We start from the raw sequence: 144,179 nt of genomic DNA on the forward strand, positions 1-144,179 counted from the left end.
TTTAACTTACTGGACTGTGTGTATTTTCAGATCTGAAGTTTTCTGCCATCTTCACCCTTTTGGAGAGCATCTCCAAATGCAAGGTGTGCCCCTGGGATGTGTATAGAGGAAGCAGCCAGCTCTTTTGCTAAACTTGGGTCTCAGTTTGCAGCTGCTGGAAACAGTGTAGAGAGGAAGAGAGAGAATTAAAACACAGAACAAGCAGCACTTGAGCAGATTTGTGTGATGAGAAAGAGGCTCTACAGAAATGACTGCTGGAGCTGAATGTATCATCTCTGCCTCTCGTCCTGCGACTTCAATGCCATTTTTGATCTACAGTTAACACGGCCTTTGAAAATCAATTCATATTCCATTTGATTCATACTTTACCCTAAACAATAGCTGGATCGGGCCTTAGAAGCTGAGTAGGAATGGGGAGAGACACGAAGCAGGCAAACTGCTTCGTTTCCATGCTTCCAGCTGGACAAAGAACTGCTTGCAACAGCACGAAAATAAGCTGTGCTTTAATTTGGTGAGTGGGAAGAGGAGTTAGAGAAGGCCTTGCTGTTCTGTGCCTCAAAAGTCAGTAAACAGAACCTGTCACCACACTGGAGGATTAAAATTATTTGAGTCCCTAAAAATGGCATTAAAAAGGAGAGGTCTGCTGTGAAAGTGATCTGAGACTAAGAAAGCATTTTCCATGATTCCCTTCTCCAGTTTTATGAACTCAGCTTGTTCATCTAGAGTAAGAGCTGCAGAACAGGCATGCTGCCGAAAGACAACGATCACAGTCTCATGATTTATTCAGACCCATAGGCAGAAATTTTTACAGCTCTGGAATAGAGCCCCATCCTGTTTCCACTGAAATCAGTTCTGCTGACTTCACTGGAACTAGGCTGATACCCATTATTTCTGATAAGAACGAGTAAAACTTACTTTAAAAATGCAGATATGGGTACATACATATGTTTGTTGTAGTTATGTATTTTATATAGCAATGAACAAAACAGAACCACCCCTTCATCATGTTGCTGTTGCTGACTGAGCAGTTGCAGGGTCTTCCTGGAATTGGTCCTGCAAGTGTATGGGGACTAGTGCTACTTATCTTGCTCTCCCTTTTTGAATATGTGGGTTAGGGTTTGCATGTCGTGTTAACGCATTATACGGATGAAGGCAGGAGCTGCAGCTGTGCGGGGTGATGAATGGCACGGCTGAGCCTGTGCGGAGTCGGGTTGGCTTCTACTTGTTTGGGGACCTGCCTTTGAAACAGATCTGCAGAGTTTGGTGCCTGAATTCCCGATTATTTTTATGGTGAAGTTGCATATGTATATGTGATACCAGTGCAGTGTATCAAAACCACTGTGCTAAGTGCATCTCCCAGGCCACAGTCAATTTGCTTTAATGTTTCTTATCCTCTGATGTTTTTCTTCTTTTATTTTTATGATGCTCTATTTTTCTGGCAGTGGCTGCCAGCTGAAACTGAGCAACTAGCTTGTGCTTAGATCACAGCCTGACAGGATAGCACATCTTCAACTTAGTCACTGTCACCATTTACATACAAACAGTACAATTTCCATCCCATCTCCAAAAATATCCACAGAATAAAACCTCCCTTTTTCTTTTTTTTTAATTATGCATTTTCATATCATTATGCTCAGGGGATAAACAGATTAAAAAAAAAAAAAGAATCCTACTTCTGTCACTTATGTCTGAATCGGGAGGATAAGAAATGTTCTTTTGTATTTGGCCTTAAGAGTGGGTAACTGTGCATTTTTTTACTTCTGCATTATAATGTTGACCCTTTTCTATTTTTATGTATTTATTTATTTTTTTAAGAATCTCATTGGTCTTGTAAGAAACAGTAAAAAGACCCTATGCTTAAGGAAGCAATCTATCTTCTGTTTTACAGACTTGCTTTTAAATAATTTTTTTTTTTTCGATTTTACTTCCATGATCTCTTATATGGAACCCCTAGAATCTTGTTAATATAAAAGTCAGCCTAGGCTACCACTTCTCTATAATATGGCTCATGTAGTCCTCAGTGGGCAAGCGTCCTTGCTCTTCGGTCTCTTCCTTGGGAAGCGCTTCATTGGACCGGTGAAGAAGCCTCTCTTCCCGATTCTTTATCCTCTGCTCCATCCTCTCCAGCTGCCGCCGGTACTGGTAGCGCTGCTGGAAGAGGTCCTTTGCATAGTCATAGAGCTGCATGTCCAAGTCGTTGAGCTCCTCGATGCGCCGGATGGTGTCGTTATCCACCTCCACGCCGCCGGCCCGCGTGCTGTTGTACTGCATGAAGGGCCTGATGAATTTCAGGTTAAAAGTTCTCTCAAAGAGGTACTGAGTCTTTCTCTGGAACTCTGTGAGGCCGAAGAAGGCCATGTCTTTGAGGTTCTTTTTTGCACTCTCTAGCAGGATCTGCGCTCGCTTGTTCTCTGGGATGAAGGACATGTTGTAGCAGCCCACCAAGCTCAAGTCGGCCAACATCCTCACCTGGCGGTTGTTGGCCAAATTGTATGGGCAATCCATGAACTCCTGCAGCGTGCAGCCCGACCAGTCCGTGCCCTCGTAGCACGACGGCAGCTCTTCAGGAGTGGGGGTCCTGCCGTCACACATGTGCAAGGATGTCTTCCACGTAGCCCCTCGCTGGACGTGCCGCCATTCGCTGAGGTAACGAGATACGGGGTCTCTCAGCAGGGTGATGTAGTAAAATTTTCTACAAGAAGAAGAGAAAATACAGTAATTATTCTGCTAGTAACAAGAGACACTTGGCAGGCTGAAGTCTGCAGCAGGCATCAAAGAACAAGAGAAAATCAACACTGCAGTGTCCACTTTTGGATTATTTTCTTCTTGTAATTTCTATTGTTAAGTAGTTTGCACAACATTTGGCCCATGATTCTGTTTCTCATTGCCCACTGTTGTAGCCATGCCAAGTAACAACTCTTTCACTAGGAATCATAGAATCACAGAATGGTTAAGGTTGGAAGGGACCTCTAGGTCCAACCCCCCTGCACACGCAGGGTCACCTAGACCACATGGCACAGGACTGCGTCCAAGCGGGTTTGAAGATCTCCGAAGAAGGAGACTCCACAACCTCTCTGGGCAGCCTGTTCCAGTGCTCTGGCACCCTCACTGTTAAGAAATTTTTCCTTAAGTTCCTGTGGAACTTCTGGTGTTTCAGTTTCCGGCCGTTTCCTCTAGTTCTGTCAGTGGCCACCACTGAAAAGAGGCCGGCCCCATCTTCCTCACTGCCTCCCTTGAGGTACTTCTAGACACTGCTCAGGTCCCCTCTCAGCCTTCTCTTCTCCAGGCTGAACAGGCCCAGCTCCCTCAGTCTCTCCTCATAGGGCAGATGTTCCAGGCCCCTGATCATCCTTGTAGCCCTGTGCTGGACTCTCTCCAGCAGCTCCACATCCCTCTTGTACTGTAGGGCCCAGAACTGGACACAGTTCTCCAGATGTGGACATCCTTTTCTAGCAACAGGCTGTAATGTCAGAACAAACCCTGCAAATTCAACTGTTCTACCTAGAAAGGGAAGGCACAAGATAACAGCAACTAGAAATAGTTTGTGCTGATTTCAGCTGACGCATGATCAATTCAAATAAAAAAAACCCTTCCACATATGAGACTGAAAAGAGCAGAAAAGGAAGACTATGAGGCACAACGTGCAGCGTGGCGCAGGACGTCCTTGCATCAGCGGCAGCCGCTCCAGCAGCCCTTCTCCTTCATCACCCTCCATAGTTTAGCACCGCGGAGCCTCGCGATATTTCCAGGACAAGGAAATACATTTTTCAGTTGCTGAAGTAGGTGGGGAATTAAATCCAAACGTGCTCGAAGCTCCTGGGCCTGCATGACCTTGTGCAGGAGCACCTAGCTGTGAGGGGGTAGCACACCCGGGCCAAGGCTGTGTCCAGGGGGTGACACTGGGACCATTTCCCCGCAGAAAAGGCACCTCTGCCCTTTTGCTGCCCAGTGTGTCCACAGGAGAGGGCAGGATGGAGGGAGCAGAGAGAAACACCCCCTTAAATGCACCTCTTTTCCCATCACATACATTGCAGCCTGCAATAAGGATCCAACTACCCAGACTGAGATGCAGCTCTCACTTATACAGACAGTGCTAAGAAACCTCTAGCAGATGGAGATAAAATGTGACAGCGGAAGGAAGAGGAAAGCCATGATGAACGCCAGATGTTCAAGTGACAGATGCTGACGGTAACCACTACCAACATTTTTGGGCCTGTGAACTGTAGTGGACATTTTATTTACATCAGTGTAATCCAAAGGTTATATTTTTTTTCCTGAAACACATTCAAGCCATATATTTATGTGGTTTAGAGAAGCATCTAGAAGTTTCACCTAAAATCAGAGACTCATTTGTCAGACATCCAAAGACATTGGTCATTCCTGTCCAAACCTGCAGTCTACATGAGTACCGATAGGGAAAGAAAGAAGAACTAGTGCCTGCATTCTATAGACAGAAGAACCACATATATTAAATAATGTGCATAAAATCAAATGGATGATCAAATGGCAGAGCTGGTACTCATCTCCCTGCTGAAAGTGAAAGTCCAGTTCATCTTTTCTCTCTCTTTGTACTTTAGGAGTCTGTTATTAAATGTAATTAATAAATAGTGTGTGAAGCTTGCAGGGTTCATTGAAACAGAGACAGCTTCAACAGGACATGGGTTGGAGCAAGGCTAAGGAGCAAGAATCTCTTTCTTCACACGTGAACTATAAAAGCTATTATTTTATTTGAGGTGATGCACCAGCAAATATTTTACCATGAGTGATTTCTCTCTAAGACTGATCTTAGTGAGTGGAAAGGATAATAAAATAAATTACATTTTTTGAAATTATATTGAATTTGATATGCACTTTCCAGCTCTTTATCAAGGGCTTGAAAGGCCTCTTGGCATAGAAACAAGATGTGTCTTTGGAAACTGGTACCTTGAGAAGCTGCTCCAAAAGCTCCTAAATTAAAAAACACATAGAAAGGGACCGAAGTGCAAACCAACAGGACTGAGGTGCAAACCAACTGCCAAGCTGAGAGCCCCAGCGGTTACTGAAATCTGTGCTGCCAGACCCCATGCTGCTCCACAGCAGGGTTCAAGGTGCAGGACCCCAGCCTGCAGCACACCGAGCCGCACATCATTTGGTGGGCTGCAGCCTCAGGATCCACTGAGAAGAGCCAATGCAATGTTAGGAAACAACCACGGGTACATTCACTTACCCCTTAAGGTACCTACCTACGTGGGACCATTTTAACTGGTTTCCATCCTGTGATCTCCCTGAGATCACATTTAATTTCAAAAAAAAAGGTGAGATATCTATGCAAAGCATCAGCCCTCAGCAGCACCACTCTGAACACGGTGACCCCGCGGGTGGGGAACGCAGGCAGTGCCACTTGTCAGCAATCGCTTGAAATTTATGAGGAACCACAGGACTAGTAAGTTCTCTTTTGTCATCAGAGATAAAATAAACCCATGAAACACAACAGCTATGAGTGCCTTCCCTTTCAGCACGGTGCCCCAGACAGCTACTTAGTTCCAAGTATTCCTGAAGGCTCCTAAATTCCTCATTTCAGAAGCATGGTCTTCTCCTAGCCCAGATGGTTCCACTCATGCTGCCTCATAAAAAGCCCAAACAACCCCCGTTTGGTCACTCAGTGCCAAGTCTCACTGGCCTTCCTGGGGTTAACAAGCTCAAGTAAGAAGATGAATGTTTTATTTACTAAATTGTCTGTCTTCTTTTTCTTCCGATGCATAGAAACTGCAGAACGGTGTTACTGCTCTTGCAGGCTCTGCTCCCGCATGTCCTTCGGGGGCCTGAAGGGACTCCCGGCACGACAGATTGGAACAGGAGTCAACGCCGTATCCCTGCCGTGCCTCATGGGGCCCGTGGCAGTTGCAGGGTGACAGTCCCCGAGGATCTCGCCAAGGCGCATCCCGCTGCGCACGTGACCGCGGCTTTGTGTGAGGGAAGGATCGCCACTGCGCTCGCTGCACAGAGCAAAGGGGGACGGCAGGGCGCTCACATGGGCACAGTACGGAGGGTCGGGGGCAATACCAGCCGTTCCCACCCCAGCCCCTTGTCCCCACTCTCAAACCTCCATGGTGCATCCCTCATCTTGCCGTACAACTTTCTGCAGGGCCAGACTGCGAATGCTGCCACTGAGCAGAGCTGGGGAAAAATAACTCCTTGCAGATCCAAGTGAGTATCTGAAGGCCTCTTTAGTAATACCCTGCTCTAATCCTTGTCAGACAGGTTCCTCAGCTAATAAGGGGGAAATGAAACCCTTCTTCCTCTAAAAGACAAATTCCCTTCTCTCTTGCTAATTACCAGTCAATGTAATTCTGAGAATGTGACAGATTCTAAATATGGTGCTATTTTCTCTCTTCATCTCTTTCCATCTATCCTCTCCTACATTCCTATTTCGTCCACCCTCCCTACTTCCCACTCCTGGTCTCCAAAACCTGCTAAGAGCTGCTGACTTGACTGTGCAAGCCCCTACTCACTGCTGTTACTAACTGCTTCTCTCCCACACAGATGATAATATTATATTTCTACGGGTTGTGAACTTTCACGTGTCCCTCAAAGGAAAATGAAAAGCAAAGTCTGTGACAGGTCCTTCTTGACTACTTTGATGGCCTTCCATCGGACAGACATCAAAATGATTGTAGCCACTTCCAATCACCCGTGCTCCATTTGGCTGGCGGGAGGGAGGGGGGAAAAAGAAGCTGCATAGCCCAGCCATGGATAGGGTTGCCCACCCTGTGGCTAGTGTGTGCAGGGACAACGTGGGGAAGAGCAGTTCTGTCCATGCTGCCGGGATTTAAGCACTCACTGTACAGAGCCAGGGAAGGGGATTATAAGGGAACTGCTGTCTGCACTGCAGATGGACACTGCCTCCTGAGGAAGCAGTTTCAGCAATGAGCTACAGCTAAATAGTAAGTAAAGGTGGGGCGGGCGTCTCTAATGATGGATGAGCTGAGAATGTGGCAGAAAAAGAGGTTCAGGCATCTCTATTGTTATTACAAAGTCCTACTGACTGTTACGTACAGATAACAGATGTACAAACTCTGGATTTGCCTTCACACAGAGCCACAGTAACTGTCCGTGGCTGCAGGGAAGGTTTCAGTTAAGAACCTCTCTCTGGCCAGGGGAGCAGCTGATTCAGTGCAAGCTGCCACAGCCTGCACACCCCGAGTACACAAAATCCCCACTTTCCATTTTGGAGCCCAGATTGGGAAGTCTCCACCTACTCCCATTTGTATTCTACAGCCAGATTTCCTGCATAACAATACACACTCTCAGTTAAAGACTGGAATTTAATATATGTACAATGATTACTTCCTTTGGTAGCAAATAGCCCTCATTTTCCTCAGCCTATTTCCTCTCATCTGGTGTTCATTTAGATTCTTCCTGCATTTCACACACAATAAACTGCAGCCCTTAAGAAGTCATACAAAAAGAAAATACCTAAAAATCCGCAAACAAACAAGCCTCTTCTGTCCCCTATGTTTAAATAAATGTTGCCGCACAAACCAGCAAGAGCCAGGGAGCTGAGCAGAAAAGCCAAGTGCTCCGAGTGTGTAAACACGGACTTTAACTATGCTCTTTTCCAGCACAGGGAGCTGGCTGTGCAGCCCGTCACTACCTGCGTGGGTAACAGCGTGTGTCCTGCGTGGCTGTGTTTGTTTTGCCTGATGGCCTCTGCTCTGGGCACCTTTCTGTGCTAAAAGGTAGGAGGTTGGGACACACAGCGAGCAGGGGCCCTGCTTATCCTCCAGCTGCTCTGCTCGGGGCTGCTTCCCAGGCTCCGACTTCACAAGGCCTGTCCTGCACATCCAGGGATCGCTGGTGCTCAGAGGCTGCGGAGAGTTCCCTGTTTGGGACTGCTGCAGGAGTGGGAATAGAACAAAACTCTCCAGTTTGTTAGCAGGGCACAAAGAGGCATTCGTGCAGGAAACACATCCTGGAGCCTCCTGACTACTTTATATCCAATTAGCAGAATAGACACAGACTGGTAGTTTTAACCACATCTCACTCTTCACGAAAACTGAGCTGCTGTGTGAGCACAAGACTTCCCCATTGCACTGTTTCTAGCAAACAAGTTATCTAAAAAAAGATACACAGCTTGTTACAAGCTTTAGGAGGGAGCTGCCAGCTCATTTATCAAAGTGACAGATGCGATGAAAATTGGCCAAAGGCTTGAAGAAAAAATAAAAGAAGTGAGGGGTCAGGGTGAGGGAAGCAGACGGGGGCCGAAGAGGAAGGCAAAGCCCTCTGGAGCCTTGGCCTCCTTGAGGACCCATTAAAAGCTTATGTTGCTTGCATCATTTATAAACAAGGGCTCGGCTTGGCCACGATACCCTTCCCGGTCTCGGGCGCTGTGGAAGCGCCGCCGCTGTCCTCCCCCGCGGCACGGCACCAGACGTGGCAGCAGCTACAAATCAAGCGGCCCTGATTTATGAGCTCCCCGCGTCTCGGGAGGTTTGTTGTGATTCCTGGGTGACCTCGGTAAACCACCTCATCAATAGCACACCCGAAGGCGGCCTGAGCGCCCCGGCCAGGCGCTCGGCCTCTCCTCCGCATCCCTCTGCTTTTGTTATTACCCTCCCTGTCATCAACACAGGAGCTTTTAGTATGAAAAATGCCGCCTTTCTCCGTCAAAGTGTTTTTCACTGCCTTCACTTAGTGGCTCCGCAGCAGACTCGTGCTTTTGCTGAACGTTGCGTGACACAATAAAAGATATTAGCATTTCTGGGAAATTGCAGCCCTGTTGAGTATAAAAGAATTTGTTACAAGGGTACATAGCCATTCATTTTTGGATTCCCTTCCTGTATGCCAGACATATTAAGAACAAGCAAGAAATGAATCAACCCCTGAAGAAGACTAATGAGGCATCTGTAATGAGACATTGAAATTTCCCCTCCCGCTGGAGCTCAGTCTGTACCGGGTGGGTAGCACACGATGGCACTTCTTGCCCTGTAGCAGATTGTTAAAGAGAAAGCTCCATCCACAGAGGAAAGCGCTGTCCCGCAGGGAGCGGCCGGCCAGGAGGCTGGGGCTGGACCCCATGGAAAGCAGCACTTTGTGGAAACCTCCTGCGCTGTCTCTGTGCAGAGCAAGGATGGCAGAGACGTGGCCTGCCCAGATGGCAAGGCAGCGACACGGGACAAAACAGGCGCATATTTTAACAGTAAAGGGTTTCTGCACGTGTCAAGACACAGAAGAAAGACAGTTTGCGATGTTGCCACATAGAATAAAAGAAAAACAGAAGCAATCTGGAACAGTGCAAAGGCAGCAGAGGCACCTTTGCCCCATTCAGGGACACTTTCTCTGGAAGAGCCGCTGCGCTGGACTTGGATGAGTTCCACTGGTGAGGCTGAAGATTCGAGCCCAGGGTAGCCACACAACAGCAGCAGGGATGTCTCCTCGCGGCACACACACCCCGTTATAAAGCAACCACCAGGGAAGGAGCGGGAGGAGCCAGGGGAGCAGGTGCTGCTCACTAGGCCGGGCACCACGGTCCCTGGCAGTGCCACTGCCTGCCCCATCCGGAAGGGAAGCGCAGCTGGGCACGGGTGGACAGACGGGCAACAACCCATAGTGACGGGAGGGGGAAGTCTCAGGAAACAGAGTGGAGATGCAGCGAGCCCTGAAACTGGATGGCCACGTCCCGGGCACACGAGCGAAGGGCAGAGCCTTCAGGCAGCTGCGCTGTGCCCCGGCATGGCGCTCGCAGGCAGGGAAGCGCGAGGAGCAGCATGGCCGCGTCACCAGCTGCGCGGGGCGCTGCTGCCAAAGCCCCGTTCAGCAAGCGCTGCCTCGTGGGCGCTATGAGGCCAGGGGACACTGCCGGCCCCGGAGCAAAGTGCTGGCAGCGCGCGGCTGCAAGGGAGAGCGGCCGGCCGCTTCCCGAGGGATTCGTGCAGGGAGAGGCTCCCACGCGGCTGCTGCCCCGCGAGGAGCCGCTTCCCCTCGCTCGGCAAGAGCGGGGCTGGCATGCCACAAACGCACAATCCTCAGGGCAGCACCAGTCACATTTAAGATCACTTGGAGTTGCCACTGCCAAATGCTGCTTTTCTAATTAATTGCACTGGAATGCACTTAAGCAAGGCCCAGATCAAAGAATCAACTGCACAGATTGAAATAAATCCTGTCTGTGTTGCTAATGCCTTGGAAATGGATGACTTGCTAAGCATTCAAAATCCCGGGTAGCAGTGATTTAAAACTACAGATAATGTGTGACTCTTTCAAGGGAATAGAGTTCAGAGTAAGGAAGAAAAAGCTTCCTTCATTTGCTCATAGATGATTGAGTGAAGGCAAATTGTTCATCTCATTTCTGAAGCTTGTCCATCTGAAATTCTTTTTTCTGCTTCCCTGTCATCAGAAACCACAGTGCATGACCCACAGTTTTCATTGAGACAAAACTTTATGATTAACACAGATTTCTTTTTTTAATTTTTTTTTATGAACGTTTAGAATCTTTTCAAAATAATGATAAATAAAAGTGACTGGGGACGGATGCGTTACCAGTTGGTGCAATTAATCACTGACTCCTTTTTGCATGAGCCGCTCTCCCATGGTTTAGAATATCACCAGGATGCCTCTGCCTGATTTTACGGTTTGGTAATCCAGCCATTGCCATCCATGATTCGGCAATAAACCACGCTACTTAATGCAACGGTTAGAGATGTTCGGAAGTTCGTTGTTCCCTGCCCTTCAGGAGCCAGACAGCAGCTGCAGACACCGGGATTAGCTGGGAGAAAAATCCGTGCTCGGCACCGTAAAGGCTCCCCTTTCCCCGTGTCAATGCCTCGCCTTCCACGACATGCTGCCAACCTTGGTATGCCCACACTCGCGTACGAGGCACCAGGGCTATGTACGCAAACACAGTTGGCCTCCCTGCGCCGGAGCAGCAAGGTGCTTTGGCCTAAAACACAGAGATTCTCAGGGAAATCGAGGCCTGGCGCCATGCACGGCAAAGGCAGAGGAAGGAGCTGCAGTTGAGAGGGACAAGAGGGCATCGCTAATATGGAAAATTAATACTGAAAGAATCAGCACAGGAAAGATCTGCAGTGTTCAATCCGGGAAGACAAGGTCTCCTACGGGAGAATTCCCCAGAGGCAGGAACAGCAGCACGAAATAAAAAAAAAGAAAAAGAAAAAGAAAAGAAACCTAATCACATACTCTATGTTTAAAAATTAAAAAGACTACCAGATGCAATTACATTCATGATTAAAAGATCTAACAGAAGCATATTTAAATTCATTAACTTAGTCCACACTCGGCTACCTCAGGAGACCAGCTGCTCCTGCAGTACAGGGCAGCAAAATACAAACTACATCTTGCTTGTATTTGATCAAAACCTTTTGGAAGCTTCAGTGATCGGGCTGTTAACATCTCTTAGGTGATAATTAGGCTCTAGGGGCAGCAAACATTGTTTGGGGGAGAAAATGCACTGTGGAAACCTAAGTGGTGGGGCCTTCTGCCTTGCGAAGGAGCCCGTTACTCCCTTGTATAAAAGGCAGGCAAGGGCAAAAGGAGGCCTCCCCTCCGCGGGTGCATCCGCGCCCAGCAGGAGCTCTCCCCGCCTGAGCTGTTCCCTGAGGCTGGGCTCAAACCTCACAGTGATGTCCTCAGCAGGGAGGAGCGGCTTGGCGGCTGCTGAGGCGCCGCGGGGCAGGCCGGCCTCCCCGCTCTGCGGGCACACGTGGCGCACGCAGCTCCATGGCTGTCCGAAGCGCCACGGGGCAGCCCGACCGCCCCACTCTGTGGGCACACGCGGCACACGCAGCTCACCGGCTGTTCGAAGCGCCACGGGGCAGCCCGGCCTCCCCGCTCTGCGGGCACACGTGGCGCACGCAGCTCCCCTGCAGTTCCAGGCGCCACAGGGCAGGCCGGCCGCCCCACTCTGTGGGCACACACGGCAGCGCTGCTGTCCCAGCGGGCGCTGAGTTAACGCAGCTCCGCGCTGACTGACTTCCTCGCCATCGCCGCTATGGGACCTATCTCCCCGCGCCTGGGCAGGAAGAGACTTAATTAAAGATAATAGGTTGTTCCTGGTCATTGTTGGGTCTGACATAGCCTGTCCCTCTCAAATCTTTCTCTGGCAAATGCCCCAGCTGGGTTTGGTCTCCTCGGTCCCTCAAAGCACAGCTCAGCTGCCCGGGAGAGACACCTTCCTTCACAACAGGCCACATACGTAACATTGAGAGCTGGTGTGCGAACCCCTTCGACCTGGAAGGGGCCCAGCTGCAAAGCTCGCTGAGGTGCTCTTCTTTGGGTGGGGACAGGGGAGACAGATTCCTGCTGGCCCAGGGAAGCCTCTCCACCTCACGCGGCTGCTGTGGCCCAGCCCAGGGCACCGCGCGAGCACCGACGCCGGCAGCCCTGCTCCAGCAGCGCCTCGAGGGGGCCGGGCAGCAGGACGGGGCTCCGGCCATGTGAGCCTCCGACCCGAGCCTGCCCTGTTCCTGCCAGGGAAATCCGTGGAGATTTAGATCTCTGGGCACTGAGTGAACCTCATTTCTCCTTTGCAATCGAAGGATCAGAGAAGTTTCTTTTATTCTGTTTTAAAAGCCATATAAAGGAGGTGACTCTCATTGACAAAACCTTGAAAGTCAAGAATACTTCATGCATTAAAATCACAGCTTCAGAGCGATCCCTGGGCGAGGGCAGGCACTCGCCTGTCCGTATATTACAGCTACCCCGGGATTTGGAGGTGAGAGCCCCTGCAGAGGCCGGAGGAAGCCTGCTCCACGACTCGGCAGCTTGTTCACTCCAGTGAACAAGGATACAGTGGCAGGAAAACGATAACTGTAACCCAAACCAAAAGCAAAGCAAAATACTCTGGGAGAAAATGATCCAACTGGCAGCCTGGGGAGGGCAAGAAGAAAAGCTTGCAATGAGCTAGGCTGAGTTAAATATAAATTTGATTTAATTTGTTAGATTAAATTTGCAAAATTATTTAGAATATTGAGCATATCAGCATTGAGTTCACTGTGAGGTCAACCTGGCTACTAAGGTTGTGAAGGTAGGAAGTGGTAAAAATGGGACATTTGCTCTTTTAAAATCCCGGGTCTCACTAGAAGAGCTGCATTCTCCTCCCAGATGAGGAGTGAGAGCTTTTCAGAGGATCCTCTGGGGTGCAGTGGATGCCAGGCTGGCTGTGCCGCAGGCAGGGAGCAGCACGATGCCACCGGCAGCTGGATCTGGACACAAGGGACTGCCAAAAACACACACAGCCACAGCCCGCACCCACTGCCTTTGGAAGGACAGCGTGTGAGGAAGGTGGTTGCCAGCACTAAGCACTGCTCCTGTCACACATTTATGTTCTGGTGCCACTATCCCCATGCCAGCCACTGCGCCCAGGTGGCCCCCTGAGGTCTGGGGGAGCTCCAGCCCTTCAGCAGAACCGTGGGGATTCTCACTTGCTCGATGGCCAGCCAAGACAGCGAAGTACTTCCCCCTGGCTCATTCACCAAGAAACTAGAAGGTAGAAATTAAAAGCTTTAGTGGAAAGTTTCACGGCTCTGCCATGAAAACCTCAGTCTTCAGGGCACCCAGGGGGTACCCACTGACCCAGAGCTCCCTCCTGTCCACGTGTGGGTCCTGTGCTGCTTGTGCCTTCAGGCTGTAAAAGCTGAAAGATTTATGAATTGCCAGATCGATGCACCCAGAAAATTTGTCTCAGGGCCCTGACAAACCAGCAGAGCAGCGGAAAAATTCCACTGCAATGAAGTGACCTCAGCGAATGCACTGAGCTCGGAGGGCCCCAGCAGCGGAGCGCAGCCTCCTTCCACTGCCGGTCGCTTGCTCCAGTCACTGCACTAGAGCTGTGGGAGACAGTCCCTGCCAAAGCAGCTCCCACCGCAGCGGTGCCTCCGCTCCTCCGCAAGCAGCCTTCGCTTCTGCTAGTTGTGGCCCAGCTCTAGCCTATTTTAAGACTTCTAGAAGCTGTTAAAAACTAATATCCCCTCACTCCCTCCTCCCAGAATCTCATTTCTTACTTTGTCTTTTTGCTCTCTCTTTGCTGACCATTTCTTTCCTATCATATAAATTCTGGATGACCCTAAGGGGCACCTGGGTGCAGTGGACAAAGCTACAAAGTGACTGGGAAAGACTGAAGCAACTGGGACTGCCAGGCAAGGGGGAATCATGTTAATTTAAAGGAAAAGAGAGGGTTAACAGGCTCCAAAGCAGACAGTATTCCTGCAGCAGCCTCTTCTGATTTGCGCTTCTGATCTGCAGTTCTCTGGAAAAGGACTAGGAAATACATTAATTTATGGCTAGCCACATCCATTCTCCAAGTGCAGTTGGAAAGTGGGTATTTTCAACATGTTTTTGCAACCAGTGACACTCCTGGCACCATAACTGCAAGACTATAAGTTGAATTCAGCTTTGCCTTGTGTCCTCTAAACACGATGACTGTCGATTACCTCGCGTTCAGAGCCAAACTGTGTCCGAAGCAGTCCTGGGTGAGTCACAGGGGCACGTGAGGAGTCTGCACAGAGGACGTAAGGGCAATAATTTATCTTCAGACTCCGCACAACTCGCCCGGACGCCCAGGGCTGATGAGCAGGAGCCAGCCTGGGTCTGTCAGGCTGGCATATGAGTCCCAGCTGCCACCTCACCAGACCACGCATGGCTGCTAATGTTACATACAGGTATTTTTAAATGTGAGCAAACACTAATTACAAATGAGACGTGAAACTAAGAATAGGTGTCTGGAAACACAAGCGGTTTGTGAGGAAATAGAGCTTTCCAGAACCACTGTGCCAATACTGATAGCGTTTCTAAATGTCAGCTGAAGTCTCTGTACTCTGTACTGTACATACGAACAGCTCAAAATGTACATTAAGGTCCTCATTTACCTGTATGCTCAGGTAGGAAGGCAGCAAGTCCCTCACAGCGCTGTCCGACCTCAGGATAAGTTAAAAGTCTCTCAGTCTACATCTACATCTAACAGGGACTCTGTCTGCCAAAAACCAACCCCCCAAAACTACCAGGCAGACAAACCCAACTTCCCCCTTCTCCTCCTCTCACCCTCCTTGCAGCTTGCTGGTTCATTCTCTCAGGTGCAAGCACTCCCCATAGCAGGTTTCCAGCAGCAAACGAGGCAGCTGAATTACTGGGAGTTTGCCAAAGGAAAAGGAAATAGAGACCTCAGACACCTTGTGCACTTTTCTCTCCCCCAGACCAGTAGCTTGCTTATTCTAATAATAATAAACAGGCGGAAGGATGTAATTAGTGTCAAGCACAATTCATTCCCCTTCCTTTGAGGTACTAAAATCAAAACCAGAAATCCTGACTCCTAAGTAATGAAGAGAAAAAATTAACACGGAAGACTTTCTGATTTAGCAATATCTATGTGCCTTGTGAGCTGCACAACAAATGGAGCCAGGGAACACAGTAACTGGGAGCTCATTTCGGGCAGCCCATTTTCCCTTGTGTTGGAAACTGCTCCGCTGCTGCAGAGACGCAGTACATCTTGGAGAGGAGATGGAGCACACGTAGGAAATGGGATTTCGGCTGGGGGGTTTGGCTAACAGGAAAGGAAGCTGTTTCTGGTGCAGTGGACTCTCCCCCACGCCCCGTTAACGGAGTCGGCCCGGGACCACTGCTCTAACTGCTCTGGTAGTGCAGCAGCTTCCCCACTGCTGAACGGAGAGCCCGCCTGCATTTCTAAGCACTACAGCAAGACGTTCAAAGCACCTACAAGAAACAGGAGCCGAAACCATTTCCTTGGGAGCTTTGGCCCCAAGATTACTCAAGTGCTTTTGAAAATGCTGCCATCGAATCATTGCTTCTTGCTGAGATCAGCCCATGGAGAAAACCAGGTGCAACTTTGCTTTCTTATGTCATGTGGGTGAGGAGGTATCACTATTTCAAGCATTTTCTTACGTTAAGTAGTCTATTTATGTTTCAATACTAATGTTTACTAAACTAGCTAGTTTACTTATGTCTCTATAGCAAAACATTCAGTTTCCCCTTTTCAGAGTACACCCAGAGTAGATAAGAAAATGGGGCTCCAAACTCTTATTCCTCCAGACGCTGCTAAATCCAAGCACATGCAGCAGCCTGGAGGTAGCCAACGGTTCACTGCATTTTCACATTGTGTTTGTGGGCAGGAAGGATGTTTCCCAAAGCTCCTTCTGCGGCGGAAGCCAGGGCGGATCTCTCTCCAAGGCAGTGCCACGGTGCCAAGTGGCAGATTTTCATTTCCTCCCCAAAGCTCAGTGGAACCAGGCACTTCTTCATTTCATGCTCGTTCACAGAAGATAAGGCCACAGAAAAACTACTGCTCATCTCAATTCTGACTCTGTAAGACATGGGCCAGTGGGCTTCTAGGACTTATTTTTTTTTTGTTTGAATAGAGCCTGTATTCTCAAAAAAAAAAATCTGATCTCAATCTTGCAACTAACAGCAATGCTTAATCCAGTGCAAACTCAGGGAATTGTGTCCAGTTTCCAGGCTGAGTTTGTTTAGCTTTAGCTTCCAGTTATCCCTCTGTATACTAGTCTATGCCAACTTGCTCTTCCCTTCCAGACTGCAAATCTACGTCCCCTTGCACTTAGTCTTGAACCCGGCTGATCATGGTAAGAACACAGCTCAAAACTGCTTTTCCCTGTACAGTGTCTCCTTTAACTCTGACAACCCTCCCACTCCTGGCTGGGGTGTAGATCCCACTCTGAACTCACACGCGGCTCCCAACGAACGAGCATTTCCCCAGCACGCGCCCACTCAGTCCCTAGGTAACTGGAGCCGTCGAGCAGCTCAGTCCTTCAAACCACTGTTGCAAACAGCAGCACTTGACATGGTGACCTGGGAGCGGAATAATCTCGGCCTCTGATCTGGTTAAACATCCTTGTCTAATAGCTGCCCCGGGCCTTTGGGCTGCGAAAGTGGGAGAAGAAAGCTCAGCTCAGAGGAAACCGAGTGCCACCCTGCTCTCCATCTCTGCGACCCGGCCACGTGCCCTGTCCTCGGCACCACCGGTGGCTGAGCAGCAGAGGCCTCTCCCTAGAGCAAGGCAGAAAGATTTTCCGGCGGAGGTACAGGAAATCCCTGCATGGAGACATTGGGAAGGGGCAGGAAAGGCGGTGATCCACGGGTCGCCCTGCTGGGAAGCAGGATCTGGCACGTATTTGTGGAGATACAGAATACTCCTGAGCCTCCAAAGGGAGCTACCCGGTCATACACAAAACCATCCCCAGAGAGCATAGAAAGACACTGTTTATCTTAAATAAATAATAGAAAATTAAATAAATAAATAGAAATAAATAAATATTAAATAAATAATAGAAAATAACAAGTCTCAAGTAAATCAGTAAGTAAACCGAAGCCACCCTGCTGCCTCCTCGCTGAAGCTCCCTGTCGGCTGCTCAGCGCTCTGGCTGCCGGCCGGCAGGGCCCGGCCTGCTCAGGTCTGCCCGCTGCCACGCGCACGTTTGCAGGACGGGCCAGACCCGTGCCAGCCTCCCCGGGCCGGGGCAGGACTCCACGGCCCCCCTTGCTGCCCCCAGCCCCTGCTCCTTGTGCTGACTGCAGGAACGTGCCGCAGCAACCCCTGCAGCAGGGCACAGGAACGAGATGCTTTGAGGGCCGTTCACTGCATGGCAGGTGCAACGTTCAGGGTGGTTAAAAGCCCCTTCTTTTGCTTTTCAGCAGTGGCAGCAGCTCAGAAAGAGCCTTGAAACCCCTTCTGCACGCGCCGCCCTTGGCCACCGCCCCAGGGCCCATCGCTCCTCCCGCCAACAAGGGGCAGCGCGGCCCCACGGCCTGTTGCTCTGGGCCCTTCGCACAGCGGCTGCTGAGACCTGCGGCGTCCCCAGGATAAACCACCCTCGTGTAACCTGCTCGTTCACCAGAACCTGCACCCTTCCCACAGCTCCTTCTTGGCCTTGCAGCACCCATCGGAACATGGCTGGAGTGTTGCTCCGGTGGCCGCGCGTTGTGCCGTGTGGACTATGGCCTTTCGTGCCTGCTCCGCTTCCTCCATACGTCACCCATGTTTTGCTCGCCTGCTATCAATTAATATTTTCATATATGCATATCCTGCCTCAAAGCAGGTTCTTAATGGAACCCCCTGCCGTGGTTGCTCCTAACGAGCCCTCAGCCCGGGCAGGCCGAGCGCCTCCTTGGCTGAGCCCCGCGCATTTGCGCAGCTGATTTAATTCCTTGTGACACGCTTGCCGTCTCCGCCGCGCCGCCTCGGGCGCTGGCACGCCGCCACGGCCGCGAGTCACTCGCAGCGCCATTTGGAGGGTTAAATTTACATGTTTCCCATAATGAGGACACACATCTTTCCGTTCCCACTAATTAAATTCTCGGAGTCCTCTGAGGCTGTCGCTGCGTCAGCGTGGAAGGCGCCGAGTGCGGCGCGGGCCCTGCCGCCCGGCACTCCCTGTGGCCTCGGCGGGGATGCGCTCGCCCCAGCACTGCCACGCACCGTCCCGGGCCCCATGAACGGGAGGAGTTTGGGAACGTAACTCTCCGCCAATGTCCCTGTGGAGGCCAGGGGGCGGCAGGGCCGCGCGGTTTGTCGCCTGCTCCCTGCTCGTGACGCTGCTCGAACTCCCCGGTTCTCCTCCTGCTCCTCGCGGGCTGTCAGGAGCCGCACGTGTCTAACCCGTGCAGCAGGAGCGTCTGCCCCGCGAGCGGCTGGCCGGAGCAGAGCGCGGCAGGGTGAGCCGGGGCAGCGGCAAGCCCTGGGGAGCAGTGGTTTGGGGCTGCTTCCCCCTGAGCTCGGCAGACTCCTGCGGCCGCTCATCGCTCTGCCCCCTCACCAGCCTCTTCCCCAGGGGGCTTTCGAGCTGCATTTCTATACCTCGACACAGGTTTGATAGTGACTGAGGAAACAATGGTCTTACCTTTTAGGTGAGGAAGAAGGGAGGAACACACAGGGATATCACAATCACCGAGAGACAAGTCCAGGTCAGATGAGAAGAGCAGGAGAGAGAGAAAAAAAAAAAAAAAGTTAATTTATATTTCATTTTCATGAACACGCCACCTAAGCAGGAAAAAAAAAAAGACAATTCAATGTATTTTGCTTTCTCCAAGCACATGATAAAGTAAAAACAACAGAGCAAATGAGAGTGACACAAGGTGCTTTTGTCAGTGGATAAAGCTTTCAAGGATTTATGCAAATAATTTTCCATGCTCACTCCTTTGTGGCACTGATTTGCTGCCATCAAAGGAGGTACAGGAGGATCTTTTACGTACTCTGCTATTTAACAGAGACACATACCACTCTACTCTTGAACCATAAGTAAAAGTAATGGGTGCAGCTCCATAGGAGAGGTACGGTATGTATCAATATATCTGTCTGCACACACTTAACAGCATTAACCCCTTGGCGCTGCTCCAGCTCTCAGTGGTAGGCGACCAGCCATTGAATCTGGCACGTTATCTCCAAGCCCCACGCGCAGTTTTCATATCCAGGCACTTTTGTCTGCATTAGCAGTATCCTTCCTGCACTCAGCCAAGGCAAAGGCTTTAGAGACCTCTTAAAAGCTAAAACAAAAATCCATAAAACAACAGAAGTTTGCTGCAATGAAAAAGAGCAGGGCGGGTAATAATTAGTTTTGAGGAAGGAAAAGCGCATGGCTTTCAGGACAGTTTGCTCTTTCCTGAGGATTTCTGCTGCTCTGAAGCAGGAAGGAGAAGCAGGTCCTTCTGCTGCCTCCAACACCGTGGTAAAGGGCTTGACAGAAGTTTCTGCACAGGATCTTGTGCCCTTCTGCAGGCAGCCTCTTCCGTCCACCCTTGAGCCTGTACTGATGTGCACAAATAAGAGTATCACCCGGGAAATCTCCTTCCGGGGGTCAACATGAGAGCACAGAAAAATTGTCTAGGGAGAGCAAGATTATTTGCTTAATTCAAAAACACTTCTTTTCTCATTAGCTGGCAGAGAAGGAGAAGGGAGTCAGAAAAAATCAATAAATATATTAACTTTAATAATAATCACAAAGGGAAAAGTTGAAGTCAAGCAATGAGGTTTAATAATGATTTTTAATTACAAGGGCTTTCGTTTCACTTATCGAATGGATCTCAGAACCTCCTGCCCTTTGGAACCTCCCGATATTTCTGAAACACTGAATAATTCAAGAGCGCGGGGATGCTCCCTGGCAGGCCGGAGAGCGTGCGCGGGCCGCTGGCCGGGGGCAGAGCACACGAGCGGAATGTGCCGGCAGGAAGGGAGCGCCCTGACGTGCCCTGGCACGCCAGCCCCATAGGGAGACGCCTGCCTTCTCCAGGAACGGAATTCCTGCATTCTTCCCACTGGCAAATGGTTCTCAGTGTCCGAGCAGGAGGCGAGAGGCAAGAGAAGCTGCGTGCTGGGCTGTACGATAAGAGAAATGAGAAGACTGCACTAAAAAATTCAGCAACCGAGCTCCCCACACAGCTAACGAAGATGCTCCATGTCCAGAAGGAAGTCGTGCCCGTGGCCGTGCCTCGTGACAGGCGGATGGGAAACGGCTTCCAGGCTCCGGCGCAGCGAGCAGAAAGGCAGTGTCCCTCTGCGGCCGCCCTGCGGGCCGCAGGGAACGGCATGGCCGTCAGGAAACGCCGCCACGTCCCACGCGGCTCCGTCCCGCCGCCCGGGAGCCCGTCCGCGGGAACGCAGCGCGCTCGGATCGCTCCCGCACAGCAACCCTGGACTTGCGGCATCTGGAAGCTCAGCCGCCGCGTGGGGCAGCCGGCGCTCGCCGAGCAGCCGCGCACTGTGAGCTCCATTCACACGAGCTGGTCAGGCAGCCAGCTAATGAGCAAAAATCACTCCATTCAGAAGCACTGTGGCGGGCTGGCATGCCACCACTGGGACCCGCAGAGAAGAGAGGTGCGACTGCCCTTCCCGGGCTCAGAATACAGCTAGAACACAGCAAAATTAGTATCTTTTTTTCTCCTTCCTCTTTGAAACCAGGCTGTTCTAACCTGCTGTCTGCAGCCTACAGGGCAGGAGCTGCACTGCCGTGTGCGGATCGCGTCTTCCTTCCAAACCCACCTCTTGACAACCAAGCCGAAAAGCTCTTTGAAACAACCTGCAAACTTACGCTTTTAGTGAAAACTTTAGGAGGTATCTAAAACATATTTTGGCAAGCAGCAAAGGCCTTTCCATTTGTGGCTAATCCCAAGGAAAAAAAAAAAAAAACCTAGGTCTCTGTGGAGATTCCAGCTTTATTAGCAATTAGAAAATTTGGACATTTTGATTTAATCCAGGGAAAAAAAAAAAACCCAACACCCACTTGGAAGCGTGTGCTTTCCTTCACATGCCAGAGCAAAGCAAGCAGGCCCATGCTCGCCAGGCTGCAGGAGAAAACAGCCTTAATAGTCACAGAGCAGAAACACCGGGTCCGGGTTTGCCAGGCCAGTTTGGTAGGAAAGTTTGGAGATGCTCCATTTTCTTTTCAAAATAGAAAAGCCAACAAATAAGGGTTTTTCAAAAAAAATCCTGCTCCTACAGGAGTCAGTGTTACACCTTGGCCTTCTCTGCTCCACGGAGCCTGTTAAAAACTGGGAAACGCTTCCCAGGCATCGAGGCTGTCTCCCGGTCTCCTTCGGCCGGGTTTCCTGTGTGCCTGCCCGTGGCCGTGCTGGTGCCTTTGCTAGCAGCTACTCACCCAGCGACGCACAACCTGGGTGCAGAGCTCGCCTCGCACTGGGTTTGGATGCACCGACCTATTAACGCAGGTGTTATTATGCAAATCTTAGCACCCCGTCTCTCTGACATCAGTGAGATATGGCAAAGTACTCTGGTCCCGTGAAGGCCAAGAGAGTTATATCATTTTTAAAGAAAAGGCATGCTTTACAGGAATGCAAATTTCTGCAAAACTGCTTTTAGGGTGGGAGCTGAGCAAATGAAAACTCATACTTGGGAAGCAGGCTTTGGTTTTGCAGTATTAGCTTCACTGCAACCTGTTTTTCTCATCCAGAAAGAATAAAAAGCAGAAAATCTTGACTGAGATTTTGTTTTGTTTCTTTTTTTCTTTCTTTCAAAAGAACTGCGCGTGTCAAAAAGCGTCAAAACACAATTAGAGTTTTTCCCCTCTTTTCGGCATGCTTTCTGACAGTGTTTAATCATTACCTTCCAAATTAGCTTTGAGAATGACGGCAAATAAACAGAAAAATAAAAATATATGTATATATATATACATGGAACCACGTCCCTAATGTGGCTCCCTCTGCTCTGCAGCTGTTGAGCTGCCATGCCGAGCGTTTCCAAAGCAGGTTCACTGCTGTTTGTTTTAACCTGGCGCGTGTCCCCAGCCCAGGTCTGGGCCCAGCCCTGGTCTCAGGTGTAACTTCGGGTGCTTTAAAACCGTCTCCCACTGACAAGACAGGAGCCAGAAAGGAGGTTACAGCTGCGAGCGCCGAAGCTGGGGCCAGCAGCCCCTCGGCTGCAGACAGGGAGCTCCGCGAGGAGCTAAAAGAGAGAAATCAGGAAGCATGACAGCAATCCGGGGCTCCTGCAACTGGCGTCGCTTTGCCCACAGGGTGCAGAGTAAGGAGCTGCATCTCAAACAAAAATAAATAAATAACAAATAGAATAAATCCACAAGCAGTGGGGCACCTGGCCTCGCTGTAGGTGAGGGTCACAGCTGCCTCGCACTTCTTGCCCTTATTTCAATTTATTGTGTTTTTTCTTTCATTTTTTTTTTCCTCTTCTGGCAGCTCTGCAATGGCTGAGAGGGGCTGAGCATGTTGCACTGGAGCTTTCCTTACCCTTAGGGAGGCTTTTGGGGTTAGTGAATGATGACACCACAGAATATACAGAAAGGAAGAGTGATCTGCTGGCACCAACATACTCATTTTCTGGCAAGTTCTGATGAAAATTAATGAGAAATACATGCACTCGTGGTCATATTAGCCAATATTGACTCTCTTGGACCAGTTACCAGATGAAATCATGCCCTGGAATGCAGTCCACTTTGCCAGGAGCATTATTTCGCTCTGGAATTCAATTTCTCAACCCCAGAAACAACCACGTTATGTCTAAGCTGGAAATTCCAGACAAGAGCGTCACATTTGAAACGTGTACTTCAAGTTTTAGGAAAAAGCAAAACAAATAAGGGCTCTGCCTCGTCGCTGGTGCTGCCAGCCCGTTCCACCTCTCCTTGCTGCCGCCGCGGTTCCTCCCATGAGAGGGGTCCTCCAGCAGCACAGACACAGCAGGGACACTGCGAGGAGAAGCCGTCCTTACCCCCATTCAGAAAAGCATCTGCACTTACACAAACCCACTGCCGGGCAGCAAAGAAAGCCCTGCAGCCAGGCACTTAACTCCTGGCACATTTACCCAATGGGTTAAGCCTCAAGGGAAAAAGAAGGGCTCCCCAAAGAGGCAGTGGGTGCCCAGGGCCGGCCGCGGCCCTCCAGGCAACCTGCAGAGCCACTGCGTCCCGTGGCGTCACCAACGTGCAGCGCGGCAGCCTATGCCCAAAGGCAGCGTGGGGACCTGCGCGCAGACACCTGGCTGGGAACGGGCCGAGCGGGTGAGGAGCAGCGCACTCATTTGCACTGCGCTAACAGTGCAAATGAGAAAGGGCAGGGAAAACTTGGCAAGTCTGTGTTTCTTTCCAGGCAGCCGGGGAGCTGCCTGGGAAGGACACTGCCCACAGCAGCAAGCCACGCTCCCAGCACATCAAAGCCTGATGCTTTGCGGGGTTATCCTGCAGCTCTGCACCTAATCGGGAACACACGGGGCTGCAGATGAGCATGGCAAGCAGCAAAGCAGAGAGCAATCAGGCGCCAGAAAAATGGGCCATCACATGCCCTCAAAACTCACAAACAAATGTGTTTTAATTCCTGCCTTAATTTGCAATTCCCTCAGACATGTTTTGTGTCTGAAAGAAACCTATCAGGAGATGACGAGAGCCAGAAACTCGCTCCAATAGGCTGTGCGCCTCCATCTCCAGAACAGCCCTGGACTCCCTCAGGCGTGCACACAAGTGACAACAGGCCTCTCGGTAGGTGACACGCTGTTCTTGGGATCCCCAGGGAGAGATTCGAGCACGGAGTGCAGGGCCTCGAGGGAAAGGGAAGAGCCAGGCTGAGCGGGGGCTGGGCAGCGCCCACCGCCGCGAGCAGCCCGTCTGCAGGAGGGACGTTCCTTACCCTCCTCCATGGGTGACCGCGCGGCACAGCGGCCAGCGGGACCTCTCACTGCATCACACGCTGCCATGGTTGAGCCCCAGGGGGCACAGCTTTCCTGGCAGCAAGCAAACACCAGCACATCGCAAGGAGGCAATGTGCTCCGCGCAGGGGAAGGAGGGGACAGGGGCGCTGGGCGCGCGGCCGCGCACCGGCCTCGCCGCCCGGGAGCCGCTAGCTGTGTCGAGGAGATACGGCAGCCCCCATCCTCCTGGCTCTGTGCGTGGAGAGTAGCTCACAGCGTACTACACACACGAGAGCTCGCCACAGCCGATCCTCAACTGCTCCACTTGAAGACTATTAATCTAATTTCTCCGTGATTATCTTTTCAGAAATTGGATCCAGCTGTTCAGTAATCTTCAGTGGGAGGTTAATGAATATTGCTGAGCTTGCAGAACAAAACGTTGAGCTTCAAACAACTCTGGGGTTCATTTTTAATGAAATGTTTTAAATTCTTGGATTTTATCTATTTTGCAAGCTTCAGAAGCAGCCCTGGTGCTCTTTTAAGTTGCTTCCTTGATTTTTTTTTCATAAGAAGGAACTCAAACTCATGTATGAAAATGCACCATATTGTTGCTCTTTTAACCCAAACAGTATGCAAAAATCAAAGCATTCCCATCTTGTGTCCATGAAAAATTGATACGCTCCAATATTTCTTTGCAAATGAGTAGGACTGCACACAGGCATCTACAATAAGTTTTACTTTTCTTGAACACACAGGGGGAAAAATGTAAGAAAAAAGAAAAGCTCTTGGGAGTGAGGAGGCGTTAGGAGGCGATCTCAAGTACGCTGACCTTGCCCGCGTACAGCTCCTGCGGAGAGCAGCGTCTCACCGCGTGGCGGTGCTCATCCATGCCCAGAAACAAGACCGCCCTCTCCAGGGTTCTGGCCAAAGCAGCTTTGCCTCAGCGGCCTTCAGGACCCATTTTTCCTTTTTTCCTCCATTTTTCCTTTTTTCCTCCATTTCTCCGCGTTACTTTCACAAAAGGGAGAGACGGGGGGAGCTCATGGGTTCCAAGGCCCCTGTGAGCAATGACCAGCGAAACCTTCTGGGCTTGGCACCAGCTCAGGCCTTACCTTGCTGGATTCTATGTTTGCCGGCTCTGCTATTATTACCCCGTTACCAAGAAAGAAGCATTAAATGGCTTTGTTGTCTGGCCAGAATGCAGGGGGCTTAGTACATGAACAGATGCTTGCCAGGTCTGTGACTGGTGCCTATTTTTGTCTTCCACCACCAGAGCATATTTTTCCCACCAGAACAGGAGAACAAAGCTGGGTAACCCCCTCCTGAACTTGCAGAGCTTTCTGCTCCTTGTCCAGCTCCTTTAATGCCCGCGTGCTTCAGCCAAGATGTACTAAACAAACATATGGCAAAGATAGACCCTGGCTCAGGGAACGTTTCATTCAGGAGACGCAGAAACATCTGCCCCAGTCTCCTGGACACAGGGTGCAGGCTTTATTTCCAAGATGCTCTTAGTGCAGCTTACTTCATTTCTCATTTTATGGGTGCTTCTGCTGCGTATTTCTACTGCGTTCCCTGGCCACACAGCCCTAGTGCCCTGGGATCCGTCACTGGAGCCTACTTGTTCCCCTGCATTTGCTGTTGATATTTCATCCCCTTTATTCTTGTAAGGAAAGACTTGGGGGATGCATTACATACTCTTTGCACAACACTCTTAATTCCATCTTCTCCTTTTCATCTGCATCACCCTCTATGAAGCTCAAAGTGAAAAAGTTGAGGGCAGAGGCCAGATCTGCCAGCTTTATGGCCCCATTTTGCCAAAGAAGTCAAGAATAGATCAAATCCATGCACATATGTATGACTTTAATATTTGCAAGTGATAGAGACCTTTGTGATAATTTTATGCCTCCCCTTGTTTATGTCTATGCAAATATTCGGAGGGTAAGTGTGCTGCCTACTTCCATTTCTGCCTGTCTCCTTCTTACCAAAACAACTTTGCAAGATCTTAGTGCTTTTGAGCCAGCTCTGCAGTTCTCTACAGCACGCTGGTCCTTATGTGTGTTTATCCCCTAGCTAAACACAGGCAAACACAAAAATGACACACTACCTTTTTGTGGGAAGAAATAAATTGACCTTCAGTCTGGCTTTGCCTTTTTGTTGTATAAAGTAGCAAAAAAAAAAAAGTACTTAGTGCAGAGCCCGAGTGACTTTAGGCAAATCCACTCTTAAGCAAATCCGCAGTGCACAAATAGACATTTATTTTATTCCAGCTCTGGCGTTTTTACATCAGTTTACTATCAACAGGAAGCAAACTGTTTGAGAAATGCCAGACAAATGGCTTTGTGAAATCTTCCAGCCTCCCAAAGTAATGCTCTTACGCAGCTAAACTGGTGAAATCTCTCGAATGAAACTAGGCAATAGCTCGCCATCAGATGCAGGGGCAGAAGGAGCGCTTCGACCACAAGCAAATCCACCCTGCTGTCAAGCTAAAAGCGGCACTGGGCTAATTATGAACGTGGGGTAATATCCAGGAGGGGAAGTGGGTGAGACTGTTCCTTGCGGGTTGTGAAACACATCGGTCCCCCGAGGAGGCTCCTGTCGCAGCCCTCTGCGAGCGCCTGGACGGCACTCGCCGGCCCTACGTGCAGGGTTTGCCTGCTGATGTTTGTAGCCTCCTCTCTTAATCTAACACTGATGGAGAGCAATTTGGGGATAGGACATATTTCAGCGATTTGCAGTGGGAAACTTTCATTAACTTGCATGTCCCTGGCACACTGCGAAGGTTGGTTACAAGCGCCTGCGTATCCCATCTGCTGCGCAGTGCTCAGGGTATCTGAACCAATTGGTTTAAGAGCATTCTGTGATCCAAATTAACTACGGGCAGACTCAATCTTCCAGGGAAATTGCTGGATACACTGATATAGGCATTGGCAAGGACGTCACAGACAAAAAGAGCCTCCCCATGTGTAAGGCTTTGAAAAAAAAAACCTTTCTCCAAATTGACATTTAACCACTTCATAATGTTAATAAAAGGCTTCACAAGCACTATGTGTGTTAAGATCCGCTCTGCTATTCAAGAGGAGGCTCCCACATTTAGAAAGCTGTAATTTACACCCTGATTCCGAGTACATGTAGCACTTACTGTGCAAGAGAGCTCCCGATAGCTATTTCTGAGGTAGCTTCAAAGGCCATCGGGAATCCCCTCTATGGAATTCCCTCTATGGAATCCCCTCTATGGAAGGGAGGGAGAGTGCCCGTGCAGCCTGGCCTCCTGGCTGGCCTCAGCAGAAGCTTCTACCTCTTCCTGCCAGGCAGCCGAGGCAGACGGGGCCGCTCCTAATGGGCTATGGCCTCCCAGTGGCCCCTAAGGGCTCTCCACATGGAAACACAAACCCTGGCACGACCAGGCAGACAGCAGCGGGCAAGGCCGGCGGCGATGCCAGGGAAGGAAGAGCAGCGTCTTCCCTAGCCCCAGCGGGCGAGCCCTGAGGTGATGCTGAGCAGCGCGGCACAAAGCCGCCGTCACCCCGCTCCCTGGGGGCTGGTTTACCTCACGCAGAAGCATCTCCTCCTTCCACTCCACATCTGCTCCCTCGGACGCCCCTGAGGGCTGCGGGGGCTTTGGCGCAGGGCCCAGCGTCCCCTCGGGGACAGGATAACCCAGCGCCCCAGCGAGCGGCTGCAGCCATGGCCCGCCGGGGCTGGGAACCTCCATCGCCAGAGGCTTTAAGACCAGGCGAGATAACTGTCTGTCAGGAGCAGTTTAGCTGGAATCGATCCTGCCTGGGGGCAGCAGCAGGGGCTTCACGACCCCTCGTCCTCTCTATGCCTCTGCCAGGCTGACACAAGAGCCTCGAGCTCAACGCTGCTGCTAGTGATAATTTGTTACCTTCCTTGCACAGACCAGGAGCTTCTCAGCCTGCTCCGCTCGCCATAAAGCAGAGGTTTAAGCACTTCCTAATTCCTGTGAACATACAGAGTGCACACACACTTGGCGAGACGGGAACTCATGATGTACATCCCTAGCTATCCTCCCTTTTATAACCGTTTATCTACAATACATACATATGGTTTCCATAAACAAGAGTGAGGCCAGACAATCATGAAGACAGTACAGGAGAATGAAAAGTGAAAAGAGCATTAAACCTAAAGATACCACACCAATATCTCCTGAGCTCCTAGACACTGCTCCCAAGCTGCAACTTTTAAAGCAGGGACTGCCTACAAGTCAGACTAGTCACATTTTTCTTATAATGCAAATGAGTGATTACAGCTCTCAAAGCCAGAAAAAATAACTGGCTGCCATGGAATATTGCAACCGTGATATTTCCAAAGGAGTATCTCCCGTTAGGGCCAGAAAGGGCCAAACGGGCAAGGCCTGAGCTCCAAAAGAGAGGAATACTCTGCACCTCACTTCATACCAAGAAGAACACACGTGACACACGGTTCAGACACAACAACCTCTATTTGGGTTTGCATAAAAGGAGGGGTAACGCAGCTGAATATCTGCTTGCTGAATCACGCCCACTGTAGCTTCTTCCCATGGAAGAGGAGGCATGGGCAGGTGTTGCAGGCACATTCGTCAGGGCCAGCTGAAAAACCTGGTGTCCTGTGTGCATATACATACATTGTCTATGACTGTGCAATATCTGAATATGTAAGTTTTAAACACCACATAACTATTGCATGCACACATTTCTGGAGAGATTAGGCGCCTGTTCTCAAGAAATGACAGGAAATGATTGGGGAAAATTTATGAAAACTGGAATAATCAGCATGCAAATCACCAAAGTGGGTTTGAGATGCAAAGGGATTTAATTCATCAATTTGCACAGATTAGGGAAAACTGAGATTCACTGCATTAAGAGCGCCTATTTATTTCTTAAAACCTTTCTTGGCTGGGAGCCATTAGGTACTTGTAAAAGATTAGAATTATTGGTGTTTGATGGGCTCTCCTAAAGGGAACAGAGGGGAGAAAATGGCAGATTTGAGTCATTAGGATCATCTTCTCTTAACTCTGGTATTTTGCAAAAATACACTTTTAAAGCATAAATAGATGACAAATTGCCTAACTATCACCTAGTGAGAACACAGGCCATTTCCACTTTCGCTCAGCAGCCTTGCTGGCAACCCCCCTGCAATTGCTGCTCCCACTGACACACACTATAGTGGAAGGACTCATCTTAGAAAGTGGTTTGGTGTGTTCCGTCCTGGCATGCAAACTCTCAGCTATGCTTCCCTAAAAACAAAGCAGCTACTGCACAACACCAGGCTAGCTCCCCTTCACCTTTGAGTAATGTAAGTGGCCTGGGCTTATTTTGCGATGAAGGATGAACCAAAACAACTGCAAGGCACCACTCCTCAGGCTGTGGGCAAACCTTCCTCCCACAGTATCTGAACACATGCCGTAAAGCAAGCACCAAATGCTGCTCCTCGCATTCCAGACCCATCGCTGTTCTCCTCCACTGCTTCCGCTTTTCTGATGACGCCAACTGTCCTGAAGGGAATTAAGCCATTCCAGCCTATGTGATTTACAAGCCAGAACTTGATCTCAGTCTTTACTGCGCAAGAGATTAGCACTCCAATGCATTTCATTAACTATACATCAGCACTGACCCAAGTTACTGGATTCACAAGTCTGTGGAAGAAATGCTTATGTTGCTTTCCTAAAGGGGAAGTAAAGAAGCTGTTTAAAGGAGAATAAAAGCAGTAATCTCTAAAATGGTTCTATAACACACACATACGCCCAGAATAGCTAAAGCAGTAGATTTGTGTTTTTAATACTAAGTATTTTTCAAAATTACATTCATCTTATGTCCTTCTTTATGCTATGCCAGAATGAATACTTGAGTTTCCCTTGAATACTGCTTCTTCACTAAAATTGTGACCAAAAGAACTGTGTGAAATAACCAGAATTTGAAGAGTCCAATCCTGCAAAACTTTGTTTTGGTAGGCGAGGTGTCTTCAACTTCAGCACACTTGGAACTGAGAGATGAGCCTTACTGCTCGCTCTAGCAAAGCTGGCCCTGCTCTCCTTTCTTACACGATTGTCCCTTTCCATTAATCTGTCAAACTGAAAAATGGTTTAAATTGTTGTTATGTCCACTTATTTCCTTGTGTTGCCAGAACTGTGTAAAAGAATTTGAAGTTATGGTATGTCTAGATTAGGATGAAAGCCAACACATTCCAATGTAACAAATTTAAAAATCCTACTGCAGACAGGGTAAGTGGTATTTTAAGATGTTAACTTCTCTACAGCTCCCTCATCCATCTATAATGCATTAAAATACACCATTTATCCTAGCTGTACAGGCACTAAAAGAGAACAGGTCCAAAAATCTGTGTGAGATGAAACATATTTTTCAGGAGTAGCACTAGCCATAAACACGTGCCTATTTAGTCACTGTATCACAAACCTGAATGTATGTCAGCCTTTTCTCCTTACTTTATAATTTTTATCAGGTGCTAACAAGTGACTAAAGTGTAACTAAAACTTGTATGGATCTTTAAGGGATGGGATAGAGGAAGGCACATGATTTGGCAGCAGTGCACAGTGCATTCAGTGTTCATCAACTAAGGACCAGCTCTGTGCAATTTTTTGCACTGCTGGAGGCTCAACCTGGCAGCTCTTCTGCAGATGGGCTGGACGGAAGCGTCCGTGTGCCTTTTATCACAGCAGTCAGGACCACTGGGCATGAGGAATCCTGCACGAGGAATCCTGTTTTCCCTCTTACCTCATGAAGTTGCAAAGGAAGCACATGGGGCTTGTATTCTGTAGGATGAATAAGCAAAGCTTAAATGATTGGGTTTTCTGAGATTTTCTTTTTTTTTTTCAGTAAGTTTTCTTCCCTGCTATTGACAGTACTGATTGCCTACCCTAAAAGACAACACTAATGTGAGAAATTATGACAGCAAAAGAATCGTGAGAATGAAAACCGAGAAACTGAGAGAAGACCTTTCAATTTAGCATCTCAGAAAGCTCTGGCATTTAATTTTAAATTCCAGGAGTTAATGAGCATTTTCCAGAAGGGATATCCTTGTTAGCAATTCAATAGCTCTGCTCTTTCAATTAACAAGCAGGATCACACTCATGCTGACAAATCTAGGGGCAAAAATGGCCTAATCCCCCAGCACAAGAACATCCTTTGCAAAGGTGACTTGCAAAAGGCATTCCAGAATGCAACACAGGACAATGGTGATCCTCCCCCAAGAGCCTAGCATGTTTTAACTCCTTTTATATATATTTTTGGGGAAAGGAACAGGAATTGCTTTTCCAGGCTCATAGCATAGGTATGCCAGCATACTGCCTATGGTGGGAACACAGGCTTCCTGCCCAGTCACAGCAGGGACAGACATGCCTGCACGGTCGTGCACAGCGTGCGATAGGGAAGCCAACCTCTCTCTGCTAACAATAGAAAAAGCTTAAAAGTTAGATGTGGTGCCATTACTGCAGCTGTGATGGTGCAAAGCTAGCCTTGGCCCAGATTAAGAGTGAATCAGGAGGAAGATTCATCCCTGTGTTCAAGCATCTTCTATGTGAGTACTTGTCCTAGAGACAAGAGAAGATGCCTGGAGAGAGGAAGACTTGCCCTGGGTAGAGGAAGATTGGGTCAGAGATCACTTAGGGAAACTTGACACCCACAAATCCATGGGCCCTGATGGGATGCACCCCAGAGTGCTGCGGGAGCTGGTGGATGTCACAGCTAAGCTGCTCTCCATCATCTTCGAAAGATCCTGGAGAACGGGGGAGGTGCCGGAGGGCCGGAAGAAAGCCAATGTCATGCCAGTCCTCAAAAATGGCAGGAAGGACGACCCAGGCAACTACAGGCCAATGAGCCTCACCTCCCCTCCATCCCTGGAAAAGTCATGGAGCAGCTCATCCTGGCTGTTGTCTCCAAATATGTGGAGGACAAGAGGTGCTCAGGAGTAGTAAGAACGGATTCACCAAGGGGAAATCATGCTCGACACCTGGCAGCCTTCTGTGATGGAATGACCAGCTGTAGATGAGGGGAGAGCGGTGGACATCATCTATTGTGACTTCACCAAGGCTTTTGGCACCGTCTCTCACAGCGTCCTCCTGGGCAAGCTCCCCAGTGTGGGTCAGAGGAGTGGACGGGGAGGTGGATTAACAGCTGGCTGGATGGCAGAGCCCAGAGGGTGGTGATCAGTGGTGCAGAGTCTAGTTGGAGGCCTGTGGTTAGCGGTGTCCCCCAGGGGTCACTCCTTGGTCCAGTCCTGTTCAATTTATTCATCAATGACCTGGATGAAGGCACAGAGTGCTCCCTCAGCAAGTTTGCTGATGATACCAAACTGGGAGGAGTAGCTGATACTCCAGAGGGCTGCGCTGCCATCCAGAGGGACCTGGACAGACTGGACAACCGGGCGGTGAAAAACCTCATGAAATTCAGCAAGGCCAAGTGCAAGGTCCTGCACCTGGGGAGGAATAACCCCAGACTCCAGTACAGGCTGGGGACTGACCTTCTGGAGAGCAGCTCTGCAGAGAGGGACCTGAGTGTCATGGTGGATGACAAGTTGACCATGAGGCAGCAGTGTGCTCTTGTAGCCAAGAAGGCCAATGGGATCCTGGGGTGCATTAAGAAGATCGTCTCCAACAGGTCGAGGGAGGTGATCCTGCCCCTCTACTCAGCCCTGGTGAGGTCGCATCTGGAGTATTGTGTCCAGTTCTGGGCTCCACAGTACAAGAGGGATGTGGAGCTGCTGGAGAGAGTCCAGCGCAGGGCCACAAGGATGATCAGGGGCCTGGAACATCTGCCCTATGAGGAGAGGCTGAGGGAGCTGGGCCTGTTCAGCCTGGAGAAGAGAAGGCTGAGAGGGGATCTAATCAGTGTCTATAAGTACCTCAAGGGAGGGAGTGAAGAGGATGGTGCTGGTCTCTTTTCAGTGGTAGCCACTGACAGAACTAGAGGTAATGGACACAAACTGAAGCACCAAAAGTTCCACAGGAACTTAAGGAAAAATTTCTTAACAGTGAGGGTGCCAGAGCACTGGAACAGGCTGCCCAGAGAGGTTGTGGAGTCTCCTTCTCTGGAGATCATCAAAATCTGCCTGGACGCAGCCCTGTGCCACGTGCTCTAGGTGACCCTGCGTGTGCAGGGGGGTTGGACTAGATGACCTCTAGAGGTCCCTTCCAACATTAACAATTCTATGATCTTCAAAAAGAGGAGCATTCTGGAAAAAAGATTTCGTTACTAACAGCTGGCAGGCAGCAGGGATGGCTTGTGGGTTTCCTACGCTCCCTCTCATCTCGATGCCAGCCACTCCAGAAAATATCCATTTTTATTACTGTTTAACTCCCCTTTCACAAACTCTGTTTAACTCACCACAGTGACAACGTCAAAAACAGCAGTAGCTCAAGGTAGGCTTGCTGTGCACGTCAACTCCTCTGCTCTAAAATTAACGATGGGAAAAGAAACGCGCCGCTCTGCAGCAGGGGCATGGCGGGATGGCCGGGTGGTGGAGGGCTCTTCCCGCTGAAGCTCATTTCTATGAACTGTTGCAGCAGACAACGTATGAGAAGGCACAGGAAGGAATCCCAGCATTGTGGGACCATACAGCTCTCAGAAAGGCTACAGTCACAGGGCCTATGGTGAATAACTTGATCACAAGTTCAGGACTTAGCAGAGGGCTTTGGAAACGGTGTGTTTCACCTCCAGGAGACACACTTCACACAGCAGCACCACCAGAAAGCAATCCAACACAGTTGCTTTCAATGCCCCACTCTGACAAAGCGCTGCTACTTCTCCCAGTGACGACAAGCAGGAACAAAACAGGAGATGATGAGGGGATGTTAGTTTACACTGTGACAACCTATCAATTCAATATATAAAGCAGGGAAAGGTTGCTTTCATTCATCTTAGAACAATTGCAAAGAAGAATAAAAAGTGAGTGAAGGGCTTCAGCATTTGAGAAGCCTCTTCTCTCCTGGTTTGGAAACTCATTTGTCTGCTTTCCCCTTGGAAATGTGGGACAAAATTACCTATTCAGAAAAGTCAAATCACAGAAAACAGCATCCAAATATAGATAAGGCAAAAGGGCCTTGGGCCTCACGCGGGCCCCCCGCCACTTCCCGAACCTGTTATGTAGCAGAGGCGACCCGGCTCACAGGACGGGCCGCACGGGGCCCATCCGCGCACAAAAGCCTGGGAGCAGCCGGACGAGCTTCCCTGCTCGGGCAGAGCCCAACGCGGCGCCACAGCCGTCGCTCGGCCCCAGTGGCGCACGCCCATGGCTGTGCCGGGGAACCGGCCCTGCCAGCCAGACCCCGCCACTGGATTCCTGCTCTGCAGGGGAAAGCAGGCGTGCTGCTGCGTGTGTGCGCGCCTGCACTCCATGGGCAGGAAGATGAAGGCAGGGTTTCCTCCCGCACAGGCCAATTAGCATTCCCTGGGAGGCTTTTAGTTAACCCGAATGTCTGCCCAACAAAGAAGGCAAGGCTGGGGGGCTGCCATCACACCTCCTTAAAAACCACTTACAGACACACCTCCCAGATAAAGGGCGTTCATTATCTACTCCAGAGCCTTTCTGGGATTCTCCCCCTCTTTTGGGCCTCCCTGTGGCCACAGAGTCCCTTTCTCATCAGTCTGACAAGTCCATACAATGCTTAATTGACTTGCCTGGGGTCTTGCTTTTTATCCCTTTGGGGGAAGCGGGGGCTAGCGGTGATGATGGAGAGAGATGCAGCCCTTTTCGCTTGCAATGAAAAGACTCCCATAATAATGCCATCCATTTGCAACTTTGGCCCCCTAGGAGATGCTCTGTGGACAACTGTTTTCCTCCTGAAGGTCCAGCTGGGGAAAACCACAGTCCTGAATTCTGAACTGGTTTGGTTTTTGTTTTTCTATTGCTATAAAATTCAAGAGCCACTTATGCTGGATTCCACAAACACTAGAACAAGGTCAAGGCTGCAGAAACGTCAGCGGCAAGTAAGGAGGCCCCAGAGGAGTCACCTGCTGCGGAGAGCTTCTGTGAGCCCCAGACGCACAGCAATGGTCCAGAGCTCCTACGGAACATCAGCAACGAGCCCCAGGGTCCTTCCCGCGTGAGTGTGCTTATCACTGCTGCTACAAGACGAGGACACAGGCACCTTCCATCCCGGAGCTCGGTCTGGCGACGCCGCCCGCAGCAGCGGGGAGGGCGTAGGGCTCCGGGCGCAGGAGCGGGACGCGCTCTGCCCACCGTCCCGCCAGCGCCGCGCGCCCGTGTCACAGGGAGCCCGGCTCCTCACAGTGCGTCTGTGCCGGCAGCACGTCAGGACAGCGCACAGCGTGCACCCCCAGTGTCCCACAAGATCAGCCTGCTGCCAGCTCAGCGAGGCCACGCACTCGCTGGGGTCTCAACCACATCCCAAAGCCGTGGCCAAGGAAAGGGCCTGCATGGAGCAGAGGAGGAGGACAGAGCACGGAGAGGATGGGTTTTCAACCCTTTGCCTCTGTTGGCTGCTGCCAAAGCCCAACCTTGGTGAAACATGTGTTGCAAACTTGTTTCTCCTTCCCATCGAGGAAGAGAGGCACTAGCCCTGCTTGATGGGCCCAGGGATGGGGGGCAGCCTGCCGAATCTGCACCTTGCCCCAGTAAATGAGCTCGTCTGATGCTGTGGCAATGAAGTTCAGCTTGATACATGACACATGAAACGCTGCAGCAGCGGCGGCCTGGAGCAGCCTTCCCCTTCACACCCCAGCCACAGGGCAGCGGTCTGGAGGGGCTGCCCACAGGGAAGGGAGGGAGCCCGAGGCTGCCCCTGCCCCCAGTAATACCCAGGACATCCGCGGGCACCGAGGGCCTCCCCGGCCTGGCTGGGGTCTGGGCACGCTGTCAGTTGCATGGAATAAAGTGCAGGAAATTCTCAACAGAAAAATGAGGAAATCGGGTTTATTATACAATTTGCAGTTCAGGGAACCAGCCTTTAATTAGCAGTCAATATTGGAGAGTAAGAAACTGTCCCTGTGATGTGTGTTCACTAAATATACTTAGTGTCTATTTGCTGTATTAAAATCAATTTCCATAATTAGATAACAAAAAAGAGAAAACTAAGAGAGACAGGAACTGTCTGAGTGCATGCTGGAATAACATCCAGATAATGTAATAAAAATGAAAGGAAATCTGCAATTAAGGATTAAGGCATCCCGTAAAACATTTTGCTAACTTGACAGCTTAGTATCTTTCCTATCTTTTGTTCTGAAATTAGAAGACGCTGCTTGTGCAGCGCAGCCCTCTCACTGCCGCCATGCAGGGCCCGGCTCTCCGGGCGCTTCGCACAGCCCAAAGGCAGGCAGAGCATGCTGAACCCTCCAGGTGAAAGGATCCAGATGAAAAGAATACTAATTATACACAGAATAAATGAACGAGTCTATTTCAATAGATAAATTCAGCTTATATTGTATGTTTATATATTAATATATTATAATTAATTCCCTGGAGGACTAATGCTGGCTTGGCCTGGAACCAAAGCAGCTGTCTTGGGGGATTCTCTGCATGGTGCTCCCTCTTAAATACACTAGCAGCAGACACTTATCCACTTTTAGGCCTTTTATAATGTTTGCATGGACAAAAATAGAGAAAGCAGCAGAGACGGGAGGCGTGGGGAGAAGAGAATAAAAACAAAAAAAGAAATGCAGCCTGGAAGTCAGGGAAAGCGAGGTTCCCGCAGTCCAGCTCCAGGGGTGCTTTCTGAGGCTCTCAATAGCAATTCAGAGCGCCGACGCTTACTGGAGGAAACCGGCTAAAGAGATTATCCGAGTCTGCAATTGTATATTGGTTTGGTTATTTTACATTCGGCTTCTGATGTCCATTTCTATTCCAGGGACGGAGCTAAAAAGCTCGGCTTTGTTTGCTGCAGCTCAGGAAGGGGGATGCGAGGAGGCAGCTTTTATCGACACCGCATGGCAGAGAAGTCCATGCTCGCTCCTAAATCTCAGCGTTACTTTTCAAACTTGCCCTTTGTCTCCTGCTACATCAAATCCACAACTTTCAAAGTGGTTTCCAGCGCGGGCTCAAGTAGTGCTGCTTGCTGTAACCCCCTGTCCTTCGCACATCCTCTGCTCTTGCTCAGCAGGATGGGCCCATCTGTTTGCTCTGTGTCTGCCCAGCCCTGTGAGCACAGGCCTGGCACGTAGCTAAAATGCCAGGTATTACTACAAGCCTATGTTATTTTTCCATATTATTCAGAGCTTTCACAATATTTTTGAGTATGTAAAATAGCATTAGTGAGGCAAAGGATTTCACGGACTATCCTGTCACATTGTTTTATTTAAAAGGATTAAATTAGTGCAAGTCGACTCTGTGAGTGAGATGTTAGTCCGCAAGCCTGATCCATATGTGTTACAGAGCACAGCAAGATACAGAGAGATTAAGGTCACGCGGAATAAACCAGCATAAGCCTGCAGTCCCTAAACCTCTCTGTGTCCAGGGATGCGGCTATTTAGGGCCCTGCCCGGCGCAGCAGGGGCTGCCAGGGGACGCTGCGCCGTGGCCCCTGCGCGGGCAGCACGGCGGGTCGCACCTTATCGCAGGCCCTGCAGCCGCAGCCCCGCTGCGTCTCCTGCGGCGAGCAGCAGCAGCGAGCGCCACGGCACACCCCCGCTGGCGCTGCCCTTTGTTGCTCCAGGAAAACACACAGCATTCCCTCAGCTTCTGCTGGGCAATTTCCAATCCTGCATCTGTGGGAGTTAGTAAATCCGTGGTGTCCTGCTGCTCTGCTCCTCACTCTCCTTCATGCCGGGCTCCTGAATGGCCAGGCAGCAGGGCCCTTGTTATTCACTGCTGCCCGCTCAGACACATTTGTGACTCGTGGCCATTCCATCCTGTTAAGGGACACAGCGTTATGTGCCAGCCTAACACCTGGAGCGCTCATTCCTGTGGATACACCGCGTTGCCCTCCTGCATTTTCCAGGCCAGCCATCCCCATGTGCATCTCCACAGTCTCCCTGGTCCCGGGATGGCTGCCTGGGCAGGCACAGGAGGGCAGCGCAGTATCCTGAGGCCCAGGGACTGCTGACTGCAGATGCCTCCGTTGCTTACTAAGACATTAGGATAAAAGCAGACGAGGACTAAAAGGGAAATACAAAGCAGAGCTGACGTGGGACGCCCTGGCAGTGCAGGCAGGGCCCCGGCTCACCCTTCCGCTGCCGCCTGGCCACTGCTCTGCGGGAAGGGTGCGAAAGGGGATGAAGCCCCTGCTTGGGAGCTCTGCAGGAAGGGCTGCTCCGAGGTCAGCACCTCGGCTCCTTCCCACGGTGCCCTGTGGGAAAGGCCGCGCTGAGGATGAGGAGAACGGCCAAGAAAACTATTATCAGCTTTTCTTAAATCGCTTAAAAATAAAACCCGCACCAAAATTAAAATAAAATATGCAAGCAGGATAACTACGTCTCTGAAGCTTTGGGATTAATTTGAGCACATGCTCCAGTATCTAAGCAAAGACTAGCCTCAAGCAGGAGCCCAAGGATGAAACATGCCCCTAGGAGAGAACACAATCCTGTAAGGACATTGCATCGCATCGCTTCGCTTGGAGAAGCCCGAGCGAGGCGCCCGGCTGGCACGAGGCGGCGTTAGCAGGCACGTGGTGCAGACACCACTCTGGTGCGTGCGGTGACGCAGGAGGGACTGCCACTCTCCAAGGGGACACGAGAGAAGCACCTCCAGCCCTACAGGGATGGGGAAGGGAGCACTGCCCCAGCCCGCAAGAAAGCATCGGAAAGGGGCCACAAACAGAGAGAATTTCAGCCTGAATAACCATCCTGCCCTGCACTTCAGCCTGATCCGCATCCCAGAAGGAAGATTAATCCGCTAAGCCTTTCAGCTCCCAGAAACGATACTCAGAGGCAAACAAGTATCCCCAGTCGTGCTCCTCTTCAGATCATAATCAAGAAAATGTTGGCATGTGGCTCGCGGTGACAGGCGGCTTTGCAGCCTCCCAGGGAGCAGCAGCTCACGGGCTCTCGGCAGCCCCACGCTCCAGCCGGGACAGAGCGCATGCAGGAGGCTCCGAGCAGAGGTGCCGGGCGCCGCCTAGTCCCTTGGCTCCTTTCTTCTCATCGGAACCGCAAACGCAGGTGCCGTTGGAGCCGCCTTGCGTGTGCTCCTTTGCTCTGCAAAGCGACAGGCAGCCGCGCAGGACACGGGCACCTGCGCAGGCACCACGGGCACCTCGTGCGGACATCACGGGTACCTTGTGTGGACATCACGGGTACATTGTGTGTGCAGGCATCGCGGGTACCTTGTGTGGACATCACGGGTACCTTGTGTGGACATCACGGGCACCCTGTGCAGGCACGGCATCTTTTTACAATCAAGATTGCAGCCACCTCCTCAGCACTTCTTAAGAAGCCAGCTCAAGTTTTTGCTATAAAGAACTCAGTTCCTTTGAAGCTTCATCCTGCCACACCTTTTTTTGGAGGAGGTTTTTGTACAGGGATGAGGAAAACAAGGAGCAAAGACCTGAAACATTATGGTCATAGCACTGAAGAAACAAGTGGGCACCTTTTTTCTTTTTCAAGTTTTCCACTTTTAAGGCATTTCCCTGCAAACTTAAATTTGTTTTAATTTAGACTGTAAACCATCTGAACAGTAAACCATAAATTTTTAATGTATTTATACGTCATGCTACACAGATACCACAGCAATGAAACAGTAAATTATGCATTTTTATATGTAAATTAATATAAATGATCTCTGGATGAAGAAAATTGCCTTTTAGCATGTTGTTCTCTCCTGGAATCACAGGGGCTGGAGGAAGCAAGGATAGGTAATAAAATCAATGCAACAGAGGGTGAAACAGAAATGCAGAACTAGCTCAGGTCTTCAGGCAGGGGTAACCTGGGTGCTCAGCCTACCCTCAAATCCAGTGCTGTGGATGCAGGGTATATGTGCTGTTTTATTCCAGATTCACGTATTTGTTCAGATTTGCTTCCCACAACCAAACGTCATCACTGCACTAGCTGCAACTTCAAGGAGATTCAGCAAACACAGCATCTACCAAAAATTTGGAGTAATCCTTGTCCTCCATTTGACAGGCTGTGGGGAAGCCCTAGGAAAAAACTAAGTAAGTGCATCAGTGCAGCAAAAGTGAAAAAAAAAAAAAAAAAAAGGAGGACACACATGAGGTAGACAGGAACAGAAGAAGAATTTACTGTTAATGTTTAATTATTTGACAGCTAAGTGCGCTGGGAAACTGTGCAGACATAACAAGTCTTCACCAAAACGTCTGCAAAAAGAAACACTTCTCTCCAGCAGCTCAGGTCTGTTCTCGCTCTTCTGGCAAAGGGCTCCCAACCCGGGGATCACAGCCATGTGCAGGGCGCAGAGCAGGCAGGCAGGCCAGGCAGGAAAGCTGCGGACTCCAATTACCTCTAATTAATTCACTTCTTTGTAACCCGCGCTGAGGAGCCTTGATTACTTCAACACCTTCCTAATCCTGCTCGAGGCAGCTTGCACAAACTCGCACCTATATTTTGTAGTCTGAACAATGATCCATTTTGCAGAGACCTGGGCAATCTCTAACACATTCTCCCACTCCAGTTGGCCCCTTTTAAGGATCAGAAATAAAATAAAATAAAGGGCCGCACTGTAACTAATCCTTCTACCCTTCAAGAAATAAAAATCAACTCAGCAAGCTCCAAGTAACTAATGATGAAGAAACATAAGCCTGGAAGAATCGAGTTAAACAGAAGATTTTGTAACAAACCCTTGGCTCTCCAGTGTTGAATTTCAGCTGCACAGGAGGGCTCCTTTTTTCTCCCAGCTCCGCTGAAAGCTTTCTGATCAAGTTCGGTGACAGCACTAATTCTGTGTAACCCAAGTGTGCTAATTGAAATGCAACCCATCATTTCCTTCTAGGTGATTTGCTTTTAATATCTGTACTGCACCAGGGTTTTGATACTTAGCTGCGCCCACTGTGCCATTGGGAGGAAAGGAAGAAAAGCCCCTGAGCTGAAGCAGGAATGATAAAAAGCCCAGAAACCAGAGGGGAGAGGAGCCAGAGGCCTCCTCAATGCGGGCAAGGCCGCTCCGGGCAGCTGTCACCCTGCGGAGCGGTGGCTGTCCGGGCTTGGGCGCTGCGCTTGTTCTGCAGGGCATCTGCAAAGGAGCCTGTGAGTGCCCGTCTGGGGAACGACGAGAGCCCAATACAGCAGCCAAAATGAGACATAGCTCAATTAATGAGAGCTGATGGGCTAATGACTAAACAGATGGTATTCCTAAAAAAAAAAGACGAGGGAGGGGGAATGTAGCTGTGGCATTGGACCTGCTGCAGCTTACACGGCTGCTCTCTTGCAGAGCATCAAAACCAGAGAGAAAACAACGCTGTTCACCTTGGAAGCAATACAGAGGAAACTGAGCTAATACATAAATAAATAAAATGGTCCTGTAAGCAGAAAGTGTTTCTACTCCACTCCCCAATAGGCTGGTAGGAACTTTTCTACAAACACGATTTCTATCTCCAGCTCCACTCAGTCCTCTTCATTGAACAGCCACAGCAAAGACACCTTGCAAGATCCAAGTGCTTTGAGCAGAGACATGGCTTGACCTGAAGGAGCTGCTGGTTGCAGAGTTCCACACTGTACTGCTGTGAGCACATTTGTGTATGAAGAAAGACGGAAGGAAGGACTGGATGTCCCAAAGACCCTGCTGTCCATCCCAGGGCTCCCTTGGGAAGGTTTGACTGGCCTTGATCCCACTTGCTCTGTATCTCCGCTGAGAGTCCGTCTCGGCCCTTCTGGGGCCTTGGACTGTCAGGGCGAGTGAACATTAGGCGCAAGGAGAGGCTGCTCTGCGTTTTGATGACATGTCAGCTTCAGCTATATTTGTGACATTTGTCATAGGCCTAAGAAACCGCAATGAGCAAAGCCTGCAGCGCTGACCAAAGCGCCGCGCTGCCCTTGCTGGCAGCCACGGGGCGATCCGTGCGGATGGCGCCATCACAGCTTCCCGCGGAAGCTGGATCGTTCTGCTAGCAGCTTTCACTGCAAAGGCTACCGGTTCCCTCCCGCCTCGCTACCAGCCCGGTACGGACATAGTCTTGCGGTTGTGCTCCCTGGCGTGGTTTCAGCTTCTGGCCTGGGCTGCCTACACTGGCGGGCTCCAAAGAGAAAGCGAGGGCAGAGAGGCCATTCTTGCAGCTCTGACCTCTAGGCAGGGGTTATTCAATTGCTGGGAGAGAAAGCCGGGGAAACACAATACTCATTATTTTTGTTCCCAGGAATTTACACTTCTGAACAAGGATCCAGCTGACAGGCACCGGGCACCAAGCTCCCCATTTGCTGCTGCAGCCATGTTTCTCCTGCTCCAACAAAAGCAGCTGTGTCTCGGACTGGCCCCTCATCGCTGCTCCCAAACACTTGGGTGCTTTGGAAGACATTGCAACCAGCAGCACAAGCGCGGGGCCGTCCAAAGCTCGCCCTGAGGGGCAGGAGCAGGACTGGGCCCCGGCTGGGCGCTGCCGAGCCACAGGAGTGTCTGAGACACCCATGCTGCGGGAAACAAAAACCCAGACCACCAAGCAAAAGCAGGGTTTGAAAGCAGGGAGGTTTCAGCTCTGGCGTCTGATGCACGTAACTGCTTTTGTGTAAAAATTAAAACTTCCAGGCTGACACATCTAAGGCTTTCATTACACAACCTGACACTGAGAATTCCTTCGGTTTCGCTTTAAACGCTGGAATTAACCTGGCTACACTTCCCTGACTGACACCAGCTCTAGTGGTAGTTTATTCTTACGTTCAGCTTACAAAGATCCAAACAGGTGAATATAATACGTCTTTTTCAAAGAAAAGTGGCCAAATGCCAACTAGACCGGTTTGCAATGTCTTTTCCATACACCCTTAATGTTTCTTAATCTCAGATTCACACGGTCTTACGATTTTTCAATCATTAAACCATAACTGAAGCCTATGGAAAGAGGCAGAGGATTTTCAGCACCTTGCACCGAGCAGGACGGTGTTAAACACCCTGGCTCAGCGGCCCAAACACAGCGGTGCTGAGGAGAGGGGCGGCGAATGCTGCCTCCTGCACAGAAAAGGCAGCATTTTAACACGAAGCTTGACTTTATGTATCCAATCTCAGGCCAGTTTTACTTCCTGAGAGAGGGAGCTAAGGAGAGGGCTCTACAGAATGGGAGAATGCAGCTGATTGCATATGCAAATCTGTGCCTGGATTTTCTTTGGGGAGGGGGATTTGCAGCTGAATGGGTTAATGATAAAAGCGATTATTTGGGTTTCCTTTCTTTTCTTTTCTTTTTCCCTCCCAAGTGCTCAGTTGAACACGATGGGCTCTGTGAAGGGGAAGGATGGCTATGGACAGACAAATTGAAAATTACAGAGCCCTTGTGGCTGCTTAAAGTATTTCTGGCAGGGCAGGTGGCGCTGGTGGCCGCGGGGGGCAGGGAGCACCCTGGGGAGCCTCCTTCTACCGGAGTCGGGACAGGAGCAGGAGGGGGCACAGGGATGCAAGCGGGGAAGGCTCTTGGGAAAGGCTGGAGCAGAAGAAAGGCTCCACATGCAAAGGGCAGAGGGAGAGGCCCAAGCGGGAACGCGCAGCCCGTCCCTGCCTTTCTTGGCCTGGGAAGCTGCTCGGGCTGCTGAAAGGGGGTTGTCAGAGCCCCCGCAGACGGCTCCTGATCCCCTGACGCAGCTGTCACTTCTTCCCTGCTACTCTAACAAAAAAAGAGGGGGAAATATAACACTAATAAATTTCCGCCCAGCGGAGCGAGCGGCTGCTGACAGCCACCCACTGGGGGCTCTGCCACAAGGGGCCTGCGGCCCGGCGGCCTTCACGCCACATCAGCGCCGTGCGGGCTGAAAGGCCGCGCGCCGGCCCCCACCCCCACGCGGCCCCTCTGGGGACATTGTCCCTTCTGGGGACAATCCCTCTCCCCCAAGGCAACCTCAGCTGCTCCCCCTTCCCACCCCTCGTGCTCCCTGGGATCGCCAGCGGATAATAGGCAGAGCCAAGGCCCATCTGGGCCCTCTGAGCAGACTCTGTCCCAGTTCTTAGGCTCATCTCTAAGCCTGCTTTAGGCTCCCTGTGGTTTAATGCGTCTTTAAGAATTGTCCTCCCACCACTTGCTCCCCTTGTCCGCCCTCGGGCTCTTTCTGCTGTGTCAGTCCTGCCCGCTCCCAAATCCCTCTCTCCTGTTACAAATTCCTCATGTTTCAATGAGCCTATTCCGCTTGGAAAAGGGACCCTTCCCCCTCTCCTTCACATCCTCCTCCTGCTCAGTAAAAACTGGCCCGGAGGGGCTCTTTTCCCAGATTCTCTATTTCGAGCCCCCGCAGGCTGTTGGCGTGTCCCGTCACCCAGCACACTGATGTCCACGCGGCACCCAACCGGCCCCTTGGCCACTTTCCTCCCCTCACGCACGCAGGAGGACGAGGTGAGGAAGATGAGGGTACACACATTCTGGAGGATTATTCACTTACTTATTCTACTTTATTTTTAGTGCTAGCTGGAGAATACTGAAGATGGGATAATTTTTAAAAGCATCGAGCACCAGAATTTCCTGAGAGCTGCTGCTTTGTGCTCAGCCCCTCTTGAAGTCAGATATAAGCTCAGCATGAAAAAAAAAAAGAATTTCCTTTTGTTACATATTTTACTGTTCACCAGAAGAGCACATAGAAAGCCCCAAACCTGCCTCGCACAGGGCAAAGTGCCTACAGCATGGGGTCTGCCTGGTATTCTCCGCGGATGAGACAGCTTTTTCCTTGCCCAGAGTTGGGCCTCCGCTTTGGGGCTGGGGTGAGAGCGGCCTCGAGCCGAAATCACCGGCAGGCACGAGGACAGCAAAGCTTTGCTGCCCACGCACCCAGCCATGGAGAGCCCACTGCAAAGCCGGGCAGGGAGAGGGGTCGGAAAGGAAGCGCTGGGTTTGCTTTAGCTAGCGAACCAAGGGGGATGGTAACCCAAACCACGTGCCCTGCTCCCTCCCTGTGGCTGACGCTCTTACCAAGCATCCTGCCTCTGGCACGGCACAGGTGAAGCGCCCACTGGGCTCCTTGCTCCCTCAGCACTATGGATTTGACAAACCCGCATGCCACTGGAAAGACATTTGCAGAAACAGCAGCACAGCATATTCCTCTGCATGAACTGAAAATGGATGCACAGATCAGAGGAAGACTGTGCGTTGGCAGAGGAGAGGAGTGCTCTCTCCAGTTGCACCAGCAACGCTGATTGTGGCACAGAAGAAATCCTGCTGGGAATGTGCTGGCTTTGCTCAGAGCGCCCCTGCTCAAGTCTGAGACCTCTACAAAGCCTGTCTGTTTAGAATAGATATGAGCAAAGGGATATTCTGGAAAAAGAGCCTGACCAAGACTGATGAAAAGTGGAGAGATCTGTAACACTAGTTCAAAATGAACTGGGAGAAGCTACTTGGTGGTGCTTTGGATACAGAAGAGGTACCTGTATGACAATCTGCACCCTTGCTGGGAAAATGCACAGTAACTGCCTGCAGTTTCTGGGCTGGTTGAAAAGAAGTGTTAGAGTTGCTTCAAATATATTCCTACTCAGGCTGCACTTCTTTGCATTTCTACAGTGCACATACTCTATGATACATGCATACCAGACAAGGGGAGCCCTTCTAAAACTGCCGTTTCTGAAGTGCCTTCACGGGGCACTGCGACGGCTTCTCCAAGTTTAGAGGCGCAAATGTTGCCTGAGCCCAGTCCTAAGGCCCCAAATCCTTGCTTGGGCACAAACCTGTTTCACTGAAACTCAGGTGACATCACTGGCTGCTGCTGACTGGTGATGATGGCTGGAGTATTTGGCTCACCATGCTTGCAAACAACGCCATGAGAATTCCCTGCCTACAGAAATGAGCAGCCAACATAAGCACAAGGCGGAGGAACTTCTCGAGCGAGGCTGAGAGTTAGGCGGGCTACGACTATCAAGTGCCGAAGTCGCTCAGGCACTTCTGAAAATATCCTCTATGGAGCCATATACTCTTGCATTGTTCCTGAAAACATCTAACGCAGAACGAAGCAGGTGGGAAGTGTATTAAGAGGCAGGATTTAATAGGGTTAGAAAGGCTTAATAGACAGGCTGACATTGAGAGGCTGGGGCTCATGAAGAGCATCGTGCCACACTGCAGTCACCAGCACAAGGACTTTCACAAAAGCACACGGATAAGCAAGCTGGAATAAAACAAGTCCGTATGTATGACATGGACCCCACTGGCACAGCCCTCCTACGCAGGGTGAGAAGAGGAGGGTCTTTGTGGGAACTGCTGGGCCCGCGGAAGCCCCTCTGTGCAGACAGGTTTGTATTGGCACAACCTGCTTCGGGTTGGAAAGCTCATTTCATGTGTGTGCACTCCAGGGAGAAGTGCTACTGAAACAGCACAAAGAACAGCTTTGCCTGTAAAGCTGATTCCAGAGCAAGAGCACTTTGTCAGTATGGCGTTTTGATCCTGAAAAAGCACTTCTAGCACAGCTTTCTTAGCAATTCAGAGGTCAGGCTAAGAACCGATTCCAGCTTTCAACCAGACTTGGACAGAACTTGAATTTAGAAAGTGAGAAAAAGCTCCTTTAAAATAAACCATTACAAACGGTTTTGCCTTCAGGTTGAGCTCTGCATCTTTGATGTGTTATATTGCTAAATATTCCCTGGCAGCTGTGTGAGGTAATTAGTACCAACATCCTACTAAATGTTTAGGCACACAGAGTGGTAAACTAAGAACACAAAAGTATCGGTACCTGTGAGCATCCTACAGATGGAAGCACGAAAATACACGGACAGGCAGATAACAAAGTATGGGCCTCAGTTATGGCAAGGAGGGATGGTTGTCAAGACGGCTGCACAAGGGCTGTCTGGGCAAACACTGAATTAAGCGGCTGCGCTCCCTGTCCAAAGCTAATTATAATTATTTCAAGTTCCTCACATTGGCAGCAAACATGCTTTGTTGTTTTAGACCAGAGACTGGATTAGAGTTTACAGTGCAAGGTAATATTTCACAGTGTGAATCCGCAAATCCCTTGTAAATAAAACTTCAGGCACTCCAAAAAATGCATTTCAGACGCTAACCTCTCCAGCCTGACTCCCGCCAGGAAGGGAGCCCACGCGGGCCCGGCCTCGCTGCCTCTGCAGCCGGCAGAGGCGGGAAGCGCAACCAGCCCTCACTGGGGAAGTTCCCACTGCCCCTTCACAAACTCAAACCCATTGGTAGCTCATTAAACGTGCTAGCATTTGTAAAGGCTCAAATGGGCTTTTCAGGCTTCAGCCCAGCAAGAGACCGTCCCTGTTGCTTGTTAGCTAATTTGTCAATTAATGAGTGCAAATGCTTTGTGGCAGCCTAAATGAGGAATTTGCAGCTCTTCGCAATCCAATAAAATCACATAAAATTAAGATAAATTGAACTGTTTTGCACAGCATTCCAAATAAATGACATTTGGAAACGCATGTTTATTAAAAATGCTTGATATCAGAGTCATCTTCTCTCTGCATAGGCCCATTTTAGGCTATAACCACCAAGGAAATGTCTTTTGAGATAGCATGCAGCATTTAAAAGTGGCTATGCATCCAGCAACACTGTATAAGCTGCTGGTAGCTCCTGAATCCTGTTCTAACAGCTGCCGAGATTTGTTGTTTAGGAGCTCCAGTTACAGCCAAATCAGTTAAATCCCAGTCCTCATGCACCTTTTCCTCTACCCTTCTTCTCATTTAAGGGAGCCTGAGTAGCAATAGGGAGTTTCTGGGGAGCTAGTTAGCACAGACAAGTGAGGGCCTGGCAGCAACGGCCACAAACACCAGCCTTTCACGCAGCGATTATCTCCCCTAACCGGTTGCAGTTAAGGATTCAGCCTCAGGCCAGGGCTATGTCCTGCAGAACAGGAGAAAGCAGACTACCACGTTGATTTAGAAACACCTGTCTTTGTGGCAGGAAGAAGAAATGTAAATATTCTGCTAGGATCCTGGCAGAAGAGGGAGCATCAAGGACGCGGAGCTGTGCAGGACACCATGGGCTGTCGCATGGCTCCTGTTGCTCCTCCCCAACCGAGAGGGCTGGCGTGGGGGCATCGGGCTCTGTGCTTCCCGCACTGTCTTCATGGTGAATTTGCCACCTAACAATCAGAAATGCCAGGCCTGAACAATGGGGGAAGCACCGTAAAAGAGATGGGGGGAAGAGAAAGGAGATGAAACGTGCTCAGGCTTCCACCAGTTCAAAAGTTAGTTCTGTCGGATTTCAGGTATTTAATTGGTCTTAGGTGGGTTCAAAGAAGAGCATGGGAGCAACTTCTGGGATGCAGAAATATAGGAAGAAGCAGAAGGGCAGCTGCAGCACTAGGTGATAATTTAAAAACTCAGAGAAGAAAAAGTTTAGACTGTTTGGCGGGTAAAGATACAATAAAGCTCTGGGGAAAGCTAGACTAGTTTCTATCTCTGGGTGTGTCATCCTCTAAAGGTGACCCGAGGTCTGAAACTAGACTGTCAGGTTGCCAGAAACTCAGTAGCATCCCTGGTATATGATGTCTCCTGTGTACTTGCAGTATTATTTCATATTTCACACAATTTGTAATTTGCAGAGAAACTGTTGTGTTCAGAGAAAACATGCCCCACAAACTATCTGCAAAGGGGTCACTGGCCAAGCAGAACCAGGGCCTACGTTGCTTTGTGCTGGCGTACATGCGGGTGCGGATTAGCACGCGTGGTAAAGCTGAGCAGCCCTGCCCCACGCTTCGCTAGCTGCTAGAGGCCGCGTCTGCCCCCACCACGCAGGGAGGTGGTCCCTTCCGCACCGCGCACAGGCGGCCGCGCCGCCAGCGCCAGGGCCCTGCTCCAGGCACTCACACAGCTGGTCCGCGTTGCCAGGCCCGGGCAGCCGACTGCGCAGCGCGCGAGCAGGTCCGCGTGCCAGGTCTAAGCGCTCCTGGCCTCCCGGGCCCAGGCGCGTCTGTCACCTGAAGCAAACATCTGCTGATTCCAGCAGCCTTTTTGCTCCGAACGCCCTAAGGATGCCAGGGAGCTGCCTGTTCAACTTGAAATGAAGACGCACGACTGAAGGCCTAACAGACGGTGGGGAGCTGTAACAGCAGGCTCCAATGGCTTGTTACCGCTCTGGAAGCTCAAATCAGACCTGCTCATACTCAGCCCTTTGCTGCCCTGTTAGAAGACAGCAGCTGGGCACTCCGCCTTTCCGGCTCTAGTTCTCCTCCGGCCTCTCCTCTATTTCCTTGCGGGTTTGCCCCATAGGTTGGCTGTAAGGAGACCCTGCCACAGTCATTCAGGCAATGGCTAGGAGCTCAGCCTCTCTTGATGGTGGTTGTTACTGTTACTGCTACCATTGCTGTAACACTAGGAATCACAGGCACAAAGCTAAGGACTGTTGAGCATGGATTTCTGAAAGAAACACAGTCCTCCTTGCTAGGGAGTAACCTAAGTACCAGCTGACAAAAAAATCTCAAAGTAACAACACAAAGAGCTTTGAGAGACCTTCCTTTCTGCTGCTTGCAACCTCTCCTCCCCTGCACGCTGCACAGCCCAGGATACTTCCTGCATCAGCCGCCCTGCACCTGAAGCTGCTACACTAGTCAGAACCACGGGCTATGTCCCCAGGCGCCTCAGCTATGTCCCTGTCATGGGACCCTTCACGCCGTACATTTCCTGCTTTCCAGAGAGCTGCTACTATGTGTGATTGCTAATATTGCTAGCATTGGCACTTCGGTATGCTGTGCAGTTTGCAAGCAGATCTGCACAATGTCCCCCCCACAAGACCAGCATGCTGCCATCTGCTTCCTCTAGCATGGTGTGCAGCTTTAGTCACATGTCGCAGGGACGGGGAATTTGCGTGACAAAAGCCACTTGTTAATTGGTACCATACCCTCAACACTCACAGAAGCTGCTAGCTCCTAACTGCCATTTTCTGTTTTCATCGTAAGCAACGCGAGCTGCCCAGGGGTTATTTCTCTTGCAGGGTTATTTCTCCTGCATGCACGGGACTCGCGAGGGAGGACGCTGACCAAGGCAGCCCCGCGGCACACGAGGCGAGGGGGTGCACGGCAGAGCTCCACAGCACCTGCTGAGGGAACAGCCCCTTCGCTGAGGTGGAACAAGCGCTGACACTAGGTCGCCTGCTCGCGGGTGAAGGTCAACGCGCTCGTCCAGGCAAGTCCTTGATTTACGGCTGGCTGAGGTGCTGACTGCTGCAGCCTGAGGAGCTGTGTGATCCAGTGGGCTGACAGGCTGCAAAACTGGTCAGGAGCCCATTCCCGAAACAGTTGCTGCGCTAGGACTCCCGGGACAATCCGATGCACAAAGAGTGGGCAGGGAGCACTGAGCAGCACAGCGGGAGCGACGTGTCTGCTCTCGGAACGCCGCGCGCCTGCGTGAGCTACTTGTGAAGCCACCGCAGGCGCTTGTGCCCAGAAACCCGGGATTTCCTCACTCCACATGGAGCTGATGATCAGCGGCAACACAGCCCTCGCAGCATGGACGCGTCAGGACTAATATTTCAAATCCTGAAACGCACAGTGTGATCGGGCTCCCTCCTTGGTTTGCAGGCGACACGCAGTGCCATGCAGTCACAAAGAAAGGGGAACGTCTCACACTGTTTGCCAGGAACTGATTTGGTAACTCTTTCACCTCTGTATTTTTGCAGACATTTTTGGACAGCACCAATTTGAAGCTTAGTGGTGATTTTCTCAAACTGTCAGTAGGGATGGCACTATCTTCCTAAAAGTGACTTGAACTGAACACGACTGTCACAGACACCTCATGAAGGTAATTTCATTTAACCTTTACAACAAAATTCCAACTAGATACTCCACCAAGCACCCTTGCTACTGCCGTCCCGCCCCGAGCTGCTGAGATAAGCAGAGGAGGCTTATGCGGGTCAGTGCTCTGGCAATAGGCTCCCGGCGGGATGTTCCTGAGCTTCCCTGCATGCGGGAAGCCTCTTGACCTGCTCGTGAGGAAAACCAAAAGGGCAGAGGAAGGACACGGGAAACTACAGGTCTCACAGGTTCAGGTTCAAGCCACAAACTCCCCACAGAACAGGGCTCCGGACAGTGCTGCCAATGTCCACCTCTCCTAAAGTCTCAGCCAAGCCAAGCCAACAAACCAGTATTTTTAACTAGCCAAGCTTCTCCTCTGAAGAATGAAGGGAGAAGGGGGAGTGAAGGGCAAGACAGTCCAATCTCTTCGCGTCCTGCTTGTTGACTGCACTCGCGGATGAGGGATGGCAATAGCTCCCAGCGCAATTTCAGGCCCTCGCAGTAAATCACCCAACGAGCAGAACAGGCTTCCCCACCTTCCACATGGTCTTCATTTCCCCCGTTCCATCTGGAGAAGCTTGAAACAGCCAGCTCCAGGGAACAACCATGCAGTAAAACCCAACACGGTAACTCACGGGATGGCTTTATTCATTTTCCAAAAGTCCAGTCCCTATTTCTAGCTCCAGCATCACTACAAGAAAGCGAAGCTGAACCGTAAGGACTCAGCAGCACAGTCAGGCACCTTGATTTCTGAGGACCTCAGCGACAGCTGTTTCACTCTCCTTTAAAAAAACACAAATACTTGCCTGTTTATATTTGCTAATCAAATTCCTCCTTACACTAAACTATTTATTTAGTTTAGGTCAGAAACAACACCTCAAAGCAGGAAAATACTTGCAAGAGTCTCTATGCAAGAGTACCAGGAAAACGAGAGTAAATGTTCATGGGGCCGGAGCAGGAGAGAGCGGCCAGATTCCCGGCTGGCTCTCGGGTCGGAGCCCAGGGACACTGCAGCGGGGCAGCTTGGCCCTCTTCTCCTCTCCTGACGAGGACAGCCACGATAGAAAGCGAAAACACTGATCTTGTGGGGAACTGGAAAATCAGATGACGAAAAAGCTGAGGGGGCTCCCCCCTCTCCTAGCGCACCAGGGTTGTTCCTCCCCATCCCACTTGCACAGAAACACACTCTCCCGAGGAAGAGAGAGAGATGCAATATCAGAATAATTTAAACCTTGGAGAATTATGAGTAGTGGGTGTGATTTTCCACAAATTAGTACAGTTGATCTCAGCTGCTGCCCGGGGAACTTGGCACTGCAGAGGCATAAGCTGCTGAGCGCTGCCATGTCCTGGGGGGCGTCCCCAGCGCATCTGCTCTCTCAGAGCATTTGAACGCCCGGTATACCTAGCAAGAAACTCTAGACTTTACGTTTATTTTTTCCTTTCCTGTCTTTCGTTTCTTAGAGCAGGAAAAAATGATCTGCACTGGCCAGAGATGGATCCCTCTCTGCTTGTCTCACTTGATCGTGTGCTGTTACTGCAGGAGAATGTGCGTTGGTATCGATAAACGGCACATTTTTGTGTAATGATACTGCCTGGGAACCTGGTGGAATCAGTTTAGCCTGTTCTCAAAAAGATGCCTGCAAGCGATAAAAGTGGAAGGAAAGCCATAAACAGTTTTCTGAATCTGCTTCATGAAATTCATTTTAAAAATCAGAACAATCGCCATAATTCTGTCTGGGAAACAGCGATGAGCAAAAATGCATTTGAGAGGCATGTGGGAGGGCTTAAGCAATGCCAGATGGGAATGTCTTCCTTTAGCCCGCGCACTGCCAGGCGCTTCCCAATCTCCACAATTATCTTCAGGACCACAAAAACCACAGGAGGAGAAAAAAATTACACTGCACATTTCTAGGAGAGAGAGAAATGCAAGCCCCTGTCTGCCTGCAAGCTACCCTGAAAGCCTCCCCTATTTATTTAGGCATCTTCAGAACAAACAGAACCTTTTCCTTCCTACCCGGTATCATCTCAAGCTTTTAGGCCCTTAGGCCTCTGGCTGCTGAACACTTTATATTTGTGCACTTTGTAACCATGTTAAATGCCAGAAGAAAAGCAGGAAACAAGAGAAAATACAGAGGTGAGACAACAGCATGAAGCCAGTTCTTAACTTGCTGTGAATTCGCAGAATACCTGAATATAAATAAATAAATAAATAACAAGGTTGCTAAACTTCCCTGCAAGTACTGTGTGCAACAGTTAGTTTGTTTTACTGCTGCTTTTCCTAATCCTTTAATGCCTTCATTCTTCCAGCAGATGCGGTTATCCTAAAGCAGAGGAGCTAGTAATAGGAAGCTTTCCTTTGCTTCCCCTGCTAGGACAGTTTCACTCAAATTTAGGAGAAATTACATATCTTTTTCTACATAGCCATAAGACTAGTAGCCCATTAACTGTCTAGAGAATCACAAAGATAAAGAACGAACTCCTATAGTATTTCTATTTCTCAAAGACCTGACCATAACTAACTCTATTTTCAAGCAAATGATTAAGACCCTAGCTCTCTATCTGCTGGCAAGAACACTGGAAAGAACCAAAACCCCCTGGAGAAGCTCTGATAATAGTTCCTGACAGTTTCAGGTAAAAGATATGGCAGTTGAATTTATGTTGGTGGGGTTTTTTTTTTTTTTTTGGCTTATATGTATTTTAAGTCTATTCAACAAAACATTAAGAAACAAAACATATTAAGAAACTGTTGCTGTTGTATAATAATGATCCAAAAAGAAGAAAAATATTTATGCTAAGGAATAACACTGTATTCCCTTCTGAGCATGTGTTACAGCACTATATTTAATTACGTGCCTGCAGATCATTTCTCAAATACCCACAGTAACGTATCTTCTGTTGGACATGATACATGTGCATTATTTAGTTGAACACCCGGGTAATTCTTTCCTGTGAGGGTGCCAGAGCCCTGGCACAGGCTGCCCAGAGAGGCTGTGGAGGCTCCTTCTCTGGAGATCTTCAAACCTGCCTGGATGCCGCCCTGTGCCCCTGCTCTGGGTGTCCCTGCTGGAGCAGGGGGTTGGACTGGATGATCCCCAGAGGTCCCTTCCAACCTTAACCATTCCTTGATTCTGTAATATATTGACAGAAGCTGAAAGAACTGGTCTTAATTTTTCATAGCGTCATTTGCCCTCCGTCCCGCAGACTCGTGCCCAGGCCGAGGAGGTTCCTGCTGCCTCCCCCACACCGATCCGCCAGCGCGGATTTCTAGGGCACCGGAATGCAGACGCGCGGGGTGTCCTGCCGCGGAGCCGGGCGCCCGCTCCACTCCCGCACGGGCTCCCCACGGCAAGGGCGGCTCCGGGTGCGCGAGGACACTGCGCGCGGGCCCTCCCGCGCCACACACATGGCCACGCTCCCAGGTCAGCGCCCGAGCAGCAGCGCTCCCGTCTCACCCCCGGGAGAAGCCAGCACCTGGGACAGCTTCAGCCGAGCCGGGCGACATGAGCTCTACCGCTCTAGCCAACGCAGCCCGAACCCAGTAACATTACATAATAGATTAGGAAACCCAGAATTGCTTGTAAGCAGAGAAGTGAAAACTTAGATACATTTAACAGAAAACACCTTTGATCTGTTTTTCTCTCTCTTATGCTAAGTTTTATTCAAATCTGCAAGATTCATGCACCCTGTCTTCAGCTGGATATAATTTGACTTGATTTCTTCTACCGTCTCTGCAGTTCCTTACTGCTTGCTAACTCAGAAAAACTTTGCTTCAGTCTGATTTGTGTTAATATAAGTCATCACTGACCGGAGAGAGATGAGGAACAACTGACGCAAAGGAGGTCGGGGAAAATCTCCAAGTCATTAAACAATATAAGAGTCAGTGGATTTCTAGTGGGGCAAAAAATACAGCCTTTTTTGATCTTCAAGGATTTTTTTCATGTATATAAATATGGACTATTCTTCTAAGCATGACTTTTATGTATTTAATTCTCTTGATCACAACTGACAATATCCCAAAGGCACCATTTCCCCAAAATGGCAGACAAGATTTCTGGAAAGCTTCCATATGTTACAGCTGGCCAATTTAACGTGTACATTTCATTCAACCTCCAGCAATGAATTCTTATTAAAACATCAATCAAAAGCAAACTAGAGGTCTGTGCATTACCCTCCCAGATTTCCATGTGTAAGCACACATGCGCATTTTGCAAGGAGAGTGATGGCATCATCACTCCCAGGTCCACTCCTTCCAGGGGATGTGCTGCACAATGTTGCACTTTGTAGCTGAATTGAGTATTGTGTTCACAGGACAGCAAACCACTTCTAAATCAAGTCATTTCACAATGGCGCCAATCATCCTTCTGCAAGGAAAGGTAAAGGCCCCCTGTTCACGTTGGCTATGGGTTTGAAAACAGAATTGGCACCGGAGGATTAAACTAGGCTCACAGTGTCCCCTGTGCCCAGGAAAGGACAGTACATAGATACTCTCAAGATTTGCTTCTAATGCTACATAAGCTACTCATTATCACCAAGACTATGGCATAGACACAGATCCCAGCTGTTCCCATATAACTAAGGGAAGAAAGAGGAGCATTCATTAGCAGCAAACCTGGAAGATAACATGTGAAAACCGTGGAAAAGGAAAGCAGTGACCCTTCACACAACCTTGTGTAACGCCTTTGACACGACAAGAGAAAAGCTTCCCTTTTCTCCAGACACTGAACTGCTCTGAACTACACAGCAATGACTACAATTTCATTTGATAATTTTACCTTGAAATAATTTTAGCAGGCTTCATCAAAGCAACCTGTATAACTGGTGCACATTGTTTATTTGCACTCTGGGAAACTGCTAACATTAGCAGGTGACCAAGGGTGCAGAATGGGAACCTTAAGGAACGGGGCATTCGGGGAACACAGCGATATGTCACCACAGGCAGGACAGTACTGTTTAAATCCTTAGGTCAGACACTCCACATTCAGCCTCATTTTTGTATGTTAAGTTTAACTTCACTAAACGAAAAATAATCAAGGGCTGGAGAAATATTAGGGAAAAGTACCATACACGCTCGCCCTGCTTAACTGCTCCCAGGGCTACCAGACTAGATGGACGTTTCTCCCATCCCAGTAAAACTTTTCCTATTCATGCTCCTTCAAAGGGCACAACACTCGAGACAAGAGTGATATACACCTGTGCAAGTGCATGAAAACTATATATGCATGCGTGTACCTGAGCCACACTTCAGATTGCTTCAAACTCTGCTTTCATAGACATGCTTCAGAATTACAGCTCAGATATTTGTATGCTCCGTACAAATCCCAGAACTGCAGCATGCACACAGCTCCTAAAACGTGCAGCTTATGTGAGTGCTTTTATCCTTGTAATTACCCTCTGCTTTGTTGTTCACTTATAGGGCAAAACAGTTCTTAAGAAAACCAGGAATTTCTAAGTGTTTTGGCTGTTGTGTGACTTTACAGTACCTTATTAACCACATGCCTGAAAGCAACCACATTTAAAACGAGACTTAACACAGCTTTGAAGAAATTATACTGATGAAATGGATGGGTATATTTTGCCCAATTTGAAATGCAGTTCACAGTTTGAATTACACTTCAAAATAATTCGCTATTTTATCCAGACGCTTACCTCACCGAAGGAGAACAGGAGCTTCTTCATAAAGAGTACTGATTTTCAATGCCTTCATTTACTATATTTGCACAAAGTGGGGATTAGGAATTTTACTGGCAAGTGAATTGCATTGCCTCACTTTATAGTGTTTTTGAGATAAATGGGAAACTTTTTTTTTGGATTGTCATTTCTTTTTGTGAAATGGCTCATTGTTTGGGCACTTGTTTTTATAGAGTATTAGGGATTGTATCTTGCTTGCTTCTATTTATCATCCAATGCAACACACTCCTCTGAAGTCATTTGTACTATGGAAGACAGAGGCAGAGGGGAAGGGAGAGCAGTACTGACCATGGGTATTTGCAAAAGGCTTTTGACTTACCTGTATGTTTCAGTTCATGGAGGAAGAGAAGAAGAACACATGTTCCAAGAGCACCCGAAACATGGAAGAGAAAAGAAAGAACATTCGATTAACTGAGAACATGAACAGATACAACTTTGTCTTGCAGGAGCAGAGGCCTGAAGTCACGGTCAGCGTCTCTTCAGTAGCGAGGCCCCAGGAGGGTCAGCTCGAGGCAGGGTCCCCTGAAGTCTGGCCAGGGAGTTTGCTTTACATCTTGGGATGCAAGCTCTGGAAATGAGCTCAAATTGCGGAGCAGGGCAGTTTCTTTCTGAGACCACAATGAAAGCCTGGCAAAAATATGTTTTCCTGAATACAGATAGATTGGCGGTATTCTCAAGATGCTGAGATTTTTGGCGTATCTTTTTGTGTGTTCTAGTCATTTTAAGGGAAACACTTGAACAAAACATTCTGGCAGGAAAACGCTTGGTTTTCTCATCCCTGAAGAGGGTCCTTACTTGCCTGTTTAAAGGGCTGCATGCGTAGAAAGAATTAACACTTATTTACCATCAGAGTGCTTTCAAGGAGTCTAAAGTTCAGAAGATTTCTCCCCTTTCCACATAATGGATTTTAAAAACACTGGACAAAACCAAGCAGGACTCTGTCTTTTTTAGGAAATCCTCTTCTCCCCCTCCACATCCCGCCCTCCCAACATAACTGCAAAAAACGCCGAGATGAAAGAGCCCCCTTTAACTAAGGCCTCTGTCTGCAAGACTGAGGCTGGATTTTCCTTCCTGCACTGGATACAAAGAGAAGCCATTAGAGGCCTGAGGGTTAGGGGAAAGGCAGTGACAGGTTCCTTTTAATTAGGCTGAAAACTAACTTGGTGAGAATAGCTTGTCTGTATCAATAGCTCTAATTGACTGCTCTGAAGACGAGGGAGCAAGTAGAGCAGGGGGTAATTACTGTGTGTGGCAGCGTGAGTGACAGGCTTGTCCCCGAAGGGGAATCTGTGGAGCCCTTGTCCCCCCATCCCCAACTAAAGAATCCCTTTGAGAGGGCTCCATCGCACCACGTGCCCGGCCCTCGTGCTGATGGGCCCGTAGCCACCGCAGCAGCAAGTCCCCGCACTCCGGCTCCGGTGCCTTTGCTGCAGGAAGGAGGAAGAGGCCGAGGAGAGAGGGGCTCCCCAGGGAAGGGATGTGAGCCCGGGTAATGATAGGCGCTGCTCTGCTCTTGCTGCCGCACGCCAACTGGTTGCAAGGCAGCAGCTTCTCTGTTTGGCATCACGGCCTGTCTTAAAAGAGAGCGCTGCTTGAGGTCAACTAGAAATAAATAGAAAGCAATTGGAAGGGATGATGCTGTCCAAACTTATCAAACACAGAAGAGAGACTACCCATGCTGCTCTCCAGGCCACCAGGACAGCGCCAGAGGAAGGCGGGATGTGCTCTTACACCATTGCTTAGAGCAGTTTGTGATTCCACTCCCCAGCAAAAAAGGCAAGAGCCCCCCAAAAGCCAGGGGAAACCTGGCAGGAGAGACATAGGAGGGAGAAGGCACCAACTCGAAGGCAGCTTAGGTCCATGCAGGAGCAGGCGGTGCCAGGGAAACATGGGCTGCCCAAGCAGGGCAGTGGCAAAAGTAGCACAAAATCCCAAGCTCTTCTGACCTCAGGTTCAGGTTCCAAGCACTAGCACAGGGGCAACAGCCCATCCGGTACCACTGCCAGGCCTTTCTTCCACAAGATGGAAAGCAGCCCCTCGCAGCAGGACAGCGGAGGGCCCCGCGCCGCAGAGCGCGTGACGCCTGTCACCACAGACGCATGGTCGCATCGAACCCGCTGCTTCAGAGGCACCTCCGACCCCAAAGCACCCCTCAGTACTGCACCAAACTCAGAAACCACGAGGCAGGAGACGCTCCGTGAGCCAAACCCGGGCTCTGGTGCTGCAAGCGCGGACCGGCGAGGCGGCAGATGCGCGGCCTGGGCACCCGCAGCGACGAGGAGCAGAACGGAACGGAACGGCCAGGCTGCTCCGGGCCCACAAGGCCGCCCGGGAAAGAGCCATTTCCCATGGCCCGGGGTCTGATTATCCCACGGCTACAGACGTGGGAGCCCTGATCAGATCTTGTCCTGAAGCTGAGGCACATGTCCCAGGTGGATTCATTAACGTCTAATAATATGGCTGAGCTTACCCCTAGCCCTCCCCTGAAGAGGGGAATTAATTTGGGTCCCTTTGCCTTACTCAGCCACTGATTTGCACTGAACTTTTAGGCTGAAATCGTCTAGTGGATTCAAAAGCTTTTAGAGCAGGAGTGACAAGCATGAAAACAGATGACACAATCACATAAGCCTCATTCCCCTAAGAAACCAGGCTAAAAATGGCTTAGGACCTTTTTTGGCACAAAACTCCACATGGCTGATCATTTCAGAATTATTTTTTCCCTTAGTCCTATGGGCTGATCATTTCAGAATTATTTTTTCCCTTAGTCCTATGCTGCCCAAGCAGAGCACAGCATGGCCACTCCTCTCCTGCTGCTGAAGCTACCAGGAATATTTGCATTCCGAACTCTCCCAGGAAAGACACGCTACTCATTTGTCCTGGAAACACCCAGCTCCCACAGCTGGAAAAGCAGAGAAATCCGCCTGCAGCTGGGACCCAATGATTGCTCCAAATCACACTCTGGGATGCAGGTTTCAGAGTGTGACCCTATAAATACAGAGTCAGGACCGTCTTGCATGTGCTTCATGCTCTGAATCTATTTGCGTTTTTAAGCTGCTGGCACCATTAGGGGAGACACTGTTCTCAATTAAAGGCAGCCCACTGCTTCCCTATGCTTAATTAGGAGCAGGGCTGTTCATTCTGGCACCGGCAGTATTTTCTTTTCAATTAATGGACTTAACAGGCAGCAGATGCCAGCGCCTTCCTTTCTCCCCTCTCCGGCAACCACCCCCATCACTATTTTTAAGTCTTTGACAAGAATTTTAGAGTGACAGCTAATTCAGATACTGGGTCTAGCACTGGAAGGAGAAGGGTCCTTACAAAAATAATCCTGAGCACATTTCAATACTGAGAGTGCCATAGCCATAGCTGATCTTCTCCAGAAAACAGAACAGACAAAAATGCCAAGTAAAAAGGAGAATGGTAAATGAAATAACAGTACAAGCCACCACAGACTTGGAGTCCATTTTTTTTGTGTGACTGACCTTCCAGGCCAATGGTGTGGCTAATAGAGAATGGGAAATGCCCAGAGATTGCAAGTAATTCTTACTGAGAGAAGCCACGTGTTTGGGGTTTCCTTCACTGCTTCCTTGAACATTTGATACAGACAGCAATCAGTTATTCCTATAATTGAAAATGCTAAAATTCCTACCAAAAATACATCCGCTGTATTTCAGACTTTTCTACAGTCGTTCTCTGAACTGTTGGTGATTTCAGGTAAATCTCAGTGCTCTATGCACAGACTCTGAAAGAGGATTTTTGTTTGATTGAAAGAGTATGCCAGGGCGCAGCATGTTGAAATCGGAGCCAGAAGTGAGCTTTCCATAGACAGTTGGAGCTTTTGGGTGGATTTCACGCTGGGGCACCACCCCGATGACTCCACCTGCCCTTCCTCGTGGTCAGCTTGTGAGGGACAGACAGCGGCGCTCCGTCCAGCTGGCCCTGATGTGCGCTCAGCAATGAAGCGGACGGCGGGACGGAACGAGACAAATCCCATCCCTAGATCTATATTCTCCTTTTTCTCATCATGCTGCCTGTAACGGAGGCTTATCTGTGTCTACTTAGATGACTTCACAGCAAGAATCTCAGCACTTTCATTTGTGGAACTCCGGGAAGCAGCAGCTTTTTCAGCTTTCTGAAATTCCTATCCTAACTTGGAAGGCTAAGAAATGAAGGATGTTTGCAGAAAGCTTCCTGAAGGGCACATCAAGAGCTGAATGAGGCAACAGAACTTAAAGAGCCTCCTTAGAAAGGGCCAATGAAAGACTCCCTGGGCAGATTTAAGGAGACTGAAGAAGAAGAGCGAGTGACATCAGGCTGAAGAAGATGGAGCCTACCCAGGAAATCACGCTACATCAGTTTAAGGTAAGTCTGGCTCAGCACTTTTATTTAATGAAATCCATTTGACAAATGCTGGTGTGGTTTAGAAAATACTTCTTTGTCTAGTTGAGATTTACTGACATTTTGCCTGACTTCCCTTAAGAATCCCTGTCTCAGAGCTGCCCGATGAGCACCCAGACACTAGAGGAATCTTAAAGCCAAAGGCTTTAAATAAAACACAGTTCAAGGCCTCAGTTGAGAGAAGCATGAGAGAGGTCTTGAGAAAGACCCGTTGGCACAAATCCATTGCACCAGGCCAAAGCGACTTTTGTGCGAACGAGATCAAAGGGGAGTTTTCCCTAGAGCATTTGCACTGTGATTGGTAAGAATGAGAAGGGCTTTACCTTTTACCATCACTATTAGCAGACTGTGAACCCTGGAGTCTTCCACTGGCTGAATTTCATTCAAAAACCAAGCAAAGGAGAAAAAACAACACAGAGACACAGTACAAAACCAGCATGCCAGGGAAGGAAGTCCAACTGCAGCCTCTTTCCCACTTCGAGACTCCTCCCTGATGGTCTCTCACCGGCTCCAAACGTGCCCATCGCTGCAGTATCCTGGCCTACAAAGGACTGCTGCATTTCAACTAATTTCTTAAAAAGTCCTCCAAAAAATATGCCTTGAAATGAAGGAAGCTTCGAAACGCATCTCCTAAGCACACTTAATGACTCTGCTTTAACATTCACGCTCTTCTCGCAGCAAGATCTGCGGCGCTTCGCTCCTGCTGACTGACTGAACACACTTTAGCAGGGCTATTTAAAGACCTACTGAATCACCATGAAAAGCTCAGAAAATGCAGTTCCCCACATTGCACAGGCAGAAGAATGTGCTTTGATATTTCAACTTATTAAAAATCATCAAAAGCTTGTCCTGCTTTCCCATGTTTGTCAGGTAAAGTAAGAAAAGATATTATCTGCATCTTTAAAACTCTTCACTACTCTATCACTGCAGTGCTACTGCTGTTTCAATATAAGCGTCAACAGTGGTGGACAACGGGCCACATGCGTGATCTGAGCTGCCCACAAATATCAAGCAAAACACGGCCACTTAATTCTCATTAAAAAGGTAACATTAACCTGGTCAGAGGGGAGAAAATGGTTGATTGGACCAGCTTACCTTTCCTTTTTAAAAGTCTGGATTAGGTTTTCATAACAAGTCAGAACTTAAAAGGTCTGATATTTCTTTTCTGAAAGAATATTATATTTTTATTTAAATAAATAAATGTAAGTTTTCATTTAATATATTTTGCTTTTGGTCTTGTTCTCTCTTCTCCTGCCAGTTCTCTCACTTATAAAGATGAATACTGGCCCCAAGACAGGTATGACAATTTATGTGAAGTTCATTTAATTTTGATTTTGCTACAGACACAGCTTAGATGCGAAACTCAATCACGTATTCAAGTACTAATTTATTACCGGGTTTGATGTTAAATGAAATCTATTATCCTGAGGATAGTAAGCAACAAAGGCTAATAAAACAAAGCTGCTTTTTATGAACACCTTCTGTTGCATGCTCTGGTCATGACTGCATTAAAAATGCAGACCCTGCACTAAAAATGCTCTTGCACTTTGTGTAACTAGTCCAAGTGCCCCCTGCTTCACTGCTCTGGCAGGCGGCGCTTGGGCAAGCAGAGCAAAGGAGGGACAAGGCCCGGAGATCTTTGCCCCACCAAGCTAAGTGGCAACTTGTTTGGGCAGGACAGATGGAGTGGACCGTGATCACCAAGAAGAGAAGCAGCTCCTGCTCTTCAGTTCTGTAACTGGGCTTTTGCAGGTTAAAAGTTAGCCAGCAAGTATATTTGGAAAAAGAAAAACTCTGCAAAACAACAGTTACAGATTAAGCAGGCTAATCTGTTTAACTGGCTCATGCTCTTCCCATTACAAACATCTTCACTAAAATATATTCAATATTGTTTGCATCACTGTAGGTTTCAACATCCTCTGGGAAAACTACCTCTAAATTAATCAGCTTCAAGGCCAGGATGTTTCCCTTCCTTCCTCCTGATACCCCGTCTCAGTTTTTCCTGTTCCTTGGTTCCTGTTCTATCTCTGTAAATCGCTCTCCTTGCATATCTCGCATGTTTGCCTGGAGACTGCGCTCCCCTCAGCTGCTAATTTTGGCAACGAGCAAACGAAGCGCCCGGGTGCGGGCGGCAGGAGCTGCTGCACGGCAGCGTCGCCCGTTTGCGGTCGTGGCGCTCGGCAGGCCCGAAGCGCAGGCGGTTCAGGCGCCGCGTCCGCCCCGCGCGCTCCCGCGCTCCACACGGGGCCGCATCTTCCTGCAGCCCCCTCGAGCCAAGCCCAACCTGAAAATATGTCCCTCGAGTGAGGTGACTGACCGTCAGCAAGCTGACAGAAACCAGTAGCTGACTACCAGAAAGAACATTTTAGCTCTTGTACCACCACCCGCCCTGTGGCAAAAATAAAGTGTCCCAAAAATGTGGCAAAATAAAGTGTCCTTTGCAGAAGGAAGAGTTAATTTAAAGCACGGGAAACGAACGGGTCTGGGCAGGCACCAGCGCTGCCAAAACCATCCAGAACACCATGCCTGGCCTGTGTGAAGAAATGCGGAGAGAAGCTTCATCAGCAGCCGTGTAAGGGTAGAGTAGGCAGACTGCATTTCGGTTGGTATTCACTTTAAGTTCCCTATTTTAAGCAATACTCTTGATGCTGGCTCGCTCCACTGACCTTGATCCTTTCACACTCATGGTGGCATTGAAGCAGAGCCTAAAGATAAAAGTCTCTCTTAGATTTTGTCTTTCCTGCTCCCTGTTTCTGTGATACCTAGAATCAGCAAGGACGGAGTATATATGTATTAACGTCTTAAAAACAGCTTGTGTGACAGTTTCTAGATAGCAAGCCAATATAAATGTGCGTAGAATACCTGCTTGTATTTTAAAGTTGCAATTCTTATATATTCTGTGGGTGTAATACTATAATAAATTACTTGGAATTATATTCTCTGAAGAGCAGATGAATACGCATAAGAGGATACAATTTATCTGCATTTTCAATGAAACTTTCATTAAGCCCTCTCTAAAAAGGGCCATTAAAAAAGTAAGGAGCTGAGAGAACATCCTCTCATGGACTAAACAATAGAAGGCAAAATGTTTAAGTGACAAACTCTTAAATGGATGTCACCCAACATACAGAGGATACTAGGCTCAGGTCTCCTAATTCAGTGGCTAAATTCAGCACCCTGTCTGGCATTTAAAGATCGGGAAGTGAAGGGCAATATGGCAATGTACCTTAACTTGGAGCCAACTGTTTTAAAGGTTTACCAGGATGGAGAGCTGCAAGGATCTGCGACTCGGACCTAACACTGCGATGGAGCAGCCTTCCGGAAATCAGATCCGGACATCACGACGCGCAGCTCTCTGCTCAGTTTGCAGAGACAGAGCAAACACAACTAATACTGATAGCAGTGACATGAGAAATGCTGTACTGGGTAAGCTAATGGCATGTCCTCTACACGATAACTACTGCCTGATCTGATCATATCCAAAAAGAAAAGGAAGGAAGCTCAATGAAAAAGATTAAACTGATTTTAGTGAAGACTGAAATACAAGTTATTGGAGTCAATAATATGCTATATGGTTACCTAATCCATTCCAGATTTGAGCAGGAGCTATAGCAAAAACGCAGAACAGGCTGTGCCTTCCGATGCGCAACCCTACGGTACATGGAAAAGTGCATGAAACGCCTTAGTGGCAGCCAAGTCCTCTGCCACACATGGGCTAAGGGGTAGCTTCCACATGTGGAGGAACTGCTACAAACACATTTTAAAATGAAAAAGCAAAAACAAAAAAAAGCAAAAGCAAACAAAAAAACCCCACAAGTTTATCTGAATTAACAAAAAGCATAGAAGAGAAAATTGTGCAATTTACTTTTTCAGTATAAAACGACAGCGGAGGCCTCTGATTAATTAAGCAGGTTTACAAAGGAGAAAAAAAAATAGATCAGAGAAGCAAAAGGAGCTGAGACGGCTTTCTCAGGAGCTGAAGCTGTAGGGAAATGAACTGCGACATCTAATGAACTGACTGGTGATCGTATGCTGCATTAACAAAACCTCAGACGAACCCATCTTTTGTCGCAGGAGTGTTTTTCCGATGCATTTGCACAGCGGCAGGGCACGCCGTGACGTGGCAGGGTGAACGTGGCCCAGCTCCTCCGCAGGGCTGGCACCGCTGCGCAAGGTACCGACACCCTGAGCACAGCCCCGCGCCGGCGCCACCACACGCGGCTGCTGCATTCGGGGAGGAACAACCAACGCGAGCCCCGTGACGCACCCTCTAGGAGAGACTGGCTCCCTGCCTACGAGCAGGCTGCCTAAACGTAGCTAAAGGGTTACGGAGTACGCTGTGTGAAGGCACGGGGAAAACAGACCAGGCGGTTGGTCTTTGGCCTGGGCTTATAAAATGTCTTATGGAAAAGGTTCTTGGTCGGGGGGCACTACAGGAAACACTTCCTGCCGTGAAGCACGGCCTCAGATTCCCAGGGTCCTCAGAAGGCAATGTACAACACACATTACACACATGTCCTCCAGTCTGCAGCCCTGAACTAAGGCGCTTGCATGGAGTTATTTGTCCTTTCTATTTGTACTGTAGGAAAAAGAAAAGCATGAGCAGTAGCATACTTTGCCTTTGGACTCGGAAAGACCTTTCTCTCCAGTGAAGGGTGATCCCTTCAAACAGAGATGAGCAGGCTGATCCAACTCTGAATTTTCCTCTCATTGGCCACTGTGTTTTCCTGCTTCTGTGCGTAATGGATTTCCCACAAAGATCAGACTGTTTGTTGGAGAAATGCTCCTAGCAGACATCCTTTGTGGGGGCCTGTGTGTTTTTCATTGTTATCCTAACAGAAACATTGCTAATTTCAAAGCATTAGGATATGTTGTCTTTATAGCACTAAACTGACAGATGTGCTGCGAGTTAAAAATAAACCTTCATGTTATTCCTGTGCTGCCCGCAGTGTTTATTTTCTTGGGTTTTTTTGGAAGTTACATTGCTTACACGGAAATTAAACTGGGACAAGCGATGCTTTTTTTAATGAGACACGGGCCAAGCCCAGGCCAGGGCGCAGCTCTGGAGGATTCAGCAGACAGAGCTGCTACTTCTCTGCCACAGTCGAGAGATGTCAGTAACATCAAGTGATGCCCTAGTCTGACACGAGTGCAAAAATACCTGCTGGTTCTGAAGACTGGGCAGAAAATGGGCATTCAAAACGCTACCTGCTTCTCTGAAGAGCTGATCAGCGATGGGCAACACTCAGGGCTGCTGCTTCTGTCTGCGGGGTTACGGACAGCCCCGTTTGACAGACGGGCAGGACAAGCTCTGCACAGATGCCAACGACAACGTGCCCCCTGGGGCTCAGCATCGCCTGCCCCCGCAGCACGTGCCAGGGCTTGCTCTGCTGCAGCGCGCCCGGCCGAGGGCTAAGGAGAGGGGGCACCAAGGCTCACCCGCGGAAACCTTCTGACTCACTAGAAAAACCTCACTAAAACACTCATCTCTGAAACAGATGCATATTTTGTCCTGTTTTAGAAGTTACCACAGCCCATGGAAGAACCCAGATTCTTGTATTACTATCAGAAAGCAATAGCAATAATGGGAGTAAAATCCAGGGAAAAAAATCGCTGCTGAATTTTCCCTTGCCCTGGAAGGCCCATGACCCAGCTGCATTTTACAGGCAAGTTTTGATGGGATTATTCCTTGTCAACACAGAAGTTGTCACCCACTGTGCATTCCAGCCTGTGCCCATAATCCCTATCTGGATAAGTATCCAGATAATGCTACTGCTGCTATTAATAGTGAGAATAAAAGCACCTTCCCCCCAGCAGGCCCAGCGAGAAACCGGAATCGCCTGCGCCCAGCGGCTCCTCCTCTCCAGTACCAGACACATCTCAGGTGCCCTTTGCAAGAGGGAGAGCCCGGGGCCCCATCAAACACCAAACCAGCCACGGGCAAGTTGCAGGCGTCCGCGTCAGAGCCGCGCGCTCGCTGCCCACCACAGAGAATAAGTCAAATAAGCAATTTCTAAATAATTGTTTATCCAAGCTTTTCTATTAACGTCATGTTTGCTGAAAATAAGCAGGAAAATGGCTTGGAAAAGAGCTCAGTCCACAGCGAATATTAGCATTATTTTTAGCAATAAATCACTGGATCAGCCTTATGCCTGAGCAGCTCTAGAATAACTAGGCAGTACACACCAGGATACTGGTGATGAAAGAGGAGGATTATAAACTCATTGAGACGGGTGAGAAAAGCTTGACATGTTCAGCTCTTAGAAATATTTCTTTCTCTACTGCACCTTTAATGAACAGCATTATCCAATCTTGGGGATTTTTAATTAAATTTAGTGCTATATCCTGATACCAGAAGTTAGCATTTTCCAATCTCCTCATAGGGCAAGCGTATTTACATGACTGATCAACGGCAGACAAAGCACAGGAAATCTCTAAGACATTAGTGGAAGTGTGGGGGAAGGAGGGTAAATAGCTCCTTTAAGCACAGGTTAGCGCAGAAGGAAGCACAGAGCCTGCCGGGAGCTGTGCTGCGGCCTGTCGCCTTGAGCATGTTCCCAGGTTGCGAGAAAAGAGGCAACTAGGGATGGAGCTAAGGCTGCGGATGCCAGCCCGCCCGGGCAGGATACGAAGGCTTTGAGAAAGCTGCGGAACGGCCGCCCTGAGCGCGCGGGCGTTGAAAGGGCAGGCGACGCTCACGGGAAGACACTAAACCGCGCGCCCCGGAGAGTGTGACCTGGCCTTCACGCACACAGCGGCGACCTGTGAATCGGCCGTGCCAGAGCCAAACCCTGCGAGTGGAGCTCAGTCGCTGCGGCGGAGCGTCCGCTCGATGCTCGGTTAAGTGTCCAACACAAAGAGAGCGCGAGGAACGGCTGGGAAAACAGGCAGAAAAGCAAATGTGGAAGAGCAGCTGCGAGGGACTTAAGTGCAGAACACACCTGTGGGTCCTGCCCACCTGAAAAAGGGTGCAAAACTAGGAATTACACTTCGGTCTTTGCACTACGTTGTGACTTATGTCCTGTTAGACCGTGACCGAAGGAGAAGCTTGCACTGAGAAGGTTTCCCTGGTCTGTGAAGTGCAAATGCCAAAGCTATAAAGGAAACCTGGAATGCAACTGTCTGCTCCCAGGACACTGACAGCAGAAACCACAGAGGAAGGCAAGCGCTAGAAAGCTGGAAACGAGCCTCTGATGCAGAGAAAAGTCATCATTAAAAAGAAAAAAAAAAAAAAAGATAAAAGAGGAGAACCCCGTGCAATGAGGGCGGCATTCAATCCTTGCCTGGATAGTTATGTGACAATGACTTCAACAGCCGTTGTTAGCAGCAGTCACACAGGCTAGATGAGCCCAGCGCTCTTCTCCCTAGCCAGGGGACAGCAGTGCCAACCCTTACAGAAATACTTGGCCGGTGGTGGAGTTTTACACTGTTTCTATTTTGATCTTGCTTTTACCCATACTAACCTTTCAACGCAGTGCCTCTGCCAAATATGAATTACTTAATAGTTGATTTTTTTAAGTTCAAGATTTTTTTTTGAGAAAAACGATCATTGATCTTTTTTTTTAAGATCAATATAAGCCTGGGGGATTTTTTTTCTTCTCTCTCCTTTCCTACAACGTAATAATTCAGCCCCTTCCTGCTCCTAAACTTTCCAAGAACTGGAAGTGTGTTTGGACACAGCATCACCCCCTACATTTTCACGTGCTCGTGGAACTGCTCCTGCCCACGCTCTTCCTCGCCATGTGGTCACAGTGTTTCATTTCCAGCATCATGGTTGCTTCTATGGCAACAGATGGTGACATCAAGCCCGGGATCATGACTTCACTATGGGATCAAGGGGGATTAGCTTTGCACTGAGGCAGTTAAGATCTAATGCAAACAGATAGCTGCCACGACTGCAAGGAGAGTTTATGGCAGGACAGTTCGCCCGCTGTGTAAATGTTCCTCTTGTTTACCACAGTACAAAAATCCCTTTAAATCAACCAGCTGTTTGTAAATTAAGCACAAATGGATTAGCTCTGAACAAGATCGCGGGGCTGCAATGGCTTTTCCACACGCGCCCTGTCCTGCACTCGCGCTCGGTGCTGTGAAAGCCGCCCACACGGCGCTGCGTGGCAGGGCAGCCAGACTCCCCCAAACCTCCTCCTCGACGCTGGTGTCCACCGTGAGGACCCCGCTCCGCGTGGAACACCCTGAGGCGCCGACGCCGTGGGAGCGCCAGGTCGCTGCCCGCGCTCCCCTGTGCAGCGCACGCCGACCCTCGCGCAGCAGACGCCATCGGGAGTGCCCAGGGGAAGCCCGCCAGACCTGACCATGCTGGGGCAGCCTCGTGGGCTCCATGGGCAACCTGTGGCTTGAAGCCGTGCCACGTTGGACAAGCCTGGAGTCTCTGGAAGCAGCACGCACAGCCCCTTGCTGCAGGGCCATGCCCGAGCCCACAGGGAGTTCATGTTTCCCGTCCTATGCGTCTCGGCTTCCTTACCGAGATGCCATTTAGGGTATAAAGCTCTTCCACTGGCAGAATTTCCCTTCCTACGGACACATCAATCAGGTGACCAGTCCTGCTGCACTAGAGCAGATCATGCTGATTAGCAGCCCTTGCAGAAGGAAAACTCGGAGCAAGTGTCTCCAGAACTAAACCGAAGCAATGGCTGAGCCATAGGCCAGGATAAGAGAGTCATTTAAAAGCTCCAAATCCATTCCCATGGGTTTGGAGATGTCTCTAGTTTCACTGTCGGGGGCTCACCTTGCCAAACTTAGTTGGACTATCTTAAAAGGATTAATGAGCATCAGTTTTTAATTAGCAAGGAACTGACCTGGATAAAATGCATCCATTTTGCACATGAACTATTAATATAACATCAAAGCAAATCAGGGAAACAACAGTCCAGGTGCCCCTGCGGATATTAATGCAGCGGGACACTCCAGTTGCATTCACATCCAGACACATTTAGCTTGAAGTGACAGAGTTTTTGACCTTGTTCCACACATGCTCATGTGATAATCAGAAATCTTTCAGACTACGTTGTCACCTCTACTCTTCTTTCCCTGTTGCTTCTTGCTTCCAAGCAGCTTCCCCAGTCCTCCCCCGGGAGCAAGTCACAGGGACACAAGAGGCACTGCCTTCTCCCAGAACACTGATGAGAGGAAATCAACGGTTATTCATTCCTAAAAGGAATTTCTGCCTCTGAGGCCCGAACAGCGGCTGGGATCCAGAGCTGCGCCTGCCCGGGTGTGAGGGAGGATGGGATACGGAGCGGCAGGCACCTGGCTGGGCAAGGGGAGGACCTCGTCCCGGCAGCACGGGTTGCTCCGGGCAGCAGGAGCGCAGCACGTGGAGCTGCTGCCACTGTCGGCCCGCAGCCGCGCTGCCTGCGCTGCGCTTAAAACTCCCAGATCACAAAAGCCATCTGCACTGCTTGTGGCCTTTGGTCTTGCTGAAAAGACATGTCTAAGACACAAGTTATTTCAGCCTTCCTAAAATGGCTTTTAAAATGAATCCTCTGGCCCGCACCTGACCCATTTCCACTTACTTCTTCCTCAAAAGCAGAGCTCTCCACACAAGTCCTGATCAGCAGCTGAACCCAGGGCAGAGGCTCACCTGAGACCCCCCACACACACGGCCTATTCGAGTACGCGCTCCAGACGCTTCGATCCCCATCCATATTTTACACTCCACAGATGTTTTCCCCCATTTTTGCTGCCTCTGCTTTCAATGCACCATTGGGTCTCTGTGCAACTTTCCCCTTTAAAGATATCTTACTTTTAGTTGCACGAAAGCAAGGAGCGGAGAAGCAAGGCGGGAAGTGCTGGCGGAGCTTCCCGCTGCTGCGCTCCATGACTGCCGGCCCCACGGGCGCCGAATCGCTCAGGAGGCAGGGGTGACGCGACGACCCTCAAGACAGCAAAGTCGATGTTTGTCAGGCCAGGAGGGTGGGATTGCATTAAGCTGCATTTCATTAAGGAAAAATAATACTCAGAAACTATTAAGGGGTCCCATGTGGCTGCTTCACCACATTTAATTTAATGGCTTTCCTCTCCAGTGACCGATCCACCCCCCACCTCCTTACAAGCGATGACTTGTGGGTCTTAACCTTACAAGCGAAGTTACATTTGACCCATTAGTTACCCTATTTAAAGGCTTTTGTTAGCCCCTGGTATAGAGCTCGAGCCATGATTTTATGTGGAGACTCCAGATCACAGAAGCAGATGGTGTCATAAAAAACGCCACCGCCTCCCCCTGCCCTACTTATTCCACTTGTTTGGGGTAATCGACATTCATTCCTCATGCACCACCTTCCAGGCAGCGTCATCGTTGCGGCTCTCCGGCTGGGGCTGCGGGGACGCCTCAGGCAGCGCATGTCGTCGCCACGCAGGGGAAACGCAGCCCTGGTGCTGCACTGCCTCCCATGCCTGTCTTCACTTTTTAGGCTTCCTAATCTCCTTATCCATTACCACTTCCCTCACCAAAAGCGCTTATTTCCTCTTCCCACAGGGAACTGCAGGAAAGACCATAAATCCTGAACTCTGTTGAGTAGAGGAAAGGATTTCCCAGTAAGCTGCAAAGTTCACAACCTTTGAAATTCATATTTTAGGAGAGCTGCATGATGCAGGAATGAATTACACAGAAATATGGAATGGAAAAAAAAATCTAAGTGTAGGCACATGTCTCTTTTTTAATATTACCTTTCTGAAAGCAACTGGAACGCTTAAAGGGAAGAAGTAAATCAGTAATCAGTACTGAGGAGCAGACACGGGGCTCATACATGATTAATCAGTGAACAAGCCTTTTAAATATCCTATCTCATAGTCCATGAGTTGAATCCCTACAGAAGAAATCTCCAAAGCCGAGTCTGTCTGATTTTCAGAAGGAAAGATTACTATTCTGTTGTGAGTTGATGACAAAACATCTGAATTATAAAGCAATTTTAATCCCATTAAAACTATAAACCAATGCTTAGCAGCAGCAGAACATTGCTTTGGTTTTTGTGCTGTGGGGCACTGGCTGCAGAACCGAGCAGGAAGGTGGTTCTGTGAAGAGGAGCTAGATGGAAGCTCCTTTCCAGCCCGGCTACATGCTAACACAGCAGCGTGTTCAGCAATGACTTCTAGAGAGTGTGGATTTGAACCTGGCTCAAAGGCTCAAGCAGTTCCTCTATAGGGGAAAAAAAAGTGTATTACATGGCAGTGCAGGAAGAAAAAACCTGGTGCTGAAGCAGCAGAAGCTGAACAAACACTGCTTAAACTTCCTCAGAATGAATGAGTGGTGTTTCACTAAAAATAGGAAAAAAAGATGTAAGAAAATAAAAGATGAAGGAGAATCTGCTGGGCTGCACGCACCTGCTTTCCCCTGCCTGCCCCGCGTGCTCCACATGTGAGCTGACCTGGTGAGGCCTCGTCGAATGCCTGCCCTCTGGGCACCTTTCCACACTGCTGGGCATCCTACAGGCTGTTAATAGGTTATTAACAGAGAAAAGCCTGTTGCAAACCGGAGTACATCAGCACACAGCCTTGTGCAGGACCTCAGTTTGTCTTTTTGCGCAAACAAAAGCGGTTGGGTTAAGGCTAAGAAAACAAGACAGGAGAAGAGCTTGAAGAGTCCCTAAAGACCATGAAGAGACCCTGCTCCCAAGCCAAATTCAACTCTACCTAACTGCTGGGGGGAAAATGTTTCCCCAGCCAGTCCTTAAACTTCTCACCCTTGAGAAACCTTTTCCTATGCTTGTCACTACCCCACAGTACAACCTCCTTGGCTGAAATTTAGGTCTGTTGAGCCTTGTTGCCCAAGCAAGAGAAGGTGCCACATGAGCCTCTCTCAGTGGCAGATGCTGCGGGGCCGGCTGGGCTGCAGCCGTGCCGCAGCGGCCCCCGCACAGTCTGCACATCACCTCCTTCTGTGCCTTGGCCAGCGCCTCGCGTGTGAAGCAGGTGACAAGTTTAAGCTGAGGCGTTCGTTAATTGTATGGCCTGTTCTGAGTGTAAGCTGAGGCGTTCGTTAATTGTATGGCCTGTTCTGAGTGTCACCCAACGCAGAGCTAAAGCACTCGAGTCCCTCCGGCACTGCTGCAGCAGGAGTGATGCACAGCCCTCTCCCGAGCTGTCCCCTCCCGGCTGTCCCTGCAACATATGGACCCTACGCAGGGTCAGGGACCTCAGAGCGGCTCGAGGCCAACTACCCCAACCCCAAGCAGTGTGCCTGGGTACCCCTTTATCCGGTTCCACACCAGACTGGCATGTGGGGCCTTCCACACATAGGACAAACAACCATGAGATGATTCAGTTCTTTTACAAGGGAATATATTTTCTTTAATAATTCTTCCTAACCGCCCTGCTAGTGGCAGCTATAGATCTTTTTCCTTTCCTGCTGGCACTCGTTTCTGGAGTTGTTGATACTCTTAGGATATTGAGACCGGCTGCCACAGCACAGAGTGTTTTAACTCCAGAACATGGCTCTGTTGAGTTTTTCCATCTTTCCATCTGCTCCAGAGCGTCTGCCCAACCCACAGGCACTTGCGGCCTCCCTGGGAGGCAGCTCTGGGACAGAGGCTCCATGGAGGCTGCTGATTGCTACCTGCCATCGCAGGCAGGGAGCTGACCGAGATGCTGAGACCCGCTTTGGGCAGGGCTGGCTGCGTGCACCGCAGCAGCGAGCCGGGCGGCGAGCACGGCTGTCCCCACAGAAAGCGCTGCCGGACGCGTGGCTACCGGCACACGGGCAGAGAGAGTTGCGGGGCCTCGGCGCCCTTGTCCCAGGCATGCCCGGCCCTCCTGGCTCCCCGCCCCCCCACACACACACACAGCACGAGCTGCCGCCTGGCCCTCGCGGCTCCCGCACACACACACACACACACACACACACACACCGCGCTGCCGCCTGGCCCTCGCAGCTCCCACACACACACACACACACACACACACGCGCACACGCACACACACACAAACACACACACAGAACGCGCTGCCACCCGGTCCTCGCGGCTCCCGCGCGCACACACACACACACACACACATCGCTGCTGCCTGGCCCTCGCAGCTCCCACACACACACGCACACGCACACACCACACACACACAGAACGCGCTGCCACCCGGTCCTCGCGGCTCCTGCACACACCCACTCACCCACCCACACGCACGCACACACAACGCGCTGCTGCCCGGCCCTCGCAGCTCCCGCGCACACACGCACACACACACAGCGCTGCCACCTGGCCCTCGCGGCTCCTGCACAAATACACACACAAGGCGCTGCCGCCCGGTCCTCGCGGCTCCCGCACACACCCACTCACCCACCCACAGGCACACACACACAACACGCTGCCGCCCGGCCCTCGCAGCTCCCGCGCACACACGCACACACACACGGTGCTGTCACCCGGCCCTCGCGGCTCCCGCACACACACACACACAACATGCTGCCGCCCGGCCCTCGCAGCTCCCGGGCATACACACACACACACAACATGCTGCCGCCCGGCCCTCGCAGCTCCCACGCACACACACACACACACAACACGCTGCCGCCCGGCCCTCGCAGCTCCCGGGCATACACGCACACACACACGGCGCTGTCACCCGGCCCTCGCGGCTCCCGCACACACACACACACAACATGCTGCCGCCCGGCCCTCGCGGCTCACACACACACACGCACACGCACAACGCGCTGCCGCCGGGTCCTCGCAGCCTCGCGGCCTGGGACCTTGTGGAAGGAATCGCAACCTGCCCAGTCTGCCCGCAAAGGCAACATCCGAGCCTGGAGCCTGCGCCTTGGGAATGTTTCCCTTCTCCCTCATCCCTTCCTGCACAGCAGCCGTGTGGAGGTGAGCAGAACAGCTCCCTCGCTGATCGAAGCTACTGTCACTAGTAGGTTATAAGTAACAAAGTCAATTCCCCCAAGACATCAAGTGCTTAGTTGGATTCACTCACAGGAATATATTAACATTTCGGTGGATGTTAGTATATTCTTTATGCCTGCGTATGTTTAAGCTAACAAAAAATCCCTATTTTTAATTAAGAAAATAATAGCTACATATAATATTGCTTTAGAGCTGTTATCAGATGGTCACCCTTCTGTTCAGTAGAGAAATGATTCCTGTCTGCAGTGATGGTGGTATAGATTTAACTTCTCAAAGCTATATGAATACATTCCATAAAAGGGTGAGATTTGCAAGAAGCCCTTCATGAAAGGCTTCATGAACCATGATTTATTTTTAAAGTTTCGGCAAATTTCAAGAAATCTCCAGCTCCTACTTAGGTTTTAAGTGATTCAACTCTGAATACATGTGGAAGGCCTCATACTAAACCATCTACATCTTCGATCTTTAAATGCCAAGACAAAGCGGAAACGAGAAACAAAAATGGAATTTTAGGTAAGCCAAATTGGCCTTTAAATTGCCTAGGTAACATCACAAGATTTTCCCATCAGCTGCTAGTTGGTGAGCTCTGTGTGACACCCCTTTCAAATTATTCTGCATCTTTTATGTAAAAATACTCTCCTTCCTCCAGGAGGGAGCTGCTACCCGCACTGCGAGGTCACCTTCGTTCCCAAGCCAGCAGCTGAAGAGACCCCCAAGGGTCAGAGCTTGGCCTGTGTTACAAGAATAGGGCATGACCACAACAACTGCTTCTAAGCAATGAAAAACCAGCCTGGAAATGCTACAAGGGGAACAAACATCCCCATAAAAAAGAACATTCCCTTAGAGAACATACATACACTTACCTAAAACATCAGATGGTGACACAGGTTCAAGGTGGGCCACATCAGGGAAACATGGGAAAAAAAGAGAAAAGAAAATACATTAGTTCCAGCTAACTCTGTTCAGCTTGATGACAGGATATAAAACCACCCCAACCTTGCAAAGCTAATTGTCAGCAGAACTCCCAAATCAACAGCAAAGCCAGGACCCCGTCCGTGGTTTTAGAAGGACAAACAGATCAGACCCTCTCTTTGATTTAGTGGGTAACATTTAAGAAATCAACTCAAGTGTTGCCTTTTCTGCTGTGGGTTGGTTTTCAATACGAGCAGCACGAGGGACGAAGGTGGCAATGCAGAAAGCAGAGAAATCAAAGGACACTGAGCGCGCTGCGGACAGGGTCGAGGCCACGCTGTGTGAGCGGGGCCCACCGAAGCCGCCCACATGGAGCTTGAGCGCACCATCTGCCGTGGGCTCCAGCTAAGCAGCTCTAGCAACTTGACTCCTACTGAGCCCCTTAATTCTTAGCTATGCTAAGCCTGGAGCAAATTTCAGGAGCTGGTAATCAGCAGGGAAAAAATTGATTTAGGAGAAGGGGCAAATCATCGAAATATCTTCATTTCGCAGCGGCTATTACTTAGTGAGGCCCCTGGTGCAGTCAGCAGCATATATTTCATATAGCATAGCCATATTCTTTCATTCTGCAGTATGGTAAAAGTCTTGATGAAGAGTTTGGAAGGAAACGGGCACCACTCAGCCCTGCTGGCTGTGGGTTACTCCCGGTAACCCACATTTCTACTCCAAGCCACATCAAGTGGGAAGAGGAGACGTCGTGTTTACCTCGCCTAGACAGACTTTCCCTTCAGGCCAATCCACTTTTCTACATTCTTTCCGTTAAGCAGTGATAACATTTGCGACAGCCAAATGACCTTATCAGAGTGACCTCAACTTCTTCCATGGTCCTTCGTTTCACCTCGTCATGCATCTTACCATGACTTTATCTGGAGTCTTGCTATTCTTTTAATAAAAATCTTCCCTGTAACCTCTCTATCTGTAACTTCAAACCACTGAAATCTTTCTAGTTAAAAACAGTCTTTAACATCCATCGTTTTCCAACAGCCTTTGGGAGAGGACATAGAGCTCTTCTCTCCATCTTGTCCCTGCTCAGTGCTGAGGGCTGCAGGGGAGGAGGGTAAGAGCCAAATTCAAACCAAGCAACATGCAGTGGTCCTTCCCTTGCAGCCACTATGCCCATGGAAAGCATTCCCAAAGGATTCTAGCGGCAGCCTGGGCAGAGGCAAACAAGAAAAATCCATCAGGAATTACCACATGCACCGGAAATGGCATCTAGCTCAGGATATCTCTTGCGCTGAAAATAATGGGAGGCAAGGAGAGTTTGCTCTGGGAAGCATCATACACTCTTGCCTTGCTTTAGTCATCTCAAGATATGTTTATGAGCAGCAGAGATGTCATGTCACGGGGCTCCAGCTGAGCTATTCTCATCTTCAAAGGCTCAAACTCGCCTGCTCTCCACGAAGCTGCTCTGCACCTAGAAGCAGGCAGGTGTGGGTGGAACAAAGTGCTGTGGGACATCAAAAAAGGGAGAAAAAGGAGGCTGCAAGAACAGCTCCTCTTACTCTGCAAGACCAGCAAAGCTTCAAAAACACCCAATGAACCTCTGCAATTTTTTTGGAATCACTAATGTTTGCATTTTGACCCAAGGATGATAACACTGAGCCCACCAGGCAGTGATTGCACGTGCCAGGGCTGGGGCCCCCCAGCAAACCTGTCCTCCTTCGCTGCGGGGCCGGGTATGACCTGCGCTGCAAACGGCTGCCAGAACAGGCATTTCCTTCACTTTTTCTTAATCACCCCCTGATTTGTACGGCCAGACTCGCTGCCTCATTGCGGGGGATAAACATACCCTTATCTCTACTGGCGAGCTCCTCTGCGGGATTAGAGAGGCTGTTGCTGGCCATGCTAGATAAACCTATACACATATGGTCCCAGAACTAGATAGGCATTAACTTAAACTTAGAGGTAGGTGGCATTGGCAAGCAAAGCATTCAGGCTCCCTCGGGGCTGACAAAGGCAACAGGAGCAGGTGGGAAACACAGAGGACACTGAGCTGGTGGCTGAGGGAAGATGAGACCAAATTAAACATCTACAGCGAGAACTTAAACCAACCCAGGCTTTAACTTAGGAATTAAAGCCAATAGCCGAAAACATTAGACAGCACCTCATTTCAGACCATTTTTTCTGTGTTATTTCCAACCCGAATTCACTCTGCCTGAGCACTAACATCCCCTCACCCTCAGGAAGGTCATTGCCCCACGCGACTGCAAGGAGCAAAACCCAGTTTGTGCTCTTGGGTATGAGGATTTCCTTAGGGGAAAGAGAAACCCCAGCATCTCCCACAGCCCTGGGGCTGGCCAGTTCCACAAGGCAGCCCAGGCTTGCTCAGTCCAAACGCAAACGGCAGCGTCGCTCCGCACTAATCTGGAAGGTCTTTTAGAGGAGCACAGCCTGCTTGACAGACAGGCATCTATAAAGCTAAATAGGACACGGGAGGGCAAGCTCGCATGTAGCACTGGGGAGAGAGGCAGAGACCAAGGAGAGCCCAGCCAGGCACGGGATGCGCTCAGACCTACCCCAAACAGCCCTTGCAAAACCCAGAAAGGCCATAAGAAAGAAGTCACAATTTTATTTTTTTTTAATTTTTCAAGAGTCTTGATGATTGTCTCTAGAACAATCTAACGTGTCCTTGAAATAAAGCCATATGGTAAATCTATGTTCTTCCAGATACCCATAAGAAAGTTTATGTGAAATAATACTTAAAACAGATTATTTAAATTGTTTGAGTTTTTTTTTCTCATATTCTTTTACCGTATAAAGCTGGGTTCATCAATGGATATGACAGCAATCATAATATTATCTCCTATACACATTTAAAAGAGCATTTGGTATTCCACTTTGAGAGTGACTGCATTTAGTAAACCGAAAAATAATAATCAGATGTCTCCACAGAGTCCATTTTTCATACAGTAAAGCGTGACATATTTTTTCCTTAGAATGGCTTTTAAGTGCATTAGTGCCAAAATTCCATTTCCGCCCTTGTAATTGTTAAAGAAATGGAACGCTTGTTTCCCAGAGACACTAGAAGGTGTTTCTCAGAAGCGAGAATGAAACCTCTGGGTGCATCGCAGCTCTGTCGCCACCTCGTTTAGTCTTTGAAAGCGAGGGGCTCTCTGCAGGGAGTGGGCATCTTCTGTGTTTCCTTCAGACAAAGCCAGCAGACTTCAGCCTGCTGCTACCGAAATGGGTACTATTGACTTCAAAAGTAGGAGAATTAGATCAACCTGATGCACTTCTGAAAACGCCACCCCAGGTCCAGCACAGTTTGTTCTTGAGGAGCAGGGCAAAGCTGATCCCTGCCAAAGCTGCCGCATTGCAAAGCTGCTTGCTTCAGAAAAACAAATATACTTAGTGCTGTTTTTACCTGCTTTCCCTGTAAGGCATTTTTCTTCCTTTCAGATATCTATTGAGATTGAGAAAACAGGTCACTTAATTCTCCTCTCTCCTTGCTTTGCCAATAAATGTTTAGCTAAGACTGTCTCTCAATCACCGTTGATCACCAAACAGCAAGCAGGGACAAAAACACTGGACATTAAGGTCCCTAGGTGGATCAAGCATGTCTACAGTGTAACGTGGAATGTGAAATGCATAAGAAGATCATCCCTTCAGGGATGATCTGCAGGAACACTGGTGTCTATGCAAAGGCCAGGAAGCCTGCACATAACTAAAGCAACACAGGGACACCAGAGAAAATGGGAGAAAGAAAGAAAAAAAAAAGAAGCCCCACTGTTTCTATCAAGTGCACATAAAGCAGTCAAAGCAGTCTTCAGATTTCCTGCAAACACATTCCTGACCTCATGGTAGGAGCACAGTTACATAAGACACGTGCTTTTATTTATTTATTTTTTCAGATTCTAAACAATACTTTCATGCCAAAGTGATTTATAGGCCAGCTACTGCTAGAAATGAAAATACTTCCCATGAAAATGTTGTCCTATGCATCAGCAATGGAAAAAATAGAACAATCCTGCAGTCGTTTTCCTGGGCTGGAAAACAACCCCACCTACACGTGCTGTTCTCCCTGCTGCAGGACGCTCATTGCGAGCATTCCCCGCTGCCAACAGTGCCTCACAGCTCCACTTAAACTCAACACGAACGGGGGGACATTGAGTCTATCCCTCAGCAGCTATTAGTAACAAGCAGGACGTTTAAAGGCCCATATCCAAGCTTGGTGAGGTAGAAAGGAACATCACCGGCCCGTTTACTTCAGAAAACTTTGGATCAGAGCAAGGAGTGATTATGGAAGCCCAACTGTTTAAAAAGCTGTTTAAAAGGGATATAATTATAGCATCCCCTGAAACTCAGGAAGGGCTCTCCAACAGCACATCTAGAACATCCCAGGTTCAACACCACTGCCCTTGCTTGCCGACTGCCTGCAGAGGCTGGCACAGTCTGACACTGTGGAGTAACCAAAGACACCCTTTCTCTGAACCCCCGGTAACTCACAGAATGGGATTTCAGCGAACCTCAAAGCAGCAGCAAAGCGCTGGTGGTGGCGACGGCTGAGACTCAGCCCTACCAGGGAAGGGAGACGCATTGCTGGGCCCTGCCTCCCGCGGGGCCCCGCACCTCCTTAGACTGCCCAACGTGCAGGACAAGTGACGCGGTGCGGCCGGCGGAGTCGGGCCTGGGCCGTGCGAGGGAGCCGCGCAGCGCCCCAACAGGTACCGCTACCCAGTGGTCACAGCTTCCCAACAGGCACCGCTACCCAATGTGCACAGCTCCCCAATGGGAACTGCTACCCAACGGGCACCACTACCCAATGGGCACCACTACCCAGTATGCACAGCTCCCCTACGGGCACCTCTCCCCAGTGTGCACAGGTCCCCTATGGGCACCGTTCCTCAATGCACACAGCTCCCTAGTGGGTGCTGCTGCACAGCCCTCCTGCCTCCGGCCCGGCCTGCCCCCGAGCCGGGGGATCCTCCTGGGCAGCACGGCTCCTGAGCCCGCTGAAGGCAGCTGTCCTGCATCCCGCTTCCTGCCCATCCCGCTTCCCTACATGTCCTGCTTCCCCACGTGTCCTGCTTCCCATCCGTCCCGTTTCCCGTGCATCCCACTTCCTCGCTCGTCCCGCTTCCCTGCCCATCCTGCTTCCCGCTGGGATGTTATAGCTGCTCCCAGCCAGGGCTGCAGAGACCGCTTGACAGGAATCCAAAGGGAAAGGACATATGAAAACCAGGAACAGAAAGAAGGAGAGGGAGCAAAAGAGAGAGAGAGATTTACTAGTTTGGTCACGTTCCTTCCACTCCCAGTTTCAAAATTAAGGTTCTTAAGGCTGCTGGATGAGCTGCTTGGCCTTCCCTTCCTGAAAGGGGTGGAAGAAGCTGGAGGGGGCAGGCGGAGAGGACCGAGTTTCCACAAGGGATTTTTTCCGGCTGTAAGCCATGCAACAAAACAGCCTGCAGATATTTGGACAGCTAGAGACTGCCCCTGCAAGCGTGCAGTGTTGCTAGAAAGCGAGACAAAGGGAAGGAGAAACACAAAGCGAGGCGCTAAAGAAGGCGGCGGGACTTCTGTTCCCTAGCGCTGGCGGCGGTCACAAGAATGAAAGTATTTGGCAAGTCCTGTCCTGTTCCTTGGTTGCTGCAAAATCACACTGCGTTTTGGCACAACCGGCAGCTTTTGATCAGAGCCTGATCAGGAAGAAAGCTGCAGCTCCCACGAGGAGCTTGTTATATCTACCTGCCCCTGCGAAGTCTCCCTCAAATCTGTTTCCTGCAAAACCAAGCTGAAATGTAACTGTGGGCTGAGCTCGCTGCAGCAGCACGTGCACCGCCTTGCACTTACAAAGCACATAGTACAGGCAAGGCTGGGAATCCAGCCCCTGCTCTTCTGCATCTGAAAAATGCCCTGGGTGCCTCGCAGTGCTTCTGCTTGCTCTCAGGTAGGAAGCAGGGTGAGAAGTTAAGAGAGGTTTGTGAAATCTGAGTCTTCCCAAAGAAAGGGAGGCCAATATCTATATAAGCCCAGGCCTTGAAACTAGGCACAAAAATGAGGTTCTTGTTTTGGAATAAACACACCATAACACACCATAAAATTAGGAGAGGAAAATAATTGAAACATTGAAAAAGGCCTTATGTTGATAAAACCAAACAAAGCAGAACAAACCGGCACGAAGCAAAAAGGTTTCTTAAATTTTTGTTTGGGAGAGTTTCTGCCATATTAACAACCCACTTGCTGCATCACCATGGCAGTGACAACGTGGGTCTCATCACCACAGGGTGCAAATGGGATCTTGCTCTTTGAAAAGAAGTGCAGTCAAAAGAGACCTGGAGCCAGATGCCTTGGAAAATCCGTTCCTGGGAGAGGTTTTATTCTCTTTCAGGACCGTCTGCCTGCAGCTGAATCCCCCATGGTGAGATTTCTTTTCCTCGTCTCCATAGGGCGATCACAGGAAGCTGGAAAGCTGTTAGCGGAGCTGCGCCCTTCCAGGCCTGCAGTAAAAGCATCTCTGACCCGCGGCTTGGAAGCGCGAGGCGAGCGCTGCAGGATCGCTCCGGCCACCCCACATCCGCACACAGCTCTGGAGGCTCCCGAGGACCCGGGATGCGGCAGCACCGCTGGGCTCCCACCCGGCTGGCCCCTCGCAGCGAGCAGCACCCTGCGGCGCTGCTCTGCTGCCTCCTGCGCTGCAGACAACATGAGGATGAAGGGGGACCCGGCACCGGCTCTGGTTTCCAAGGTTGCACTGGAACATGGGGTTTGCAAAAAAATAGATGTAGTCTACGTGCATGGGGCTCAAGTGCTACCACCAAGAGAAATCTGTTTGGGCAACAGCCCAAAGGGCAACTAAGGGCGGAACTATGAAGGCAGCTGCAAGGCCCCGGCTGTCACATGTGCTCTGACGGCGGCAGCTCTGTGGCAGCGCAGACCCGGCCGTGGCCACGCTCTCCTCGCAGGAGCAGCCACGCGCACAGGCGCCTGATACAAGCATGGCCAAGCAAACGTGGCTGCCGGAGCCGGTTGAACCACCCCCACCCCTTAATTCTGCTCACGGCCCCTTCCTCCCCCTTCAGTTTCACCTCTAGGTCATTCATCAGCGGATGCAAAGCAGCTCAGTAAATTATTCTCAGCTCAAACCACTGAGCTTTCAGATGTGTGCAAATTCCACAGCAGCCCTGAACTCCCCAAGAGTTTATCAGGGGTCAGGGCAGCCGTGGGCAAAGCAGGAGAGCAAAAGGTTTTAACCCCGCATTCCTGGCTCAGACTCCACCTCCCCTTCTCGCTCGCAGCACAACGGCTGCGGTGTCTCCGCAGCAGCAAGGGCAAAGCAGAGAGAGCTCCAGGTGAGGAGTTACAAGCAAAACAAGCCGTGCCCTTTGGAAAGGCCGCCCGTCCCTCCCTGCCAGCTCCATGCAGGGGCAACACAGAGCGCAAGCAGGGTGCCAACACAGCCACAGAGCACCCTGTGCAGCCTGGAGTGCTCTGACACGCAGGCGAAGCAGGAGGAAATATCCCAGAGTGCATAGAAGAGTGTTTCTTTAGCTCTTGACGAGTTTGCTTTTACTGTCAATCTGAAAGAGAGCCAGAGCTTATCTGCTTGCTGTTTGCGGTGCAGATTGCTGAACAGCCCCGTGCCCTCCAGCCCTGCGGGGAAGCAGCAAGCCCGTCTCCAGGCAGGGGTAGCGCGGGGCCGGCCCTGGCCGCACGCGTCTCAGAGGTGCAAAGTTTACCTCAGGGTTTGCGGTTGCAGGCTAAGGGAACAAACAGGAAGCGGTTACCGGCAGCGCCGCAAACACGGCAGGGAGCCCCACGGGCCGCGCAGGGAAAGCTGGGAGCTGCTGCAGCACGTGCGGACCCTTCCTCACCCCCGTCCCGTGTCCCTGGGGTTGCTCCATGTGCAGGCCCTTCCTCACCCCCGTCCCGCGTCCCTGGGCTGCTCCACGTAGCTGACGCACCAGGTAAATCCGTGCTGGACCTCAGCTGGCACCACCATTGCATTCTTATGTATATTTTTAATCTTGATATTTACAATTATTTTTTCCCTGGAAATCTACAGCATGACCTTGCCTAATGAGAGCAGTGGAGCTTCCCTGTTGCTGCTACCGCGCGGCGGGGCGGCAACGGGGAAAGCGCATTCCCCCTCCTCATCCTCCTCCCAACGGGGATTTAGGCTTTCTCACTGAGACATCTTGGATAGCCCAATACGCACTGCATTTCAACGACAACAACAATTCCCTGCATGGACTTGACTACTGCTCCAGCTAATGGTATCTGTTGAGCAGATCCAGCAGCCACATCAGGACTTGCACATGTTGGCTCACATGTGTCACAGGACAGAGATGAAGCTTGAAGTTACTCTGTTACGTTATCAAGACCTGAATTCAAGTCTAGGAGCAAAAGGTTTTGCATCTCCTGCTATGGATACCTAAGCCCATCTCTGCACCGTTTCCTACTTGCTGCAGAACATTAAGATCCTTTCTCAAGGCACTGATGGTGGTTTCTCTGTATCAGCAATTGGCAAAACTACTTGGACCTAAGGAAAGAAGCAGATATAGCAATATCCTGAATAAGCAAACAATACAAGAGCTAAATTATCAGCTAAAGATGGCAATCATATCAATTTTTGCCAGCAGGTGCTGCTCTGGCAATAGAAAGAGAATTTAAGAGTTACAAATGCTCCACAAAAACAACTAAACCACATGAAGGCAAAGAAACACCATTTGAACGTGTAAAAATGAATAATAAAAGAACAAACAAACACAAATCCTGTTATCTGGAGAAGAAAACCATAAATATTTCACCCCTAAGAAAACCATAAATATTTCACCCCTATCAGTACAGATGCTACAGGCCACAGCCATGGTCTGTGCTGCATCATTAAGCCTTTCCTGGCTAATTGCACAAATAGTGTCTATGAACAACCAGATTACTCCACCCCACTGCTGTCCTCCTCTTCCCAGGTATACGACCTTCAAATTGCTCCAAGCACGTTAAAAGCGTCAGCAAGAAAACAAAAAGGAAAAAAAATCTTGCTCCATTCCAGGGTGAGCAGCACATGCAGTAGAGAGAGGGGGGAAGGTGAAAGACACAAAGATCTTTTCTTACAATTAGCTGAAGAATTGCTTACCACTTGCCCTAAACCCTTAATTCTGTAACCTCTCCTCTTTCCCAACCACTTGCAATCCAGAGGGGAGGCATAAGGGGCTTTCTATTCATGGAATATTTATGGACCTGGAGACCTTGAAAAGAAGAAAGATTCATGCATAATACAAGGCAGAAACTTGCCATATGAAAGGATGAATTTACTGCACTGGTAAACCGAAATAAGGGGCTGAAAACCCATTAGAAGCAAAAGGGAGGCTCACAGATCATGAGGCCTGGATAAGAAGCAAATGTCAGCAAAGGTAACCAACGTTCGCTGCAACAACCGAATGACGTTTCCTATCATCACTTATTAGTTGATAAATGTTCAAGATTTATTAAATTAACCTTTCCGCACTAGTTCCATCCTCTGTTAATTAACAATAGATTAGGAGAAACTAAAAAATAATCGGCAGTAATTTATTCACCAGAAGTTGTATAAACTCAACTCTGCAGTATGACCCACTGAGTGGGAAGGGCTGGGCAGCACACGCTGCACCCGACCTCAGAGCAAGAGACGATGCAGCACCTGGTCCACACACTGCCAACGAGAAACAAAAGAAGTATTTCTGTTCCCTCCCTTTGCCTTCCCCAGCTTCCCAGAGCCGTTTGTTCACTCCCCTGCTCTTCATCAAGGTATCCAAAGAGCCTCTCGGGTAATTCCAGTCTTGTAATCAAAAGGCATATAAGCAATATGATTTTTTTTAGGCTCAGTGAGTAAAAGAATGATTAATTTTGGACAGAAACGGAGGTATTACTGATGGCAGAAATAGAGTGTATTACAGGCAGCTGTTTAGTGGGAAAAGAGACCAGCCATGAGGTCAGCAAGGCTTCCTTCCAAAGTCAAAAGCGGAGAAATACGGGAGAAGGAAACCTTCCTCCTGCCCCTGCAAGAAAGGATGAGCTCCCCCCAGCCTCCCAGGCCTTTTATCTGCTCAGGTGTCGAGAGGCCGAAGGAGGAGACTGCAGATCAACAGGCACGAGTCCCGCAGGACCCGAGCACGTGCCCGCGCTTTCACGCCACACCGCGCGGCCCGTGTGTCCCCACGAGCTGCCGAGCAGCCCCCGCAGCGCCATGGAGCGGCTGCGAGCGCCCGCTGCAGCACGCGGCGTTTCAACAGGAGAGATATTCCCCTCCATTGCTGCACTTGATCTCCTCTGATGTGCAGAGCCTTACACAATTGCTGATGGAGATGGGCCTTGTAAAGGCCCGTCAGCTGCACTTCCAGCCTTGCTTCCTCAGCCTCCAGCACAGCCCTCCGGAGCGGAGCCTGGGGCAGGGCTCACAGCAGCATTCGCTGCCGTCCTTTCCGGAGGAGCAGCAGCAGGAATGGCCGAGATGTCACCCGCAGGCCCCTGCTCCGGGGGTCTGCGCCGGGCGGCAGGACGCGCCGCTTCCCTTGTGGGGCGAAGGGCTCAGCCCCGGCCGGTTCCGGCATTCCCTCGCTCTGGAGAGGCTGTGAGCACCTCAGCAACATCCCTGCTCTGCGCCGGGAAGGGAGCGCACACGGCGCTCCGCTTTGTTCCTGCTTCCCTCCCTGACTCACCAGCACTGAGCACACGAAGGCAAACTCATCAGCAGAGCTTTCCCCAAGCAGTGAAATCAGAGCATACCCTTCAATTCTCTTTGAAAAGCACCCGAGTTCAATAAACCCTTTATCAGGAGAGAGGTGAGGCTGAAAGCAAACGGTCTCTTTTAGTTGATAAAAAAACACATTCCACTCACAGCCTCCCCACCCCCTGGGCTGAGAGTTTCATGCATATTTGACATGTTTTCCATCTAGACAGCATTGCTACCCACTTTATTTTCTCTTTAAAGTGACTCGAGTGTACAGTGTTTCTCCCCGAGAGCCAATTTATTTTTTAATTGTATTAGAGTATGCTGGGATTTTTATCTGGACTTCTCATGTTTTAATTCACGCGAGGAGAAAATAAAGTTATATATTATGAACAGAACCTACGCAGGGGAAACTATAAAGCACTGATGAGGCTATTCACTATTGTGGATGTTATTTACCCTTACAGGAGAGCCCAGAGGTTTCGACTTGCTTGACCTAACAGCAGCAAACGCGGATTTACAGGTGCAGCTGCTGCTCGCAGACCTGCACAGCAGCAGCTCTGAGCAGCTCCTCGCTAGAAATGAAGGTTCCCCGTCTCTTGCGTAAGGGAGTCATCTAGAATTGAAGGAAATACGCTCAAAAGTGCAGAGGCAGCTTAGATCACTTGCATACATTTTCCATCAGCACGCCAGGCTTTCAACTTCCATAGCATTATGGCTGGGGAGACCGCAAGGCCATCAAAAGGTGAAATTTTAAGCTGGAAAAACAGGGAAAAGGGTGTCCCAGCAGGCGACAATTCTTTGCCCAATAAGCAACATCCCTGGAGACGCCCGCGCTGAAGCGGGCAGGCGGGGAGCAGAAGTCCCGAAGAAACTGCCCGCAACGGGCGACGCTAGAGCGCAACACGGTTTACTGCCAACGTGGGCTCCGCACACCAGGGCTGGGGAGGAAAACAGGCTATGTCCGGAGAACAGGCAAATGCAAAGAAACGGTAAATCTTAGAAAAAAATCATGCGGAAATATAAATGTAGCTGTGGCTCATCTCAGTTCCACTTTCTTGTTTTCCTTCCAACATCTTCGATCCCATCTTGCGCAGTCTGGGGGTGATTTTGGATACTTCCATTAACAACATGTTGGCGGGTGAGGAGAGCAGCCCAGCCAGTGCTTTCCCCCGGTTCCCGAGGGAGGGCTCTCGGGCTGCTGCGGCCCAGCGCGGCTGGGAACGCACGGGAGCAACGCAGCAACGAGCGCTCGGCTGCTCTGCCCACGGATTGGAGCCTTGCCTGCAACACAAGCCCCATCTGCTTGGTCTCTCCATTTAGGACTCCTGGCTTCTCCTAGTACCATCACAAGGAAACTGGATTTTGCAAACAGCCGAGCTTCCCCTCTCCCCCAGCCAGCGCTGAGCACGGAAGGATGGTTTGCTTTTCTGTACCTCGCTCCCTTGCTTTAATATTAAAGGCCCAGCATGTTAACGTTTACAGATTTCAGAAATAATTACATTAAAGAAATAGGTAGAGGGAACAGGAAGGAGAAATTTACAGGAATAAAGGGGCTCATTAGGCCCTGCAGATCCTTTTACTTTGAAACATCGCGTGCTAACCTTGTCCCACACTGCATTTTTAATAAAGCCCATGCGTTCATGTCAGAGTTGCTTCTAATCATCTTCCACACTTACTGCACGCTCACTATAATGCATGTGAAGTACATACAGGCCCTGCCCTCGTCAGCAGCACAGCAGGAGCACTCACGTCCGTGTTTATTTGCAGAGGAATTCATCAGGGGAAATGGAAGGCTTTTCTCCTCCAAACAAGGAAATTTGTCTCAATGGACAGAGGAGGAGGCTCCTTCCTGCGCCCCTTCTTTTGCCATTCTACATTAAATGGATAATTGCCTTTTATAAACAACGGAGTCAATATGACTGCAGGGCAGTTTGGAGAGATGATGAAGGAAACACCCGCTTCCTGCTTTGCCTTCCCAGAGCGACCGACAAATCCCAAACGCGGGGCTACAGAGAGGCCTGTGCAGCCCCCCTGCAGCAGCCGAGGGCTGATTGCCCCTCCGCGCGGCGCCGCAGAGCCCCTTTGCCGACCGGCTGCTTTAAGTGCATTCGGAGAACTCCAAAGAGTCCCTGAGAATATTCCCCCCATCCAACTGTTTCTTATGGCACCTTGCCACGGGCTGATTTCGCCAGTGAGAATTCTTCAGCAGCCCATCGTGGTTTCCCAAGCATCGAACTATCCTGACTGGAAGCAAAGCTGCCCAAAAAAGGAGCCAGCATTTTCGGTCATCCTTGCAGTATTTAGCTTTTTGTAGAGAGAAACATTACTGCGAGCTAGTATGTTGGCTAGTGAAATGAAACAGCAACTCCATGTTTTGGGAAGCAATCACGGGGCTTAGCCACAACCAGTGGCAAATGCAGGACTGGCAACAGTCTGAAATCCCTCACTGCAGGCCAGCTTCCCAAATAAATGTATACCCTTTGACTCCCTGCAACACGGAAGACACATCTGTAGAGGCTTGACCAATAATTATACACTAATGCCAGGGGATTTACCAAAAACACAGCATCCAGCTGCTCTCTCGGACCCCTAAGCTCATCCTTTGTGGGGAGTGGGCAAACGTGAAAACTGTGGCCTCATACGAACAAACACGTGCAGAATTACAGCATGGATTATCATGCTATTAAAATATATATATATATTTGATTTAGCTTGTAAGAGTGGGAGAACTCACTGCTTTGCAGACAGACAAAACAGATGGATTGAGGCTGGTAAAAATAGACCTGAACGCTGATCAGCATTACTTATTTACATAGACTGTAATAGACTAAGAAAATGAAGTACACATTTAGCTTTTGGAAACAAATTAATTGCTTCTTACCAGGTCGGTAATGCTAGAAAGGCTGCTATTTTCTTATCTTCTCTGCTCTGGCTGAGATCTCACATGCTGGAATCTGAAAAATAATCCCGCTGTCTCCCTGGCCTCTCCCAACCCCGTCCTCCCAGCGGCTATAACCTTATCAGGTTCCCACAGCACCCCGGCCCCTACGTGGTGGGACCACACTTGGAATATTACAGTTTGCTGGGCCGTTAGGAACACACGTGATCCCTTAGGCTTTGTCCTTTCTATTAACTTGGACATGTTTGTCTTGGCGCAATATCCATGTTTGTAATGTTTTATTCCCTTTGCCTTTAGGAACAGCAGTAACCACAGTAGCAAGGACCCAAATCTCTCGGGGTCTATGTGGAGCCCTAGAAGATACCTGTGTTAGTGCTTTGGCTCTCCTATGCCTTGCCATGGCACAACGATCAGGCCTAAACTCAGCCTTAAACAAGAAATTGTCAGGCGGAAAATCCTTAAGGAAATTATGGCGGGTGATGCAAGACAACAGCTGCAGACAGGAATGCAGGGAATTTGGCTGCTTTCTTGCTGTTGCAGTCTTTTGTATTGCATTTCTTTGGATTTCCCTCTCCGCAGTCTCATTCATATACATGTACATTCACCCATGGATACCTGCCGGGCACGCATGGCCACGGGTGCAGCCGTGTGCTCCCCTTCCCTGGGGATCTCCCACAGGATCTCTGCACGCTCCAGGTGCCGGCTTTAAGGAGACTCGGGAGAGGAAGGGGAGCGGATCAGGTAGCAGCAGGTCACCTACAAAGCAGGGATGAAGGGGGACTCTGTACAAGGAAACACTCAGGTCTTCGTGCCCCAAGAATGCCACTTGTGTGTGCCTTAGCCCTGCTACCGAGCGGATTATCCCACAAACAAGGATGCCACAACAACAGGGAATCCATGAGCTGTGGGCAGGAGTGCCATGGATCCATCAGGAGCTGATGGATTAGCCTGGCCGGAGTTGGACTTGCTCAAATCTCGTTTTCAATAAACTGTTTAAAGTCAGTACTACATGGAATGAAAATTCAATTTAGGGTACAGGGAAAAATGACTAATTATTCTTTTATGGAATCATTGATCCTTCCAACTGTCCTTTAACAAAGGAATTGACTTTTTATATGTACCCCAGCACAGATATGCTGGAGGAAGACATGAAATAGAGATGGAAAAAAGTTAAAAGAAGTTACAGCAATTCTACATGCCAGGATTCCCAGAATTTAAAATACTAAACTATGGATAAACAGCACCCAAATGCTACAGCGTATCTGCAGAAGATAAAGAGTTTAAAGAGTCTGTAGGAAAAAAATGCCTTATTGCAAGCCAATTTTTCGCCAGGGTTTTATCATCTCGGATGGACTGAGCAGCGGCCCTGGGTCACACGCGGAGCTGCAGGCGAACGCGCTGCCCACGTCCCCGACGAGCTCCTCCCGCCGCGGCCGCGCTCACATCCCCATCTCCAGCAACGGCTTTCCCAGCATGGGGAAACGGGCGCGTGGAAAGAACCCAAACCTGCGGAGAGAAGCGCTTCATAGGGAGACAGACTGGCCCGTGCCAAAGTTCACCAAGAAATATCTGTGCAATGCAGGGAAAAAGCTCCTGAGCCTGGTATCACCCTGGTGGAAAGAGAAGCTCCCGCACCAAAAGTTCAAGAACTTGTTTGAAAATAGCCTTAGGAAACAAAGCATAGGAAGCCAATAGTTGTGTTGGGGAGCCGAACGTCACAGTGCAGCATCTGCCCCAACGCATTTAAACTTCCAGAATGAGTTGCTGAAGAAGGACCTGAAATTGCAGTGCTAGGACCCCCCGGCAAGCAGAGACAACGCTCCAAATCCAGACAACACCAGGCAGTCAAGGTCAGAACAGACCGATTTCAGCATTTGCTGGTGACTTCCCTCGTCCCTCCTTGTCCTCTCAGCTACAAGATGGAGAGCTTCACTGAATATTGTTTTTTAAGACAGAGCTCTGCCCTTTGTGTAGCCACCAAATAAATTGTTGCATCCGAAATCAGCACTAACACCCGGGAAACACGTTCTCCCTGGGAAATGGGACTTCCTCAGAAAACAAGCCCAGAATGAGGGCTCCCACTGTGCTGGGAAACAGCCCCCAGCCCAGCGCTTCAGCCGCTGCTTGCTGCCCGAAGGGCCCCACGGAAAACAGCAGAATCTGCTCCTAGGGAGTTTGCTTCAACGCCTCTTCCAGCTTTTCCAAGCAGGCGGCAGGCAGGGAGCTGCTGAGCATGGGGAACACGGGCCGATGCGCCCCATGTTGAGCTGCTCCCAGAACGGAGCCAGGAGAGCACAAGTGCAAACGCCCCACGGGAGCCCATGCAGCTCCACTGCAGCACGATCCCTGCATTGTCAGCTCAGAGGGTCCTCAGGAAAAAGCTTTGCAGAGATTAAGCAATTTTTAAGCGATCACTTTAAAACTTCTGTCTGCCTTTAAAACCTTGCTCCCTCCAGCAAGCCATTAGCGTCTGGGGAAGCCACGCAGCTCCTTCGCAAGCTGCGCTCTCCGGCGCTCTGCTGCAAGGCTGCTCCTAACGATGTTCTTGATTTCTAATGAAAAAGACAAAGACTGACAACAGCCTGACTAGTCAACACGCAGAAGAGCCACGGGCTGCACCCGCTTTGGCTCAAGTACGGCAAAACTCAGTAGAGTTAGTGCTACTCGGCATAAGGAGGTGGAACCCACGTTTGCAAGGCAGGAGTCGGCGGCGATTCCCGGCTGTGGGGAGAGCAGCCTTCCGGGAGCGACGCCTGCCCGGGACTGCCCGGAGCGCGGGACACGCAGAGCCCCGGGCAGGAGCCCGCCGCAGGGCTGCACACCTTGACCCTGCTGCGCTTCCGGAAGATTCTTGGCATGTTTGCCACATTTGTTTTGAAATGATTGCATTTAAGAAAGGAGACTGTTCTTCCCTTGGGGGAAGGATTTTCCAGCAATCTGCTATTTTTTTTACTGATTGCTGCATGTTTTCGGAGTCCACTGGCATTGTTTACTTCCCTGAAAATTATTACCAGGCCCCAGATATGATAGCAGGATGTTTTTGCAATATGTTTTTCTACATTTTTGTGGGCTGTTTTGCACGCTTGGCTCCAAACATTCCCCTCACTGTCGCAAGCCAATCTGATTGCCCCAGCAAAGGGACAGTCCTGTCCCCACTGACAGCAACTGGAGGTTTGCCGCTGGTGGCCATGGAAGTGGGATCAAGCACTCACCCTCTGTAACAAAAGTAAATGAACATTTCTATTTTCTTGTCTGAATCAGTAATGCTAGAATAAGAAGAGCTGGCTTTTTTCTCCTTCTAATAGTATGACAAAATAGAGTGTAATTGCCATTCAACTGCTGCCTGGAGGAAGAAAAACAAAATCCACTGAAGCTTTTTATTTCATTTTCTGTTTGCAGAAAGGATGAATGATCCATATGTGTCTTCCTACTCCAGTTAAAAAAATACTCAATTCCAGCGGAGCATCCATGAAACCGAACCTAAGCGCTCGGCACGCGCGTGTCTAACGGCAAAGCAGTGTCGCGGCGCAGCAGCCCTCACAGCGTGCGGCGCCGCGGCCTCCTCACGCGCGCGGAGCCTGAGCTCCCCGGGGCCTTCAGGCTAGCACGGGACGAGGTGCTTGATGCATCTGGCTAGTGCCACCGCAGCCACGAGGACCCTTCTCCACACCCGGCGTGGGGAGGGACTCGGTTTCCACAGCAAGATGCCAACTTTGCTTTTCTTTTTTTCCCATATTAGTCTATAATCTGTAAAAAGAACAAGCAACGGTGATACCAACAAGAGGCTTTCATGGATCGTGATTTCAAAAATCACCACCACAGGTTTTCTCAGCTTGAGAGACTCTTCGTAGGGTCCTTAGCGAGATACCTTATCAACAAACTCAAGCACATAACAAGACCAACCACATACACTCAAAACAAAATACAGCCTCCTCTGCTAATAACTTCAGGCAGACTCTGTGTGCAAGTCAGAAGTATCATTGATTGCAGCCACTTTCAGTGTGTCTGAGGTCATGATTCTTTTCACAACAGATAGTTACTGATCATAAGGGCTTGCTGCTTCCTAACACATCCGCTTGTTGAATATAACTTATAATTTAAGTGGCAAGGAGCCAGCTGGGATTTTTCCTGAATCAGTGCAGGTCTCTCACATAAACACAAGTCCTCTTTGCAATGCACTGCTAAATAAATAAATAAATAAAAGAATCAGAAGACAATTCTGAAACTTTGTCTTCAGACTATTTTTTCACTTCCAAGAGGAATTCATGTCCAGCCCAGTGAGAAAGACTCACTGCAGAACTGCAGCAGCAAGTGAACTATCCAAACCCGTGAATGCAGTGTCCACAGCCAGATGCTCAACCGGGGGAAAAGCTAGTAACAACGAGGTCAGTCACAACAACAAATCATAGGAAATGTCAGGATATGGAGAGAGCCGCTATGCCTTACCATGAAGACAAAGAAAAGATACTCCAAACCAACACGTCAGTGGGGTAATCAGATGCTAGAGAGAAAAATTCCTGCCTAAGCAAAATGGTAGAGAACTCTGTCAATGAATAGCGAAGTCAAGGATGGAGCTCTGTCTGCTATATACTTCTACTTTTATGCCTTTCTTGTATGCATTCGTAATTACCGATGTGTAAGAGAAAAAAATAAGTTAGAATATTGCATTTTTAAATGCTGCAATGTCCAAGGCAAGGAAAATCCTTAAGGACTCTCAGTTCAAAGTATTCATTTCTCAAGTTTTAGGGGTATACGTGAAGCTTCTAGTGCCCTTTCCAGTGCAAGCACCTGCCATGCTTCTTTGCAGGACAGGCAGCGTGAACGCACTGTGTCCTCCAGAGCACATCACTGCCTTCCCCCGCGTGGACACGTGTCTTCCAGCACTCATCCATCCCCCACGTACCCTGCCACTGCCCGAGAGCGGCCTCTCATTGAGCTCAGGTCAGGGCCCAGGCTGCACGATTAAAGCCACTTCTTCCTAAGCACCATATCCACCTAGCAACACCCCAAAATTCCCTTCTTTCACCCAGTTGCACAGAATAGCCGCTTTCTCTTTCCCAAGCAGCCTCGCTCGCCGGATCACCGGCACTGGGAAAGCAAACAAGCTATATTTAGCTCTCCGCTGGCACACAGTGTGGTGCAATCGTGCTGAGCTGTAATTTTTCATCAACAAGTTTTGAATAGTCACTTGGCACAAGAGAGCTTGATTTTCTGCTCTTGCCTGCAGTCCTGTTTGCCCCAGGGAAGGTGTGACTGCCGTGCGGCGGTGGCGCCCGCGCTCCGGCTCAGCAGCTCTGCCTTGGGGACAGGGCTGGCACGTCCCCCAGCCTCGCCGCTCGCCTGCAGACGCTCACGGAGGGCGCCGGTGATCTGTAAAACGGTGGTGCTATTTCACCGCGTCTCCTTTATTGAACTCCGGGTTTTCCAGTAAGTCACCTGCGCTTTGGTTACCTGCACGGAGCACCCCGGCTGCCCGGTGATGACAGGACGGCCCCAGGAGGAGCCGGAACCGCCCCGCACACGGGTAGCTGCGGTGCCCGCTGCGCTCAGCACTGCGTGGTGCTCTGTTCCCCCCCTGCCCCTCAGCCCGTGCTTCCAAGGGCCACGTCTGGGAGAGGGTGTTTATCGCCCACGCGCCTGTGCCGAAGATGAGCGTTCGCGATGGCAAGCGCGGACAGGTCACCGTCTCGTCCCCGAAGCCGGTGCCCATGTTGGGAATCCACTCACTTGCAGGACGCAGCCCTGCACGGCGCCTTCCCCAGGCTGAGGTTCAAACTCCAAATCCAAGCTCCAAGTTATTCTGCAGCAGCAGAATTTTAGAAGAATCCCTCAGGATGCCATGCTGCAGACACTGCTGAGATGCTCTGGGATCCCTCCCTCAGTATTTGCACACTGAAGTCACCCAGGCTGACGGCGCAGTGAGCACTACCCTTTGCACTTACAAGCTTAGTCACAAAGAGGAAGCAAAGAGCCTTATCTCCACCAAGCTCCCTTTCCCCTCCTCATTCCTGCTGTCTTCCTATTTATCGTAGTATTTCTCTCTGCAATGCAAAATTAAGCATTATGACAGGCACAGGGGAACAAAGTGTGTTGGGCAACAGTTCTACAGTACTGCCAACAAGATCAGAAGGGAAAACAGACTTTCAGTCTGCCATATGCCCCATGGAGTGACTCCGCTGCATTTGTCCAACACGTGCTGCTAATCTGAAGCAGTACCTGCTCAGAGAGTGCATTTCAATCCATCACTTAAGTTCTTCTGCTCGGCAAGCGAATGTAGGTAACACAACTCCAATTTGTTGGGAATGGGAAACCAGGGGGCTGGCAGTTTGGCCATCTGTCAAGAAATGCATCCACTAAATGCTGAAGGTACTTTTACCAAATTACTCCACCATTTCCTTCTCTTCCTACTCACATGATAGACAACATCATACAATAGATACTGAAACTGTTGCTTCGGAGTAAATTCAAAGCAAAACCAATGCAGCCACTGAAAATTCCATGCATCACTATAAATACCTCCATCCTTCCAAAAGTATTTTTCCAAACGGTATTTTACCATCTGGATGGGCCTCCGATGCACACTATTTAGCTTAATCCTACTCTCACAGAGATCTCTGGAGCAAACCCTGCACACTTGGAGTCGCTGAAGGTTGGTGCTCACAAGGAGCTGTCTGCGCAGCGCCAAGGTCACGATGAACTCGGAGGGCTCCGCTTTGAACTCCCTACCACCGGAGACCGAACTCAAGCCACAAATAAATGAAAACCCGAGCGAGTAGGACTCTACACGGGTGTCCTGGTCACTATGAGGAGCAAGGGGGTGGCCTCGGGACGGTCCATTTGCTCTTTGCCCGTCCCCACTCTTGCCCGTTCCTCCCTTCAGACTCGAACGCTTAAGCTTTACATTAAAGGGACTATTCACATGTCTAAAGTCACGTACGTGCGATAACAGCTGCAGATGTAAAGAACTTACTTTGTACTACTGCAAATCATGTCAGTTACTACCACCTACAAGCACAGAAGCTGCAAAGCCAATTTCTGTTAGTTCCAGTTTTGATCAAGGCACTCCATGGAAACATCCCAGCCCTGTGCGCTGCCTAAATGATCTCGGGCAGATATCGAAATGTGTTTGCTGTTCACGCCGGTCCCGCACCCGCTGCCATGCCATGCCAGCACACCTGGGCCCTAGCAGAGGAAAAGACTGTATCGGCAGCTCGCTTTTCAGCATGGAACAGGCAGCAGTGGCAAGTGCAACCCCATTTAATTCAACAGAAGGGATTCACATTGTGGCACACAGTTGTCCATTAACAGAACAAACCCCTGTCCCCCTCCCTTCTCTGGCTGGCAATTGCAGCAAATCTTCCATGAAAATACATTTCCTGTAATGTTCTGGTCATGGTCGGCAAGAGCTGCAGCCCATTTCCATAAAGCCACCATGTGGAAAATTGCCTTGGCTGTTAAAATGGACTAATGCAAAGGAATTTTTTTAGTGTTGAAGCCATCAATCCTTTTAAAAAAACCTCCAGTTTCCAGAATAATAACCAGTCACCAACCAGCAATAAGGCAGAGTCCTCAAACCAGGGAGACGGCAAATCAAAGAGGTTTACAGTAAAACCCCTCTTCACCCAAGCAGCACTTGGAGCCTGTTCACAGAGCAACGTACCGAGCAGAGGAGCCCCGAGAGCCTTGTGCCGGCAGCTCTGCTCGCCGAGCACAATCCGTCCTTTGCACCTGCTCAAGAGCAAACGGTGACACTTCCGTGGAGCCCCAAGGTCAAGTCCCAGTCCCCAGACCCTGTTCCTTGCTCCTGTCCTCCAGGGCTCCCTAATTCGGCTCCTACAAAGAAGCATGTATCAAAAGCCTCTTCTCCGCTGCCTCTGCAACCATGAGCAATGTGGATTTCTCTCGCTCCCTCCTCTTCCCTCAGCATTTTGGAGGACATAAGGCTTGTGTCAGAAGCCGTGGGCTTCACAAACACAGAACAGAAAATACATCCTAGAAACCTTCAGTCCCCAGTTCCTGCTATAGTAGTAGGTAATTTCTGGATTAAGAAGGAGAGGTAAAGTTCACTGCAATACTTAAGAGGGCGTCACTGAAGTGAAGGAAAGATTTATCAGGAAGCACAATACCCATGATTAAAATAACTCATAGAGTTAGGAAAAACAGGCCTTTTTTTTTTCTTTTTGTCAGTTAAACATTTCTGTGACTCAGCCCTTGCCTACTGGGCTGGCAGGGCTGTGGTTCCAGGCCCCATGCCACCTCTAAGCGAGACATCTAGAGCAACAGCTTTCCATTTTTCCCTTGCTTGCTCAAGTAGGAAATGAAGTTGAAATCTCAGCTGTATCTACACGAACAGAGAAGCTGCTGAACGCTCTTTTTTTGTCCCTCCAGCTTCACTGGCTTCTTTTCTGGAACACGAGCACCTTCTTTCTAGCCTTTTTTTCTAATGCCCGACTGGCAGCAAGGGCAAGAGTGCCGCAAGCACCGGCAGCAGGAGCGCGCGCGCCGCCAGCCTCGGGGTTCCTGCACGGGCACACGGAACGCCGTCAGCAGCGGCTGCGAGAAAGGCTTCACGCAAGGACCTCCCTCTCTGGAATCTTGGTTTCTCTGTCACACTCACTATGCAAAAATGCAGTATGTGCCGGGTCAGCAAGCAGCTGAGGCATTTTTAAAGAGAAATCGAAGCTCTTCGGCTCGTCTGTGCTTCCTGTAAGCACGCCGGACCGTCTTCCTGATTTATGGCTCCCACGCTGCTGCTGTGATTAAAAGCCTAACGGTTTGTTTTCGTTTCTACTTAGCCTGATTATTTTCTGCCCTTCCTCCGACTTCAGCCTTCTTGTCTGTCTATGCCTTAAAAAAACCAAAAGGATCCAGAAACAACAGTTAATTACAACCAGAAAACATTCTTAGGTTTGCATCCCTGTAGCCCTCAGTCTGAAAACAGGTTGGGTTTTGTCAGACAGATGAGTGTCTTTGGAAAAGGCCCTCTCCAAACGATGGCAGTGATTAATTTGGGGCAGAAAAGGGACCCACTGGTCAGACATGAAGCTGTGCAGGTTTTTGGTTGGGACAAGTCAGTTGAGAGCTCTTCAAAGCCAAACGAGTGAGCCTGCAGGATGAGCCTTGACTTTGTTAATGAACCCGGTTGCTCAGCAAGAGCTCTGAAAAAGGCTCCCCGTCCTCCGCTGCACTGCGCCAGCGCGGAGCAGAAGCAGCGCAGCGCGGGACCAGAGCGGAACAGCTGGCACACACACGACTACCGTTGCTTCAGAAGCTGCTCGAAGTTTTTACTCCATTTAGAAAAATGCTGTGCAGAAAATGCTAAGCCCAATGGGTGTTTAGGTTCTTGTTTACGTTTTACAGCCTTGGCAGCTACGTGGTTATAGAAGATAAACCACATTTCCAAGGAGGCTGAAAGAACACAGCAAACTCGCTACGGGCTTGTGGTTGTTCGCAGCGCGGAGTTCTTGTATTAATTCTGCTATTGCAGCTCCGGAATAGGCCCGTGATGCCAACAGGCTGCTGGGGGACGCGAGCTCCCCCCGGCAAAGCGCTTCTCCAGCCAGGTAGCTCGGGGGCCACAACAAGCACGGCAGATAATTTTAATGCCAACATTTGGTATAATCATTATCCAGGCTAGAAAGGCTCCCCTTTATATAAAAGGCACCCATCTTTGGCTAGTAAGAAAAATTACTGTGGGTAAAAAAAAATTATATAAATCTGACTGAAACCCAGTGAACTTTTATAAGGGTAAATACCACAGTAGAAATGCACGAGCACTGTGCACAGACACATACCCCAGCTCAGCCCTGCCAGCTGGCTTAGTGGTGTTACAGGTAAAAAGCAGAACACCACAATGATGGATTTGGTGAGGGTTCGGCTAAAACGGAGGTATCTTCCCTTTCCTCCCCCTTCCTCGCAGGTGTTACTCATCCCGTTTCTCCGAGGCCTCCAAGCCCCTTCCCCGAGGCCGCGGCTCCCGCACAGGCCTGGCTGCACCTCCTGCAGCGCGAGGTGCGGGCTCGCAACAGCCACGTCTGTCATTGCCAAACGTTTATCAAAGAACTGGTCAGGGGACACGTCCTCCCAGCCAGGCTGAAACAGGGAAGCAGCAGGTCAGGGCGTTTTGAAGCGGAAATTCCAGGAAGGAAAACAGGATCCAGCACGGTATTTCCTTTGTGAGGAGTCACAGTCATTTTCACTGTGCTTTCTCAAACCACTGTCCCAAACAATTTGGCTTTTCAACTTTTTTTCCCCAAGGAAACAAAGACACTACAAAGATTTTTCATTTTGAATGACTTTTGATCAATAATGCAGTATCCCAAACAACTCTTTGCTACCGTCGCAATATGCTGAACACTCATATAGGTCTTCCTGCGACTGTTGTTTTTCCCCTCTACAACGCGTTTCTTACCAGGTGACATATCAGGAGTTAGGGAAACCCCATCCAAATGAGAGCCTATCAAGTTTTGGAACGTTATTCCCCTTGCATTAAGTAATCTGATAATCTTTAGCTTGTATCGCACTAGTTATCTTTTTCCTGTCACAGAATTCCCTATATTTGCAGTTCAGGACACTTTAGGAACTCGTGAAGCCCCCAGTGCCCCTTCCCAAAGTAAAATACTGCCCTTGCAGGAGCAATGGGGTTTTTTTTCCTCTCTGTGGCAGACCCCAGGCCACATCCCTGACTTAACAGTGATGCCTCTTTTTCTCTCAGTCCTTAAGTTTGCACCGCAATTATTTTTTTTCTGTAGGGATAGGAGCAAAGTGTGTTTCTGCCACTGTATTTCTATTTTTTCCACAACTTTTAACCTGAAACCTCCAGACACTAACCGAGAGTTAGTGTAGCTTTTTTTTTTAGTGTAGCAAGTAGCACTTGCTACTGCTTTTAAAATCCATATAACGAGACTGAGCTTAAATGCAGTGTTTTTCAAGTCACATGGAGAGACCTGTATTGGTCTTTAAAACACCTTTCAACAGAAACAAGTAAAAATAGATGTTTCCTGGGAAATCTAAGGGCCAAGAGCACCAAAGGCTGCAAGGATGGAAGCTTTGTTTTAAAGAAGGACTAGGAGCTTCCTCTCTTCTAGCAGCTCCTGCAACTGTCAGGACAGTAACATAGAGCAAACCAAACCCAAGTTGTCCTCCCAACTTTGCCAGTGACTCAGCTACAGCCCAAACACTTCTTATACCAAGACAGGTTTTATTTGAAACAGGGAGGATACTTGTCAGGTAGTCCCGTTGCCTTTCTGAGCATAAATAATGTTTTATAAGTACGTTTATTCTGAGAATAAATAAGAGGCATTTTACACCTTTGCATGTAAAATTAATTGACAAAAGACAGCCTAGACAGTAGAAAGTGCCAGTGACCTCAGATTGCATGAACAAAATGGAAATTAAAGAAAGGAAAGAAAAAAAAAAGCCTTATATGCAGGATTTTCAGTTATTAAGGGCTTGTTGTTGCAAGATGTTCCACTGCAGGAAAACACATTGGTTTGCTGTGATTTCAGTGCATAAGTCAAGACCTGTTCTCAGTAGTAACTCTGCTTAAAAAACAGGTCCAAGTTCAACTGCATATTTTATGATATTCTGTGAATAGCAAGGCAATGTAATAAGAATGCAAATTTCTCGCAATTCACTGCTAATGTCTATATTTCCAAACTGAAGATATTGTAGAAAGCTACAGAAAAGTAAGGCTGAGGAGGGTTAGAATTTTAATTCACTGTCCCCAAAGACGGACATAAAAAGAAAATAGTCCCCTAGGCAATCAGGAGACGGTGGCTGTTTGCAAGGACGCGGTGTCTCATCGCCACTATGGAACGACACTTCTCGGCGGGACCAGGTTTGCTCACAGCCCCAGGCTCCTGCTCGGGCCCCTCCAAATGTCCCCGTGGGGGCAGCAAGCGGCAGAGCACGGGGACAGTCACTGTTTGGCAGAGGCTCCAGCCTCCTTCCAGGGCGTTTGCCAGCGTAATTAACTCCTGCCATTACCCATTCTTTGGACAACATTTCTAATAATGCATTTCCTGCCTTGTTTCCTGCCAAAATCCTTAAATGCAAGTCAGCACTCTGCAATAACTCATACATGTGTTTTTGGCATGGCATAAAACTTTTCATTCTTTTTATTTTGAAAAAAATATTCCTATTTAAGTCAAGAGCTTGGCACTGAAATGACCAGAACAAGAACGCCAACATGTATGATCTGAAGGAGGGGAAAATGAAACAAAAGAATAACCCATGTTCTTTTCCCCTTTTTAATTCCTCAATAAAACAAACAGAAAGGCAGGAATTCTTCTTGCTACTGAGATCATCACTAGATCTTCCTTTACTCAAAAAACATGGAATGGAAAAGCAGCTCGCGGAGCTGTACAGGACATCTTTGCTGTTTTGTGCTGAGGACGGATTGCACAGGGAACGTGACCCCGCTCAACTCTGGGCTTCTAACCCACGAGGTCCCCGGGCTAAAGAGCCTAGGGGTGGCTCCAGTCTGCTCATGGGTAGCAATTCCCACGCGGAAGCAAAGATGGATGAATGACCGGGGGCGGTTCTCCTCAGGCATGCGTTCACTTATTGGAATGTGCTTTTCCAGGAGAGCCCTGGACACTCGCATGGCACCAACGCGGTGCTGCCGGCAGCTGAGCCTCCCACCTCTCCTGGTTCAGGAAAAGGGAATGGGGTTGGGCAGGGACCAACACAGCCCAGGAAGCAGCCTGTCTGAGAGGCACCACAGCAAGGTCACTGAACAACAGCGCACCCCTCCAAGGACATTCAAACAAACCAGAGAGAGACTGGAGGCAAACGGAGACACTCGGCCAGCGATCGAGGCCTGCTCCAGCGTCCTCTTGCTGCCCCCGTCTACCAGGATGCAGTCGGGGGCCTCACTAGCCCCAGCCAGCGCTCCAGGCACAGAGCTCGCCGGAGCCACCGGCAGAAGCCCCTGCCCCGGCCCACGTTGCTGTGAGCAGCCGGGCGCCTCTGGCGCCGCTTGCACCCACGCAGACAAGAGCGGAGCAAGCAGGGCCCTACGGCCCCGTGCCGGGTGCTGCGGAGCGGGATCCCGCGGCCCCGCGCCGGGCGAGCGCCCCGCTGCAGAGCCAGGCCCCGCAGCCCCGCGCTGGGCGGGCGCCCTGCTCCGCTCCCCGGCCACTGCAGCTGCAATTGCAGCCCTCGGCGCAGCTCTCCTGGGAGCGCAGAGCACAACTGCCAGCCACGCTTGACTTTCAATACTCAATCACTGAAACTAAACCCAGACTTTCTTCCTAAGTAGCTAAGGATCCTCTGACGGGCTCACTTAGCTCCTGTGGCATCAAGCCAAACAAACCAACTACATCTTTCGCAGGTTGCGAGCGAGCTGAGTGCCACACTTGAAATTCTCTTTTCCTTGATGCAGAGAAGGGGAGGAGGAACCCAATGGTAAGGAACAAACCAAAACAGTGAAATGTCCTGCTGCCATTTGTGACAAGAAGAGTCGTCATTTACTTTTAGAACACATTTACTTTTAGAACACATATGGAATGTGTAGTTCCTGATGTGTAGTTCCTCTCAACCTAAATTTAATAGTTTTCACATTAAAATATTTGAGGATGTGCCAGGCACATAGCTCAGCCCCTCCATCTAATCCAGCCTTAGATGCCTGACCAAAACTGAACAAGGAAGAGGGGGTCTCCTTAGCGCCACACTCATGCTTGCCTTTGTAGAGAAGATGCCTGGGCCCTAAGAGCAGGCCTGGAAGGAGCCACCTGGCAGGCAGGACCTTTCCACCCTTTGGACGCGCTGCATCGATCTAGCGACGCAGGGCTGCAAAGCTACAGCTACCTCCTTGCAGGTCCCGTCCTGCCTCTCCAGCCTGGGGCAGTGCTTACCAGCTCTGCTCCCGTGCACATCCTCCTCCTCCTGCCCTGCAAGGTCAGCAGCTCAAGAGACGAGCAGGAATTTTTCAGACCTCGCCTGTAACTTCCCCACATGGGCTCGGAGGTGTGATTTAAAAGCATGGCTTAGGAGCATGTGAACTTTTTATAGAGTTTAAAAGGCAGCCTAAACAAGTAGGTCTTTGTTACAACCTGCATCATCAAGCAAGGTGAAAAAAATAAAAAAGATTATATGACATGTCATGTAATTCTAGCTTTAGCCATTAGTCACATTTAAATGGGTTATAAATAGGAAGAGGGAAGAAAGGCCAATAACCAGAGTGAACTGGCGCGAGCAGCTCCCGCACCGTAAACACTTGCTAATCACCTCCTGGAGCAGGAGGGCCGCAACGCGGCTGCAGAAGCCGCGGGAGGCGGCGCGGCCGGGCACTGCTCCTGCGCTCCCCTCACCGAGCCCATGGAGCGCGGCGTGAAAGAGGCTCCTTCCCCTTCACAGAGACGGGCATTAGAGCACAGTACAACCTGACGTATCCAAGAAGGTAATCGCTGGAATTCGCAAGCTCCCTTCTGTGCAGGTTGCACAGCTTCCTCTCAGGGTGATCTGGGATGTCATGGTTTATAGAGCTCTGGCGGCCTGCTCAGGTTTCACCTATCTATTCGGTTTAAGTTTCTGCAGGTATCCCAACAGGCCTGCACACAAACACAGTCTCATGGAAAGAAGACAAAAACGCACGTACGGTTTTGGGTGTGCAAGCACTGCTGTGACTCCCATATGAAAAATCTGCTCTCTGATCTGTTCTGCACCACAGAAGAATCCTCCAAGTCTCTCCTACCCCCGTCCTACAGTTACAAGTATAACTGTTCTTTTTGTTCTCATGAGCAGTTATTCCTGGATTTGGGACCGGCCAGGCTGCTCTCCAGAAAACAGCCTTTTCATGGCAATCCCCAAATAGCTTCAGAAGCCAGGAAATATCCCAGTTAGGAAGGGGGCCTCATCCTGCTTGATGACGAATTTGGCAGACTGAACACACATATCTCCCAAATGTTTAAGGAATTCGTCCTTCAATTCCCGCAGGATTTCCAGCTGGGTGTTATACTGACAGCCAGGGCGTTATCACAGCCAAGCACCATCCACGCAGTCTAGCGGAGACTCTAGTGATCAGCCAGCAGGTTTTATAAGTTACAGCTACAGCCTTTCTACGGTGATTCATATTTTCATTCTCGTCCAACTGCACCCCAAGTGTCATCTCCTCCCTCCAACACGAGCTGGAGCTGGAAAAGAAAATGTCCCACGATGGAAACTCGGGAAGTTGTTTCCAACGGCAGCAGGACAGTTTGCGGCAAGACGGCTCCTGCATTTGTTCCAGGGTATTTAGAAGATCTTTATTTATAGTGTCCAGCTGAGTGACAGGAAATCTTTTTGCAATCACCCCAGTTGAGCAGGGGGGTGCCGGAGCTGCGGAAGGCTCCTCTCCCGCGGTGCGGCGTTCCCATGCGTGCCCAGGAAGCCCGGGCCTGACGTCCTGGCCTCCTGGCATCGGCCCCTGCCCTGCCGCCGGTACAAGATCGCTCGCACGCCGCCCCGCGCCACGCAGGGAGCTGCTGTCAGCACCGGCGCTCCGGGGTGTGCGCACCCCACACACCTGCACGTGCTCTAGGGGCAGCAGCCCTCACAGGGCTGCCGCCTAACGGCTTTGTCACCTGTGGCCTCCAAACAGAGAAATCAATGGGATAAAAACTTCTCCTCTGCACTTTTGTGCAGGCAGTGCATAACGAAAGCTCCAGTGCAATGCAACAGATAATGCAATCAAAAATAACTGCTGTGAAAATACCTAAGGTCAGGCTGCAAGCAGCCCTTTTGTGAGGTGTGCGATGATGCCTAGGCTATTCACAAAGCAATACTGAGACCCAGGCGTTGCAGGAATATTTGTGGGTTTTTTATATGCACCAATAAATAGAGTTGCTGCTGCTCTTGCAGCCTTTCTGCGCTGCTGCCCTGGGCCAGTCGGCCCGCACCGCCGCGCCGTCCCCACACGGCCCTCTTTCCTCAGCACCAGAGCCAGCTGAGCGGGCCACAGAGCCGGCCAGCCCGGGCACAAATCCTGCTGCCCTCCCTGAAATGCCTGGGAAACGATCCCGTCTCTATCATGAACAACTTACACTCCCTGGGCTGGGCCTGCTGCTGGGATGGAAATGGGATGGACAACTTCCTTCTGGTTCCCCAAAGGTAAAATCCTACCGGAGAGAACAAGCCTGATAGGAGTGTCTAATTTCAAAGCTTTGGATCAAGCGTGTCTCTCCTGCCAACAGCTATGGTTACAACAGCACGGAAACACTCGAGGCAACTGCAACGTTTTTGCATAGGAACTGCTGTTATAGGTACTGGATGCAGAGGGAGGTGGCATCCAGACTAAGAAACCTGGCAGGAGGTTAATCCGGGGAAGAACTCAGCGATGATAGCGAAGCGGAGGAAGCTCTCAGAGACCTGACAGATACAAGCGCCCGACCAGCACGTAAAAGCAGTGCCGCGTGCTCAGCGCGCTGGCTCGCGGAGCCGGGGGAATACGCACCACCGCATCCTCGCCCGCACGGGAGCTTTCGAGCATTCCCCTGCATGCTGCAGCCCAGCGCTCCTCCTCTCAGCACTTAGACACCGTGTCAAGCCCTACAGAGCTCCCAAAGCCAAACCCGGCAGAGCAGATGCCCTCCCCTACACAGGCAAGGAATTCCAACTATGTCTTCATTAAGATCAAAAGACTTCCTTGCTATTTAACAAAAATCTGTATTGTTAACCAACACAGAGCCTGACACATCTGAAAAGCCTAGTCAAGACAAGACTTGTGTGGTGGCCTCATTTTCTCCTCATCCTTGGTTTGGGACTGCTCAGCTCATTCCTGTTCTCTTGCCAGTCTCTGATTCTCCTTTCATAACCAGACATACAACTTTGCCACTGAACAGCTTCCTCATAGTCCCTTTACCGTGGGAGCCACCTCAGTCCCCACAGCAAACACTAGAAGCTGAGCTCACATTGATAACGTTGTGGCAGCTAGTTTTTAGCCCAACCTAGAAATACAGTCCAAAAAAAAAAAAAAAAAAAAAAAAAAGAAAGGAGGAAATCTCCTGGGCAGAAAGGGCTTGAGATGATTTATTCGAATGTGTTGCAAGTAACTCAATAATACCAGCCACAACAGTGAGCAGTGATGGAAGCCTGACTCAGACACTCTGACCTGGAAGGATTTCCGAGTTCCCATTTTGGCCCCGGGAGAGACGCTAAGGCCCGTGCGGACCGGAGGGCTCCTATGCCCACACGCACACACGCTTTCCAGTACACTGTGCAACGGATGAGGTATTTTCCTTAGTGTGGGTATTCATGTTAATTGGCCCCAACTGTACTGGATTCAGCAGGTGGGATGAATGTGTTGGGTTCTGCTGCCTGCAGAACTACCCAAGATGCCTGCCCTCTTTCAGGAGACCTCGTTAGAAGAGGTGCAGGTGGCAAGAGAGGGGAGAAAGAGAGGAAAGAAGAACAGCAGAAGGTAATCCTGCCCGTAATGATGAAAGCCACGTTAACAGGCAGGCTGGCTGAGTGATTCCAGTTACAGCTGGCGATTCCTGGGCTCTCCCCAAATCCCGCCAGGAAGGCGCGGGCTGTCAGGCGAGTGATGAGTCAGCACTCGCTGCTGTTTGCCTTGCTGCGAGGCATCGATTTCCCGCCAGCGCTCCGATACAGGGTCGCAGGTACCGCAGCTCAAATCTTTACTGCGAGCCCCGGGGTCAGGCAGCAAGAGCTCTTAGCCTAAACAAACAAACGAAAAAGTCACTTCTATTTTTACAGTATTTGCTTGGATGTCTTTCTGAAAGCCTGAGAGGAGAAAATATAAAAAAACAAGGATCTGTTTTAAAGATGCTAAGGATAAAAATGAATCATGCACGTTGCATGCAAAAGTTTCCTTCAAAACTCCCTGAATATTTCCTAGTAATTAGCAATCTCATATATGTGCATGTATAACGACACAAGAACTAAGCCTAAGCTTTGTTCTTAACTCCAATATGCAGAGGGAATTTTTAGAAGGTGACACTCTGCCCACCAGCACCTCTCCAGAGCTCAGGCCTCTTCGGGCAGACCCGAAGTGAGACAGCAAAAAGCCACCAGAGACCAAGCAACTCTAGTTGGTCCTGACGATACTTCCAGACAACAACAAAAAAAGAAAATTGGGTAAAATTAAAACCAATGCAAGCAAGGCGCGAGGAGCTCGGGTGCTCTCCCTGAGCCCTCCCGGGGGAAGCAAAAGGAACGCGAATATTTTGAGCCGTGCTGAGGTGCCATCACACAAATGCTACCGGCAGCAAAATACTGAGTCAGACCATAAAAAGTTAATTGCAAATCACTGTTTTCTTCTTTAAATTGGCAGGAAATTGTGAAATATTTCCTCTATAAAACATAGGTGAGCTATTATGCAGAATTTACCATTAACACGGCCAAAAGGAGGGAAGTACAAAGCAAAGTAGTAACAACTTGTGCTAAGAACCAGTTGCTTCTGAGAGAGACAAAGTCACTGGGCAGGAAAGGAGTGTACATAAAAATGTAAGTCCGGGATTTATGGCCTTCGCTGGCTTCAAGACAGGCCACTTCAGAGTTATTTCAGGCTGTGAATGAAGAAGGCCCAGGTGCTATTTATTACACACCTTGCAAGAGGTTTGGGATATAGAGCTGAAAGCCATATGTAATTAGCACTGCTAAGAAATTCAGGTTGCAAGGGGCAAGGCGGGTCTCAACCCTTTCTGCTTGAGACCTGGGAACAGGAAAGCGCCGGAAGGCGCCGCTGGGCTCTGCTTAGCTGTCTGCGGGCATGAGGCAGCACCAGGGAGCTCGCTCATCCCGCCGGGGCCGAGCGCAGCCTCGGGAGGCGCAGATGCCATTTGGTACAGGCGAGAGCTACAGCGCGCCAGCGAGGACGCGCTCAGCTTCTGCCACCTTCCCTGGAAAACGCTCTCCCCCGGTTCTGAGAGTCCTCCGAGTCCAAGAGCCGTGCGCTGCTAAACAGCTCCTCCTTCGGCAGCCACAGAGAAGCCTCTGCGAAGCGTCTGGAGCCCGCCGCGCAGCGCGGGCACGGTACGGAGGGCTTTGAGGCTCTTGGTACCTACAGGAAATAATCCCCCCAAAAATCACTCCTCAGGTGACTTCTCAGAGTGGACTTCTAGCAGAGTACTCTGCTCTGGCAATAGCAGAAGGGGGAATAGAAATACATCAAGCAGCACTTATAGAGGCTCTGTCACCTCAGCTCTACGTTTGTGAGAAGTTCTTCTCATCAAACCTTACTTTAATTCCATTGGAAAAAAAAATGGATTTCTTTTTTTCAGGTCACACACGCCTTCAGAAACGAGAGAATTTGTCAGGGCTGTCCCAGCTCTGGGTTCCTCCGACGATCCGACCGCCCTCCCAGCGGCCGCGTCCTTGCGCCCACCCGCATTGAGCGGGGCTCCAGCACAGGACCCTGCCCCAGCTGCTGTCAAAACTGAGATTCTTAGAAATTAAAGGCCACGCTGCAGCTTTGCCTGACAAAGCAAAATATTGGTCAATAATGGAAAATGCATCTGCCCTAATATTTACTGGAAATACAAGCATAAACAGAGGTAAGCTTTATGGAGCTAGGACTATGCCACCTCCACCTTGGCCTTCTGAAGCAAGCCTGTACACAACGTTCACCAAAAGTTGAGTTTATTTTAAGCAGTTAAATCAAATTCTTACCACATGTTCAGTAAGGTTGCTGTCAAATGACTGTAAGTTTAAAATAGAGACTTTGCACAATGATCAGAAAGACACAAAACAGTGACCCGTGTCCTATGCCTGACTGAAGCCGTTATCCATGATAACGGCTCTCCTGTGTTCTGCAATGCACAGAATCCATAGGCCTCAACATATAGTCCCAGGCACACCAGGTACGTCATTATTTTCAAACTGTTGTTAAAAGGGGAAAAAAAAAAAAAGAAAGTAATTATCAAATCTTTTTCCTCAGCATAGCATAGATTTTTCCTTGCTGATTGAAAAACAATAAAGGGCAAAAGGGCAAGATCTGAGGCCTGGGTAAAGAGTACTTGCAAATTTTTAGGTCGAAAAACAAAATTACTAAGTCATGACACAACTTTTAGTTAAAGAATAATGAAACACTGCCAAAAGCTTTGCAAAATTGGGTTAATAAAAGCATACATTCAAGCACAGACATATCTAGGGCCACATCCTTGCTGCGCTGCCAACAAAGAAACAAAATGCAAAGAATAATTAGGCTCGATACTATGCGCTAGTCAGAAGCTTTAAGCTGGAGATGAATAAAATACCTCCGGGCAGCAATTTGGAGAGTTCCCACTTTTGCCTACTCTTAGTTACCATGTCCAATTTGAAGACGCTCGCCACAAACCTGGGCATCCCTTGGCAGCCGACCTGGCTCTCCAGCGAGCCCGTCGGTGGATGCAAAGTGCTCCACGCGCTGAGGCCTAAGGACGAGGCCACGGCAAACACTGCCACCCTGATCCTGCCACCCGGTCAGCTGGGCTCGACCGGCCAGCGGAGGGAAGTGCCCCTTGCTCCCTGCTGATGGGAATTTCACAGCCCCCTGCACATGGAGCTCCACCCAAATGATAAGCCCAAGTGTCTCAGAAGCTCTAATATTACAGGAGTGACTTGGTAAAGCCTTCACTGCCAAACAGTTGGTGTCCTGACATGTCTCTGCAGCTCCTAAGCACAGATATAATAAAACCTCATCAAGAACAGAGCTCGACAAAAGCAGAGACACGGGGCTGGGAGCTGCGAAATTCATGCTGGAGACAGAACAAACGATGAAGTGCTGAGCTCTGATAACTGCGTCTTCTGCGGGGCGGGAGGGGAGCTGTGAAGGGCTCATCAGGGACTCCCAGACAGGGCCGCACCGAGCATTAACCACAGCTCTTACTAGCCTGCCACAGGTTACCATTAGTTTATCATTTTCTCATTTCTAAAGCATCTGAAATCTTTAGGAAGAACGGCAAAAGTGCAAGCATGCAAACGCTCTCTGAATTGTGAAGAAATACTTCTGTCATCTTTTCTTCAGCGTGACACACAGATGAAAAGCTCAGCAAGAAAACTTCTAGGACAGACGTGTATAGAAACATATACACAAAGCCAAGACTAAGCCCCCAGAGGGGGCTTATAAAAAAGGGAGGAAAAAAAGAAGAAAACAACAAAAAAGAGGCAATCTACATGGTGCCTGAAACAGGCCTCAGCAGAACGTGGGGCATGCGCATGAGCCGGGGGAAGAGCACTCGCAACTCCCTTCCAACAGGCTACCAAGCACACAGGCTCTCCACAGCAACGAGCAGCCCACACTGCATGGATTGCTAAGAGCTGGACATTTGTAAATGATTTCCATGCGAACACTGTGTCTCGAGGAGACCCGCCAGCTCAGGCGCTCGCGCTTTCCTGTGGGGCGGAAGGAACCAGGAGGCAGCAACAAAGCCCTTCTGGGTCTGGGGGAGGCGGTGGCAAGGAGGCGCGCGCTTCCCGCCGCTCCGTGTGTTTGTGCCCCTGCTGCTCGGCGCTGGCGCCCGCGCCGCCCCGCTGCACGCCGGGCACCGGCAAGGAGGACGCGGCCGGTGGGGCACAGGGCCACTGGGGACAACCCAGGAAGCGGCCCCGAGCCGAGCGCCTTCGCTCGGGCCCCTCGCGGAGCAGATGGACAAGGTGCTCACGGGCAACTTGGCACGTTGCTAACTCTGCAAGTCAAATTAAAGAACTAAGATCACACAGCAGACCTGTTCTTCCTCCCCCCGCAAAAAAATCACCTGAACAGATTACATCTCATGCAATTTTAGGCATCATCTTGAGGCAAACTTGAGGCCAGTTCACAGGAAATGCTTTGCTTCTGCTTTCTGAAACACCAGCGTGATGATCCAAAGCAGACATCCTACCATTACCATCTGCTTAAGAAAACAAAACAAAACAAAAAAACCCACAAAAACCCCACACCTCTTTTTCAACAGTTATTTGGGACTAACTGTACAAGGAATGAATAGGCCTGCGTTCCTCAGAATCTTGAAACCTGCCCTCTATCCAAATGACGATGAGAACTGCAGATAACTGATTTAACTGGCAGACACAGCCAGTTTCAGTGATCCTTGGAGCCCCAGGTTTTACAGGCCCAAACAAATCAATCTCTTTCTTTTACTGGCTGTGTATAAAACATAACATTTGCTTCAAGAAGTGCCTCTCCAGAAGTCTTTTGAATTTAAAACAGGCAAAATGATTCACAGAGATGGAAAAAATAAAAAATAAAAAAAGTAAAATTTAAGTGTGCTGGGCCATTAGAACCAAACCCACCCATTTCTGGGTGTTTACTCTATCAGTGCAAAGGAAACAGGAGAAAAAAAGGAAGGAAAAAAATGAAAGGATTTGAAATGCTTGGCAGCCCAGGACTCGCAGTCGTTAAGCCCAAAGCAGAGCAGCAGAACAATAAAAAGCGCAATTGCCCTGTAGATTTATGTGCCACGGCACGCCGTGGAATGCGGTGCAGGAGGGCACTGCGCGGCGATAACACTGCGTGCCCGGCACGGCCAGCAGCTCCGGGCTCCTGATCTGTACGGTGGGCACCTCGGAGCGACCTTCGTGCCCTCCAACATTCCCAAGGAGGCCGCTGTATTTGGGAGCGCAACTTAGCTGCTTTGTTCTGAGAGATAAATGTACAGTTGGGAGGGCAATGGCTTAAATTTAGCATCAAGTAGCAAATGTAGAGAGGCTGGTACATGAGATTTAAAGGTGAAATTGAAGCCCACTCTCCAAAAATGAAAGTAAATAACATGAGAATTGGAGTGAACGCTGTCGGAATGGTTGTTTGCTGCTTTTATTTATTTATTTTCTTATAGAGTGAAAGAGAATGTCATAATTCAATTCCACCTAATACAGTATCCTTTCTAGGAGACGCCTTATGTGCAAGTGAGTGTAAAAAAGGCATTTCCCATCTGTTTTCCCCCATTTTCCTAGCCCTGAAATAAGCCCTTTTTGAGAAGGGGTCTGCTAACGGGCCCCGCGGTGCGGCGGAGAGCTGTGTCCTGGGACAGCGTCGCTGAAGCAACCCGCAGCGGCTCCTCCGAACCCGCTCCGTTCCCAGGCGGCCAACAGTCGCGTCTGCTTTTTGTTTAGCACGCTGGGGCTACAAACCCCAGATTATGTAAAACTTCCACATCCTTGCTCTTACGCTGCTGAAAATGAAGTTCTAATTTAGATTTAAGGAAGTAAAGAGGCCACATTAAGCAGAACTATTTCTGGATACGCAGAGACATGATGGAATGGGACAGGGTTAATTATTTTTCCTATACGCCCAGAATTAAGTGCACAGTTCTTGAGGCTCCAAAAGCATGCAGCAAAGAAAATCTTTTTCACAACTCACTGAAAAGAGGCCATAAGCATCTGGTTCTCGACTTGCTGGGGGTTCAGTAGGGAATTTGATTATTGCTTCACAACCTCAAGGAGCCCATTCTCAGGTAACGATACCAGAACCGAGAAAGTGCTATGCAGGATAACAGAGCTAAATACCGAACAGAGAACAGGCTTCGGGGCAGGATTAACAGCCAGAACACACGCGGGTCTGAGATGATTCATGTATCCGGACAGTTCTATATAAAGTTAATGGTTTGCTAGCCAAGCCAAGGTTCACAAAACGGGCATTTTTTTTGTTTGTTTCTGCTTGAACTTTGCATGATTTTCCCTACACTTCAGCAGCAGCAACCAGACAAGCTCAGGGTATTTATTTGCCTATAGGGGTTCTCGAATATCTTATAAATACAATAGGAGCCCACAGGAAAGCCCAAGATCCCAAGCCCCCTGGCTACACGCTTCAGCTTGCTGCTCCTGGCCGGCAGCAATCGCAGCAGAGGACCTGGGTGACTAACGCTGAAACACCTTGAGAACAGCAGCAGTCACCACAGAGGCAATGAAGGACACCGAAAACCGCACAAGCTCAAGCGAGAAAATGGGGAAAACGGCTTTAAAAGGAAGAGAAAAACATGGATATGATGCTAAAATAGCTACCATCTTCAAAGCCACCTTTCACTAAAGGAGTTATGTACGGCACTAGCAATCTGTATGTAAATAAAGCATATGGCATAAGCAAATGCCAGCAAAAGCTCTTGCACATCTTTAAGAATGAAACTTTTAAGGCAAACAGGTTACAAAGTGTTGTAATAAAAACGCTGATACGGCAAGGAAGGCATGTATGGTGTCTGAGAAAAATACCATCTATTTTTAAAAACCACTTATCTCCCGAAATGAAAGACACAAAGGTAGTTTGAGTAAAATCAGAAGCTTTGAACAGGTTTTAACACAAGCCACTGTCTTTATCAGATAACTTCAAACAGAAAATTCCTCTCCAGCTGATTATTTAGAAAGAGATCAAGGCACAGGAACACGCTGGGCACTAGTGGGGATGCCCTGAGGAGGGCTCGCTGGGGCTTTAGGGTGACTGTCCCTCTTGCCTGCTGCACGGATGCGGGAGACAGGGCACATGTAAGGGCAGCTCCGTTCCATAAGGGATTGCACAGCAGGTCTCCCGTGGAAGTAGAGAGCAAGGAACACGCAACGCGGTGCTTCGGGGATGTCTGCCACGGGGCGCAGACCTAGCGGGGAGCGCAGGGCAGAACAAGGGGACTCCGGAGGGTGCTGCGCATCTCCTCTGGAGGCGGCAGCACGGGCTCCTCCAGATGAAAGGGGTGCCCGGCTTGGACAAAAGGGATTACGGGCAGCCTGGAGAGCGCGGGGCTGCGCGAGGGCGACAAGCGCGGTCTGAGGGAGGGATTAAGCGCTCAGAAAAGAGAGCAAGCGGCCCGGCCGCCGGGTGTGTGACGGGCTGCGCACGGGGCTGCGGGGCACAGCGAGGGCCGGGCGGGGGCGCGGCGCGAGGGGCGCCCGGCGGGGAGGCAGCTCGGGCCGCCCGGGAGGCGGCTGGGGCAGCCCGGGAAGCGGCTGGGGCAGCCCGGGAAGGCAGCGGGACGCCCGGGAGGCAGCTCGGGGCGCCCGGGAAACAGCGGGCCGCGCGGCAGAGCCGCACGCTCAGGCGGGGCAGCGGCGGGGCGCCCGGCGCAGGCCGCGCGGGCCCTACCTGGGCGCCTTGGCGGCGGCGCTCTCGCGGCGCTCCAGCACGCCGGGCACGCAGCTCGTGAGCTCGGTCCAGTCGGCGTGCAGCCCGCAGCTCCAGCCCGTGGAGAAGCGGGAGAAGAGCCACGTCTCGCGGCGGTTGGGCCGGTAGCAGGTGCACTTCTTCTGGCCGGGCCGGCAGTCGCAGGGCACCTCGAGGCGCACGTTCTGCACCAGGTGGCGGCCGAAGGTGGTGCCGCCCGTCTTCTGGATGTGCAGGAAGACGATCACGTCCTCGCCCTTCATGTCGAAGGCGAGCTCGCGCTCCAGCTCGCGCACGGGGAAGTAGTACTTCTTCACGTAGTGCGGGTCCGGCGTGGGGAAGAGGTCCAGCTCCTCCGAGTAGGAGCGGCCGCTCGGAGAGCCCAGGCTGAGCCCCGGCCCCACGTACTGGTACAGGATGAGCATGAAGCACACGGAGACGGCCACGATCAGCAAGAACTTGCTGGTCCTCTCAACCATGGTCCTTCCCGCGCGCTTCATGTGTCACCATCTCCCGGGGCCGGCGGGCTGCCCGGGGGGGGGCGAGGGGCCGCCCGCAGCAGCCGCTCGAGCCGGGCGGCAGCGAGAGGCAGGAGCGGCGCCCGCCGCCGCCCCCGCCGCCTCAGCAGGGCAGCGCCAGCGCCATCGCGCGCGCCGCGGGCTGCGCCGGCCCCGCGGCAGCGCCGCCCCCGCCGCCTGCGCCGCGTTGTGCCGTGCAGCGCCGCGTTGTGCCGTGCCGCGCCGTGCCGTGCCGTGCCGCGCTGTACCGTGCTGCGCGGCGCGGCGCCGGCGGCACCGAGCGCTTCCTGCCCGCCCCGCGCTGCGCCGCACCGCCCCGCGCCCGGCATGCACAGCGCCCGCGGCACCGGCACGGCCCGCCACGGCGCCCCCGGGACCGGCCCGGCCCGCACGGCGCCTGCTGCACCGGGACGGCCCGCACGACGTCCCTGCTACCAACACGGCCCGGCCCGGCCCGCACGGCGCCCGCGGCACCGGCTCGGCATGGCCCGGCCCGGCCCGCACGGCGCCCCTGGCACCAACACGGCCCGCCCCGGCCCACACGGTGCCCATGGTACCAACACGGCCCGCACGGCGCCCACGGTACCAACACAGCCCTCCCCGACCAGCACAGCGCCTGCAGGACTGGCTCCAGCCCAGCCTGCAACTGCGTCCCTGGTACCAGCCCGGCCCGCATGGCACAGCGCCCGCGATACCGGCCCAGCGTGGCGGGCACCGGCTGATGCGCGCGTGGGGTGCCGAGCTGGCTGCGTTACGCACAGGCTCTGCAACCCAGTGAGCTACATGGCTTTCCCAAACAAGTCACGGTGAAATGCTTATGGCACCCAAAAGCTGCCTGTGGTGTGTTCGTACCATTGGGTTTGTTTGATATTTTACTCTTTTCATGTACTGCAGGAACACTGATACTATTCTACACAAAATTCAGCAACATCCAGAAACACAGCACAAACTGAGCCTCAAGGTTGGGAATTTGTATGACAATTTGGGAAATGCGGGCGTATAGGTGAGGTTTACATACATGGCTGGACTAAACACTGCACTAGGAAAACTTGCAGGCCAAGTCTGGGGAAAAAGACATGGAAAAGACATAGAAATGACAGAACTATGAAGAAATAACCCACCAAGTTCATTCCAGTTACACGCGTGACTTATTGCTAAGGAGTTGTTTCAACACAAAGATGTAGAATACTTCGGCCTTTCATTTAGTGACATGAGGGAGATAACCCCACTGGATTTCATTCCTGATGTGTGTATGTAGCAAGAACACTGTCTGCTACTTTGTGATAGGTCATAAAAATATGATCTATGAAAGATAAACAGAAAAGAAAGTACAGGTTGGCTGAAAAAGTTACTGTTTTCTTTCCTGCAGCCCTTTCCAGGTGGAGACGGTGCTGTGTAACGGGAATTCACCGGGAGTACCTGCACACTTCCGACACAGAGCCACCCGGTCTGGCCAGAAGTCATCACAAAAGCCAAGCTCTGGGATCAATGCACCACTTATTTTATCTGAGGTGCTATGGAATCCTTTGCTGCTAAAAGCTGGTATTACAAAGGTGCTTAGACATACGATTCACCTAAAATGATCACTTAATCAAATACTTAATTCCTATTTATTCTCAAGACAAATCCCACTGAAGACAACACTAGATATTTGCTCTTTGCTGCATGGGGGCTTAGACCTCAAGTGCTGCTCCAGGGCAAGTTCAGATCAGCAGTTTCTATGTCTGAGTTTAGATCAGCACCTTTTTCAGGTCTGAGAAGGACTGAGTGGTATTAGAATAGCAGGATCAACACTTTCCCTGGTTCCTTCCCTTGGTAAAAGCAGTGGAAAAAGATGAGAAATACAAAAACTATCAACTGTTCCTGTTACATCCTCCTGCTTATTCTGCAACATCACCTAGGCCATGTCTTTAGAATGAAAGCACATTGGAGAAAATAAAAACAAACATGAGCATTTCTATCTCTACACTAAACCTGTGAATGGGGAAGGCTCTGCTTTCTTCTAAGCAAATACAAATCAATCTCTTCTGCTTTGTTTGTGAGTGAGTATTCCTTTATTCTGTGCTTGACATTAGCAGGAAAATCAGTTTTAGCAACAGCTCAGATTTTGCTCAGTTATATTAATATTAAACTGAAATATCAGTGACTTTCTATTCCAGAATTATGTTGGACAGCAGAATTTGTCCTAATGCAAGGAAATTCCAAGATGGTGTTTGGCAGTTTCAGAGGCATCAGATAGATCTAGGAATACAAATGCCATTGATTTTCAGCAGGACTCTCATTACTGAGTCACTTCAGGTTCATTTGAAGGGTCTGTTGGTTTTGCCCATCTCCTCGCACCAGCCCCTCTCTGGGAAGGCAGTATCTTTGCATTTACACCTCAGAAGAAGCGGAGGTTGGGCTTACACCAGCTGTGTCACCTAAACTTAATCTTCACTTTCCTAGCTGAGGAAACCTAGACAGGCCACCGATCACAATTTATTCAGAGAGACAGCGCTAAGAGTCAGCTACAAAGATTTTCTTACACAAACACAATTTTTTCAGGTGCTGTTCCGAAGTTCTTTACCGTTCCTTGCAGCTGGGTGCCCGGACAGGCAGTTGAACCACTACAAACCCACTGTGCTCCCTGCGCCGCGAGGCTCTGCGTGGCACAGGGGCTGTCCCCACCGCGGTAACTCAGCACCGCAGGGCCGAGCTCCGGCTTGGCCTGGGTGGCTGCAGGGCAGGAGCAACACCTGAGCTAATACTGCAGCGAGGACAAACCCGGATATATCAAGAGGGGACAACTAATTACAGAAAGCCACCCTTGAGAAAACAGCAGTAGGAAATGTGTAAACCACACACCGCCTCTGCCACCAAAACCTCAATGAAGTGCTTATCTCAGAGACTAATAAATAAATTATTTATTAGGCAGGGGAAGTCCAAAGGCTTCTCAGCATGAAAGTTGCATTAGTTTACTGCAGACTAGTATAATGCAGTTAAGTAGTAAAAAATCCCCTTTAAATACTTAAAAAACCTAAGAAGTGTCTCAATAAAAGCACCTTAAAAAAGTTTTAGTACTTAAAATTAAGAAAGAATAGTGTATTAGGTTTGTTTCCCAAGGGAAAGCCCCTTGTTCCCATAACCAGCTGGAACAAAGCACTCCGTTTATTCCAACAGGGCCTTTTTTCCTCTTGCTTCTCCTGCAGCAGGGAAGGTGCAGCTCCCGCTGCTTTGGAACACGCGTGTTCCACGCACCAACGAGCGGTGAGAGCCACAGTGTATGATTTAGCAGTTGGCCTCTAATAGCAGTACTCAGACCTTCAGAACAGGTATTTCTAAACTTGCTTTGCTCCTCGGCTGCTGTTAGCAGCCCAGGAGCAGCTCCCAGCCATCCACATTTGCACAGAGTAGCAGCACTCATCTTGCCATTTCTCCCAGGATAATTGTGCTCCCAGTGCTAAATCCGTAGCGGTTTGGAAGTGCAGTGTGTGAAGCGGGCAAGGTCCCTGCAGCTCCAGAGCTGAGGCCAGCACCCAGCTACGCCAGCGCAGAGCTCTTGCCAGCAGCAGGGTCACCGCTGCTCCCGGCTCAGCCCGGCTCCGTTTCGCTTTGGGAAGCACATACGGAATGATGTCAAAATCCACCAGACCAAGTACTGCAATTAGAAATCATTCCAATTGCAAATTCTTGCACTACTTTCCTGGGAGCACTAAAAATGTCTCCTGTCTGATAGCTTGCAAAGACAGCCTTAGAAACCCTGGCAGAAATAAAATAATAATAATAAAAAAAGCCACTAAAGGCTGCACTAACAGGCTTCAGCAGGAAGGTCTTAGCAGGAAGGTCTAATTCAGCAGCTACAGAGATCAAATCTGAGGTTTTAGGACCACCTTCGCAGATGTGTGGTTGTGATATCATCCTGCTCCCTCTCCCCATGTGGATGCTGTAGCTCTAACCAGCTGCCTCCTAGCATGAGGCCAGCATATGACTGGCAACACAGCGCTCATTGCCTAATGACTTTCTTCTGTCTTGCAAAGTAAAGATGGTTGAAGCAGATCCATCCCATGAGCCCCCTTTTGCAGGTCTCCTGTAGGCAGACATAAGCAAAAGTTCAGCTCACCAGAGCAGTGTGTACATGCTGCTGCGTAACTGCAGATGGCATCCCCAAATGTCTGCCACAGCCTCAGAATGCTAGAAAGACCTTAAATGAGCTCTCAAAATATACAAACGCCTACAATTTAAGCAGGCAGTTGGGATTGCAGCTGAGGCATATATAGTTTCCAAGGCATTAATCCACCTAAGAGAGGAGCTGGTGGGCCCACAGAGAAGGCACAAGGTGCCAGCTGCTCCTCATTGAAGCCTTTTCTCTATGTGCTCTGCAACAGCTGCAAGATGACGCTGTCTGGGGCTGGATGGAAAGCACAGGCCGACTTGCTGGTGGCGAATGATTAGCATTACTGCCCATTTGTACACGGGGATTAAATGTGGGGAAGGGGAGCCTGGGCTCTGTGAGCCACACAGCAGCCCCCACAGCTGCTGCCCATGGTGACATGCCTGTTAGGAGGGAGCGAGCGTGACCGCTCGCCCTGCGCTGCAGAACCAGCCCCAATGGGACACGGGCTCTGGGCTGCTGCAGTTGGTGTGAGCCGTGTCTAGGAAGAGCGGGAGAGCGGCCTCAGCTCGGAGAGCAGCCCGAGCCGCAGCAGAGCTCCTGCCCGCTCGCTGCCCGCACGCAGAGCAGGCGCCACGCAGCGGGGACGCTGCCCTACAAACAGCGAGGTGACTCCTTACAATGACCTGGAGATAGGGTCCCAGCCGAGCCGGCTGGCATACACATTGCTATGTGGCAGAGAGATTAATCTGAACATTATAGGAAACACAGTTTGGTTTTGTTTCTATGCTCCTTGCTACAACTCATGAGGCAGATTCTTGTCTCTTTGCTGTTGGGATTTCACTTACATGACACATAACCGTCATGTAAACACACGCATTGTTTCTTAATGTTTGATACCATCAGTTCCTTGATCTTGATCAAAAAATGAACAACTCAATTTGGAAACTGCATTCTAAAGCAAATATGCTGCAGGATTTTGACTTCAGATCTCTGCATGATCCTCCAGGGAAAGAACTAATTGGAACAGGCATTCATCCTTCTCTGCCAACTCTGTGACACTAACGGTGAACTGACTAAGTAGAGATCCAAAAGTTCATGAGAACTGAGGGAAACAAAAGTTACACCAAAGTAATTAGTCCCTTGCCCTTTAAGCTCCAAATTAAGCAGCTATGCAATGAAACAAGCTGAAAGCAGTAAACTGGCTATATGGCAATCTCATGCTTACAGATGTGCACTTAAAGGGGACGTGCCCAACTCGGCTCTTTGAGGGCCTATAGACAGAAATGAACCACCTGACACGTGTCAGTGACCCGCAGCGTGTCCCCCATCCCGGCACCGTGGCGCTCATCGGCGTCTTGCCACGGCGAGAGCTGGTGGCACAGAGCTCTGCCGCTTCATTTCTGTATGAATAAAAAGCCCTAGAACTAAGCTTGATATGTATGGAAATTTATACTGCATTTGGTAGGCATGAAGCACTCCTAACAAAAAAGAGAGGAAAAGCAAAATAAATTTGAGTCTGCTAGTCTATAAAGTGTACAGATAATTAAACTCGAAAACACTATTAAAAACTATGACTAGTTTTTAGTGGAAGCATACAGAAGTGCCATGTACCCTCCCGCTGAGTCTCCCAGAGCAGGTGAGCATAAAAGGGCACAGGAAGCAGAGCTGCTCTCGGCCCGCGCCGCAGCTCAGCCTCCACGCTGCTCGCAGCGCCATCCATCCCCTCCCCAGCGGCCTCAGTGCCACCCTCAGCGCTGTCCCCGGGGTAGGTGCCACTTCAGAGGAACCGAGCGATGCCAGGACTCCCCTGTGACGGGAGCTGAAGCGGGAGCGAAGCAAGAGCTGCGACCCCAACTGCGTCCGGGGGCTGAAGGAGCAACGCAGCACGCGGCATTTGGCCGTGGAAGGCTGCAGCCTGGGGGCTACACAACACACCCCTTGGAAAAGGGAGGCACTAAAGGCACAGAGGGCAGCTTCCAGTGCATTTACCAAGGCTTCACTTCTTCCTCTGATAAATTTATCGTATAATGGTGTGAACAACTGGAGAACACATGACCCTTGCTGATAGCTACTGCGGCCACCCACAAAAAAAAATCTGAATGCCGTCAGTGAACCAGAAACCAGAAGAGGATGCAAGTACCCCAAGACCTTACTTCAGAGAATAACCACAAGATAGTAGAAGATTTTTCCTATCTTTCCTGGAAGCGAGTGACTTAAATCATGGAGAAGTTTTGTGATGGTTTTACAGAGGCTCAAGGAAGCGGTGGCCCACCCCTTCATCTGCATAGCCGAAGTTGCAAATGGGTACCTGCTTGTAGGTGGAAGCTCTGTATGACATTTGTTATCACCGAATCAGCAGTGTGCAAGGTCTTTCAAGAGAGTCAGCCATTCCAGACGGATGATTGGCCCTCTGCCAGCCCCATCTCCGACAGGCAGCTCAGTCCCACAGCCGGAGACACGCGATCCAGCCGCGCGGCGGTGGCAGCGGCTGCACACCAGCGAAACAGGCACCCAGAAGGCCTGTACAGTGGACACGGGCTCTTTGCTGGCAGTATTGCTGACTCTCCCAGGAAAATCCCCCTTCACTGACATTTTGCATAGCCACACCGGGAGACCGGGCAGACACGTCTGGTTTGACAGCAGTGCTCAGCACACGCAGTCGTGCAAGGCCATTTCTCGGGCATAGCCTGGTCTGGCAGCGCCTGGCGAGCAGCACACCCGCAGCCTGTGCAGCACGTGCAGCCTGTGCAGCCTGTGCAGCCTGTGCAGCACGTGCAGACCATGCAGCACGCGCAGACCATGCAGCACACGCAGACCCTGCAGCAATGCTCCCTGGCAGCAACCACGCGAGCAATCCCTGCTCAGTAACAGCAAACTGAAAGATGCTGCAAAGGGAAGTATCAAAATGGCAAAAGCAAGAATACTCTTTCAATGATTCCTCTCTTCAGTCTCTCAGGAATATTGCTGCAAAGGGATGGCACTCTGGGAGGGGGTTTGGTGCAACACAAACATGACTGCTTGGTAGGAAGAGCTGCTGCGGTTCCCATTCCCAGCTTCCTGTCTCACCATTCCCAGAGATTTTGAAGCAGCATGAGCTGAATGGTAATAACTTACAGGACAGTTAACCAGCATTTCCCTGTTATCCTAGGTGTAGTTTGCAATGGTTTGGGAGCTCTTCAAATAACTGAGTCTTCCCTGTGTTGGAGTGGAACAGGAATCTCTGTGGAGCGGATAATATGGGCAGATCGCAGCATCTCCCTAGGTAACCCCTCCAAAAATTATAGCTCCAAAAGACAAACTGTGCTAAAAAGCACAATTTGTATCAGGGCAGGCAATTTCTGAGGGATGCTGGCTAAAAGAAGCAGGAACTCTGAGCAGGAAAGGAAGCCCCTTCCTCCCACTGGAGTTCATCTGCGGGGAGGAACAGGCAGGATGCTGCTCTGGGCACCAGCCTCAATGGAAACACTGAGGCACAGAAGTCGTAACTCGTGCTGCTCTCTGCCACTTGCCAAGGGGAGGATATTGCTGTTCTGCAGAGTATCTTTGCAACAGTGTTTTGGGGGCTGAGAGCCACATATTAAACAATAGAAAATATTGCTGTAGATCCACACACTAACCCTCAACAGAAAACTTCATCATATGCTTTTTAAAAAGTATTATTTAAGTAGTGTGAATACAGAAATATTTTAAATGTGCTGATATGGAAGTGCTCAATCATTATCAAGTAACCGAAAAGCCTATTTTCCGCCAAATGGGTTCAGAAAAAAATTGTTTCTGAGAACTGAAACTTATTATCAGTGGCTTATGATCTTGGCTAATGAATGGTAATCACAGTAGCAGATATAAAGTTTTGACAAAGGTTAACATTCAGAAAAAACATCTGAACTGGGGCCATGCTGCAGCGTCCTGCCAAATCCCCCCTCCTCTGGCTCTCTGCTAGCCTCGATAAGCTCTGGACCTTGTGCTCTTCAGTTTGCGCGCTCAGGACAACCTTTATGCACCCTGGGACGTGCTCCCCTTGCTGCAAACAGCTGCCCAAGCCCCAGCGCTAGTGCTGTCTCATCCTAGTCCTGCAGAGAGCACAACTCCTGCGCTCCCTGTCCTACAGCAGCTCCACGGGCTGAAAACATTGACATGGGTAGGGCTTTTTGTCAGCTTCTGCCAAACTCTATGGTCACCAAAGCAAAAAGAGTATCAGGCTTAGACGAGGCTCTGAAGCACCACCGCAATCACTTCCTTGAGCGCGCGCACCCGCCTCGCCACCGCCGCAGGGGCTGCCGTCACCGCCTGGGATCCCGCCTCGGGGATCGTCGGCTTCTGCCCGGCGGCTCCCGTGCGGCCGGCCCTTCCCTGCTCCCTCTGAGCAGGGAACCGGCGTGAGACTGGCCTCAGAGCCGGGTTTCGATGAAGGGAATATCTGCATTCACACTTGATGCAATTTAGGGAGCAGTAGTGCCTTCCAATCTAAATTTTAGATGGCTCTATTGGCAAAATAGTATAGATCTCAAGCGAAGTCAGCTGCAGTATGAAAATATCTTTTTTTTTTAAATTTTCCCATTTCTTTAGATTTGATTTCAACTAAAATATACTGCAGTAGGAGAGATTCAGTCTCAGCCATCTAATTTAGACATGCTGCATTAACTGTTGGAGGTTTCTATTTTAACTGTATCAAAAATATCTGAATGTAGATTCTGCACGAACTGCTGCTGAGATGTATCAACAGCCTAAAGCAGCTGGCAAAAATACTCCCTCTTTCCCCCATACTGAGCAGTCATATCTCTGATTACGTGTACAAAGCTGCCCCTTTAAAATTGTACCTGAATTTCTGACCTACACAGTCAATCCCTTTACATGGAACATGGAAAAAGCCTTTCAGGAGTCACCAGATATTTAGAGGACTGGTCACCCTGCTCCTACGAACAACTTAGCTGGAGAAATTCCTTGTTCTTCCTTTTCATCCCTGTTCCTCCTCTGTGTGCTTAAGACTTTCTAGAGGAAAAAAGTTTTTGCTATCCAAGGAACCAAGGCCTGGAGATATATTTCTCCTGCTAAGCGAGCTCTGCTGTTATTGTCCCCCTTTTCAGTTCTCTCCTTATTTCTTCAAGCCTTTCTCCTGTTTCCTGTTCCCAACAGACGCTCCTTTCCTGTTGAAACATGAAAAATACACGGTGTCTTCTCTTTGAAGGCAGAAGCCTCTCTTTCACCTCCTTTAATAGTAAACAGTGCTCCTGTGAAGGGGCAGGAGTAAAAAACTTCACGCATGAGAGTCTTCTGGAATAAACGGCAGTTTTAAAAGCGCTGAGTTTCCTTAGTCTCAAGCTCAAGCCATGGTTTGCATGCAAGGTTTCTTCCTCACCCCCCCTCCTGCCTCTCAAGCTTATTTTGGGTTTAAACCAGAGGGTTATTTGTTGTCCATACAAGCCAGAGCTTTGGGAAGTGTTTTACACGGGCCTAGTCCCTAGCCGGGCTGCGGTGGCACGGCTTGGACCAGTGCACAGCGCTGCGGCTCGTTCCGCTGCGCCCCAGCCCCTGGGTTTGCAGTCATCCTTCTGAGCACCCGATACTAGAAGAACTGAAGAATTCTTAAAAGAATTAAGAAGACAGGAAAGAAGGCCAGTATGCAGCATCCTATAGATTGGTTTGTGAGGGCAGAGGGAGAAAATGCACCCTTTTTATCATGATCATTTAATGAACTTCGGGGGAAAAAAAAAAAAAGAAAAAGCCCTGGAGATTTAGAACATTTCTTTCTTAACGCTTGGGGACACTTTCACTTGCAAGGAAGAACTTTTGACTTGTAACAGGATCTTTGTAGCAAGGGGATTTATCAGAACCTGCAATGGATTGGGGCTTTGTAAAACTGTGTTTAGAAAGAGTGGTACCCTCTGCACAACACGGGAATAACCGTCCTTATTCCAAGGCAGAGTTTGTCAGAGTCCATTTCTCAGTTGTGGTCTTTACACACTTAATGACTATTTTTTTATGAGGAATGGTCTGTTTGTCCATCTCCTAAAATTACCGTTTCTTGCTGTAGAAGAAAATGCATAAATAAGTGACAACCACAGCACATAGGTGTCAGTGGAGAGCCAGATTTTAGCAGCTGCAGTACCTGCGGATTCCTTCCTCCCCGCTCACGCTTGAGCCACTCTCAGTCCCATGTCCACCTGACTCAGTGGCCGCCCTCGCTGAGACAGGAGAAAAGACACAGGTCTAGGAGGATCAAGGCAGGGGAATGGCCTAAGTTAGGATCCCGGAGACAAGACAAGAGCGGCCGAGCGCCAGCCCACGCGGCGCAGGCTGCGGGGCGCCCGTGGAACCGCGTCGGCGCCCAGGGGACAGAGGCTGAGGAGCGAGAGGGCGCACGGGGCGACGCTGCGCGGCCAGGAATCCCCCCATTCAGAACTGCCTTTCAGCAAGAGAAAGTCTTGTGTCTGCTTGTGTCTATGTCTGCAAAGTCAAGCAGTTGGAACTTAGAAAATTCCAGAATTAGAAGGTTTTTGTGCACTCTGCATTTGCCCCTTTTTTGTTACGCAAGATGCTATGGAATAACACTTCCTTGATACTGCAGGGCTGCACTTCATCCACGCTGGATGATGCCTACAGAACAAGCAGCTCCATCACAGCTTCTGTCTTCGTTGTTCAACATATGGTGAGAGACCTTACTTACTGACCACTAAGCCCATTTGAATCTGAAGTGAGAAATAAAACCATCCATTTCAAATTTTCTGTTACTCCTTACTTTCAGGTTGTGAAGCATTCATATACAGGGACAAACTATACCTTCATACACTTATCTGAGGTCACAGAAGGACACTGGATCATGGAAAGGATCTGAGGAAAGAGAGAATAAGGTAAAAACATATCACCTAATTTAAAAGTCCAATTGGCTATGACAAACACATATCTTCGGGAATGTTTTTGCATTAAAAATACGCTCCTTCGTAACATTATTGTAATTGTTAAAGCTCACGAGCTGTTCAGCAGCTGGACCTTGCAATCTCAGCCAGCCACCAGCAAGAGTGGGACACAGCACACGAGTTGTTACCTGAAGGACTCGCCAGGCTTCAAGCTTTGCTGCCTGAAGGAAAATCCAGCCCTCAGGGTCTACGTTCAGGGTCTCCCCCTGACTTCTTTCGGTACTAGAGAGCAAGTTAGTTTCCCTGCTAGAAGGAAATTAGAGAAGAATTTCTAAAAACTAAACAAACAAACAAAAAAACAACCCACAGGATTAGTTTATTTGTAAATATGCCCAATATCATTTTTTGTTCCAGTTGGCACAGGTTTGTGAATTTCCAAGCTACAAACATGGTATGGCTGCTCAAAAGTGCTAGAAATAATATGGATGCTGGGCCCTAAAATATACCACAGAAATTTGTTAAATAAAAAATGCGAATGAAGAAACCAGAATTCTGCACCTGGAACTCATCAATTCTGGGATGCCAGACAGATTCCAGTATTCTCTGGATTGTTAGGAAAACTTGAGAGGATTTGGATTATTTTCATACATCATGAAGCTTAAAGAAATACAAATAAAAAAATCAGCACTGTGAATGTTAGTACTTTGGTTTGAGGCATATTATCAAATATGTAAACACCATTAAAAGCCTAAAATTGACACAGATTTTTAAGAACTTTTCTTCAGATGCACATATTTATAGAAAAAAGTGTCCCTGGAAAGTATTCCCACCGTCCTTGACAGAACAGACAATCAATAAATTAATGCAATAAAAGAGAGGCCCCTACTTGTACCTCGGAGTACAGAGCTGACAGCCGAGCCCTGCGAGTCGGTGTCTCAGTTACATTTTTGCCTTGGGCAAATTATTTAACCACCCTCCTGCCTTAGTCTTCTTATTAGTAAGTAAGAAGAGCTGACTTCAAAAACATGCTGCGAGGATTCTCACCAAGCTTTATCATAATTATTGGGGTAGGTAAGATAGTGGCAGCACAGAGCAGGACATCCTCACAGCAACCTGGCAACCAGGAAGCTTGAGATTCAATATTGTTCATAGTGAGATTTGAAAGTTCATAACACTGTAGGCTGGCATTATTCTGTGTTTAGCATTAGGAAGAATTGCTTCCATAGCACATTTGCCTAGTTTAATATTGATTTGGCTTCTCTGATTACAAACAAAACCTAAACTGATTACAAAACCATTAGGAATAAATCTATATGAAAGTGTGTGGGTTTCTTTTTTTTTTCCCCTTTCTTTCTTCCCTTGCCCAGTTAATTAGATGTGGCATGAATGAATTTGATTGCAACTTTGCCATTGACTTGCAAAAGCAGGCAACGAGACCAGAAGTTATTACTGCTGATTGAACTGTGAAAACAAGTCTCCTATTCTTTCTCAAGCATAAAAGTCTCTGCCATCTTTAGTTATTTCAAGAAAGAATAGGAAAAACCTAGGTATGACTACTTAATCCTCCCTTACTGCATCTGACCACTGTGCAGTCCTACTGAAGCTGCCCTGCTTAATGCAACCTCCATTTGTCCCCTTAATCACTTGCCTAAAAACTAGTTCAATGTCTAACGAGGAAGTTACCTTGGATTCTCAATAGCTGATCTGAATGAGTCTAAAAGGAAGGCAGACTGAAAAAAGAGATTTGCTTTTAACACGATACTAATGTTTTGCACTATTCCACTCACAATTTGCATGTATTCCTATACTTCGTGAACAATTTCTAAATAATTAATAATTAAAATTAAAGCCTAAAAATGTGTTGTGCCAGCTCTCTACTTGTTGTATATTAGCTTTTTGACCTTGTGCTTGCTCCCATAAGATGAGACGACCTTCCAGATATTAGGAGAAGCTGGCAGTCTCTGCACAGCTAACGCTTCAGACAGGTCCCTCACGAAGCTGGAGCCCCTGCTCAGCTGCAGTAAAGCAGATACAGCCTCCATGGCACACGTTCTCCTTTGCCAGGAAGGAAGAGGATCCCCACATTTCAAATGTTTGGCAACACAAGTATTTTGGGATCAAAATTTTTCTTATAATTACTACTTGTTAGACCTTTGTGTCACTGAAGTTTGGGCTGTGATGAAAGACCTTTCTTCCTACTTGATTAAGGAGATATTTGCTGCATGGGAAAACCAGTTTGTCTTCTAACCTAGACTTAAAGTATATATACACACACATAACTCAAAGCCCTAATCCACAAAATACAATCAGAAAGTGATGACTCCTAAATTTGGCAAGAAAAGTTTCTCTTGGCCATTTAAGCTGTTGAGTTTAAAACCCACAGATATTACATCCCTCCCTTGTAACTAATGGCAGTTGAGCCTGAATGATTTAAAATGCATCTGAAAGCACTCCATCTGTCAGGGTTTTTTTCCCCCAGTTGCAAAGCAAACACTCCATTTGGGTGGTGACTGTGAAGATCTAGGTATAAAAGCATACGGGCAAAATATTATAACTATTATTTTCATAAGGGGAGCTCAGGCAGGCAGGCATCATTTTCCAAATATAACTCAAATAACTATGGTGCAAGTCCTGCTACAGCATACTGCGGTTTTAGTATTCATCCAGAATTGGAATATTTTTGTAAAAGTGCCCCTGAAATGGCAAAAGGCAAACCAGAATTAAAAACACTCCGAGATATTTCTCTTGATGCTAGTCGGGTGAAAAATCAAGCTACTGTTATTTCTATAAGCTTAAATATTTATCCTTGTGGTTCACCTCTCTGAATGGTGTTGAGTTTCTCTCTGCCTGTCTGCAAGTCAGAAAAATATTTAGGATATACCCTTTGGCCATACCACGCTCTTCTCACTCTGGGTTCTAGATTTTAGAGGGGGTGTTTGTCAGGAGGATTTTAGCCCACGTTGAAAACATACCCTGAAGTCAACATTCCAAGCTTCGCAGCTTGCTAACCTGCTCTTCTATACCTTCAGCCACTCCAGCAGAGATTTAACTGAAACTGTGACCTCTGCAGCAAAGATCTCATCAAACATACGGATGCTGTGATGCTCAGATACATTAGTGCAAGCCCACATCAAGCCTGTTAAATGCTTTCTGCTAGAATTCAAGTGTGATGAGGAATTGCATTGCCTTTTCGGATATTTACTGCAGCGGTAAGAGTAGCAGCAGAGTACAGAAGCAGCAGTGTTTTTGTAAGCATCTGAGGGCAGAGAGAGACACAAGCTTTTTTTCCATACTGTTGTGTTTTCACAGGTTTGGGTGGGTGACATGCATCTCGCTATTTTGCTGTATTTGGCTTGTTTCTTACGTTGTATTTACCAACAGTCCTCAGAGAAGAACTACAGTGGGAAAAATTTACAAGGAAGTAAGTCACAAATAAAGATTTCATTCTTTACTCCTTGTGAACAACCAAAGAACAAAATTGGCTACTATCTGACTGTCAACCTATACTGTACATTTAAACTCAGCATGTATAGCAAGAAAATAGAAACCTCATGTATAAAAGCAAATCTAACAACGAAAACAAATAGAAACCACAGAAGCTAAAGGAAATAGAAGCAGAAGTCATTGGACCAAATCTTTACAGGACCAGGAAGCTGTGGGACTACGGCTGTTCAGCAGTTCCTCGTGGATTACGCTTATTCCTGGGAAAACGCCTCGGATTTCTTGGAGGGTTCGGGTTTCTTCGAGATATTGTGGGAGCTCTGCCTTAAGGAGCTGCTGTAAGGTACCGGTTCCTGCTAGAGGCTGAGGTTTCCTGGGAGAGCAGAGCACCGAACCGGAGACCGCACGGGCAGATCCGCTCCTGTGCTCGTACCGCGATCACCTTCCATGGCTGAACGCAGCCTAAGTGCTTGGGCTCATTCTGTCTCCCCACAAAGCACGTGCTTGCTTTGATGGAAGTTTAGCACATCTGCCTGATCCCTCCGGACACATGGAAGTAACACTTGTGTATGCGGGCATGAGATTTAGCATGAAAAGAAAAACAGTTTGTGTACGCAACGGAGTGAAAAGTGGCAGCAGGCAATGCCTGAGGAGCCAAGACTCCAAGTGCTTCACTGCTACCTAACCTATTCTTTCCCTCCTCCTCATCTCAAGGACTTTCAGGGACTTATTTTCCAGGATGCTCTATAGTGAGCACATCCTGCAGCTCAGAATAAAAATATTAAGCAAACTGCTTATATGCTCTTTCCTCACCAAATAATTCTTGTATTTGCAGCAGGGGCTGAGGGGTGCTCAGCAAACGAGCTCACTCAATTAGCTGGCCGTACCTGACAGCACATTTGAAACAACCAACTAGCCACAGGCTCCGTGGCTCATGCGCTCTCACTACGGCAGCTTCTGCAGCCGCCCTTGGAGCAGAGCTGGGAGTTCAGAAATTGGTATGAACTTCAGCTGGTTTGGTGCTTTCCTCCTGTGGCTTCAATCGTGAACCTGTGCTGCTTCCCTGCTATGAGACACTGGCACCACTTGTGGTTAACACTCAAAGATGCCATCATACCAGAAGCAAATTCTAGCTCAGGGTGTCACTCGGTTCCCTTTTCACTTCTCCTTCCCGCAGTGCACGATACTCGGCCTTTCCACACTGCACTGATGACTGTTCCATCCCCGAACAGCTTTTAAAAAATGGTCCTCCCAGAGATCTTTTGAGAATATTTATGTTTGCGCTGTCAGCCAGGCATCAGAAATACTATGCATTTCATGCACATTGCACAGGAATTAATTCTGATTACTTACAGAGGAGTAAAAGCAAGAAATAGCGACCAGATTGATGTGAAATCCTCATTGACATGTCAATCTTTACTGTCCCTTTACTGCCTCGAGAGGGAAGAGTTGTCATTATCACTCAGTCTCAGTAAGATCTTTAGCTTTTTAAATTTGTTTCTTTAGTAAATCATCACTCTCCAGATCTTAGCTGAGATGCATGGGACGATTTAGCCAAGATGCTTCAGAAAAGGTGTAAAAAACCCCAAACCACCCAAACAAACAAACAAAAAAACCCAAACCAGCCTTCTCCCCCAACACTCCTGGCCACTCAGAGTGTCACATTCATCCACCCACGCTTTGGTCATGCTGCACAGCGTGAATGATGGGGCCCGCTGAAGCAGGAAAACTATCTGCAGCATCTGAACAGCCTCGAGGCCTGTGCAGGCATTTCCCTCTTGGCTGAAACCTGAATTTTGCTTTTGGATGGTTCTGACATGTCGTTGATATTTATAAATCACCCCATACAGATTGGTTGCTGGCTGTTCTACTGAGCCGACTCCAATAGCTGTTTAAATGAACAACCTTGAGCTGAGGGCAGTAACTGCTTTCCCTGCAGCACGAGGGCAGCGCGGGCAGGAAGCCCCGAGCAGGGAACTGCTCTTCGTGCTGGATCTCCCCCGCATCTCTGCCTCCACAGGGACCCACAACGCGAGGAGCGCCCGGAGCCGGGGCATTTCGGGAGCCCATTCCGCCAGCTCCTCCCGGTGGTGAAGAGGAAGCAGAGCACAGGAGGACAGCAGAGCACAGCACAGCTGGTTTTTACCTTCATTGGTTGCTCTGAGGAGCACTTCAAAGGGCCTGCTCCTCCTCAGCCGTCCTGTGCTCCAAACACCTGAGCTGCCCTGGACCTGCCCATTACTGACTGTAGCCTCCAGCTGGCAAGTCAGACATGCTCAAGACAGGCTTGTAACGCTCCAGATACGAGTGCACAGCAGCCAAGTCTCATTCACCCACACATCAGCTCATCGAGGACCTGCCAGCCATTTTCTCACCTACTGCAGTGGGTTTTTTTTTGCAAAAACTTGAAGCAGGAGTCAAATGGAAGTGCCGGTGTGCACTTGCATGTTACACCCGCCGAGCACCACCGGTGAAGCGGCTGTGCCGGGAAGCACAGCATGCATTTGCAGCACAGCCTTCCCATTTTCAAATGACTAACAGGACAGGGCACGTCCTCCAGCATGTGGGCACTGGCAACGGATTTTGGGAGCTCTGCTCACTGAAAATCCTCCTGCTGCAGGCAGAATCTTTGTAGCCAGCAAGCTCAGCAACAGTGAAGTGACCACACTGTGCCCTATGCATCTTTTTTCTATGTAAAATCATCCTTTCCATCTCTGCAAAGAGTAGTTTTTCTCCCAGCCATTCAGCCTCATTCTCCTGCAATGCAAAAGTGAAATGATTTCTGAATGAAAGAGGTGGATCACTTATGCGAGGCTTCTCTAAGAAAAAACAATAATCCAATTAAAAAGACCAGTGATGGATGTGTGGTTAAATATATTCCAAAACTTAGCATTCTTTGTCTTCTTTTGGCTACCACATTTGGCAGCTAAACAACAAAAACAAACCCTTCGTGCAGGCTGATGGCTTTAGCGGTCACAGGCTGAAGAGCACCCAGATATTCCCCCACCAGCCTCTAACTCTCAGTCCCTGTGGGAGCCCAGCCCGAGATCCCAGTTCTTCTGCCTATTCCTTGTAAAAGGCAGCTGACCTAATGTTGGGAAGGCTTTTTTAAATTCTTTTTTTGCAAACAATGGGAATACACTTCTAACTGCATCCATTCCGTGCCTCCCATCAGAGCATTGCCTGGGGCTCTTGCCAGCATTTCCTTCATTTCACTTCCTCTTCTTCAACAAATACCTCACCATGTGCCTCATCTCCACTTGCAAGCCCATTACTGTAGCCCCCGACTCTCGGAAGAGCTGCAGGTCTGAGCTATTAAACTGCAGCTACCACTGCGTTTGAGCTACCACTCGGGCTCTCTTCAGAAACAAGCTCCCTCTCCATCTGCCTGGAGCTGGCTGAGCTACAGCACATCACTTAGCGGAGTCCAAGCAGCAGCGGCTGGTTGACCTCGTTAGAGCCCTTCACCTCATTAAGTCACCGGAGGAATTTCACACGCCATCGAGAAGAAAGGCAAGGCAACAAAAGGGAGGGACGGGGAAAGAGAAAGTAGAAGGAGAGAAAATTGCAGCCAGTGGAGGAGAAATCTTGGCTATTTTCTATTATAGGCCACAAATAAAACTTCAAATTCAAGGGCAATATCCCTCCAAAGGGAGATCGTTTAGATTGCTTAGGAAACAAAGGTCAAAGAATGAACACAACTAGGATGCTTGACCATTAAACCTTATCGTCAGGAAACCTTATCATACTGTCTATATCTATTTAAGATTCTCTCATGCAGTACAGCACATTGCAATGGCTCATCCTACTGCATGCTGACATCTCCTAAGGATGATTCTTTATAATTCCGCAACTCCAAATAGTCCCAAATTCAGTGCCTGAGTAGACTGGAACATCCAGTCTGCTCCCAGAACTAAAACTTCCACATGCTAGTGGTCCCAGAGCACGAACTGTAATTGCTTAAATCCAATAACAATGTCACTCAGTTCACAGTGTAAGCTTTACAGAGCAGAAAACATTAAAATGTTTGGAACATTTTCTAGTATAATAGCCTCTAACATTATATCAGGTGAAATACTGAAAAAGCTTATTTTTAAACATAAATACTAACTGGGCAAACTTTGCTTGGACTTCAGATGCAAAGTCAGATTCTCAGGTGCCATCAAAAAGCCTAATTCTGCCCTAAGCCGTCAAGTATTTGAGGGGAAAAACTGCAAGCAAATTCTAACCTAATCCCCTTCTCATGCTACTACTAATGTGTTTAGGATGCAAATACCCTCACCAAAACCCAGGCATGCCAGACACTAGCGGTTTCCATACCAGAGCTCTGCCAAGAAGAGGGTCAGTTCAGTCTCCTGCAATTGGTGAGGACTAGAGTACACGACTGACCTGTGCTTAAGGGTAAGGAGACTTCAATTCATCAAGCTCACTGAGAACCAAACCCCTGGGAGAACCTGTTATTTCAGCCTGTTTTCTTCCTGCTTCTCTGTTCTCCTCCTTTAGCAGAGGAATTTACCGGAAAATGATGCTGCCACAGGTCTCGGGGCTTGTTGCTGGCATTTGCTACAGGCTCTTAGGCTGGGGTATGAGCAGGCAGCTCGGAAGAAGGCTGAAGAAGGGCTGCAGCTTCCACCATCTCTCACTACATCCTCTCCTTGCAGCAACATTTGGCTACAGCTACAAGGACAAGCGCAAATTACACTTGCAGTAGCCTCGGCCCGGGGTGATTTCTCCTGACAACACCAGAACCTCATCCAAGCTCCCCTTGGCGTGGGCCACACTGAAGACACCCTCTCTTTGCCATTTCCAGGTGAGAACACGGGTATCTCGGGTGCCTACTGCATTTTTCTTGCCATCGATGAGGTGCCGTCGGGGGTCGCTGTGTCAGGAGGTGGCAGCAGAGCGCGCCTCCATGCCAATGCCCAGGCCAGCAACTTCCGTGAGCACGGAAACGCGGCCGGGCTCCATGGGTGACTGCACCGAGAGGTCCTCCCCGAGCACGGGCATCGCCGGAGCGCCGGGATGCAGCCGGGCGCACCGGGAGCCGGTCCGGGCACCGTCCCGGTCAGCAGTGGCTGCTCCAGCGCAGCCTGCAGTCCCCACAGGCCCCCTTGCCCCTTCTGCTGGTATCTTCTGCTTTGGGCACAAGTTCACCGTGCTGCTCCGGGAGCTTTGATAGGGAAGTCCCATTTTGAAAAGGAAGCCCTCATTTGGGTTGCTCAAGAACAGACAGGCTGTCGCACCAGACCACGTGCCGAGGGCACTGAGCTGGATCCGAACCACATCCACTGCTAGAGAAAGCCCGAGACCAAAGTTCACACCCCAGTGCAGAGTAGAATGCAACACTTGCTGCTTGTGCACTTGAAGGCCTCTGCCCAGTTCATCCTCAGTGAATAAAAAGTTGGCATTCCTCGTTTCTAGCCACCTAACACTTTGGTCATTTTGGCCTACACATGCACACACACTGCTCCGCTCCTCTTTTAACCCAACAGTCAGACTCTAGCATGGCAAGACATTGACATTTTCCATCTCAAGAGCTGTTCTGACAACCTCACTGTTTTCTTCTGCCATCCTAGTCAGAGCGAATCCTCTCTTCTTTCAAGACAAACCATCACTGAAGAGTTAATTCTCTCAAGCACCATTCTAGGGAACAGGTAAGAGTTAAACCTGTGCATGGCAGACTCCAGAGGTTGCTGCAAGATGCAGATGAAGTTAATATTCTGGTTAAGAAAGTACTATATAAATTCTTCTCTAACAAGCCTCCCCTTGGGAACTACAACCCCGTTTATACTTGCAGAGACTTGTCATCAAGAATGAGACTTTGAAATCTCATAAAAAATTAGCCTAAAAATAATACCTCAAAAGTCAGAGATGCAAAAGTAATGTAAATTTAAGAGATGCAAAGTCTGAAGAAATTAAGCTATTAAAATGCCAGTATAATTATCAATCCCTTCTCAACATTTTTAAATGGATTATCAAGCACAGTTGTTTCTTTTTTCAAGATATTATCTTCAGTGATACTTCAATATATCCTTGACTTGTCCTTAAATACAAAATGAAGGCACTGCTTGATTTATGAGGTTTAAAAATCTCTTTATTAGTGGTACTGTAGCATTTTTACAATAAGCCTAACAGCATGTTGCCCAGAAGCAAAACAGACACTCGTTCACACTCACCGGTCAAAGTCCTGAGAGATCACCTTACCTTTCAGTCTTCAAACTGGCCACAGTGATGATCTCCTCTAATGAACATGTTGAACTGGGGGTCAAACCAATTAACAGATAAGCAGTTATTTAAAAAGGGAAGCTCGAAGGTTCTTATGAAAGGGAAGATAAAGCTTTTCTGTTGGTTCTTGTCATCTATTTTATCAATAGGAACATTGCATTGGGGTTGGGTGTGGTTACTGTCAGTTCCTACCACTGCTCATGTAAAGCATTTGCATTCATCTATAACCAGCCATGTCTGCCAGGCCACCCAGCATAAAAGGGTCTGTTACTGGAGCAATAGCATCCTGGGCTGGACAGAGCAAAACTGAGAAGACACGACACAGTAATGGCGGGAACCTTCTCAGAGGTAAGATAAAACGCTCGTGGATAGAAACACGAAATGTATCATTATAGAAAAAGTACAAACCTTATGTTGGAGTAACATCCATCACAGCGCAGAAAGGTGGGCATAAGCTCATGATCCAAATCCTGCTTCCTCCCTAGAATGAGCCCCTCAAGAACTGTGCAATTCACACCACTCTGGAGCAGGAGCTCACAGGCTCCAACAGCATGTTGTAGCCTTGTGTCTATAAACCCTTCTCTGCAAGGGACTGTCACATAAGACTGAATTGTCATGTTTCCTTCTGAAATTTTATTGTAATTTTTTGAAAATTAAGAGGAAATGCTAAAAATACATGTGGAAGTTATCAGGAGGGCTTTTTCTGTAACATATAACAATATTTAAAATCAACCAAGACTTCAGCATCCATCCAGTCAATGGATCCACCATTTTCTAGGCTTACTCTTAAAACTACTGCGCTTTTCTCTGTTTTACTAATTTCAGAGGATAGTGTGTGTTTAAGGAGAAAACACAATATCTATTATATGTGGTTTACTTTTCTTTTTTCTTACCAATATCTCCTCCTGATTCCATGCAGGCATTCACTTGTCAATATGCACAGGCTCCCGAGTGTGCCAAATCATCTCTTCTTCCTATTAAGTAACCCAGGAAAACAAATTGGTGATCATCCTGAACCCTGACAAGAAATAGTTTATACTTCACAATTTAGTGAATATTTCAAAATTTATTTTGATTGAATCTTTATCTTTCTAATCTGTTCCTACAAAGAAAGATCACGTTATTCAAAATCACACTTCAACTGCCCACACACCTGTACATCAGAACACAGCACACAAGATCTCCAGCAGAGCCCTTGCTTGATCTATAGTACACGCTTCTAGTACTGTCCTGGTACCTGGGCTTTTGGCAATTAGAGGTGGGAAAAAGAATCAACAGAGATACCTCCCAGTTCTATAATAAGCTCTGAAAGATTTTGGACCCTTTTCTTCAAGGGTTGGGGAATAGTGGGATTACATTTTATTTTACATGCATTTCTAGCATTTGTAGTTCTGCGGGAAAACTTGAACTTGTTTGCATAGAGAATTGTTTAAAAAATGAGGCAACATTTGGAGTCTTGCACTTTTTAAGGCAGTTCTAAGGTTTTTGCAACAGCTTTCCAAGAAGTGCAGCTTGGATTTAGATGGAGGATAGGGGTTGGAAAACGCTGGGGTTTTACCTCTAATGGTTCCACAGTCGACATTTGTTTCTGGAGAGAGAATTCTCTCCTCCACTCTAGGGCCCCACAGATTCCTTGGTACCAAGCCAGAACAGTAAGACTTTATAAAGGAGCTCTGATTTGGTCCTCCAAATATTTCACAAATGGAATTTAAAGTTTCATTACTTGCTTCAAAAGCCTTTCGACCTTTGTGGTATGCCAAATGGCAGTTTTGAACACTAGGACTCCTGTTCTGGGTTGCTGTGGGCATTGCCACAGTTCCACAGGGCAGAGAGTGATTTTGCGGGAGAGGTAATTCCAAACTGTGCAGACTTCCCGGCATGTGGTTGCAGAGAGCTTCTGTTTATCCCACCTCAGGCTTCACCTCAAGTCCAGCGCAGTCACTTGGAAACCTTCGCTTCGCTCCGGCTCCTATTAGATCCTTGGAGTTGGGACTGCAGCAACCAGGGCTTCCGGAGCTTCCTGCCTGCGAGGGAGGGCAGCGCTTCCCAGGCCCCGCTGCTCCGCGCTGCCTCACGCTCACTCGACCCATCTCTTAGAAAGTTTTCACACTTGTTCCCACTGGCGCCCCACGACAGAGTCTAACATCCTTATTTTTTTCTAAAACATTAAAGAGCCACAGTTACGTATAAAACACTAAATATAGGGGAACGGGGACACTACGCAACAATTTGCTTCTCAGCTTTTTTACTGTTAGGAATTCTTAAATTGTTTTCAACACTATATTCGGGAGCCCTACTGTACACCTGTAATTCAGTTCTTACAGTAAGAACCGTGTGTGTTGTAAACCTGCTATCTCTTAGTTGTCTATTCTGCTCCTCATACTAGGGGCTTTTGTGATGCTAATTAAGTTTACATAGTTCAAACTATTTACATTTATTTTTTGACACAGCAGTAGTTCAGTCTGCTGCGTAATTAAACATCTTGTTTGCCTGCCTTGCTATTCTAGTGTTTTTCCTCAAATATCTGGTCACTGACAAGCTGGTCACTCACATGGTCTGGAAAGTCTATCATTAGGTGTCATAGTACACACTGTAATGACTATATTTACAGTCTGAATTGTGAAGGCCCTGACTTGTTCCTTGCTTAAATTAAACAGAAGCAGTTAATTGAAAAGCTCCAGCAAGATCAGTATAAAGAGCAGATAAAACGTTTAGTGTCCTGCAGGATTCGCGAAGGGTAGTTACCAGTTTTTACAGGCAGCACAACCTCGCCAAGGCCAGCCCTTTCTTTGCAATTAAAAGCACTTCCTACAAAGAAAACTAAAATTAATTATAAAATAACATCTTAAACCATCCTAAGACTACATAAATCAATGCCTACTCAACTAGCAGCTTGTGTATTAAACAGTATTGCTGGTTTTGAAACTTCTACAGGAGGACTCTTGGAATTTGAAAGAACGTCTGAGCAACTGCAAGAGCCAGCTCAAGCAGAAGGGCCACAAAAAGCAGCAGGAACAACCAGCTGAACTTTCTATGCAATGAGATTAATTCGCAGCTAAACCACAGGCAAAAGCTTTTAAGCAGTCCAGGCTGCAGTAAAGCCAAATATGCAACTATATATTTCTTCCATGCAACAGCATCTTTCCAACAATTCTCTCTGAATCAAGCTTAATAGATTTTTGCTAGATCAGTTCCTTCTGCATGGGAAAATAGCGAGTGTGACATTTCAGACGTTGATCCCCATGACACAACCGTGCTGATGGGAGGAAAGGAAACTGCAAGGAAGCATGGCTCAGCCCTCCCAGCGAAGTGCCTGGGTCTGGAGGGCTCGGGGGCTGCACGGGACTGAGGATTCCTCCGGCAGCAAGAACACTGCGACCTGTTTGGAGAAGGGCAGGGGCATTAACACAAGCATCCGAGGGTGTGAATTACTTCCCAGCCACTGGGCTGTTGTCCTGCTGAAACTGCTATTGACCACAATGAGAGCACTAAACTAAACGCTGTGGACTTCAGCCACTGCTCTTGGCCTTAACATCCACAATACACTTAAATAACTGATGTCTATCAAACCTGGTGCAAGTTTGCAATAGCGCCCTGCCCTCCTCGCATCCTTTTGCTCCCTACGCTTGGATTCTGCTAAACACACTTTGTACAACAACACAAAAAGCAAATGACAAAAATGAACTTCCTTTTCTCTTTCCTTTATCTTTCTTTATCTTTCCATTTTAGTTGAGTGTAGGTACTTCTGCCTCCAAGTCAGAAATGCATTATTCAACAGAAAAGCATGTTAATGTAAATGAGCTTAGATCAAACCTCTAATATTAACAAAACAGAGAAATATTAATTTTCCCTCACTCTTACATTAACTGACAAATAATTAACTGATATCAAAATTCTAATGTTGGGCTAGTGCCATGGGTACCATCTGCTTAGTTTAAACATCTATGAACACAGATCTTTTAAGAAAACCTCCCCATTGAGGCCCCAAGCCCATAGACTTCAATGAAGTTTCCTCCTGCCTTCAGTGGGGTTTGCACAGACCTAGCAGCGTGCCAAGGCCTGGCACAAACAGCTCTAGCCAGGGCAGCCTGCTCACAGCATCCAGACATGGAAATTCTGCAGTTTGAGAAAACTGAGGTTGGTGTTGGCGAAGCCTGAGAACTGCCTTGTGCAGAAAATCTCGCTGTCAAGAACTGAATGTCCAAAAAGGAGACAGAGGAGTCCTAAAACTTTATTCGAATAAAGGGAGAGTCCACCGGGCATATCCCTGTGGGGTCTCTCCAATTGCTGGGGGACGCAGCCCCCCTTTCATCCTGATTTCCCGACCGAGGGATGCCCTCTCCTTTTCCCCACTGGCCAAGGTACTCAGAAGTTACAGCCTTCCCGGCCGCCTACACCGAACTCCTGCCTCCCGCCATCTGTTCTCACCTGAGCTCACCAACTCCTTTGTCCCCCTTGCTGAAGAATGTGGGGGAATTGCCCTATTTCCCTCCTTTGTAAAGGCCCCATCTCCTTGCAGATGGCTCTTTTTGTCCCACTCGGCTCATGGCTCCACTCAGCCTCCCCTCCCTTTCTCCTGCTCTTCAGCCAAACTTCCCAATAAGGGAAATCCCCTTATTGATGAATATATAAACTTGAGCATTCCGCTCAGCCTTAAGGAGGGAAAACTGGGATCTTTGTGCCTCTGCCCTTGCTTCCTGCGGGGCAATGGCAGGTAGGTGCTGGTAAGAGGAAATAGGTTGGCTGAAACACAGTTATATTGCCTTATTTTTCATGTCCTTGCTCTGTAGTTTCAGTGCAACTTCCTTCCATTTTTGGACAGTTGAATAGATCACTAATTTATAAGCACATATTCCAAAACGCCATTCAGAAGTACTTCTTAATTTAGCCTGATACCAGTGCACACAAACTGCTAAGAAAAAAATCAATAACACTTCCAAACAATGAAAAGGTCCAGCTATTTTCTGCCTGTCACTATTGCCTGCATTGAACATGAGCTAAACTAACACCTACAAGGAGTAGTCAAATTTCAGCAGACACACTATTTTTAGCAAATAATGAGCAAAATGTGTTATGACTATCAACAGGTGCGCATTGTGCGAGGAGTCCTAAGAGCTCTAATCACAAAGAATACCTCCCTCAAGGTCAGCACTGAGCGCAGGAGCAGTTATCTCCATTTTGCAGATGAGAATATGAACCAGCCTTTATCCAAAGACCAGCCTAGGACACCGAGCAGAGCTTGAACTTCTTTTTCCAGTTCATCTAAGCCTCTCTTCTCTGTCCAGGACCTAAAAAAGATAATTTTTTAAAATCAAAATGATGCCTTTTTTTGATCAGATTGAGTTAGATGGATTTTGACACAACCTTTACTGTAAATATGTGAAATCTGGAGGCGTATAGTGGCTGATGACTATGAATACCATGCGGGGTTATCACAGAACAGATGATGCTCTTATGATTGTAAAAGCTCTGATGATGGCACCATAGGTTCTGCTGCCACTAGAGCTGAATGCTTTAATATCAGTTGCCAAACTATTTGCAACTAGAATTCCTGGTGACAGTTAGATCCCCAGGCGTATTACAGCATAAATGTAAATCCCTGGTTGAAGAGCTAGATATGTGATGAGCAAATTGCTTCATCATTCTGAAAACAGTTTCACACCAATTACCACGGTGCAGTAGCACACAAGTTCCATTTGGCTTGCAAGGGTCTCATCAGAAAGGGAAGAGTGATTCAGTGCAGAGCACAGCGCCATTGCTAGGACAGCTCTTGGTGAGCATTCCCAGGTGGTCGGACACACGGACTCCCTGGCTGTCTGCATACCCTCTCAGATCGTGCTCTCCACTTATGTTGAGGATGGGACTAAGGCTGCCCCTCTTCCTGAGCTCTTGGCTTGCCTCCTTGCAGCTCTATAGGGAGATAACAGAAGTTATTCTCTCTTTTTCCTGTGAAGAACAGGCCTATGACTGGAGAAATCCCTAGTGCAATAACTGTAAAACAAGTGGCTGTTCATAAGAAGTGATGCGAATCAGAGCCCAAGCCATTCTCTTACTCTTCTCAGAGTTTGGCACAATAATAGGCTTGTCAAGATCCTAGATATTACAGTAAAATAAAGGATACGGTCAATGGACTTTTGTGAATAGTTGAGTCCTGCTGGTATAAAATAAACTACAAAGCAGATACTAATTCTGCCGAAAGCACACTGAACCCCCACCACATACCTGCCTGGGCAGTCTGCTGAGCCCTGGGCTGCTCTTTTGAACTGCTGAAGCTTTACCCAACTGCTACGAGTCCTAGGACAAATTCTTTGCCTTAAGCTGACCCTAGCTGCCTTCACAAGATGCTGTTGGGAAAGCTTGTTGTACAGTTTAGTGTTCAGTTTAAGCTGCTCAGCAGCATGAACTGAACTCCTCCTGCCAGAGTTCTCCCAGTTATCTCCCCGCAGCATCAGGCCAGCCTCGGAGAACATCATTCACGTCATCTGGGGATCACAGCAGCCATGCGAGCACAGCTTTTACAGTTCGCCAGCACATAGTCTCGTTGTGTCTTGTTATTCAATTAGAAGATCCCATTACAAATAGTGAGAAATGTGCAAGGCTGATGGCAAGTAATGGCTGTGCAATTATGGTGTAGTAATCATACTATTAGAACATAATAAGCCAAGCTTCAAATTCAGCACTATAGATTAAAAACGTCTTTGGTCAACTAATAGCAACAGTGCTATAAGGAGAGTAAAGAGGACAGAGGTTTCCTCGTAAAAGATGCTGCTGCCTATTTTAGGCTCCAGTGCTGTTTTCAGACCAATGACAGTTTTTGAGGCCTATGACTGGTTTACAGCAGGCTGCCTTCCAGCTTCCACTCACATTGTAGATGTTTTTCAATACAACTTTCTCACCTTCTCTCTGTAATACCACGTAAGAAACGCATCATATAATATTGGAATTGGATAATTTAACTTAGAGGGAATAGTCTCATCCCTAACAGCATCTGCCTTGCCCTGAAGCACAGCAGACCTTCAGCTAGGGTAGGTATTTGCAGTGGGATACAGGAAAAACCTTATGCAGAAAGGTGAAAAGAGCATTAATTTCCAGAAAAAAAAAAAAAAAAAAAGACAAAGGAGGCTAAGAGCAGACTAAGCGTGGGAGAGCAAAGCAAAGAAGATTACTTAGGCACCTGGGTTCTAAGAACACACATTCAATATTCTGCAGGCAGGAAGTGCTGTTTAAATCGAAGAATCTCGGGCTACGATCCTGATTATTGATTTGTACTAAACCCCAAAAGTATCAGCCATTTGCTCAGTGGTGCTTATATGAGTAACAGTGCAGAATCAGGATATTAAGACACACCAAGACACTGGAAATATTTACCCATCCTACCAATCTCTTATAGCTACACTAGTACCAGAACTTCAGTATTAGATGGATCTCAGAGTAGGGATCTTTTCATTTAAACTAATGGGAAATAATTAATGTCTTTTTAGTTACAGCAAGTAATTCTTAACTTTACCCTACCTAATTTTAGAAATTCAGTTAATAAATGCCTTATTCCTTAAGTTTTTTTTTTTTTTTTATAGAGTCAGATTACTCAGGATAGCACGTGAAGCCTCCGCCTCATTCAATTTCGCATACATAATATGCCCCTGTATAAAGCTATAATCAAAGATTTGTGCCTGTTGAAAATACATTTGAAGTCGAACGCCCTGCGAGGCCTGCTCGGGATGCAGCGCCACATCCCCGTTGTGTCCCAGGACCCACGCGAACCACACAATTCCCAGATCGACACTTCTGGCACTCTCTGTTTTTTTCAACCTATATTTTACAGTTCTACAGCCATTTGAGCTACTGCAGCTGAACGGTAAATTACAAAGCAGTGGCTTTATGAACTTCTATTGTGGCTGAGAAAACATAACTTGATTTCACTAGCTGAGGGATTTGCAGGTTACAGAGCTTCATTAATGCTGCAAATTATGTCAACAGGGCCTGTAAAGGGAATTTAGGGATCTGGTGAGTCGATAACAAACGCACAGAATTCCTCAAGCAGTGAGGTAACACTTTTACACCTTTTCTTCCCTTTGTACATGAATCCTTTGGGTCATTTACAGCTAACTTTAAAAGGACTTAAAAGCTACAATATAGTGAATAGCAGCATCAAATATAACATCTGGAGACAGTGCTTATAATGAGGAATTCTAACACTGCTAAATGTGTTGCCAAAGTTGTATCTGGTACTTTTCAAATGAATATATATCTTGATACTAAGATAATACTTAATATTTTAATGATGAAATACTAATACTTTATAGCTTAATATATAGCCTAAAAGGCTGGATATGAACTGGTAAAAACAGCAACAATTCTAAAATTTTCTATAACTAAAACAAAAGTTGTTTTAGTAACATCTCAGTTTCACTCCTGTGAAATTGATGGCCCAGCAGTGAACACAGGTGCTTAAAAGAAGGCGTCCTTTTTGGATGCACATCCATTCCTGCCGAATCTGGAATTTAGCTGTGACGGGGGCTTGGTTCAATTATAGACTGTATAAATATCCTATACGGTTTATCTCAGAAATCCATTTGTATTCAGATTCCCCTTATATTCCCCTTATTTGAGTACCAAAGTTTCTTCTCACACGACATATGCCTGTCTTTCCAGACATTGAAGTATACGGAATTATTTTCTTCAGGTAATGACAAGGTTTTTAAAAAGAATTCTTCACCAGACCTTATTAACACATAGAGAGGTACTTCTCTGTTTGTGCCTGGGCAATCGTATT

The 144,179-nt window shown here is 49.1% G+C and overlaps 1 protein-coding gene across 1 annotated transcript; it reads right to left on the reverse strand.

Annotated features, from left to right (window-relative positions):
* Positions 1–1,371: 1,371 nt before the first annotated feature.
* HS6ST1 (heparan sulfate 6-O-sulfotransferase 1) lies at positions 1,372–114,878 on the reverse strand. Its single transcript, XM_088538090.1, has 2 exons — positions 114,258–114,878; positions 1,372–2,692 (listed from the first exon to the last, which is right to left on the reverse strand). Exons 1-2 carry the CDS (start codon positions 114,773–114,775, stop codon positions 1,984–1,986), a joined length of 1,227 nt encoding a protein of 408 aa, XP_088394216.1. The 5' UTR covers positions 114,776–114,878; the 3' UTR covers positions 1,372–1,983.
* Between the last annotated feature and the right edge of the window lie 29,301 nt (positions 114,879–144,179).

This window comes from Tinamus guttatus, unplaced genomic scaffold (assembly GCF_059628265.1).
Source record: "Tinamus guttatus ecotype Peru unplaced genomic scaffold, ASM5962826v1 Tinamus_guttatus_pri_ptg000927l, whole genome shotgun sequence".
Lineage (NCBI taxonomy): Eukaryota > Metazoa > Chordata > Aves > Tinamiformes > Tinamidae > Tinamus > Tinamus guttatus.

Coding starts and splice junctions, on each gene's coding strand:
- HS6ST1 (XM_088538090.1), bottom strand. CDS start 114,775: ATGAAGCGCGCGGGAAGGACCATGGTTGAGAGGACCAGCAAGTTCTTG. Junction 2,693..114,257: donor GCCGCCGCCAAGGCGCCCAG/GTAGGGCCCGCG, acceptor TTCTTCTTGTAG/AAAATTTTACTACATCACCC.